At 42.1% G+C, this 141,356-nt stretch overlaps 2 protein-coding genes across 5 annotated transcripts; both read right to left on the reverse strand.

Annotated features, from left to right (window-relative positions):
• Window positions 1-27,475: 27,475 nt before the first annotated feature.
• On the reverse strand, window positions 27,476-49,436 carry etv1 (ETS variant transcription factor 1). Of its 4 annotated transcripts, none has more exons than XM_070835151.1 (12): window positions 49,343-49,436; window positions 48,737-48,827; window positions 48,364-48,411; window positions 43,677-43,730; window positions 37,493-37,622; window positions 36,055-36,243; window positions 34,573-34,820; window positions 32,086-32,154; window positions 31,912-31,980; window positions 31,630-31,799; window positions 30,046-30,147; window positions 27,476-29,036 (listed from the first exon to the last, which is right to left on the reverse strand). In XM_070835151.1, the coding sequence occupies exons 1-12, from the start codon at window positions 49,385-49,387 to the stop codon at window positions 28,815-28,817; spliced, it is 1,437 nt and encodes a 478-aa protein (XP_070691252.1). In that variant the 5' UTR covers window positions 49,388-49,436; the 3' UTR covers window positions 27,476-28,814. The 4 variants fall into 4 exon arrangements, with proteins under 4 accessions (XP_070691252.1, XP_070691251.1, XP_070691255.1 ...); XM_070835150.1 differs by having other exon boundaries at window positions 32,086-32,157; XM_070835154.1 differs by lacking the exons at window positions 48,364-48,411; window positions 48,737-48,827; window positions 49,343-49,436 and adding an exon at window positions 47,597-47,877.
• A 6,528-nt stretch (window positions 49,437-55,964) lies between these two features.
• dgkb (diacylglycerol kinase, beta) lies at window positions 55,965-120,505 on the reverse strand. The gene is made up of 24 exons (XM_070834951.1): window positions 120,436-120,505; window positions 113,406-113,482; window positions 112,027-112,047; window positions 111,331-111,478; window positions 109,011-109,148; window positions 105,836-105,885; window positions 104,712-104,786; window positions 104,402-104,521; window positions 101,250-101,367; window positions 100,040-100,128; window positions 99,582-99,698; window positions 99,196-99,294; window positions 98,374-98,475; window positions 95,667-95,740; window positions 94,924-94,998; window positions 91,738-91,823; window positions 90,976-91,065; window positions 90,153-90,313; window positions 80,883-80,947; window positions 68,087-68,177; window positions 66,928-67,123; window positions 61,117-61,237; window positions 60,789-60,849; window positions 55,965-57,258 (listed from the first exon to the last, which is right to left on the reverse strand). Exons 1-24 carry the CDS (start codon window positions 120,503-120,505, stop codon window positions 57,151-57,153), a joined length of 2,352 nt encoding a protein of 783 aa, XP_070691052.1. The 3' UTR covers window positions 55,965-57,150.
• Between the last annotated feature and the right edge of the window lie 20,851 nt (window positions 120,506-141,356).

The following is a 141,356-nucleotide window of genomic DNA, read 5'->3' on the forward strand; positions in this document are numbered from 1 at the left end:
TGCAACTTCGCAGTACCAGTGAGTATCTCCAAGTTATGCTGCTTCAGTCTTATACTTCTCTACAGCTCAGAGGACGACAACAACTTTTTTTTTTTTTCAATTAACACACCATAGTTACTTTCACAACACAATATTTTACAAAAAATATTAAGCTTATAAAATACTGTGGATTAAAAAAAAAAAAACAGCAGTGAAGTAGCTAAAATCGTCTCCATCTTGACCCACAACAACATTAAAACCTGTGTCCACATTAAAAGCCTAATACAGTAATATAAGTACATGAGCTGTTTTCTGACAATACTAATGTACTTTAACCAGAGTGAAAGACTTAAATGTCTTTTTCATGTATTGTGTGATGTATATATACACATTCACTGACATATCTGAACACTTCCTCCTCCGCTGATGGCTGCTGAAATTACCCCACCCACCCAAACTGTAAACCAAATGCAGGGCAACAAAAGAGCGGAAAGGAGAATAAAAGGAGTGGATGGGTGTTGGGGTTTGGTTGGGTGGAGGTCCTGCAGGTGAGGGTTAAGCCTCCCTCTCCCTCTCTCTCTCTCTCGCTGCCTGGCTGCAGCTCGGCGGGGGCCTCACACCGGTGCCACATTTGCATGTGCAAAAAAGCCCTGTGTTGAAGTGCTGCAGCGTCTCTCCCCACGTTCAGCGTGTGTGGTCGCCTCGTCTGCGATTTGTTTAAGTGCTTATGAAAGCTCCTCATCCACAGCCAGAGTCTGTCTCTCAGACCCGATGTGTTGTTTTGACATGTAATACCTGCTTTTTCCAGGCTCCTGGGTTATTTCCAGAAGATATCTCGAGCAGGGAGGGGTTAGGAAATGGCACGCAGGTCACAGTTGTCTGTCACGGTTTCTGCCCTCAATGTTTGTCTTTCTATTTCCATACTGTGATTCCACCTGGACGGAGCCAAATTTAGAGGCAGGTGGTTGGTTTTGAAGGTCACTCGGGGTATTTCAGGAGCACTCGTCCAAAAAAGTTCACCTGAGAGCCTAAATTTAGGTGAAGACTCGTTTTGCGGCCGTCTGTTTTCGCACATTTTGTATGTTGTAAATCTGACATGAATCCTTCGCCTGGGAGAGGTTTATGTGTAATCAAATTAAAGTAGCTATTTACGAAGACGGTATTTTTACCCTGCAACCTTTACAAGTCTGTTTTCAACCTTAAACGTTGACAGAATAAGAGTAGAGAGAACGACTGTGGACGTGTTAACTTACATCAACCTCCACATAACTGATTATGGTCCAGAATACAATGCAAAGTGAAGTTTTGACGGCTGTTTGTCACACGGAGAGTTCGTTATTGAAAAATGCAAACCCCTCTAACTTATGGATTTGTACTGTTTAGTAACTGAAAATATTAGAATTGAATTCATTACTTTTAGTTAATATGTCTGTTTCGCGATCACCCTTTCAGCTGTTTTTCAAGTACCTTTAGCTATCTCCGTTGTTTTACTTTCAGGCACTTAAACTAATATGCATGAGCCAAAACTTTAGCTAACTATTTCAGCCATTTATTAACATTTAGCTATTTATTCATTATCTTTACTTCTGTTTATACATTGGTTATTTCATTACTTTCAGCTGTTTCAACTTCAGCTTCTGTTAAATTGCTAACTATTTTACATTCCTGGTTAACCTGAATGTTTTCCATTAATCCAGCTGTAAAGGTTTTCCCCTGGGAGCGACATAATGCAGGTTAATGCACCGCTCGGTCGTCCGCCTGGGTTCGAATTGTAATCGGGCATCTCCCTAAAGAGAAGGTGCCGTGTAATCTCAGCCCGGCCCAGACAAAAACCACTCCTCAGCTATGTAAACAGTTAATTCAAAATACTGGTTTAATTAATCTCCCTTTATGATAATGATTTCATCTGGGCCAATAAATAGTCATTTTTGTTATGCTTTTTTTTCCCTCAGTGTAACCCCAATATTATTTCTGCCGTTTAGCTGGAGCTAAAATGGGGGCAAACAGGATGAGCACGTCATTAACGCCACGCGTCGACACGCGGCAACTGGGGGAAAAGTATCCAGTCTGTTAATAAGTAATGACTGCCCGAGATCACAGGAACCTTACACTACAACAAAACAACTTAAGCACAAGCTTTGATAATGACTGTTAATAATTCAATATGTGTAATTATCGCTTTACAGGAAAGCGCGGTGGCGGCGGCTCGCTGTAGGGATGGTGGCAGAGCAATTAAAAAACGAGCAAGATTGAGGTCAGCGGATCAAGGAAAGGCAGACAAACGCTGACCTTACAGGTGTTGCCAGCAGAGAAACATGAAGGAAAAGCGCAAAAAAAGGCGTTCATTTTCATTCGGTCTTCTTTTGATTGAACATTTGGAACATCCTCACGTCTTGATGTTACAAAAACACATTTCTTGATTAATGGGAAAGCCTCTGTTGTGATGTGTGCTTTCTGTGCGGCACCTCTCGCTGCTCTCTGTGTGTGGTGTCTGCGACCTGCTACTTCCTCAAATTTGCTTCTCCATTGTCCCCGAGACCTTGATTCGCACTAGCCAAATGTCGAGGTTGCGCATTTGCAACTCAAAACTAGCCAGATCAATGGTAAATGTAATCACTCTATTTGTCATCCCTAGATTTGAATTTCACAATGAGTGTGTGGAGGAGAGGAGGGAGGGAGAGGTAAAAAAAAAAAGGAAAAAATGTCTGACTTCTGTCAAAATCAATGTCTTTCAACAGCCCTCCGCTCCTCTTTGACGGGAAAGGGCATTCACACGCATTTGGCGGCCATTGTCGGCAGCAAAATGACTAATCATAACATCATTGATGTGTTAAAAAAAAGCCCGACTACAGACGATAGTACCATTGACAACCTTTGCTCCCATCCAGAGAGAAAGAGTTAATTTGATCATGATGACACCAGTCTCTTTCAAGCCCCTTTTCAGGCCAGAAGCAGCTGGGGCTGGAAGAGCAAGAGATGGGATGAATCCTCTCTGAGTGAGGGGGGGGGGGAAATCACAAGAAGACTCGTTATTATGTCTCCATTTTGGGACTGAGAGGGGTTTCTGAATTGCCCTGGATTGCGATCTTGCACTCGTTCATTCCTATATAGACTCTCGGAGCGTCGAATGGGCCTTGGGCCAGTGCGAGGCGCTGGAGCTGGAACAAGAATAAGATCACAATTGCATTTAAAGCCCAAAGAGCGAAAGAAGAGGAGGAGAGACAGAAAGAGGGAGCCTATGAGCCCTAATTGCCAGATGGTGAATATTTTCGCTCCCTTTCAACGGCGCATTAATTGCAGGGCTGCCCGGGGGTTGAGACGTACTGATCAGTGTGGCAGAGGATCCTGACCCTGATTATCCCCCCTCAGACTCCCCCCACTGGAGAGACAGTGAGCAGTAGGGGGGTGAAGGGGGTCTGAGAAGGGAGAGAAGGGGAGGTGAGGGGTATTTGCAACAGTTACTCACCCAATCATTTGCCTATCAAGCCACCTGGGCCTCGACACTTTCGGGTTTCAAGTTGGAAAGGAGGCGACGGCGAGGAGGCAGGGTGGAGGGTCTCTTGGGGGCGAGAGAAGGGAAAGCTAGAGGGATAGGTAGGGTTAGCGGAGGGAGGCGAGGACAGACCACCCCCTTGTCCTCTCCTCTCCTCCCCATCACCCACCTTTTCCCTCCTCCTCGTCTCTTCCAGCCCCTCAGCACCTCGTTTACATATCTCCAAAAGATGTAATTGAATTAAATAAAGCTTTCCTTCGGGGCAGCTGCCACAGCTGCTGTTTGTGGCATGTCAAAAGGCCCGCCACTTTAAGAGCACTTACATATGCTCCAAATTAGCAGGTCAGATAGGCGGACGCACGATGACAGGGCCGAGGCTGCCAGCGCGACAAGGGGCCCACAGCTGTGAGCAATTCACTGGCAGAGTGGAGGCTCTTTCAGACCCCCTGATTATGAAGGGCAGCAATGCACGTGCTCATACACACACATGCATATTAAAAGGCGTGTAACTGCAGGCACCTATTCACAGATGTAGAAACAGGGGTCACTGCGATGTTTAGGAAGAATGGCTGATTCATTAGTGACCCTGAGGAAGTCTTTAAAAAACACTTAGCATTCAAAAAGAATACAAAAATGAATTCTGTGTACTGCCAGTGTCAAATATTACAGATAATACAGATTTGCTGTCAATCAAAACAAACCTTTTTAAATCAAGATAATAAAAAAAAAACACATGAACTGGTCACATTTAAAATTGAAAAACTGAATGAAGAAACCTGAATTTAATTGGCAAAATAATAAGTTTAACGAAACCTTACTGCACACTGTTTATACAGTATTTTCTGCATGCACTGTTGTGGCTTTACTCCCCGCTGTATTTATATTTGACAGTTTTTTTCATTGGCTAGATTCTTTTTGAAAAACTAGATCAAATGCAGAATGGAAATAAAAATATTAGCAATAACAATAATCACATAATGTAATTTTTATAACAGACATTTTCATTTCAAAATACCCTTTTTCAAAAGCCTGAATTTATTTCATAATGCCATTTTTTCACGACTTTCTTCATGGCTGCTACCTGAATGAGCCAGCTGGGACCTGTTAGATGGAGGTACGACTATGTAACTGCTGCTGTAAATAAACAATACACAGAAACAGAAACTTTATTTACTTTAACAGGCCTGTGCATGCTGCCTGCCGACGAGCAACTCAGTGTCTCCTTCTCTATGACACAGCATCAGCGGTTAGCAGAGTTACCTCAGCGTTGGAATTCTTAGGATGTTTCTCAGAAAAAGACACAACTCTGAAGATCCAGAAGACAGACAGATGGACAGACGGACAGAGAGACAGACAGACTTTCTGTGGGTTCTCAGGTCATCAGGAGGCTCATAGGGGCTAAGTGGCTACATTTGGCTATGTCCCATAGGTCAAAGGTCAAACCTTCTTTCATGGAAGACATTTTGACATGTCACAATATGATCCATTTAGCTGCCACAGTTTCAGGGTCTTGGTATTGTGTACGCTGGGACAGTTCTAAGACTTCCATGTCCTTGATTCTTTTTATTTAATTGGATCACTGTTTCATTTTCAATCGATCAATCATTTCTGTCTACAGATACATTCAACCTTTATCATAACAACTGACAGCCGCTAAGATATATCTTACATATTTGGCACAAACATCTGTTAACAACAACCATTACATCCTTGATAGATAAAAAGTATTTCAGATATACATCCATATTACTGTAATACCCAGATGGTTTAACGTATTGAATAAACCTGCCACACCTCACCTGTGTCGCCAGACTCACTTCTCTCATGTCATATGTTTCATCGCACCACCTGATCTGACGACACTGCTAGTGTGATCCCATCACAAGATGGTATCTAGGTAACACCTGTGCCTTTTCTGCCATGACAAGTTCAAATGTCTGCTGTGAAAAAGGCCTGTGGCTGCTTTAATTTGGGTGTGAGGGCCTTTACAGTCAAATCAGATGATCCTTGGAGGACCCGTGGAGCTTTTAAATGAAGTCAAGACATTCATTATTTGGTGTTAAATCCTCAGATCAGATAGATCATGTTGTTAGTTCATAATCTCAAATCCAGTGTGCACGGTCCATAACCTTAAAAAGTGAACTGCTAATCTGACATGGCTGTGGCATCGTCTCTGTTTGTTGAGAGTTTGGATGTGATGCGCAGAGAGGCCTCTTAAGATGATGTCAACACTTTACTTCAGTTATGTATCCAGCGAGACACGCCTGTCATATCGTAATCAACCGTTGTGAACAATCATCTAATGACTTGTCACTCACGGTCTGCTGGGCAATTATGTTGCATTTGCATGGCAGTGAATGGTGTTTATGACAAATAACCATGTCCTAATTGCTTGTCTGTTTTCCTTAAGCCGTGTACTGCTGATAGGATGTGATTAGCTGGAGACTGAAAGCAAAGTTGACACTGATCATACAGGTTATGTTTAGCAGAGGAGGGCAACCTTTAATGATTGTCTAAAATACTGGGAGCTGCTTTCGTGTTGCGACACATCCTGTGCTTTAAAACAAGCTCTTAGAGTGCCACAGATGTTGAAAAGATCATTCTTTAGCCAGAAATATGATGCGTAGTCATTCTGTTAAGGTGGTTAAGGTTGTACAACTTCACCCACCTTCAGCTACGGCATACACAAAAGCTGGTTGAAGTTTCTGATTGATAAATAAAGAGTGCAGCAGAGAAGTGTGTGGAAGACCTCAGAGTTTCAGAGTTAACACAATAGTGATTCAGTGAACACACAAAAGGTTTGACAGTTTGCTGATTGAGATGATGAGTTTCATGTGTTCAGATGAAAAAACAAGGCAAGCTTCTCTGATGATTTAGCCTTACTCGTAATGACAACAAAGAAAACGATATGTGAGTATTCACCTGTTTTGTCTTTGGACATTCATACATTCACTGTCAGCATATTTACGGCGTCATATCTCAGTGGGACAACACAGGGACAGACCAAACAGTGACTGAACATTGTTTATGTGGTGTCACAAATTCTTTCTACTAACTTTCAGCCACAAACTAACTTCCATGAAGTCATACTAACGGATGCAGCTGAGGCATTATGACCAGGGTCACACTGGGGTAATAATCCAGGGTGGGAATGTCAGCCCAGGCCAGTCTCCACAAATTCACAATAGACCACGTGCACTGTAAATATTTTGTTGAGATGTTTTTTCTGCTTATATTCTAGTTTTACAACGACACTTCAAAACTGCTTCCAGTTTGGAACCTCGAGAGTTAGTCAGCTGCACAACCATTACTAAAGCTACAGGAATTCAAAGTATTCAGATATATCATTCTTGTGTTTGTTTTAAGTGTTCTTACTAACTGGAGGTCACAGAGAATACATTTGTTTAACTCCTGTTTGTTGATGATCTACCACTGACTGGACTGCTGTGCCCTCCAGCCTTTTTGCTGCCTTGGTGATAGACCTTGATTTATTTGTTTCAAACCATAACCATAACCCCTATACGACCAACTTTTGGAGGAAATATAACTCCTCACAGCATAAATACATCTGAATGAGAATGTCAGTCCCCCCTGCACTTTGCCGTGAGTCCATTTTGACAGCCAGCAATCAGATCTCAACATCCATCTTCTCACACTCATGAATTTGATGTTTCCTGTAGACTGATAACATTCTTGTTCTGGAAAAAAATGAGGGGATTCAAAATCCAGATTTGTAGAAATTAGGGAGGTGATTTAGCACTGTCGGCGTGACGATACTACCAAACACAAAGGGTAAACACTTCAAACTTTTTCTCATGCTATGAAGTTGCACACCATAGACGGCCACATCTGAGCAAGATTATGACTCACTCAGGTCCCCTTCCGGTGTCCACTTCAATTATAACACATTATTTGACTTTATCTGCAGGCTCCAGCAGGAACAATGGCTGTCAAACACAATTTGGAGTAAATAAATCCTCCTTGACTGAATATCAGTGGACACCTTCATACTGGGCACTCTAATTTTGAATTTGAGGGCGTTATTGTTTCATGTTGTCCTGTGGCGGGCAGAAAGGCTGTGACTCAGCTGTTTGCATGCAACACTGGAGAATAATGGATGTGAAGGCACACCAAACACGGCCTTTAAAAATGCATGAGCGCCCCCCAAAAACCTCCCTCTCCCTCTGCAGAATAGAGCTATCACTGGTGCCTGTTATCTCCCCGAACCCCCAGGTAGAAAATGGTAATGATACCACTTAACATCGCTGCACATATGGAGGGAAAATGGAAATGCCAACAGCACCTCAACTATAAAGCAAATCAAATTGAAATATTAATCCGCTGATTAATATAACATTATGAGAGCCCATTCTCTTTGTTGTTAAACAACAAAGGGTTGCAAAATAAGCAACTGCCTAAGAGGTAAGGGGTTTAAAAGAGTCCCACAGAGGTGCTAAAGCCCCTTTCAAACATCATTACTCTGCATAATGTATTCCCTTCCACAGTGCTGAGATTTGATATTGATGTTTACTCATTTATTTTTTAATTAACGTTCGTTGTTAATGAATTCTTTGATGAGAGGCATTTTGTAAATCATTATCCTTGGAAGAGGAAAAAAGGGATGCATTTCTCTTGCCCTTTATACTCGTGACAGAAGAAAAAATGCTAGGTGTAAGGGGAAAAGTTGCACATGAGAAGTGGGGTCATTGTTTAAAGTTTGTTTTTTGATGCGTTGATTTTAATTCCCCCCCACCTCCTCCTCGCCTCCCTTGTTGCTGTTTTTCTGATTGCATCTTCTATCTACGGGGATGAGCACGGAGCTGACAGGGACTGTGCAGGAGCCCTGTGTGTGAGAGAGCCGGTGTGGATACTTAGCTAATTACGGGAATGGGAATATAACTCAAGGCTTTCAGAGAGTCGCTCCAGTGGGGAGGAGGGGTGCAGTTCTATCTACGGAGCCCTTGGTGGAACTCTGTCCTTCCCCTCTTTAATATTGATCACTGGGGATCTCTTGGAGGACACAAAGTAGGCTCAGAGGCTGCGAAAGTTTGTTGGACCGACAGTTTACTCTTTCTCACAAGTGTCGCAAACACCGAATACTTTTTCAATCCCATGGGGCCTTCGAGTGATCTGCTGTCCCTCATCTGTCTTAAAGTATGACTAACACCCATTTTGTCTTGTCTCCCTATTCCCTGTTTTTCTTGAGATAAAAGGCTGCGAGATCATTATGAAATGAAATCTTAAATAAAGCGTAATTTGTATTACAAACAAATCAAACCAACAATGAATTGATCCTACTGTCAAATATTTTCTGTGCAGCCAATGCTTGTTAGTGTATATCTTATGTTTGGTCCATTGTTGCCCCAAAACCTGTTAAAAACATATTCCAACCCCACCTTTTTATTTATTCATTTATTTTTTTAGAATTCTTGATGTACAGGTATTATAGTTTTCATTGCATGGAGGAGACGGTTCTTAGGAGACGGCGTATACAACTGCAAAAAACGCAACTGACTAGAAAAACAGCTCTCACTTTGTTTGGCTGCGCTGCAAACAGATAAACGTGTTGCCACTTGAGGCACGTTTGCTGCCCCCAGTGGTAGATGCATTCAATCTCTTCAATCTGAAATCTGGGACTTACTCTTGACATGCACCTGCTGCTACGATGACTAGCCGCAGGTGTCACTAAATCAACCAGGACCCAAACACTGGATCTTTATGTATGAATATATATCTCACGTTATTCGCTGGCTACTTGACTGTATTTGCAAAGCTGGTTTTAAATCATTCAAAAATGTTGCAAATGTTTAATGTGCAACATGTTGGTTAGACCTCGAGGATACACACACAATGCATTTTGGTGAGAAACACTGTGAGTTTACCAGAAAACTCCACAGGGTAACTCTGCAAGCACAGGGAGGACAGAAATGCATCATTTAATAATGATGTTCCAATATTGACAACAAGATGCAGGAATACTGTATGTTGCAGAGCATTGTTCAGGGCCTGTGGGTCTATGATACTGTAGGCTAGTCTCAGTGTGAGGTTTGGACCAGTTGGCCACAGATGAGTCTCAAGCCCCCAACCCATCTGGAGCCATCTTGGAGATGAAGCAAAAACCTGGAGCTTGTCCATCTCTTGGCAGGGCCGGTCTCGTCTCTACACATACTGTACAAGGCTGATCGTCTCTAATCCTACCAAAGAATTAATTGCTTAATTGGATCAATTAGATGTCCCAATAGGTCTTGATGACGTGCGGTAGGTGCATCAAATAATTATGAATCAAATCTGAATCAATATTTGAAAGGAATGCGTGGCTGCTGCATTCAGGTTTCATGAATGCTGAGAGTTATTTGGCTCTCTGTCACTGATATTGAGACAATTCGAGACAAGTTTCAAATCTTACTTAATATCCATTTGCTCATGTCACAGTCTCGTTTCAATCACGCCAGTACTTTTTCAAGTTTGCGTCACTCGACGACATTATGCAGTGCTTGTTTTTGAGACAGAAGAACTATTTTCATGACTTATGGCATTTGCAGTATCTCAAAGATCGCACTGCTGTTTTTCTTCCTCCAAGCCAGTTTTAAATGGAGCCAAACTGCACAGCTTTAAAGGCACATTCATCAAAAAGCGAGTGCGAGTGCACTGCAGATGCTGCCACTTTTTCTTAAAAAAAAAAGAAAAAAAGATTGCAAGTAGAATTATGGCTTTTCATCAGCCGATAAATTTCACTTGTGATTAATTGCAACACTCACTTTTGGGATCACTTCTACACAAAAGAGCATTTCTGCTTTGTAAAATTCATATAAAAGAAATGCAAATCAATGGTGTTCTTGGCACCAAACATATGCTGCCACAATGCCAACAAGCCTGCCCCTGACAACCCCAGCTGGGGGCTTGTAAGACTTGCTCTTGGCAAAAGACGTTTTTTCCACCCGCTTTGCAAATGATCACCAATTAATACGAACAGCATCCAATTCTAATTTTGCACCTGGTAAGATTGTGAGTATCTTGTAAAGCTCTTCTAAGCTATGGATCCAAATTACTGGATGCTTTCTCCCCTCTCTTTTGGGATCACAGTAGGGAAAAAAAATGATGGCAAAAGTCCATACCCCATCAAGACCAACATCAGTGGAAACCACCGAAATGACCGGTTAGCTTGAAAGGTGTTGTGCTTCAGATGTGAAAAGAGAATTTAGCTGAGGGGGCTTCAGAGGCGAGAAATGCAAGTGTGGGATCATTTATCCTGATACAACAACATGATCATGACAGAAAACTAAATCTGTGGAGATACGCCACAAAGGGAAAAAAAAAAACAAAACCTTTTCCGCTTCTTGTAAAAATATCAGAAAATTTATTTTGTCTTCGTGGATCCACACAGTTTTATCCTTTGTCTAAAAACAAGATCAGTTTTCAGCATCTCTTCACTCTGAAACTTTCAGAGGTATAAGAGAGACATTAGCAATGTGTTCATCACATGGTAACACAGCAGCATCCATCCATGTGATGAATCCCACATATTTCCGAAAGAAATGACACCATAACAATTCAAAGGCGTTTCACGTCACTAATTGCTCATCAGAGTTCTTCGCATCTCTCCCTCGCTTTCTCTCTCCATCTCTCACTCTGAAATTGATACTCGCCATACGACTTATGATGGATAGGAAGCTTTAATGAGCTCTTACAAGCAATTAAGTAATCAGGGAACCCTGCTGCTCAGCACTGGAGCTAGCAAGAGCAGTGACAAACGGAGGCCCATCAGCACTGTAATCAGCACAGGACACAGTCACCGCTGCTCACCACTCCCGAACCAAGGGCAGCAATGGGCAGAGCAGCAGGCTCCCATCTCATGCTATTGTTTTGTCTGCAAATAGTCTCTGAACTTTGTGACTCTGAGACGTGCTCTCGTCGGAGACTCCACATCAAACACGCTCCCGACCGGAGAGTTACACAATCGCCATGTTGGCATGAAGCTTAAAACATCTTTGCACATGGCGCCTGCGGCATAAAAAGAAAAAACAAAAGCAAAGAAGCAGAAATAAATATCCTAGTCAGAAATACAGAGAATGCCTTGAAGTGCATCGTGCCCATAGCTGAATTAAGTGCACCTCTCAGGTTCGAGTGCAAAACAGAGCAACACCTGACCCCGACAACTTTATACTGGAGGAACATTAATGGGCAACGTGTAACAGGTGTGGAGGCAAGTCCCAGATAATCCTCATTAGGCTCATCAAGATACACAACATCTGTTGGTGGGAATAAATGGGGAAAAAGTCAAAAAAAAAATATGAGCCACTTTAAACACAATCACACATAATTATCAATTAAAAAGCTCTTAAACCTGCAAAACAGGAAGTTGTACAACACAGTTAAATTAATTTTTTGTTTCATAGCGAGGTAAATATTATTTCAAAATATGAATTCAAACTAATACAAATCAGAAATGAATGTTTGTGCAGTTTCCTTCTATATTTAGAAGACTGATCTCAGCTCTAAGTTGTTTGGTGCGTTTGGTTTGAGTTACTCTTTCAGCAATAGATCACGTTTTAGACAAACTCATCATTACGCAATATTTTTCATTAATATACATTCATGTAAAGGGCGCTCAATTACCAAACTCAGTGATGACTGACACTACAAGCAGCTCTCAGCGTAGCTCTGTAGACACACTGATGTGTCTGCCTTTCCTCCTTTATCACTGTTGCGATTCATTACAGAAATATTAAAAATGAGCAGCATGCATACACTCTTTCGGGCAGCACTGAAAAAGGTGGTTGGTGGGTGCCAAGCCGTAATTCAGATGGCCCATTATTCTGACTCTGAAGTGTCCCAAAAATGTCCCACTAATCTGAAACCTGTCTGGCAGTCTGTTACCCAGAAAATAAAGTTCAGTGACTGCCGGCCGGACTTGCACACACATTTCCAGTGTCTGTATAAGATCAGATTCATAAATTTACATCGTTTTGTCATTATACTGTCATCACACTGGCCAAATACTTGTCAGTGACAGTTAATGCTGACAGACTAGCTGCTACCTGCCTGTCAACATTGGTTTAGTAGAACCAACAGGGATGTATTCATGTGTTTCAGTATCAGATGACTCTTTCTAAAAATCTATATTAACACGCAGCCTCACTGACGTGGGCTTCGCTAACAAGCAAGTTTCACTAATGCCTGCACTATTTCATTAATAGTTTAATGTGCAGTAGCTACACACCAGCTCTGAAGGTATCGAAAATAATTCAACATTAATGCTTTAAAGGAATAGTCTGCCATTTCTCGCAAATATGCTTGTTCGCTCACCAACAACTGGATGAGACAAATACTGTAGCTAAAGCGTAGTCCTACTCTGATTTTAATTCATTTACCTTCCTCTGTTTTATCTTTTATCTTAATCTATCAGCTTGATTTTTGTTTCATATTAATTGCACTATTGCTCTTAGTGCTTAGCTTAGCCTAGCATAAAGACCTCAACCTTACAAGATACAGCTGTTAATGAATGAGCGTCAGAAGTGGCGATAAGCTGATTTTTTTTTAACATTTAATTAGATCTCTAATTGATACCTGACGTCATGTAAGATTATGCCATTTTTATCCATTTCATTTGGAATCTGTCAACTCTTTGAACGGTTGTGATAATCTAAGTTTCTGTAGGTCGTGTGTGGTGAACAATTCACGTCGTGACAAGAAAAATGAAACCTAATTCAACGTTCTCAGCTCCCTGCTCACCTGGGGCGTCTGAGCTGGTGAGCTCCACGTTCTCGGCTCCATGTTCTCACCCACCCGAAGCATGTTGGGCGCCCCAGGGCGGCGTGACACGTCTCCTACACTCTCCAAGTTCTCTGAATAATTCTGCTCCAACCGCACGTCTCATATCTCATGCCTTTTTGGGGGGCCTGAGACAATGTATTTCACATTGAAAATCAAATATGTTGCTTATTAATAGGGCGACTTTGGCGAACGCTACCTGGAGAAATGCCGGAGGGGGGAGCGAGAAGGGCGGGACGCCTACAGTGTGGTGCTGCCTTCCCTCTCTTCTGTGCAAAGGGAAAAATAGCTGAGCGTGCAGTTTTTTCATCGCTAAACTGGCACAGTTGATGTAGGTGCACACACACAAACACACACACACACACTTTATGGAAATCAGAGAGCCTGGGTGTGTTAGTCAGCCATGCATGAAAAGCACAGAGCTTCATGTGTTTATTGTGTGTGGGAAGCTAGAGAAAGAGAGAAAATGAAAGAGATAAAGGGACAAAAAGCACTTTTCTTAGTTTTAAGGCAGCACCAACAACACGCCATCACACACGCTACGTCAGACGAAAACAAGCCTGATGTTTGGGTGGCAGTGCTATCATTAAAACTGTGCCAGTTATTTTTATTAGCTACCATCTGGTTCATTATATCCGTCCTTATTCAAACATGGACCCCTCCACTGTACAGTTAGTCTGTTCCATGAAGCTGAGTTTTTTTTTAAAAAAAGGCTGTTTTAAGCCACAATAAGGCTGCCGTCGTCAGCATGTCTCTCTCAGGCTAAACGGAGAGCGAGCTGCGCCGTGCCGCTAACTTGGCGTCATTTCCTCAGATTCCGTACAGATTGCACCAGCTAATTATGATCTAATAACTGGCAGACTGTCTGTTTCAATATTATTACAGGAAGAGTAGGTTAAATGAATAGCTCATCATCTGCCCCCTGTATCAGTCATGTTGTTTTAATGATCATAATTCCACCATTAAATCTTAATAATATGTCAAGATCATAAGGGAGACATGTCAATTTGGAGCTTCAATGAGAATTAAGCCAAGGATTGCTGAAGTTGAGCCTGTTTTTTTTTCCTGGGAAGTCTTGATTTCGTTAGCTGTGTCCTCATGCACACACACGCGCGCGCACACACACACACACACACACACACACACACACACACACAGAATCAGCAGCAGAACAGACACAGAGCTGTTTCTGAGTCAATCTGATATTCAAGAAATTAATTTGTATTCCCTGATTGATGTGTTGATGCTGAACAGGAAAGAAGCTGCAGTAAATGTTTTCTAGCTCTGGCATTCTGCATAATATTCATATCCAGTGTGTTCTGTCCCATTTAGTTATGAGGTCTCTCTTGTCTTTAATAGAATTCAAAAGACAAAACTGTCTCACCTCAAAGTCCATTTAGTAGCTGCCGTCGAGCTTTCAGTTGTATCACATGGGCTTCATCAGCAGATGGAAATGGAAATGTTCTTTGAAGACACTTTCTGCTTTAAGCCCTTTTTTTTTGCACCTATCTGAGTCAATTAAAGACTCTTAAATTAATATATAATATAAACATTTATAACAATCAAGAAACATTTTTCAAGAATAATCGAAACAGGAAACCTTAAAGTTAACTTTTTACAATATAAAAGCCGACATCTGAAGACAGCATCTTTTTATGTCAAGCCTAAAATGGTGGTGTGTTTGATGCTGGAGGATCATTTCTTGGAAGACTCCTTGGATCCTCTGTTGGAATCTCTGTTACAGCACATTAAACTTTGAAAGGCCTCCAAGGACCTGGTGTACAGGCACTTTTTGGATGGACTTCTAGAGTCTCTAAAAAAAAAAACCAGAAAAAAGAATCTCACTGCTTTGAGGTACAAACCTGTATTCTAATCACTCTTCCCTCAAGGTTTTTTGTTTGTGAGGTAAAGACAGTCACTGCATACAGCTCCCAGCTAAGAATAGCTGCAGGAGAGGGAAGACAGCAGCAAAGTGAGGAAAGAGAAGCAACACGAATGGCAGAGAGATAGAGAGATAGAGAGAGAGAATGAAGAGGGAGAAAAAATAGGAAGTGGGCGACAGAGAACAAAATAACTCAGGAGGGAGTGTGAATGAGACAATGGCTCTGTCAAGGAGTCAAACGAAGTAAACATCATCAGTGCGATCCGGCGGTGACTCGGTCTGGCTCGGGACTAAACACGACACGGGTACAATCAATCTAAATCAATCAAGTGTCTGAGGGGGTGGTGTGTGTGTGTGTGTGTGTGTGTGTGTGTGGACAGGCGTGGGTGGCATCATTGCGGTGACGGGGTGTACCCTGTCCCGAGGTCACAGCTCTGGCTAAAGAGTGGAAATACATGTGTATATCTGTGTGTGTGTGTGTGTGTGTGTGTGTGTGTGTGTGTGTGAATGAGTCTATTGAAGGTTAGCATGCTGCAGAGCTTACTAGAGCGCCGTGTGTGGGTGTGTGTGTGTGTGTGTGTGTGTGTGAGAGGGGGCAGACACTGTCAATGAATCTATTGAAGGACAGCAGCCTGTATACAATTAACAGGAATGCACGGTGAGGGGGGGGGGGCTGTATTCTGTGGTTGGCGTACAGTATATTGAACAGACTCTGAAGCTCACACAGGAAGTTTGCTCTGCATTGTTAGAGATGTCAGTCCATCCCAAGTATCATGTGCCTGCAACCAGTACAGCATCCTGAGGAATTACATCCACATAGGATGATATGGCCTCGCTCGATTTACGACTGCTGCCAACGCTCAGTGCCAGAGCAGGAAGTAGTGTCTCCTCTACGCAGCAAAGCACAGCGTCTGACTTTGTGCGGGAGACCAGAGTTTTTTATGTCTTTTCCAAACATTAACCCACCGGTCACGGTTTATTTGGAGACTGTCCTTCCAAGAAAAACTACAGTATCAGTCGTTTCAGCACGTGTCCCAAAATGACTTCTGTTCATGTAGCAGCGGTAGCAGCTCTGGTCCGTTAGAAGCAATAGGAGGAAGTACTTTGATGTTGTCGTATGGAGCTACAAAGCCGGGCTGGACAGACGGGTCAACAAAACATTGGACTTTAACACCTTAGACTGCTGTTGGTTTCCTGTTTCCTGCTGACAGTTTCTTTTAACCATCACTCGCTCTCTAACCTTAAACAATCAATGTAACCCAAAGCATCATCTGTTCCCTGACCAGGTTGTTTTTGTGTCTAAACCTAACCGAAGCGTAACCACATTTATTTCTCCAACAGTGGCATCAGATCTTCTGGATGATATGGAGAAAAAAACATTGTGTGGATTTATTGCAGCATCACAACAAGCAGCTCTGCATCTTGAGTGTTTTACATGAAGCATCTAATTTGAGGCTTGTTGTGGTATTACCTCCATGAAAACCAACGAAAGGACTAATGGCTTTCAGAATAGAAAAGCAACATTGAAATTCTAAATGTTTTTGATGGGGCAGGTATAGTATATCATGTACAGACTTCTAAATGTATTAGATCTTGTGTTTTCCTGAAAATGTCCCTGCCAAAGGGAAAGAGCATTTAGATCATCTCCAAACTCAGCCACTTTGTCAGAGTTATCAGCTTTTGATTTAAAAACTGTGATGTGTGTTTGCCTCTGTTAGACATGAAGACATTTCTAATGGATTCTACTGGTTGCAGATACTCTCACCTTTCCCAACCCCAACCATGAATCCAATCCTACCTACCTACCTACCTCTCCTTGTTCCAGTCAGACCATTAGGAAACAACCCTGCTGCTGAAGTGGACACCTAAAATAGAGCACTGGCAAAAATAACAATGTCGCTTCACATGCTCTAATGCCAGTTGATCAATAGTAATTACCTACCTGTGGACAGGGCTAGCGGAGCTCCTTAGGCCCCTGGGGGTTTCACTATAGACAGCTCACTATCCAGTCCCAGGTAACTCCATTGGACAGACCTTTTAATTGCTTTGTTCACTGTGAGTAATTGAGGGTTGGAGCGTGTTTGCCACGAGGAGTGTGACTTCACTTGGCCCCCGTTTAATTATTCCCGTAACACAAGCCTTCTGCCTTTAATTTTCACTTTGTGCGCGGCATCATGAGGTGCGAATACAACTGGAAATGTAGGTTGGTAACTGTATACTGCACGCTGAGCCAGATGCACTACAAAGTCAGCCATATGGATACGCAGAGAAGTGTTTCTGTGTGTTTTTCCCTCAGTGTGGAGGAGCATATTGCCAGACATTAAATGCATCTTTTTAGCACAGCAACTGTCCCACTGCTTTGATTTGATCTCATCCCTCACCAGGCCCCAAACCACATTCATACAACTGTATCAATATAGTTTAATTAGCATACTGATTAATCAAATGGTTAATTAGACAAATTTCCTATAGGCTGATTACGCCTCCTGGACCTCTTGATGTGAAGACATATAGCGCGCATGAATAATGTAATTATTCTGACTGTCAGATGAGGCATGGTAAGATTTTTCTTTTTTGTATAATGCTGTTCAATCACAACAACAGTTCAGAGCTTTCAAAATAAAGTATAAAATGCATCAAAACAACACTTAAAATAAGTAAATCCCTGATCTTGAGAAACAGAAAGATCAGTAGAAACAGAAAAAAGAAAAAAATATACACACATATACATACAACATACTACATATACATATGATATAAAAACATTTAAGTGCTTTGTGGTGGTTGAATGAGTCTTTTTTTTTCACTTGAAACATGTTTTTATCAGACACAAACGTGGTACAGGATGATTCTCCAAAACACAGAATCAGGGATGGACTGGGACAAAAATGCAGCCCCGGATGAATTCCTCTGTGTGCTGGTATTTTTATAGCTTAGAGGAGCAAATTTTAACGGTGCATCAGTGACCACATTTATGTTGCTGTTTGTAATTTCTGTTTATCCCAACTGATTTATATAATATAATGAGTTATAAATATTAGCTCTCTGAAGTAATTATTTTGGTTGGTTATGAATGAAATACTTGATTGTACTGCTTTTGTTGTGCAACAGAAATATGAGCACTGGAGCACTGAACAGATTTTATATCAGCTATTAACTCATAAGCTTCACTAGAACTGTGACTCTTACAAAAGCTTTGAAAAATATCCAGGTATTAGTCGTTTTTTTTACGTGCACACATTTTGCTTTTGTTTCAGTGTATTTCTTTCTCTGGGGCCTTTAGAGTCTAGAATCGTTGAACATTTCTCCACACTGCTGCAAACAGAGCTTCCATATATACTCATGTGTTATATACATGACACTGGATGGTCTGGATGAACACTTGATTCTGATTGGCTGCACGTTGTACACCTACTGAGTAGTTCCAGTAAAAACTGTCTGTTCCACCATGTTAAATCAATACGCTGGCTACATTAAATTAGTGAGCATAACAACAGTTAACAATTTATTGCAACACGTTAACAATTATTAGCATAACTGAGTGTAACATTTCATCCTCTGAACACCACAGGATGGGGGCTGCAACACACAGGCTGCAGGAAGTACACTGCCCCTCGGAGCTCAGTCATACTTTGTACCACTGAAACGATCATCCCACAGTGGACATACACATGGCCTGTCGTTTGTTCCTGAATATGGATTTGAGGGCAGTTGACTGGATAACTGGCTCGTCTTGTTGATTATATAGTGAAATTAAATCTACTGTTTGTCAATTGTATGCGGTGTTATTGACTTTGAATCTTCTGGTTTAATGTTAGTTTTCTAGCTCATAACTGGGCCGAAGGGTTCTATCAGCTGAGTGAACTAGAAATATATCCAGTTACCAGGTCATATTTAGGGTTCTCACTGGAAGAACATTTTCATTGCATAAAAGCTTTATGGGATGGTAAGGATTGTTCCAGTTATTAGTCAAACCCCTTCGTGAGTTATATCTTGTGAGAAACACTTGCAAAATGCATGAAAATGTAATCCCAACTGGATTATAATTCCACTGAGATTTTACCCGGTTTGCCTAATGGCTAATGCATGCCTGCCCAGAATTATGATTTTTTCCCGTAATATCTGGTTTGGCAACTGCAGGGTGGTTCAATATCCCCCAGACATGTTTTAAGATTTAAAAATACTCAAGGCCTCCTAGAGGATACTCTAGGCAAGATGGAAATGTCTGCAGCAGTGAGGATACAACGTCAGGTACAATGGTGCATTCCATTCTCCCAACCTCTACGGGCTCTTTTTGGCCCTTTGGACCATCAAAGCCCATTTTAAACCACACTGGATATCATGCTTTTTAGCTTCATCGGACCAAACCCGTTTTATTGTGATAACCATATAACCTTTAAAATAACCTCGACATTCAACATTCCAACTTGAACTCCCTTGAACTCCTCTAACCCACACTTGCAGCAGTGCGGCGGCGCGGGTGCTGCCGTGAGGTACGATGGGTGCTGGCACCGCCAGGCTTGGGTGGCCGTGCAACAGTATCTGCAGGCTGCCATCCTTCTGTTCGCAGAGCATCTGAAGAAAGCAAACTGCACTGTTGCTCACACTCCCCGATCCCGTTGTTGTCATTGGCCGGCAGCCACCAATAGTGAGCCAACTGAGTTAACAGACACTTCCGCTCGGCACATAAGGAACCATCTGTTTTAAAAGCTAGAAAGAAATAAATAAAGAGCCCTCTCTCTCTCTCTCTCTCTCTCTCCCTCTCATGCTTCCTCTCTCCCCCACTCTCTCCTTCTACCACCAGTCTACAGTATGCAGAGCTCTGCTATTATCCTGCACCACACTCTTCATCATTCGCAATCTACAGCCAGCAACAATCATTTCTGCTGTAACTTTATTGAATCTCTCCTAGCCTGGATTGGCCTTTCAAATTGACGAGAAACTAACCAATTTCTTATTTGAGAAAACTATTTTATTCCATCTGTTTACCTGGTAAATAACTAAATTGTAGATTTGTTTTTTGCCTTGCCTTCCAGCCCATAACGCATCATCAAATGTGGCATTGCAGCAGTTATCGCACACAAAACTCATTTGTTATTTATTGGACATTAACAAGGTCAGAATCATATTGCAGCCTGATGTTTGTAACATCTTGAAAATCACGGTTGCGCGCCTGTCTTGGCTGCGCCGGGCTCCTCAGACGTGCCAGCTTGTAGCTAAATAAATATTGGCTGAGGGGCATTTGAAAAAACATATTGTCCTGGCTCAGCACTCGGTCCCCCTGCCCTCTGTTGCCAAAACAAGACGACGGGGGTCCAGAGCAGAATCTCCTCTCACATGAGCGGTTTGGTAATGGTCAGCTCTCTGCCACGGCCCGCTCCTGCAGCCTTTGTGTCTGTGCTTACAGGTCCTCAAGTGTAATGTATTTACTCAGCTCTTCATCGTGCGGCTTGCAGAGAGGATCCTGGAAGCGTGCCATTTGCGCTATCACACTACGCCTTTGTTTCTCATGCGCCTTACGAGAAGAAGGGTGTGTTTGTCCTGTGTGTTTTGCAGGTTTTGTGATAACCAGAGATATCTTTGTCGCTCCTATTTATGACTCGTGTTTTGAGATGGAGCCTTAAATACGACTGTGTACCACAGCAGGGTTTATTTTTCTGGCATTTTTAGTGTCTCTGAACTCCTTCTGTATGTTAACAATAATTGGCTTTTTTTTGGATGCGATTTATTGTGATTTAATTTCAGGCCAAGACATGATTCAGGATTATCTCATGCAGCATCACACAGTTGCAGTTATTGTATTTATATTTGTGATTGATAACCCCGAGGTATCCTCTCTAATTTCTTGTACAAACTCACAAAGCCCCCTTTTTTTCCACCTACTTAGTTTTGACTATGGAAGAAAAAAAAAAAAACGAAATAGTCCCTTATACTCTCTACTTCTGAGCACACATTCGGCTGCTCGGTTCAGTCTGTGCTCGGAAACAGAATAACTTCAAGAAAAATAGCACTAAACCATTACCGCCTGCATTAAATTTAACTGGCGAATACCCCATGAGTTCCTCCCTCCAAGAAATTAAGGTGTATCGTAACAAGTGCATTATTTAGTAGATTTGACATGGCTGCCACATATTTGCAGAGCAAGAATTAATACGCCTGTGGAAACGAAAGCAAGACAAAGAAATCTACTGAAAATAATTAATTATCAGAGCCTATTTCTAGTTCTCCTCTTAAGCCTATTTAAAGGGCATTAGGTATTATGAATGTGAGGTGGTCTAAATTTACCCATGGAATATCTATCTTCATCTGACTACATTAGTATACTTTTCCAGGCTCTGCAGGCTCCTCACTTGCTATTTAAATCACATTGCATGACTCTGAAGTCCAGACTCATCTGCTTTTTTTTTTTCTCTCCGTCTTTATTTCACACACAGATATTTTTCTTCCCGCCAAGATTAATCTGTCCAAGGTTTACAGCAGCTGCAATCTGATTTACACACCTGAAACTGTGATACAAAAGATAAACCTGACATAAATATTTGCTAAACGGGTGAAAGGCGCCCGCAAGTGACTTGGAGAAATGAATTATGTATATGCTAAAGAGAACTCATTTGGGAATTAAGGAGGATAAGTAGCAGTCCATTTTGTGCCTGTTAGGGGCCCCCTCGGAGCTACAGTGGCTGCATTAGGGAGAGCTAATGGGCCCTGGGAGGGGGCGAGTGAGGGGCGGAGAGGTTGGAGGGGTGAAGGTGGGGGGGGGCAAGGTCTGCGGGCCCCTGTGACAGATGGTTGGCCACCTCACTGGGTGGCTGTGGCTACAAGGTCTGTCGTGAGGCTGATCCGTGGCGTTGACAGCGTCGCAAAGATCAAACGACATTGTGGAAGGTGAAGAGACGGGTGGCGTGCCAGGCCGGGCCGCAGCACCAGAGACGGGGTCTGGGCTCCACTGATTTGGGACTTTTGGAGGAAGTTGCCAATACTGATATTTTTAGACCTAACTCACTTACAGCTGATAGTTTGTGGTATTCCCCAGTAGCCGGAAAACCCCAAGAAAATAGTAAAAAGGTGCGTGAAGCCTCTGAAACAACACCATGAAGCATCATGGGATACTAGAAACCTTCAATAAGAACCAGACTACTGTGTTCATCAGTCCGTGCAATCCAGCGAGTCTGATACGACTTCCTGCATGACCACAGTGCATAAAAACAGTTTGTTGAACCTCCCCTGCTACTTGATTCCCTTTCTAACCTTTTATTTATTCATCAATAACGTTTCTTGTTCATTGATTCCTGATTTAAGGGCAGTGGTGTCTCCCAGAGATTTACCTCCACAACCTGCCTGGAAGAGCTGCTAACCTTAACGGGATTCTTTTGAAGCTTCGTGGCTTTATTTAAGGAGTTTATTGTTAATTGATGACGGACATGAATACATGTCAATACAATGTTTGAGCAAGAAAAAATGTTTCCATATTCAAAATATTGACTACTGGCGGCTGTCTTGGTCTGATGAGGAGCTGCGTGAACATGTGGGACTATTTAGAACTGTCACATACTGTGTTTGAAATAAAACTCTGTTACAGTGCATCGGACACACCAGACGTAAGTATTGAAAGCACCGTTGCATCATGGGAAAGGTTAACCCAATATGTTAGTATTGCTTGCAAGTCAAATGCTTGAATGCTAATTACATTTTATCAGCAAACGTGGGACAAATCACTGCCTCTAAATGGGAAATTATGGAAGTTAAGTAATAGACAAACATCGGCAGGTGTTGTGAGGTGTCTGTCGGAGAGAGACCCTGCACCACATCAGCATAAGCTCCGTGAGTTGCCAATATACAATTTTTTCATCAAAGCGAAGTAGCCGCACACTGTGTTCTCATTTTGGGGACTGTTTATTAAGACACCAACGTTACTGCAAACATCTTTCATCAGGTTTCATCACACTCTGATGAAAGCTGTTTGCATAAACGTTGGTGTCTTTATAAAGTCACAGAAATGAGAACATCACATGTGGCTACTTCATTTAAATGGATTTTTTTTTTTTTTTTTTTTGCCTTAGCCAGCACATATGTATATGTGTATGTAACAAAATTCAGCTGCCTGAGGTGAGTTCGTCTGCAGAGATGTGTGTTAGCAGGCAGTTTGCACCATGTTCTGAGTGCAAGCGTCGGTCTGGTTTGGGGTTTTTGTCAAATCTCAGTACAATAATGAAGGATGGAAGTTCAGAACAGTTTTACATTAGGCCTCTGTGTTTCACTCATTTTTGTTTCTTGACTGCTTCAGTGGGTTTTAAGGGGAGTGTAAATATGTGTAACTGTGCAAAACTAGCATGATTTGAGCTAATAAAATGGTACCAATATAAGAAAACTGCTTATTAAAACATTGTCTTTGTTGTGAAGAGTTTTCTCCGTGACCCGTGCACTGGACGCACTGCATCACACGAGAAACATTTCATCTCTCATCTAATGTACCAACATTTTGACAAGCAGAAGACAGAGAAGTGTTTTTACGAGTGTCTGTGAAACTAAAGACTTGATAAATCCTCATTTGAAAGTGAGCACGGCATCAATTCCCCACCACCAGTGCCCCGAGGGCACCAGAGACCGGGCCCGTCAGGGGTTTAGCCCGTCTTACATTCCCGGTGATCGGATTAGACGATTCCCACAGTCTAGTCTGAAACTACTCCTGACCTGCAGCTCCGGAGAAGCATCTCAATATCCAATTTCACAGCTTTCTAAACCTGGATCACAGAGGCTATTTATTACTGTCACCGGCTTTGTGTTGGGGGTGGGCGGCTTTTGTGTTTCATCTGCTCCGGAGCAGGAAGATCATCAACAAGATAGTAAAAAGTGTAATGAGTGAGGAACCAGTGGCGTTGCCCGAATCCTCCTGAAAAACACAGCAGCCCTGCTAAATTAGACCGCGACGCTCGTTTGAGCAGTCAGCAGCTTCTCCAGGACCTTTGATCCACACGCTGGAGTGACTACTGCTGAAAACAATTATGACCCCGCTGTGTGTCCTACAGCACACGGCAGCGTGTTCTGTAATTGACAAAAAAAAAAAAAAAAGAAGAAATAAACAACAAAAAGAAAAACGTTGACTAGAGTCTGGATTTGAGAATCATAACTTCTAAAGAAAATGGGATGTTTTGGGAAGTTTTCCATTACAACCAAGAATTGTGTTCAGGAATACAGCAAAATAGAGTTTGCTGAGTGATTTTGGACAGATGTAGCCTTAGTGCTGGTTGGCTGGCCAAAATAGTGCCTCCTAGATAATAAAACCATTTATAAGGCTGTCTTAACCTGGACCAGCAGCTGTAATAGGTGCCTCCATTATAGAGGCTTTATAATTTCCCTGCTTTTTCCTTTTAGAACCTCTGTTGTTCCTCTGAATTACCCCTGAATGATTTATGCTCACTGGGCTGGCCACTGATAGACCCTGGCAACACAGATAGAAACACACTTAGGGCTTTTTGGTGTGTAAACACACTGTATTAAAAGCCAACTTGTTTCAAACAGCCAAACACATTTGCAGCCTTGGGGGCCGCACGGTGTCATTTCGCTCGTCAAACACCGCAGTGTCACAGCCAATCAGGGGACTCCACGAGCAACACTAGCCATTTAACCTGAGCAAACACAGTGTGTCACGAAGCCCGAGGATGACTTAAGAGCCTGAGCAAACACTGGCGAGAGCCATCGGGCACGAATCAGGGCGGCCCGGCTGAGGACAAGTCACTCTCGTAATGGGTTTGTGATGACTCAAGATCGAGCGGCCATCTGTTTGTTACAGTGGGGGAGGACCACAATTCACAGTTCAGATACACAGAATATTAGCTGGGAGTGCAGCAGAGGAGGGGAGGATTTGGCCGGTGGCACAGGATGTAAAGCATATGTCCATAAATGGTGAATATGTTGATAGCTGAGGCCCTGATCCCCTGAGCTGGGGCCAGATAAGAGGATTTGCATGGTGATTTTCAGCCTCAGTGACACATCTTCAAAGACAAGTGTAAGACAAGTAATCCTGCAAGTGACCTTAAGACTCTTACCCAACAGTGGACACAGGTGTAAAATGCTGCAGTGCCCCATCAGCAAGTCACCGCTGACAGGAAAAACTCACCACATATTTAAAGCACAGAGGTGTTTGCATGGGATTTCAATGATGAGAGTTTGAATAAACCGCAGTCATTTGTGTCTAGTCTGTAACCGTGAAGTTCATTTGAACAGCAAAAGCCAAACCACATGCAGCCTCGGAGGACAAAACCAGTGGGCCTCGCACATGTCCTCAACCAGAGTCTGTCGAAACAGTAACGAAACAAAGTCCCTTTTATAAAACCTGACCAGACATCCACTAAAAAGCAGGACATATCCAAACATTCAGATCCTTTAAGTAAGTATTTGGTGCTCCATTCTGTGTAAAAGTCCTGAATTCAAAATCTGACTTAAGTACAGTATGTAAGTATCATCATCAAAATGTGCTTCAAGTTTATCATCATTATGCAGGGAAACTGCCCCCAATGTTACATTCTTGTGGTGCTGTGGTTCTACCTCTGGTGCATGGCAGCATATTAATGTTTTAGCTGTCCCTGCTGGGGCTAATTTCACCCATTTTATGTTGTTGGGTGGTTTAATTTTCTGTATCACGATGCATTGTATTGTCCATGCTTGTTAAAAGGTTTTTAAATTTGCAATCTGCAAAGCAATTAGTAACTGTTGCTGTTAAATGAACGCGGAGCTGTAAAAGGTACAATATTTTCCTCCGAAATGTTGTAGAGTAGAAGAGTGAAGTAGTAAAAACTATGAGAAGTACAAGTACCTCAGAATTTTACAGAAGCGCAGTACTCGGGTGAATGTTTTTAGTCTGTACAGTGTTCATGTTGTTCAGATGACTGCTCAGATGTGTAAAATAACTCAAACATATGGATGCCCCTTGCTCCAACAAAACCGTTTTTTTTGTTTTTTTCCAAATTGGAAGTGATTTTAAAAATGAGGGTACAATACGGGAGGACAGCAAACTGCGCTGATAGAATTTGATTATGTTGTTTGTTACAGTCCACTGTGTGCTAGGCAGCCTTTCATAACGCACCCACAGTAAAACAATGCGAGCTCATTACTTTTTCACTGGTGAACAGGCAGGTTATTACTACGGATTAATGCCATTTTAAAGAAAAATCCAAATTAGAAGCGTCATTCATCATATGAAAAAGCTTTACTGCTGTTTTGGGGTTTGTATATGTGGGATTAGATGCTGTTAAATATCCTCTGGGAAGCAATCAGGTGTTTAAAGTTAAGGGCAATTCCCTGAACTACAGACAATCAATAAAAAAAATCTAAGCGTGGGGACTGTAATAGGGTTGGCTTGTAACCTGCCCTGACAAATTAAGGCAAGTAGTGTTTTTTCATTACTTACACATCCGTTTTCATTTTTCCCATCAGTGGAACCAATTAAACAATGCTTCCTTAAATTAGTCATTGATTTTTAGCAATGGTGACACTTTACAGAAGGAAATAATAACTTTAAGGGGGTGTTCCTGTTTTATTTTTTTCATTACTGCCAGTCTTGTTAAGGACAGAAGCAATTCACCTACATGAAAAAGTGGCGTCTTAAATTAGCCATTGATTTTTCCTCAGGTGTCACTTTGGTTAAATGCTTTGTGGTTGGGAGTTTTCTCTCCAACCTGGAAATTGACAAGAGTCCATAATCTATTAGTCACACACACACACACACACACACACACACACACACACACACACACATTTGCTTAGTTGTCTACAATGTTTTTCCACTTCTACTAAGTAAATTTATGACCAAAAACTCTTTCCTGCCAAGACAGAAGTGATAAATGTGAAGTCTGACTGTAGGAATCACCACAGGATTTCATTTTCTATTATATGTGAGCGATAGCTAGAGAGGGAACACTGCAGTTCTTAACAACAGCACTTGTGTGTAATGATCAATTAGGTAAAAGTGGTGATAACGTTGTTTTTCAGAACCATTTTATTACAGAATTTTTACTATTGCCGATCTCATTCCACACAAGTGAACCTCCAGAAACAAAATTCAGACTGACCAGATTCTTTTTTTTTTTTTTTTAAAGCTCAAATGGAACAAAAACAAATGAAAAAACAAAGTCAAAATAAAAAGAGAGAAATCCAGCAGGCCATAACTGCAGCTTCTTCTTCTTTTTCTTTTTTTTGAGACTAAAAAATACACTTACAACTTGAAGCAGCAACAAAATGTGCGTTTACCTGATTATACAATGGAACACTATTTTTGTTATAACATGAATTTTTTTCATCACATTATAAAACTCTAAATATTTCTTATACCTTTTTTTTTTTCTTAAAACCAAAAAAAAAAAAGCAACCCTATCGATGGCAAAGCAACGGGTTTGAAGCAAAATATACACCTCATGTTCACCTGGAACAAAACAGAACAAAAACAACAAAATCAGTGAAATATTTGACTTTATGTTTCATTTTTTTTTTTTTTTTTTTTAGCTTTTTATTGTTTAAGCCAATCAAATCACTTCTGTCTTTTTTTTTTTTTTACTCTGGGATGCAAATAATATCCTGAATGTGTCGACTGATTGCTGTTTCCACTTTAGCTGTACATACACTTTCATCTGCTTTTCAATGAAAAACTGAACACCTGTATGACAAAGGAATGACTGCTGCTTTGATGTACTTCAGAATACAAAGGAGAACTGCTGTTTACAGTGAATGAGTTATTTTACAGCGGCCCGTAGCTTTATTGATACCCTAAACACCGGCCGTTCACATGTGATGCAGAGAGAGAGTATTTTCATCCGTACAATCGGAGTGCGTCCTCGTGTGCCGAAGGCTCGTCTTCACTAACCCGCGAGGTTTATCCAGCCGTTGGGAGGATGATCGTTATGTTTACGTCGTTACAGCAAAAACACCTACATGATGAGATCTACAGTTTGATTGGACGAGGGGCAGAGGTCGTTGACAGACAAGAGGTGCTGTGCTCAAACTGGTGGTGAGGCAGTTCTCACTGATGGTCGCTAAATGTCTCTTTTATTATCACATTACGTTTTCAAGTCTATAATCATGTCACTTCACCATAAAAGTATCGTTACAATACGTTGCCAGTATTCACTTAAATGAGCATGAGAGTACAGGATGGCTGTTGGGGGGCGACTAAAGGACAGCCCAACAAAAGTGATCGTCCTTCGACTTGCTGCGCACGAGACCGTTTCCTCTGCAGGGAAGTCCAAGATCCAGTCCTTGGGTGTTCATAGATTGAGTCCTGTCTCACAGGGGCGCCACATGCTCAAAAACATAAGATTAGAAAAAAAAACAAAAAAAACAAAACCAACAAACAGAATGATTCCCACATTAATGTACAAACAGACAGCGGTAAAGCCAACCACATAGCTAGCCCCTGGCAGGTCAACGCCGCGCCGTTCCTGTCCATAAAGTGCACTCTCCATCCCACTGTGCGGCTTGGACGTCAGAAAGAGCAAAAAAGAGGGTGTGTGTGTGTGTCAGAGAGAGAGAGAGAGAGAGAGAGAGAGAGAGAGAGGAAAGGTCCGCTGCTGCATGTGTGTGTTCAGTCTTATTCCCAGAGCGACTATGAATTAGAGGACATGGCAGTCTCAGGTGTATGGACAGAGGAGGCGGGGGAGGGGAGAGAGGAGGTGTGTGTTTGTGTGTGTGGGGCTGGCGTTAATAAACATAGCCCTCGCTGTAGGGGTGCGGCTGGCAGTAGGGCCCCTCCTGTACGTAGGCCATGTTTTCGTCAAAGTGTGACAGCGGCACCGTGTCCTCCTCGTTGATCTGCCGCTCCATGTCTGTCTTCAGCACCGGCCGCTGATTGTCAGGAAACGCCATGGAGAACAAGGCCTCGGGGTCGCACACAAACTTGTAGACGTATCTCTCGCCGGCCACCTGGACGGAGATGGGATGAGATGAGAAATGAGCGGGGCGCTGGAACATGGTCCCAATATTGTGTTTTTAGGCCCTTTTATTTGATAGAGACGGTAAACGGGGAGGGACATTCTCTTGTCTAACACAAAACCTCATCTTTAAAACATGTAGACTCTAACCTCTCTTCCATCTGTTAATATTTATGGGCTAATGTCAAAGTCGATCTGAACGTTGAAGAAGGTGGCTTAGAAGGAAAGCTAAGTGCTGTAATTCTCTGGTTCCCCATTGAGGTTTAACTCAGTCAGCGAGATCAGCTGTGTCCCAGATCTGCACTACAGACCAACTCCGAGCAGGTTTTGAGTGGGTGGTGTACTCGCACTGGGAAATCAACCGAATAAGAACGAAAAAACAAAAACAAAAACGTAATTTCTAGTGTTCACCCACAATGCATTGTGCAAATTAAATAAAGGAGCTGCTCACACGTAGAAAAAATAATTGTTGATGGTGGCGAAACAGCTCCAGGAACACCTCGGAAAACAAAAAACTATGACATTTTTGGAAAAACACTGTGCTGTCTCTTTGTTAAGTAGAACTGTGATGTTTTAAGGTGCAGTTTGATTGACATCTTAAGTTTCAAAACAGGCAAGTGTGCTGATATGTTTTGTATACTGCAAAAACAGTGAAGATACCAAGAAGCAGGAAGTCATCTCTGCGTCATCTCCAATCATCCAAGATCACAGAGGGGAATAACACACTATTTAAGTATAAACTGCACACAAAAAGGGTTCCAGTGCTTCATCAGGTCACCATGTTCGAGATGCTCCACCTCCGTATGTGAGCTGTTGTGGGGAGGGGAGTCAGCACGTGCCCCTCCGTTAACATAGGTGGTATCAGGCTGTTACTGTGTGTATGGGCTCCAAACATGTCCTCACAGTCTGTCCAGCACATAGTAGCAAAGACTGAACAGAGGTTTGGATCTCCTTTAATGTTGTAAATGTACTTTTTACTTTTTATTACACGTTTCTTTTACCTTTTGCATGATTCCCTTCTCGTAGTAGTAGCGCAACGATCGGCTGAGCTTGTCGTAATTCATCGCTGGTCGATTCTTCTGTATCCCCCACCGACGCGCCACCTTCGCACCACACGGATAAAACAACACGGAGACGGAGTCAGTAAACACAAGCAGAGAGCGGGATGCCAAAATGCAGAAGCGTCTGACACGAACACGCACGGTCGACCTGATTTCCTGACAAAGAGTGTTGCGGCAGCTGAAATGCTAAACTAACTTATTAATCCATATTTTCCTAATAACAGTAATTAGAGTGCGTCCAGCCTGAGCAGACCTGACCAGGGATGTGTTCATTAGGAGCTTGTCACACACCCAGCGGAGGAGGCAGCAGATGTTACAGCACCTGTCTACCAGACCACCCACCACCCGGCCTCGCAGTCCAAACCCACAGCCCCACGGTGCTCTCCTCAGCTTCTCCTCTGCAGTATTTACTCTGTTTCTCCTCTCTCCCCTTTCTCTCTGTCTCCTTTTATTCACCTACTTTCGGTTTTCTAGCGTCTCTTCATAAAAAAAAAAAAAAAAAAAAAGAGAACATCAGTGGATGTGCTGTCTTCTCTCACTGACATGCTTCACCTGCCCGGTGAAAAGGGAGAAGCTCCCAGCTAACGTTTGTCTGCAGCGCCCCAGAGCGAGTATGTTTGGTCACCTGATGGCATGAATGGGCCCCCCTGTTAGCTGCAGCTGGCCCGCGCCTCTAGACGCCGTCGGGCTGCGTGGACGGCTGCCAGGTACCCCTCTATCTCCTTCATTCTCCACTCCCACCCCCCGCCTGCGCTTCTGCATCCTCCTCCATCCCCCAGTGAACAGTGAGCAACAGTGACTGAGCCCCACTGAGTGTGATGTGGGCGCCGCACACAGAACCGGCCCCTGTTTCCATTTCAAAAGGCCCAACCGTCAACATGGGTTATATTTTTAGGAATGTGTCCTGTGAAATATTTAGCAGGGGCGGGCCTCAAGGGTCAGCTGGATGGATGTGGTCGAGTACAAGATAAAAAAAAACAAACTATTATGGCAAATGTAGGACTGACAGGACCACCTCAAGATCAGAGAATATTATTCATACATCCTGTATGTGCCTGGGTGTATCACACAACCTGTTTTAGTTTTGTGGAAAATGTAGCTGTGACAGACATTTTCTCTGAGACAGAGCTACAACTAACCATTATTTTCATTTTCAATAATAGTGTTGATTATTTCATATTTAAATGATTATTTTAAAGTATATAAAAAGTGGAAAATGATCATTGTTATTTCCCAGAGCCGAAGCTGACATCTTGAAAATGCTGGTTTTATCAGACCAACAACTCAAAACCTAAAACGTTGATTTGAGCAGCTAGAAATTGCTGATTATTTTCTGGTTAATCAGCTAATGGTTTAGACAATACATGAGGAATCAAAGGAGTCAAATATATGTGTGGAAAAAAAAAAGAATTAGAAGAATTAAATATAAAATTTGAGCTGTTTATTAGTTTCTTGCTTGTATTCTGTGTTTTAGGTGGTTATTATTATAAATATCAAAGATAGTATATGTGACAGATCGTTCACCTCCTCTGGCTCGATGAGCTTGAACTCCATGCCGCGACCGGTCCAGGCAATGAAGTGGGAGTTGGACGGGTCGTCCAGCAGAGCCACCAGGAACTGCCAGAGCTGCAGCGAGCCTCTGCGCTGGTACGACGGGCCCTCCCGGTAGAGGCCCGACTCCTGCTTGATGTCGCCTGCAGGACACATGACACACCATTGCTGTGTGGTTCCTCGACGTGACGACACACGGAGGGGCTTTTCAGCGCAACTACGCAAAAGTACTCATTGCACCCGGGGAGGACTCACCTTCAACCTTTTCAGGCACCACGCAGGTATCGTCGTAGAAATGCCTCACCACTTTGTCAAACATGCAACCTGTAAAACAAGAGGGAAAAGGGGGGGGGGGGGGGTGTTTGATATGATATCCAGCGAGGATCCAAAGTGCACCATCACAACATTCACTCGAATCATCGTGGGTACCTTCAGTCCTGTTAGTGTGAGCCAGATAGCCGTCTTGCCGTAAGTAGACAGAATGGCAGCTAGGCACTTCTGCTGAAAGCCGGGCAAGAATGGGAGAGTGGGTGTTAAAGGGCCCGAAGGCAGCATTAAGAACACTATCTCAGTTATCTGAGAGCAGTCAAAGCCTGTTCACTCAATGCACCACTGGCTCTGATTAAAGAATATGCCCTCCGGCACCGGCATCGCAATGGCTCCCAGCCACAGGCGAGCTCACTATATCACACTGCTAATACACGCTCCGAGCGTCCCCACTCAGAGGAAGATTTACTACCGAATAAAACACGGCGCTCGTGTGAATACACAAGCTGGCATGATGTAAGTTTTGTCATAATGCGAGGGCCCGAGATGAAGCTTTTACACACTCGCTCAGATGAAAACTACACATTCTTGTGGCTGCAGCACGTTAGCTTAATACAGCTATCTTTGTCTTAAAGGCCCTAAAAATGGGATTTTCTCAATCAGGCTCTGAGTTGATTGGCTGAATCCAACACGAATACACAAAAAACAGTTTGGGCAATTTCACGTGAGAGAATTCTGCTTTTCTATTTTTCTCTGAGCTCTTCTAATGGGTTTGAAGTAGGTGGGGCTCAGATGGAGAAAGGAGATGTCACATATTAACCAGTCAAGATTTAGCAAATGTGAGTACGTTTACTCAAGTGCTGCACAATTTTTACTTTGCAGAGTCAAGTTTTGACTTTGAATGCAATCTAGGATCTTTACTTGTTACAGAGTATTTTTGCACTGTGGTATTATTAAGTAAAAGATACGAGTACTACTTTCACCACTCCAAACTTTTTTGCCTATTTCTTGTATATTGTAGCAAGGTAAACTACAAGCCAAGACCTTTCTAATATCCACAGGGGGTTCTCTTTGCCTTATCTTGTCCTAGATTCCCTGATCTTTAGCAGGAACCTTTGTGTTTCTGTATCAAAAATATCATTTTGTTGAAAGATTTTGCTCCTACTGGGTGAGACTTACTTCTGGACAGGAGCCTGTGTTCACTTTACACCGTCCAAATTGATTCATTTACTGTATATGTCAGAACCTCCCACAACACAGACATCACGGTCGTGGCTTGTGATCAGAAAAACGGCCAAACAGGTTACAAAGTGAATGTTCAATAAACAGACCGAGGCCCTTCATTTGGGCCCATAAACATTTCTCTGAACTTCATCAAAGTAATGGGCTTGTAGAGGAAATTGCTGCTAATGAAATTACCAGCTCCCCTCCCATCCTTTCCAACAGGCCTGCTCCAGTCACCAAGCTCCACCGTGGCTGCTAATAAATTCACTCTGATGCTCCGTCATGGATGCACAGTGCAGTACAGTAGTGGACACAACACTGGCAGGACTATTAACCAAAACATGCCCCCTCTGTCTAATCTTTACTGTGTCCTCTGCCCTTTACAGCGTGTTCCGCTGGCTGCTTGTAATGACAGCAAGCTCAGAACTGAACTCTCTTTTACTATAAGTCAGGGAAATCTAACATCCTGACTGGAGTTGAAACAAAAAACTAAAAGCTCAGCCTACCGTCAGAAAACGAATGGACGACAACTTTGTTGATTGATTAAGTGTTTAAAAAAAATGCATCCTGCAAAAATGTCAACCGTTTGCTGGCTCAGTCTTCTAAAATGGGAGACTTTGCTGATTTGTCATCATTAAATATCATTTGGTTTTAGAAGGTCGGCTGCAGAAAACAAATTGAAGACATCACTTTGGTCTACGGGATCATCTTTTGCCCTTTTTAGATAAAATAATTGATAAAAAATCAAATGAAGAGTTTTTGCAATGAAGCCCGTGTTTTCTTCTAAAGTCATTCTGTGCTGTTAATTAGTATTTGGAAGCTACACGGTTGTGAAACTCAACATATCGATGGCACAAACACACCAATAATCAGTGTCTTGGCTTGGCTGTTAGGAACACAAAGACAGTGTAACGTGATGGAGACCCGAGCGAGGCCTACAGTGTTTTTCTAGAACTGGGAAGAGGCTGCTTTTCTCCCTGACTGGTCACACAGACTCTCCTGGGTCCTCTCCGTCCGCCTTGTGAATGAACCCGGCAGTCCGGCGTATGTTCATTCATGCCCTGGTGTAGCCTCGGGCTCTGCAGAGGCCGCGGGCTGATGATTAGGTCCCTTTACTCTCCAACTAAAGGGAGCGGACAGGCGTGGGAGGGCGGATTTTGGATTGTGACCAGGCATCGCCCCCCTCTTTTTCTATTAGAGCACCACAGGAAATGGTGACCGGCGCAGACACCCGGCCCAACCAGATCCCCTGCCCTAATAATGGGCAAATTCAATAAACGCCAGCCCCTCCTCCCATGTCTTCCCTCATTCCTCAAATGATAACGCTCCAGCAGCAAAAAGAGGCTTCATGGCTCTTTCACTCACCAGAGCAGCTCAAGGTGACACACAAACACCCACACAACAGCACTTTTTCAAATCTCTCACCTGAGTCATAGGTGAAGTCCCTCGGCTCCTGCTTGATCATCATGGTGGGGGGGTATGTGTGGGGTAGCGGAGCCCCCATCATGGCAGGGTGCTCGAACAGGGGGTCGGGATACTCCTGCTTGAAGCCTTGAGGAGGGAACGGGATGTTGGGCTCTGACATCTGCCTGTGATAGATGGGCCGACTGTCCCGAGCCATTGTCGGCGGGGAGGGGAACGAGTGGCACGGCTCTGAGAGCTGGCGGCGAAATCTGAGGGGGGGGGGCGCAAAATCAGTGGATTCATTATCAGCCAGAAACTTTATTATGTTTACTGTGACCCTGATGACAATGAATCCCAACAGAGGAGAATATAAAGCATATTACATTATCTGACTTACATAAGTCATTAGATACATAGAAGTTTGTTAAAGACTATGAGAGGTTGTTGAAAATATTATTCATTAATTAATTAATTCATTAGTTGATGAATCTGTTGGTCTACAAAATATCAGAAAATGCTCATCACAAATTCCCGACACCTTCAGATTGTTATTTGTCCAAAAAAAACCCAAATATCCACTTAACTACCACATAAGACAAACTAGACAATTCTTGACAATTTTTGTGTGAAAAAAATGATTAACTGATTATCAAAATAGCTGATTCTTTTTCTGTCAATGGACTGAATAAGCAGTAGTCGAAAGCTCTGAAAGGATCAGATCATTTTGTTGCATGTGCTGTTCCCAAAGGTCAAGAATGAACCTCTGTGCACAAATGACATTAGAAAGGTGACCATTTGACAAAATTAAGCAGGAAAAGCAGAACAGAGAACCTAAAAAACATGAAGTTATTGGTCAAATTTTCCTAAAATACAGTCTCTGATTACAGCAAACTGTGACTATAATGAAAGAAACACAGCTGCTGTACATCCTACTGTATGAACACACTGGTACCAGTGGAAAAGGACTGATCCAGCCATTCTAGCTCATCTGAATAAGAAAGCTCCAGAGGCAGTGGTACCTCCACCCTGGGGGGGTCATGACATGAGTAACAGGACGGGAGAACAGAAAACAAAAATGTGGACCCTCTAGACTTTCCTCTAACGTCTTCTTTTTTCCTTCTGACTTCTAAAATTATTCAACAGGACCAGAAAAAACTGTTGGATATGGTAATAACTCCTAAACACAGTAGAAGCAAGTGATGGGAACTTGTTTTATTTTAAGGAATCACAGGCCAGAAAGCACCACAGCTCTGAGACCAGGGGTTCTACACACAGTCATTTTAGATATTAGTTTTTCAGTATTTTGAGTTTAGTTTTTAGATATAAGCTGCTCCTAATCGCTGCAGTTTGTTGGCTCCTCCCATTGAACATTCACTCAACCAATGAGATTCTACTGTAACAAAAACTCTGTGACCTCATTAGAATCTGTTCTGAGCACCCCCCCCACCCCCCACCCCCCAATGTAAATGGGATGGAAATGTAAAAAGCTGTGGGCTGCAGTACCTGTGGTCCATAGAGTAGGCGCTGTCAGGGAGCGGCTGCGAGGGCGGTATGTGGGTGTAGGTCCTGTCTGGTTTGGGCGTCGGGGCCGCCGTGGGTGAGGCATGATGGAGGGGGGACACAGGGGTGCTACAGGGGGGTGTCACTGGGCTGGAGGGCTTCATTCCTGCAGGCTGCTTCTGCTCATAGGCACTGTGGGAAAACAGGCGGCCATGAGACAAGAACCAAACATGCTTCTGTGGTAGCGCCAGTTAATAAGGCTTTAACCAAACGTGTGCGTCAGATTCTGTCGCTCGTACGCTTTGGGTGTGTGTGTTTCTGTCAAGGACACGTGACCCAAAGGAAAATCCAGATCATATATTATTGCTGCTTAAATTTGGAGGATACTACAGATGAAAAAGAAAAAAAGATATTAGGGAAATTAAAAGAAAAAATAAGGAGAAATCAATAAAAAAAAAAAAACATTGGCTCTTTTATTTTTATTTCAATAATATGGAGCACTGATATGTTAGAAAAAAATGACATCTTCTTTTGTTATTTTACTTTATGTTACTTTACTTTCCAACATTCTGCTGCACCAGAGAGAAACATGGCCGACTGAAACTGTGAGTGTTGCTTTTGCTCTTTTTATCTAAATATCTTTTACTCACTGTGTGATTATGGACCTGTTTTGTTAGCAACAAATTCGTCCTTCCAAAGAGTCCTTTTTCAAATCAAATATGAGCTCAGACACATGCTGACTTGTTTCAATGGATATATTAAGGACCATCTCACCACCTCTTGGCGTACACTGTGGAGGTTTTGATATAAAGTGAAGCCTTGCCAAATGTTAGACTTTGCTTTTTCTGTCACCAGGTGAGCGAATGAATCACACATATGATTCACCACTCATGAAAGACAGTTTTTCAAGACGACTCTCCGCATTCAAGGTCATTATATATGAGCATGCAAGTAAAAACGAATGTCGTGTATTACAAATCAAATCGGTTCAAGTGCATTTAGAAGTGAAAAAATAAAAAATAAATACATTCAACATGACTTTACTTGTGACAAGATGCTTTGAGATGAGAGAAGTCTGCAGTTTCTGGTTCATTTGATTGAAACGTTTAGTAAGTTTCTGCAAAAGTAGTTTTCAGATGAATAAAGAATATAATACATATGTGGGTGAACTATACAAAAAATGTTTTGCAATAATTATTAATTAATTAATAATTAAAAAAAAAACTAAAGTTTATCATTCAACATGCCTGAAATAAACCGATGCTCGGTCACAGTGTGAAACATAAAAAGACTTTGATTTACTTTGCCATACATTTTCATGAAGCTAATAATGGTGGCTGTGCTTTTAATTAGTTTTTTAATGTTGCTGTCCTTCAGAGGGATATTCAAAGTCTGTTGGAAGGACATTCTAGGTGTTCAGTCTGTGTGGTGCGGTGCCCACCTGACGTTGTACGGGCACTTCTCTCCATACTGGAGTTTGAAGGGCCGTTCCTGACTACAGGTGGAGCTCAGCTCTGAACACGGGCTGTGAAGCTCCCTCTTGATCTTCAGCTGCAGTCCGTGGAAAGCCACTGCACCCAGAGAGGAAGAAAGATGGAGAAAAACTAATTAAGATGCTGAGTGACAAAGAACCACCTCCCATCAAATAGTAACTTGTTAGGCATCACATAGTGTGGGCTTCGAGAGCATGTGCAAATGAGGTTTTTTGACAAAGTTGCTGATGTTTTTTTTTTTCTCTTTTTTAGTGTTCAGCATTTTTGCAGCATTTACACTGACTGAAAAATTCACTCAGTCAACTTCAATTATTATTGTTTCTCAGGATTAGCAGTTATTTATGTCAGGTTGAGCCACCACCTCTGACTTCAGGCATACCACATCTTTCACAAAGAACATCAAGAGAGGAAATTAATACTTTACTCTTTATGCTTGTGGTTCTAATCACTGCCTTCATGTACCTGCAGTGGGTGATGTGACTGTCTATTATCCAGCATTTAACCAAGGACAAAGCTGTCTAACACCCTTGTGTGTGTTACAGCATCGACCACATGTAAACAACCAGTGCAGACACCAATGTGTGCACCTGTGTGAATGTGTGTCAGGCTGTCTCCGATTAAGAGAATTCATGACGGACAAATTAGAGTTAAAAGACAAAGCGCCCGTCCACCGATGGATTTGACAACTAAGACCATCACTTATACGAACAACTCACTTCAAATCTCATTTCTTCGGCCTTTTCCTGACAGGGACTCTGTTAGTGAAATATGACAATCATAAAACTGGGTGTGCGGCGATGCTCCTGTAAATGCTCTATCTGCTTTCAGCTGGCTGTCAATACCATCCAGACGACAACAACGGGACTCATTGATCTGAGGGGGGGGGGGCTGTGCTCTCTACCTATGGCCCCACATTGAGCCTGGTGCATCTGAGAGGCTGTTAAGTGCCTGATCAGTCCTGATTAACATCCCATCATCTCGAGTCATGATCAACGCTAATCCAATTGGCTGCGCTTCTGACGAAAACCCAGTCAGTCAGAATGAAGTCAGGCTCGGGTTGCTCTGCCGATCGCCGTCTCACCGCGACGGCACACGAAGCAGCGGCGAAACCAGCCCACAGCTCTCTATCGCACAGGGGAGAGAGTGCAGTCATGGCTGAAGGGGACGGTTTTTGACTGACGTTTCAGACTTTGAGCTAAAAGCAAAGCAAAGCCTGGAATTATGAATAGAAAAAGGAAATCCATCAACTCCTGGTTCAACCAAAGTACAAACAATTAGACATTCGATGACCCAAAAGGCTCAAATCTGTGCTTTGGGAATATTATTGTTTTAAATACAGCCACAGTCAGGAAGGTCTTCAAGGCTACATGAGCTGAGAGAGGAGGATGTTTTGGGGAGTTTTCTCACGGCTGACTGACAGCTGCCGTACGAGCAGGGGTCGATCTGCCAACACCCCATCTGACGCACAGCAGAACCCCTGGGGGACGGGCCACACGGGCCCGGCATGACAAAGCTCAGGGGTTGTTCGCAGCCCTCGCTGGGGGCCTGACCTTTCCAGGTCATCGATCGGAGGTCAAAGAGACACTTCCTGAGGGGAGACCTTTGACGACGCTGGCATGGCAGAGCCTCGTTAAGGGCTTACGGAGTCAAAACAATACCTTAGTTTTGCCTGTTGAAATCACCATCAGTGTCACTTTAATTACCGCCCACAATAAACATACATTTATTTTCTTCTTCTGAGTTTTGCCCTCCGTGACTTCTGGTTTGCAGCTCACCTGATTGTGAAGGCTTCTTGCTTTCATTTAACACGGAATCAACTACATTCACTTTACATAAGAATAGTAATAAAGTAGAGTAATAACTTTAAAAATGCTTTGTTTAACCGTGAGGATCACATCAGCTGTTAACAATGGCCTCACGTGTGCTGCAGCTCAGGGCCTTAAATTAGAAATGGAAATGTCACAATAGATTTCGTCAGTGGGGTGCCAAGGTACACAAATCAATAGCGAGGGCATTGCCTCTGACTAAAACAGAGACTTCCTTTATAGTCCAGAATGTCATGCCCATCACTGCTTGATTGCTCTCATTATCTACATATTGATTAACTGAGATGGTAGGGTGTTAAAAAGAAAAAAGCAGTTAGAACAATTACTGGGTCTATTTTGAATGCAAATGTTTTGTTTTATTTGTGTGCCATTAACTCAAATATTCCGCAATTTTCTTTGGTCTTTGGAGTCTTGAATCAATAGAAATCTGTGCTTTGGGGAAAAAAACAATGTGGTCACATACTGTAAAACACTATTATTATTATTTCTTTTTTTTGCTGTTATACATGTTACAAAAGATTTGGTGATCAAGATTTATTTAATTTTCCTACAAAATGTGGTTCTAATCATTTAATTTTAGCCACCATTTCTCTAGCAGTCTTCTTGGTACATTATCAAAGAACTCTTGGCCCCAAACGTTGTGTATTCTCAGGTACAAATTGTGTGTTTTGGCAGAACCAGAGCCTACGTTTGGCAGATATTTCTCCAGTCCATTCATAAAAAAATACAGGTCTTTTGGCAACAGCGAAAAACCTTCCATTCCATTTTCACCTACTGTAGGTGCTCGCCTTTGCTGTTAAATGATGGAGGCTCAGATCTGCTGGTAACGTGTGGCCTCATTTTACACCTCCTCTACTCCTTCGTTCCCTGCTAAGTTATGCTAATGGTAAGCATCTGTGTTGGAGTTTGAAGACAAAGAAAATTCTCCTTCTCCTCCTCCAGCCTGAGGACACTTTTGCTTCGAGGCCGCTCACATGCTGCTTCTGTGCTGCATGGATGGAGAGTGTGAAGTCGACATTGAGGGCAACTGCCATAGCTTCTCGAGAGGTGATAAATCTGAGGCCATGGAAATATAAAATAACACTTTGGGAAAGGGATTTCAAAAATGATCCAGTCTTTGACACTACAGTACTCCTCAACGCGGTTTCTTTTCTTTTTCTTTGAGCTTTTGTGCTTTTTGTTGTTTTTTTTTTTGTTAATACTCATTCTGTCAACTGAACAGAATAACAAAACATATAAAAATCTAGAAATAATGTTGCTCTACCATTGCCGTAATTTAAGCTGATGTCAAACTACCTGTGCAAAAATCCATTTACGTACAAATAAAAATGAGCTCTTTCAAAACATAGCAAGAGTACCGACTAACATTAGGAGTGCTTTTTCTTTTTTTCTGTCTGAGTTCAACACTTTTTTGTATATTTTAAAGCATTCAGTTTCCAAAGAATGAGAATCTGCATTTCATTAAAAGCCCGTCACAACATTTCATTATGAAAGAAATGCTCTTGTAGCTACACTATTATGGTCTGTTTTGCTAATGCTACCAACTAGTTAGCACAGATAGCAAACACAGGCTTAGCAACACAACTACATAAATGACGCTAACTATGCTACAATCAAAGGCATGCTCAAAATTTAGACTGCAATGGATTTTGTAACGTAGCCAAGTGCCACACTTAAGCCGAATTGTTCAGTAAATATATAAAGATAAAGATAAGATTGCTGTTTATATTTTTCTTATTTTCAACAAATTTCTTGAAAAGATTAAATAAACACAACAGTTCTTTACGTTGTTACGGCCCCAAGCTCACTCATACTGTGATTCTTTAAAAACAGGTCACAAGCATATTGTTTCATTTATTATTAAGGCTATACAAGCTCCTAAAACAGTTAGTTTTTAGCAATGACAACTCAAAGAGGACGATACGATAGATGTGTTGAGAACTATTTTCTGCAGCGGATTTGGGATTGACTCAAAATAAGCTACAGTGTGTTTTCACTGTGATACAGGAACACGTCACCCAGCGCGACGGTGTGAACAGTGCTTGTTAGTAGCATCACTTTACTGTTGGTTTAGGTCTTTTTGTGAGAGAATATAGTATAATACGATTTACTAATTGTACTAAATTACTGCCACCCTTACAGTGCTCGATGTCCTGTTCACCCCCCCCACCCCCACCTCACCCCCTCCAGTCTCCTCTCATGCAACTTTTACCTACATCTCTCTCCATCTCCATCTCTCTATCTCACCGACTGTCCCTCCATCTCTCCACTCGGTGAAACCCATATGGGAGAGCTGCCGGCTGGGATGCCTGCTCGAGCGCCCAACCACGGTGCCCTCACCCTCTCGCCATCTGTTAGTGTCTCTCCAGTCTGCTGCAGGTTTGCCAACAGGACAATTCAGATGGTCAGCAGTCTCCTGCCACCGTGGCCACCCACCCTGGCTACCTCTGAAGGACAACAGGACAGTCTCGGTGACCTCTGGTTCTCTACTGCACGCCACACCACTCCTATATCTTGGATTTAAGGGTAAGCTGATTCACATCCAGGGGTCTGGTTTTTAGTTTTGCTGTTGTGCATTCTGAACAACACTACACCAGGTCAGATGAATGGACAGGGGAATTGAGAGGGAAAATATTTCAATTGTTGTTTACAGCTTCAAAACTATGATTTGCTTGATCTAAGGTTGTCTTTGTTCAGTCTTAGGGAGCAGCAGTTGCAAAAGAAAAAAAAAAATGCCTCTAAACATATACATTTATTGGGAATATTCTATAGACTTTCAGACTATTTTACAACAATGAAAAAACAAATGTTGTAAAATCAGGATGCCACATTTAAAGGCATGTATGAAGTTTGTAACATAAAAAGCAAGACATCCTTTTGAACACATAAAAGTGCTCTCGTCAGCCTGAGCTCCTCAGGTTCGTAGTTTCAAGATGTGGGAGAACTGACGATAAAAAAAAAAAAAAAGAGAGAGAAAACAAAGACCCGCCCCACTTCGGTTATTAATCTAAGCAACCGACAGAAACCTGCTGGAGGATCTCAGCCTGTCATCTGGCTCACTAGGAGTTAAAAGCTTTATGATCTAACTTAATGCCAGACCCATTTCTGCTTAATCTTACCCAAATGTTTTCTTCATCTGCTAAGATCTTACAATCCACTGTGAGACTAAAAGGCTGCCAACGCAAATATCACATGCAACCTTTCCTCTTTGTTCTGGTTAAATATTCTCACTCTGCATTTTGCTCAACTTTGTTTCCAGGTTAAAGGGCGTCGAGGACATGCTGTAGGGAAAGACTCGTTTTTGTGTCTTTTCTCACAGTTTCATGGGCGTTTTGGCTCATCTGAAAGACATGTGCTCGCTCCGGGTCCCACTGAGCTCCACTCACTCCATTTCTGTCCCCACCTTGGCACTACTTCCTCCAGAAGTGGGCCGTGCCAAGTCACCAGTCACCATGTGCAACCACCGTGCACAACCAGGTGAAGTGCAACTAACTACCTCGTCCTTGTTACTGCAAGCGTAGAATCAGCTCAGGTCGGGTGGTGGATTCTTTTCTTTTCTTTTTTTTTTTAACAAACTTTTAGGGAGTATTCTTAGAAACAAAATCCCCACTGAAGATTGAGGAGTGTACCAGAAGGCCAACAAGCCTTCAACTGAAGAGGATAAATGTAGTCCTAACTAATATTACACAGCCTGATTTAGAAAATCTAACCACACTGGATGGTTTGCAGAAAAAGCACTTCGAGGAAAAGGTCATCTGGGGGCATTTTTTTAAAGATTTTATCCCAAAAAAAATTCAAAACAGCCATCATTTGACAGTAGTTTGGCCTCCCTGGATATAAAAATATCACTTCAACCTCCTAAAAAAAATCTGCCACAATATTTTGATGTTTATGCAAATAAATCAGTGCAATAATAGTGGTGGTGAGAGTTACATGAGCAACAGAAGGAAGGAAGAGACAGGTATAAAGACACAGGTAGAGAAGGAGAGAGAGAGAGAGAGAGAGGGAGGGAGGGAGGGAGGGAGAGACACCCCCCCACCCATGCACCTGTCTGCAGACCCGCAAGACTGCTGCATCTCTCCAGAGAGCACTTGTGTGTGCAAAGGTGAGGGTGCTGAGAGACACGGAAAAACACCCACCGCCACATGCACTCTCCCCGAGTACAAACACACCAGTAGAGACAAGTGGGGAACAAAAAAAAAAAAAAAAACACACCACAGATGTTGATACACACCCAAACACGAGCACTAACTCATGCACCAACACACAAAGACAGAGAGAAAGAGCGACGTGGTCTCTTACTCACAGTTTTCAGTCTGGAAGTCTGGAACGAACTGCTCGTCATTGTCGGGAACTTGAGCTGAAGACACAAGCAGAGAAGAAGAAAGGGAATGATTGTCTCTGATGTTGATGGAGAACGCAGCATTGATCACAGCTCTCTACAGTCCAATACCCTCCTCTGGCAAACAGTCTCCTGGGATATTAGCTTGGCCTATCCCAGCATTGTTTGCTTCTGCTGTCGGTTAAAAAGCACAGCTGCGAAAAATATGTTTTACAGGAAATCAGTGCAAGGAGTACTTTGTTGTTTTGGTGCCCGGGTTTATTTTTTTGTTTTAATCTAAAAAAAAAAAATCTCCATCTTATCCTTTTTACTATTATTACATGACAGACAAGAAAAATTACAATTAAGATTTTCCTTTGAAAAAAAAAAATTAAAAAATGAACTCATAAAAAAATGTCACGGATCAAATGGGATTTTACTTGACAAACAATCGCCTTCAGTCGTATTACACAATGGTCCTCAGCAGATGAGGATTAGCCCGTTGTCATGGAACTGCACTTGTTAACGTTACCATTTTCCTGAGCAAGGGCTTTTCATGCTGGCTTGTAAGTGAATTTAAATAAATATCAACTTCACTTTTCTCGTTTCTAGTGCAACAATCTGCTTCCACTGTGTTCTATCGACACGCAGACACTCACATAAAGCAGTTCTTAAAACAGGTTCATTTCTGTGGAAAACAAGTGCACCAGATTCAGATTTAATCATTTGGTCTGAATGAAATCTGATTTCTATAGCTTCATAATATTAATAATAAAAAAATGTCCAGCGAATGCCAGCCTGTGAAGGATTATTATATTTTGCTTTAGGTGACCGTCTATCTCCTAATTCCACTTCCTGAGGTCGCCTTGTCCATTGACTGCTCCGCAGCCTCGGCTCTCACTCCTTGCCAGCAGCCAAACACCCATTGTTACCAGTATCTAATTGGCTTCTTCCCTACTGGTGAATCCACCTGTACCTACCGAGTTAGGTCTGTTCCAAAGCTTCCAGTGCTTCACCTGCGCCTCAAACGCCCCTGCACTCAGGCTAATGCTAAAATAATGAAGCCTGCTCTGCTCCAGCTCCAATTAGGCATGCACATATTTATATCACACATATTTACTCTCTGTGACAGTTCTTCATGTCCCTCAAGTTCCAATCTCTCTGGCGAAAGAAGATTTAAATGTGTCATTAGCACGTCTATTTATACACACAATGAGGTGGATCCTCATTATCACAGGATCAGTAACATGTCTCCACATGACCAGAGATCTTAAAAAAAAAAAAAAAAAAAATCACTGATTTTCTATCTTTGCCACTCTTGATATGATCAGGGATGTTTTTTTTTTCTTTCCAGAGGTGTGAATTGAGGAGAGTAAACAGCGGATCAACAGGAGAAATTGCTCCAAATTTTCCTGCAATGTCAAGCGGGTGAAGAGAACAGCAAACAAAGACACAGAAAAGATTTCACTCAGGATTCTGCTGTAGTGAAAGCTATAAACACTCTGCTGAATGCAAGTCTTTTAAATACAGCTGTATTTTAGCCTGGCTGGTCTGGAAAACAACTTGGGCTACTCGCTGTATTAATCCACTTTGTTGCATTCTTCGCCATGACATGAAAATATGAATAACATATCAATCAAAAGCAGATACAAGGGAAAGGTTTTGCACGATAAATCATAATCAAAAGGCCTCGACACTTTGTCTCTAATCAGATATTTTTCCTTCAGTACTCAAAACCACTTTACTCTAAATCTGCCAAACCACCACAACAGTGGAGAATACTGCAGCGAGGGTAGAGCTCAGAAACAGCTCTCGTCTCCTGATTGCAACACAAACTAACTTGCAGAAACTTCAGAGGACCGAACTCAGAGAGCCACAAAGAGGGGAGAGATGAGAGGCAAAAACAGGACTAAACAAAAGTGAGCGAAGGCAGCAGTGTGTCTGTGTCCAAAAGGAAGTACAGGGCGGATGAGTCACCGGCCTCAGTCTGTGAATGAGCCAGCTGATCCCTGCAACAAACTCCTGGGGAGCACGGCAGAGCTGGAAACCTGCCGCCATTCACAAAACAAAAAAACAAAAAAAAAAAAAACAAAAGAGAAGGACAGAGGGGAGAAAAGGAGGGAGGACGAAAAGGGAGAAGTTGTAAAGTTGAGGCCTGAGCAGGAGAGACTGAATCTGTGACAGCTCTGTGTGCACCGAGGTGGAGTTTTAAACAATTTTAACAGTTTGCCACCAGTGATTTCACAGACAATCGTGCTGTTAGCAAAAAAATAAATAAAAAAATTTTGAAGTGAAAAATCTCCTTAGAATGACACTTTTTTTCCTGGCAAGACATGTACTTAAATAAGTCCAAAAATCCTGGGCGGGGGCGGAGGCAGAAGTGGTTCGTGGGTGCCAGACATATGCCTGTCAGCTGACGGACCCCCTCAACCTCGTCGGAAATTCAGTCTGTCTCTCATAATTCCTCCTCTTGTTCCAATTACCTGAACTAATAAATCTTAGAAATGGGGAGGTATTCCTTTTCATCTTAATGGACAGGAAGTCATTCATTAAATCTACAATCTGGAAGCGTACATCGCCACATTGATCCATGACAGGCAGAACTGTAATCCTTAACAGTAATACCTCTTATCAGCCGCCACCGTCTCTTTTCTCACTTTCTCACTGAAATATTAAAATCGTGTCTTATTCTTTTACACGCCCTGCGGTGTGCGCCGCGCCACCTCATAATCTAACTGCTGCTCACAGTCGGCTCAACTACTCCAATATCTGTTTCAAAGCATACTTTTCATTTTTTAAAAGCTTTGGATAGCACTGCGAGCATTTTCAAATGTGTTAAAGAATAGATGGAGCCTATAAATGATTGAGAGTCTTATTCACCTGTGTGAAGGGTGTGAGCTAAAATTTCTCCAGACACTTTTTCCAGGGGGTGTATTACGATTCCATCCTTATCTTAAAAAAAAAAAGTCTTTCAGTTGATTCAATTATACTGTGCACTTGAGAGTTCTACTTTATAACTAGAATTATGGCTTTACAACCTGAGCTCTGGCTGACAGGTTGAAGCAGACTTTTTATTGCTCCAGTGCTGCAGTACGATACTAAAGCAGAACATCTGAAAATTGCAAATTCTAATTGACTGTGTTACACAAATTAAAACAGCATAACACTTCTTTTTTTTTTTTAAATCACAATTGTGCTTTTTTTTTTTATTTTACAATCGCTGTTGATCTGTTCTCATAATTTGTAATTATCCAAATTTTAAATACAGGATTAAAAAAATAAACCTCACAGTCATTTTACACATTAAAACTGATTTCCCAAAAGCACTGCACTTTTCGCATAAACTTGACAAAGGGGTGTTTTTTTTTTTTTTATAAATGAATGCAAACTTTTAACATGAAATAATTAGATTTCTCTTTTTCCTATAACACTGTGTGAATAAACCAGTATTTGCAGTAATGGGAAGATGCAATCTACCGTTACTATTATTACAAACTTAATTTTTAAATCACCGCTTTGTCCCATTACGAGGGAAAATGCGGGCAATTTGTTTGACTTATCACATTTATATGCATGAAAAAACTAGTTTACATCACCAATTTCAAGCAATTTCGTGCATTTGCTGCACAACTTCTTGCACACACTGCCTGGATTTCTAGTTTGACACTGACAGAGCAAATCAGGAACTACTTTCCCATAACTCTCAAAACGTCCTACTTTTCACTGTAAAACTCTAAAACGCCAAAGTCGCACTCTGACACTCACGGAAACTTTCAGATTGCATGAGGTATTCAAAGCAAGTTACATCTGAGTGAGATGCAAATACAAGAGTCAGGCAAAGAAAGCAGGTGGAACATGCACATGCACATTAAAAAAAAAAAAGAGGAACAGTATTCACCACTAACCAAAACTTCGGTGCTGCAGACACGGTGGAAAGAGGACACTCGCACTTAAATCCTGAAGCATCACGTCTCAGTTAGACCACAATGAGCAAGTCTTGCCATTAGAGAAAAAAATATATTAAAAGGCAAGGAAAATGATAAATATTTTGAAAAAAATCAATTGTCGCTTTGAAAGACTGATTCTGGTGTTTTGGAAGTCTGCGATTAAAAAAAAAATAATTATAGATCCATTCTCTTTTTTTTTGCCGCCAAGACATAAAATTGAAGAAGACAAGGTGGTGGTACAGCTGGAGAAGATAGAGAGGTGTGCAGAGAGGAAGCTGAGAGAGAGAGAGAGAGAGAGAGAGAGCAGATGAGAGAGTGAGTGTGAGAGACAGAGACAGAGAGAGAGAGAGAGAGAGAGCTGGTAGGCTACAGCAGAGCTCTGGTGGAGGTGGAGGTGGTGGTGGTGGTGGTGGTGGCGGCGGCTGGCGTGCAGCGCGTTAGCTCCTGCCAAAAGCAGTAGAGACAGTGAGCGTCGGAGAGCCTTCTCCTGGTAATTTGTGATGACACTCTCTGGGTAGAGCCTCCTCGGTCTCCCTCAAGACCCCTCGCTCACAGTCTCTAATGTATGCATGACACACAAGGTGCCTCTTCCACACAGGCTTTTAATTGGACTGCGACGCTAGGCAAGTAACTCCAGGCAGCTTTTTTCCCCCCTCCTCACAACCCTATCCGTTTTTTTACCCATCTCTCCTCCTTTTTTTCTGCTCGAGATTTAAAACACTCACCTTCTGCAAGCCAAGTCTCCTGCAGCTGACTGAGGTCCTGGAAGAGCTCTGGAGGGGGGAACCGAAGCAGAGAACGAGGCTTGAAGGCAGTTAAAAACACAGTCAAAGCCCAGGAGAGGCATCAGAAACAACTGAGTTCATTATGGCGGGCTGATGTGCTGTCAGAGCCACTGGAGCTCAGTGGGCACGTGTGCGGCTAATAACAAGTCAATTTGTGTCTCTGACCGCTGACAGAGGCTTGTGAGAATCATCACAGGCCGCTGTGTTGTAATTGAGATTCTGTAGTTAGCAGAGCAGGTGGCCACAAACCAATTGAATTTTGCTAAATGTTTAGGAGCCGTGAAATTAACTTCTCCCTCTGCCCTCTGCCTACCTTCAGTGTCCAGAGCCAGGTCGGACTTAATGAATTTTCTCTTTCTGTCATGTGCTGGCCTCTGGCAGCTCCTTGTCTTTTCTTGCAGCTTCTGTGGGGGGGGAAAAAAAAAAAACAAAAAAAAAACAAGAAACACAAATCAATTTATTCTCTTCCTTGCTGGAGTTGTGACTCTGTTGTTGGCTGCAGCTCACGTGCATCTGAGAGAGCAAATGGAAGAGGGTCAATGAGCCACTCATTGATGCCCCCCCACACACTTCTAAAGCCTGAACCCACGCAAAGGCACCTGTGCTCAGATATAATTAAGTAGCTGTAACATGGTGCATAAGCAGTAAGGCTGTGTATAGCAGTGGGCACCTTGTTTAGCTGCTTATCTTTGATGATTAAATGAAACTTAAACGGTCCCTGAGGGAGAAACGAGCGTTGGCAGCAGGAGAGGAGAGAGAAGACAGAGAGGAGATCAGAGCTGAGAGTGTTAGAGGGAAGAGCAGATAATTAGAACAATAAAAGATATTCAAGATTATGTCAAAGATCTGCATCTGTTTTCTGGCTTGCGTCTAGTTTTTTTTTTCTAGTTTTTTTCTCTTCTGGTCAATGCTCACTCACTGTGGAGTTACAATAAGGCACTTGCTGGTCGTGAAATCCATCCATCCTGCAACGCTGTGGCTTTAACTGACGAGCGATCTGCAAAGTCTCAAGTCCGGACACCCCTTCAGAAAGCGAGATGGATGGAAAGCAGAGAGAAAGAGGACATGAGTGACGGTCTCACGCCCCGAGGACATTTATTAAGGCACACTTCAGGAGCCTCCTGCTACAGTTTTGCCACCGAAATCGGCGGCAATAACCTCCGGCGACGCTGGAAAGTTAAGTTGACCGTCTGCAAATGTCGTGCGTAAGCGAGGGAGCGCACCGAGCCGGAGGGCGCACCGACATGTTTTCCGCACAGAATAAACTCGTGAAGCAGAGAGGAAGTAGGAAAAAAGTGACATGCGGTTACCTAGCGACCTCACTTTCACCACGGAGCGCCACGGAGCGGCTGCAGGGTCTCCACAGTCCCGGCTGCTGCCTGCGCTTCTCCCCGCTCTCTGTGTTGCTTTCTAGCGGCTTGGCATCGCCTCCCGGGGCCTCCCATGGAAACAAGCCGCACTCCGCTTCCTATTGGTTGTCAATGTCTTTCACTGGATCAGATTGCTGGCAGTCAATCACGCACTGCTGCGGGCGGAGAGCACCGCACAAGTCAACAGCAACACAAAGTGTCTGTTCTGTCACTTTGGACTCACTGGTTGTTGCAGCGATGGAAGAAAACAGGCACCAAACTTGTGCATCATTTTTCATGCTTTTAAAGTTACAAGCGTGCAAACTGCACCTGCGCACCCCCCCCCCCCACCTCTTCCCCTCCCCCCACAAACACATACAAACACACACACACACACACGCTGTCCAGTCCTTACCCTCTCTCGTCCTCGTTGCACGCAGTGTGTACACACACACACACACACACACACACACACACACACACACACACACAAACACACACTCCTCACTCCTCTCCCGGTCAAGTTTGTGTCCATGGTAACTGTGTTTTGAGGAGCCCCCGGAGGGACTTGCTGCAGCGCCAGCTCTTCCCTCCCCTGTAAAGGATACTTTGTTGGGAGCGCAGGAGGCACTGACCTGGAAGCGAAGCACAGGTCACCGGGCAAAACTGAGGACAGCTTCCAAAAAAACCCAAACAGCGCTTTCTCACACACCAATAAGAGGAGGGCGTCCTGTCCTGTAGCTGCTGCTGTGGGAAAAGTTTTAATGTTGCTGTTTTTCTGCATCTTCCTCATTCACAATGATGCTGCCACATCAGCTATGAGCTATTAAAGGGAGAAGAATATTTACTGAGCTCATGTTGTTACTTGTTTCCTCTCTGGATCTTATTTCACTTAATAATAACTTCTATGGTCTTAACTTAGTTAATAGTGACGTTATGCGTCTCAGTTTCAGTTCCACTATTGAAGTTTCATCTGTTAGATTAGATAGACTTTTATTGATTCCCTCCATGGGGGGGGGGGGGGGGGGGGGGTTCACATGTTACAGCAGCAAGATAAGCAATAATAGAAAGAAAAAGAAAAAGGAATGAAATAACAGTAGAAAAATAAGCAATAGTAGATAAATATATATTGTAGTGATGATAAATAGATATTTACACTATGAACATAAATGTACAGTGTGGAGAGGTGTATGAGATGATGAGTCTGTCTGTCTGTCCTGCAGGAGGACTCACTGCTCTGCTGCTCTTCCTGAGGTTTCTTCCACTTTATTCTCACATATAAAGTTTTTTTTTTTTTCTTTTTTCGTGGAGTTATTCCTTATTTGAAATGAGAGTATAAAAAAACAGGACGTGGTAAATGTACAGATTGTAAAGAGATGTGTTTTGATGTTGGGCTTTGTTTCTGACTCAATATAGTTTACCTGTAATCCACCAAGAAGTCTCCAGGAAACCTGTAAACCAAACTCCACACAATTCCCCAATCCCATCACGGCAGACATGTTAGTTCTTTCCTCCTCACGAATGTGATTCCAGTGTTCACTCTTCCTTTTGCTCTGTTTTTGGTCTCCACCAACTCCTGAGGAAAATCTCTAGCTCTTTAGCAGCTAAATGCTCCTCTGTGTTCAGCAGCTAGTCGCTAACGTTGTCTGCTAAGAACAGCAGATGATACAGGAGATAAAGTAAAACCAAAGGAATGAGTTGAAAGATGTGAAAAAGCTCTGGAGCGGAGAGGAACTGAGGAGTTGGATGAGTTTTGTCTTTGTTTTGTCGCCATGAGTGACCCTCAGACATTACAGCACTCACTGACCGGAGCAGCCTTAATATTCTAATTCACTCAGTGTTTGAATGACACCCTGGCTTTCAGTAGAGCCCTATTTTTGGGGGGTGGTGGGTGGAAGGGTACTGCACACGTGCACGCATGTACACTTTTTTTTTTTTCCTTTTATTTGTATAGCCCAATATCACAACAGAGTGTCTCATAGTGCTTTACAAAGTTCACTGAAAACAAAAGCACCCACCTGCTTGCTAAAATATATTATCAATTAATTTCAGTTCATACAAACAATATTTAGCCTGGGACAACAAAGACACAGAAAAAGTACACACCATTGCAATGTTTTAATTTTTCCAACAGCTACACAACACCCAAAGGTCACTGCGCCGTGAGGTCACCGCACGGATAGATAGCAATACGCTTATCAGACACAGATTACAGGATACTGTTATGTGCAAAGAAGTATTTATTTCAGGAACTTAAATATATAGAGAAATATATCTAGGGAATATATGTCATACAGAATAAAACAGTGGCACCAAAATGATGATATCTTAGAGCTCCCCCATACATTTCTCCAATGAGGCTTTCTACGGAGCTCATGTCTCCTTCAGAGGAGCCGAGCTCCCGTGGCTCTCCTGTACAACCCTGTTTGTACCACTGGTACTTCTGTCCACTCTGGACATTCACTATTCATTGCATTCAGTCTGTCCTGGGGGGAGGGATTTCTCCTCCGTCGCTCCTCCTGAGGTTTCTCTATCAGTTATTTATTTTGTGTAGGGTTGAATTGATGAATTTTCTTTACCTGTCAAAGGTAAAGACACCTCCAGAGACCTTCAAGAAAGCTCTTTATCACACATTATATGATAGTCAGCAGGTTTTAGGAGAGAGATTCAACTGATAAAAGAAAATAATTACACTTTAATGTTTCATGGCCTTCAAAATCATCAGTGTTCAGCTGGAAACATACCCAGGGCCCACATCCCACCCTGCGTCGGACTACCTTTGTTCTACAACGCAGTTATTAAATTGGGGATTTCCTCCTTGAAAGCTCAAATATGATCTTGTGGTATTCTGACCATGTTCCAAGCTAAATGGATATCTGCTCCTGCTTCAAATAACATTTAAGCAGCTTATCATTTCAACAAAGATAAAACTGATGGGTTTTGATGGCATGTCTTCATCTAAATCTCCCAGGAGTTACAGCTGAAAGTGCTCTGAGGACAAGTAAAGTAGGAAAGTAAATAGGCTGCAGAAATGTGTTTCTACAGTACAACAACCAACAAAGATTTCCCTGCACTGATACAGGACAGATCTAGGATAAAACCCTGAAAGGAAACTTTACCTTTGCATTAAACACCTGACTGAAAGACGGACATATAAGTCAGCAGTGGTCACGCTGATGCCATCTTGGATCCAGGCAGGGTTCCGTTACCAGGCGGGTGAAGTGGATGTGAAGTGAAGTACTGTGTCACTCCTGCCGTAACCCCCCGAGGACAGAGAAATGAAGTTCAAGTGCAGGTGTTCACCCATCTGACACTGAGACACGCAGTAACCAAGTGCCACTCCAGACAATAGGGTAGAAAGCTTTCTTTTTCCCAGAATTCCTCAAAAGTTGTGAAGACGCAGCTGGTTTTTCTGTGTAATGAGGTCCTGATGTAGATGCCTTGGAAGTCCAACTGAAACTGAGATCATTCATTCGTTTGAAATGAGTATCGGTGTTTATTTGGTACTTATTGGGTCAAAACTGTAATTACCAAGATGATGAATTTTTATTTACTCTTGTGTAGCATTCATTTTCTCGCTGGGACATGAATCTTTGGTAACGACTGACAGCCGATGGGAGGGCGGGGTGACATTTTTAGCCCTTGCTACATGTCTCGCTCTGTGACTCCATGTCAACATTCAAATCACTTGGAAAATTACCAGAATGTCACAACTCAGGGCAACAAGTAGTCATGTAACCTGCACTCATTCCCCTCACTACAACTGGGTCAATCAAAGAGAGACAGCTCATTTGTTAGCAGCCCCCCCATCTGCCTTTGTATAATGCAGCGTAAAGACAACAAGCTAGGCTAATTAGCAAATGATGTGAAGTGAAAGCTAACCTCTAATCATTTAATATATACTCGTAGGCTACCTGGCTGTATAGTCCTTCCACTAAAGTGCACATCTCCTAGCAACAGCTGAGAAATCACTCTACCGATACCATGGGAACCGCTTCACCACCCTGAGCGAGTTCGCTGGTTTAGGACTTCAATGTCCACGTTGCGAGAAATAATTTTTGGTCTCACCACATACAATTTAAAACAACACCACAGGACAATTAATAAAGCAGGACAATGATGAGAACAAACAACATCAAATTAAATAAAAAAAAAGTCTCTTTCCAGATATTCATGACCCAGATACTCAAGATAATCTGCAGACCTCGTCGTAAGCAGTTTCATGTAGGAACTATTTCCTACTGAACGTTGCCCGCCAGCTGTCTAACCATGCGTCTACTTGTGGATGAGAGGCTTGTGACAGCGCAGGATGGAAAGAGTAATGGTTTCCCCCTCAGCTGAGCTGTAACATTAGCTAGCTCAGTGGTGCTAGGTGAGCTAGCATTACTGTTTACATCCCACGTAAACCAAGTGCCATTCAGTTCCACTGTCTTTGAGAGAGGGCAGGCTCGTAAACTTGTACGTAAATGATCTAGATCAGGGGTGTCCAAACTTTTTTCACTGAGGGCCACATACAGAAAAACATCCAAAGGGCTGGGCCACTCACTAGAAGTGAGCTAGATTGCTAACTTTAATCCACTAGAGGTGATGTATATCTCCTCACCTCTAGTGGATTAAAGTTGGCAAAATCAATCAAATGGAGGTAAATTCTGCTTGATAACTGAATATGATTCAAGAAAAAAAAAAAAACAGCCTTTCCATTAGTGGGCTTTCATTTATTAGTTGTGGTATAAGCTGCTCTTTGCCTTGTAGGCTCTTGTTCAGGTGATCAGTGAGATCCACTAAACATGTCAACCAGAGAGGATCACTGAGCTCATGAAGAGCTCCTTCTCTCTTCAACACTGAGCATCAGCATCAGCATCAGAGAGGGAAGCTTGAAATTGTCTGTGCTAGAGCCCTGGTGCTCGAATTAACAGCCTTACCTAGACTTTCTTGCCCCTCGGCGGACACCGTAGATTCCTTTGCGCTTGCCTGTCCCAGCTGGAGCCCCATCCGTCGTACCTCCACACAGCTCGTCCCATTTAACTCCCATCATGCACACTGCATCTGGCACAGCTTCAAAAACATCCTCACCAGTCGTGGTGCTCTTTAGACTGCTAACATCAAGCAGCTCCTCCGTAATGCTAAAGTGATCTTCATTAGTTATCAGCTGTGCTCTCATCGCACACCACGTCTCAAACTTTCTACACTCACTTGCTCTCTTACGTTTCCTTAATTCTGCCATTTTGGGTCACCTGTAGCACATTTCTTCTTCTATTACTCATTTTATAGAGAAGCTGCCTCGTTCAAGACAGTTACTCCACCTAGTGGTGAGACTAAGAAGTACAACACAGTCCAGCGCAGGTTCCATGTGTGGGCCGTGTTCCAATACATTTTTAGAACTTCCTGCGGGCCAATGAAAAATGGACCACGGGCCGCAGTTGGCCCGCGGGCCGGAGTTTGGACACCCCTGATGTAGATGGACAATAACACTATAGGTATGAGGAAAAGTATGTATTTTTGATTTTAGGGGACTGTCCCTTTAAATGCAATGGGGATAAAGCGTACAAAGAACACCAGAGCACTATGTCAAACAACAAAAGCTTTTTTTTTTTATTTCCATTATCACTTTTCTTGGTCAACATTGGCAGGCAAGTTTTAAGCAGAACAACATGGTGTGAGTTCCACAGTGAAGCAGTGAGCGGAAAAATAAATAATACTGTGTACAAAAATACAACCTCACTGTACAAACGCTGCAAAGTACAAAGCAAAGAGATGAAGACTCATCAGACCTCAGTCTCCACTGGGGTATGGCACTTTTAAAGACTGAAACAGTCGAGCCAACAATTATTCTCAAAAAATAAGCAGGAGTACAATTCTGTTAAAAACAACACATATATCAGGTGTGTGTGTCACACTGGTACTGTAGGCATGTAACAAATCCCCTGGAATTTGAAGTGATGTATTTATCTTTGGTGAGACTGAATGAGATAAATACTATTTAAAAACAGAGATGCACTGAATCACAACCATTACCATGCGGAATAATGTAATTTGTTTGTATATGGAGACTCTTATAGTTAAAAAATTAACAACTTTCCAAAGGTGCACTGTATGTCATTTTATAGACAGCATGTGCACATGTGAGTGGCTCCAAAAGGCCTCTGAAAAGTGGATTATTACTGAATGGGATTGATTTTCTGTATTGATTCTTTAAATCAAGCTGGTACTATATATATGCCAATAGTCATTTTGTATCTAGACTTTAATTGGTTAATGTACGCTTGTATGCGCAGCGGACTGTAAACACTCAACAACAGACATCAGAACAAATCAATGGCCAGAGGTCAAACTGCTTCTTGTGGATATCTCACTATACACTCAACAACGTACGGTCTGATTTAACACTAGGCTTTTTTCTGTTGCCCTCTCGTTGTTTTTCACTTCAAAAGTACCTGAGTACCTGTTCAGAAAAACGCAGGGTCCCATAAAAATGCAGCCACGTTATAGCTAAAGTATGATATGGTTAAACCGAACAGCACTGTAGATGTAGACTCAAAAATGATCAATTTCCACAAGTGTCAAAACAGATCTTAGTCACTCATGCAACAGAAAGTGTGCTCACAGTTGGTAAAACTGTCTGGAAATCTCTCGTGCGACGTGAACCAAAGAGTGTCATGCATTTTTTATGAAGATCAATAATCTTTTCACTGACGGAGCGGCGGCACAGCAGATCAAAACGTGACAAGGATGACTTGCAGGGACCATTAAACAAAAGCCAAAGTGATTCTCTGTCTTTGCACCACTTGAAGCCATTCATGAGTGAAGCGCTGAAGAAATGCTGAGCGGAGAAACTTCACTTCATACTAAACACTTGTTAAAGATCAGCTGCAAACTCCAGATATGTCAGTTTCGACAGCAGCAACCTCCTTCACTGTCCAGCATGCATCAGGGGTATGCAAATCCAAAAGTAAAAAAAACAAAACAAAACATCAATAGCAGCAAAATATGAATAAATAAATAAATACATCATATCACAAAACACATTCATCTGTTGGTTTTTTCCACATGGCACAGTTCACAACAGCAAAAATAAAAACAGACTTTTAGAAAATTGGACTTCCTGAAATAGCTTCAGTATTTTTGGAGCTAAACTACACTACACACCGTAGATCAAAGTGTCAGTCCGAGACACACGTCATTCTGGATTCATTGATTAATTCTCAAAGATATCTCCGTGCTGCAGGCGATACATAGTGAACCTACAGTTTGCTACTGTACGCTGGGTTATCAAACAGGCATCAAAGACCCCCTTCGCAAACGGGTCGAGTGATGATCAATTTATGATCGCTCCTCTGCGGGTGCTTGTGAGGACTCGAAGGTCTTGGACCGCGGTGGATCAGTCTTTGCTCTCGGTGCGTGTTCGTCTGACGATGGAGGAGAAGAAGCTTCTGCCTTGTGGCGGTCCCATCAACATGGGAGCCTGGTTCTTGTGGACGATCTCAATCTGTTGTTAGAAAGGAGCACATAACTACTATTTAGCCCGGTGTTGCTTACTGTTGGACAGATGGGGACTGCCCATTGTTCCAAAACCCGATAGTCTGTAAAATGTCTGTTTGGTCTGAAAACAAACGCCCTTTGATGGGGCCCAACTGAGGTAAAACTCCCATGATTTTATTCCAACATTGAAAATTTGTCTGCACCAGAAAAATCCTTGAAATGCTGTTTGGTGTGAGGCATGAAAAACAGCCTAGTGAGGGCAAACCTGCCGTTGATTCAGATCCTTGGACAGTGGCAGTTACTGAATTAACAGATGCAGGTTAATGGGCTGTCGGCCAAATGGGCTTTTGGTCCAATGAGACATTTTTGGACCTTGGGTGTGTCGGGAAAATGGGCTGTCAGAACAATGGCATGGCACCATGCAGGCTGCACTATTAAGAAATACACCAGGAAATAGAACAAGGAGCTAAAGTCCCCTGTTTTCTGTGCATCCTTTTCCCTCCTTAGTTCCCAATTAATCTGCTGTTTTAATCTAATCAGCCTTATGAGTTTCACCTGAGTAGAGCTTTTAAAGTCCCATCAACCTCCCCTCACCCACTAGATTCCCATTTTCTCCTTTTGCTTTGATTATTTGTATCATTTATTGGTCAACTGACAGTGAATTGATTATTCATTCATTTTTCAAAAAGATAACAGAGGCATTAACTGAATCTGTCTGCTTTCATATTACGTCATGTTCAGCTATGGTGCTACTATATAAACTAATGATAATTCTGTGTCCAAATTTTTTGGCAAAAGCAAATATCCACAATGGGGCGTAAGGATGATGATGTCGTTCAAGTTTCAGCGCAGCTGTTGGGTTGTTGGGTCAATCCAAAGTCTATCACTTTGGTATTAATCAAGACAGCTCAACATCTACTCTCCAGATTACCAGATTATGCCAAAATGTAGTTGCTGTATCATGATTCAAGACCTTTATTTGTCACATACACAGTATAATGTGCAGTGAAATGACAATGATATTACATCCACGCTATCAAGGGTCTTCTGTTTTTAAGTGTGAATCTAAGGAAAACATTTACATTTCTAGTACCGCTAATGGTACAGGTCTACGATCCCAACGCTCCAGAACTTTCAAAGTGCGATGAATATTTCTGTCTCTTTGGGGCACAGGGAGGCCTTTGGACATTTGCTGTGTTTAAATGATACGTTGTGTGGCTTGTTGATCTGGAGCTGTGATGCACTTAGAGTGAAAGACGTCCTGGCATCAAATCCTAGAAGAGCCCTGAGAGCAGAACTGTGACAAACAAAGTTTCATTTTCGGTTTACCCACTGCTATCTCCCTACAGAACGTAGTTCACTAATGCATCAACTACAATGAAAATCTCTCATGTTGGTCCTGGGCCCATATGGGCTCATGTAAAATTGTGAGTGTACTTTTGAGGGTGCTTAATGTGACAGACTTTGAGAAGCCCTGGTGTTTTCTGATAATGAGTAGTTACATACTTTATGGCGCCTGTGTTGGATTTTTGTTGAAGGTTGACATTGGAGATCAATGGAACAGCAAATCAACAATCAACCATCAAGGGTTGTCATATTAAACACATAGGTCACTATACTGTTGCACAAAGAGCCTAAACGCAGTAATGGGAAAAGCTACCATCTGAAAGGGAGCTCATTCACTTCAGAGGAAAGCTGCCATTTCTTCATTCATAAGGCCTGAAGTAAATTTGGAGGATAATAAAGCTCTGTTATATAGATATAACATTATGCATTCATATGCATCAGTGAGCCCCCGATACAGATCAATATGGCTCTTGAAAATAATTAGAACAAATAAATTACACTCTCTAGCGATCAAAAATCATCCAAAATAAGAAAAATAAGAAAAGGAAATTAAATTCAAGACTTAACAAAGCAGCAATTTACTAGAATCACGTCTGGAAATAATTAAAAATGTCAGTTTGTAGCAGCTAATTCAGACCTGGTTATCAAAGAGACAGCGATACGTGTCACATGTCGCTTCAAAATGCAAATGGTTTGATGGTGTTAAATATGTTATGCATGCAGAGGAACTGGGATGCATTTGCATAGTTGTTTTTAATAATTAGTAGGTTAACCTCCCAACAACTGTGATGTTTTTATAAGCATTTAACAGGTCAACTGATTCAAATTCAGCTTCGGCATACAGTATGAATCACGCGCCATGGAAATCAATGCAGCACAATTATGTGTTGTCAGATCCTAACTTGGCTCCGTGGAGTTGTGCCAGCAGATACAAGAGCACTTGCAGACTACTCGTTTTGTCATGCAGTGGGTCCTTTTGGCTTCGCCTGAGCGATCCATATGTAAATCTCAGCAGCACTTCTTCTGCAGTGGGGTTGTAATTAAAGCTAAACACAACCATAATCAATGCGAACAGGGGAGTTTGGTTTTGAAAAATGAACAACATGGACAGAGGGCAAACACTCGTCCAAGTACACGTTTCAAACATAGACGGTAAGCAAATTAGGAGAAGTAAGCCTCGCAACACTGAATATTTGTTATCATAAATTACTGCACAGAAGCCCAAAGCAGTGACCTGTGGGAGAAACACAAGGGACGGACCCAAATGTGGCTTTTATTTTTAAACCGGTCCTTTCAGACCTTCTTGATTGTGGAAGTTTTACATTCGTTGTGCCATCATAATATATACAGTACTACGCTACTGAGTGTGTTTAGTCTTTTAATTCTTAACATCAACCTTCACAGGAAATGCAGATAAGAATTTGTGATTGAGGTCAAATCTGGCGTTGACACCTCAATAATGCCAATAATTGTGTAATGTCCCAGAAAAACAAGTAAAGTAATTCAAGGTAAGATCAAGTTTAAATTCCATCCTGAAATCCTGCGAGACCCCAAACTGACCTCTTGTCCCATTAGCGTCCGAGCTGAGCCAGTGACCTTGTTAACAGCAAACCCGCTAGGAGAGCTTTATTTTCTCTCTTAAATAATGTTGTCAACTTTCATTGAAGATGTCACCTTGCTGTGGTGATGTAGAAGTATCCTCTGATCGGTACGCCACCAACTGTAACAGATCACACCTCTGACGGCACCCATCACGGAGGATGGGTGTCGTCAAAGGTGCTATAGACTTGAAATGTTCAACCAGAATAGTTTGGTGATGTTGAGTTACTCCTTAAGCTCCCGTTAAACAGAAAAGCTCAAATGTGGCCCCCAGCCAGTTAATTCAGAGCTGCATGCTGGCACTGTGTTCAGACCCTGTCCTCTCCGTGTTTGGATAAAGTCTGAAGTGAGATTTGTGTTCCGGTAATGTCATCTTGCTGCATAGGTTGGCATTAAAGGTTAATGTTGAAATGTAAATTATGCAATATATGCAAGGAATGAGGGACATAATGTTTCCCCTGTACAAAGAAGTATCAGTTTATTTTTTACCCCCACAATATGTCGCTGCTTCATGTTTTAAGGGAGGGGCTCCATTCTGCATGAATCGCCTGTGTGTGACACACAATGAGAAGACGCTGTTTAATGACTTACAGTGCAGGGAGTCTGCATCCAAGGTTCCCCGTCAATCTGCATCGGAAGGGATTTACTGGTTCTGTCAGTAAAGAAAAACATGTTACAATTTCAGCTTGTTTTAAATCTCTTATATCTTAAAGTGCACCAGGCAACTTGCTGTTACTATATAAACACCTCAATTCTGTTACATAATTAAGCTGCAGACAGACTTCTGGTTTTTTGTTTTTTTTTGCCTCCAGGCCAAAAGAATTGTTGATGGTGATGTGCTAATCTAATGCTAACAAAAATGGAACAAAGATGCAAACAAAAATGACGAAAAGTGAGTTGTGGTCCAATTATGACTGACCGGATGGTTACAGAGGAGCACTGTGCCAGGCGTCTGCCAGCACTCTTCAGGCCGGTGTAGATCTGACCCATCTCCATAGCTCCCTCCAGCCCCACCACCTCCAGCAGCTGGTCAGACAGGTCTAAAAACACAAAACACAAACGTGAAGCAGCTGCAAATAGTTTTGAATCCATCTAATATTGATGTCTCTATATTACTTACATAGGCAAAGTACACCATCAGCGAAAGGACTTGCCTTTTCTATTTTGCTATTCTAAATGCCTGCCCGTTGGTCAGATTGCACAATGAATGGTGCACAGACTGGTAGAAACCATGCCTGCATTTTCCCAGGAAAAGTGTCACAGTGGTAGAACGTTAGCGGCTTAAAAGGAGGCAGGAGGAGATGTTTTTCTCTTTAGTTTAGACATTACATTTCATGGTTATGGCTAATACTGGGGCAGGATCAGGTAAAAGGTCAAAGGCTGAAAAACACAAAGACCGAAACCAATAAAAAACAAAAACAGGATGGTGATAGAGCACGGGCGAAAAAAACACCTCGGTTGACATTCATGTTCATTGTTGCCTCTGAATGTTGCTGCTATCATCTTAAAGCCAAGCGACTCTCACCGCAGGAGGTGAGAAGAAGACTGAGACATGAAGAAAATTTACTAAGAAAGTGAGGAAGGAAAGACGGCGACGAGAGGGAACGTGATGATGAATAAAAGAACATGACGTGATGTTCCTCACTTCAGTCTTCTGCTCCTGAAACATTCAACATTCACAGTTAAAAAAGAAAAAAGAAAAAAGGCAACAAGAACAACAAGCTATAAACAGAACAGCTATTAATTAGATTGCACCGGCAATGCAAAGCAATCTTGTGATAATATAATTATTAATTTCTCTTCTGTTTTGCAGTTACGAGCATTGATTTTGCCCCTGCTGGAAGCCCAGTGTCACGCAGGGCCCATCTGTTTCAGCGTCCCGCTCTGCCTCCGACTCTCCATCGACTTGTCCCTCCACAAATTAAGAAGCTGCTGCCTCGCTGCTGGGAGCACGCAGACACTAATTGAAACCAAGACCCATTTTTAGGCACTTGGTGCGTGCGAGCGAGTTAGCTCACTGTCACCGCTGCTGCTGCATCGCTGTCATGTTTACCTGAGCCGTGTTGGTTTCCTGAAGGAGTGTCGTAGGTAATGTTGCTGTTGTCCTGAGGTGTTGTTGTTGCTGCCTAGCTGCGGTGTCCAGCTGTCACCATGGTGATGGACATGCGTCTGCCCCTATCTCGGTGCCGGACTGTGAGTGCAGTGCTTTCCAGGGTCGGGGTGGAAGGCTGTGTGTACATGCCCCGCAGGTTGACCTCCTGACACCGGGCTTTAAAGCTGCTCCCCCCATTCTGACTTCTCACGTTAACGCAAACGGCTCACACAGGCCCGTGCTGACATGTATGATGGACAGCGTCACCACGGTGATAGGGAGTCCTTGTTGCTCGGGGCTACAAAGACCCAGCACACCCTAGAGTGCTTACTGTTCGAAAGATCATAAAGCTGCTCTGCCAAATATAACAAGGCCGGGGGGGGGGGGACCACCAGTGGGTGTGTGCACGAAATACACAAATATATGTTTTCAGAATAACGTCTAACCTTTACATGACCTGGGGATCTTTGCTTTTGTCACCGGGCTGATTAATGCAACCGTGAACAAAAATATAATCATGTAGATGCCACATCGCCCCACCCCTCCCTCCCACATCCACCCACCCTTCACCCCCCACTACCAACACACATCCAAACCGCCCACCCCTTCAGGTCTGACCATTAACTTCTTCGCATCATGTTCCTATTAAAAAAAAAAAGTACAATAAAACCGAATAGGGTAATATTAATAAAGAATATAAAGCAACATAGATGCCGATACGACCGATGGGCATCAATGTAGCTGAAAGAGTGGGAGGAAAAGTCAAAAGAGATTCCCCAGTACAGAGTTTTAGACGTGAGACTATTAGCTTAGCACAAAGACTGGACAGCTTGCCAACCAACACCTCCAAAGCTCAATATTCAACGCGTTTTAGCTGGTAAAAAGAAAGGAACGGTACCACACAGAAACCTCCATGAAACCACAAATGATCCCTTTTATAGATCAGTTCATGTTTCTCAAAATGTCAAACGAATCATTTAAGATGTTGTTTGCCTTCTTGTTTTAACCGAAACATAAAACAATCAATCTAAGAGTAATATATATATATATATATATATATATATATATAATTATTCAGGACACATGACTTCAATAACAGTCTTGATGACTGAAAGTCAGATTTAATCCAGTATGATTTATTGGTGAATTTCCAATTTTATCTTGAATCACCAGCCATTATTTTTTAAGTTAAAGGTGCAAATGAAATGCGTGGAACAATAACCAAAATTGGACTAAGTGGCCAAATATAGAAAAAGCCATCATGTTTACTCCCCAGAGATACACCGGGAGAGAAGAAAAATGGAGTCACCCAACTGTTTACACAAGAGGGAGGTGGAATTATTAACGCTCAAGATAAGCAGCTTGTGGCCAAATATAAACTGAAACACTCCAACCTACAATCAACATTATGTGCCTCACGCAGGTGATGAGGGCAATATTTGACAGTGACAAACACTCAGCACACACAGAAGGTGGCTGTGTGTGCGGGACAGTCACATGAATGAGTGTCCATGAGGGAGGCGCTGTGGCTTTACCCTCAGCTCTCAGCCATGTCTTCCTCTCACACTTTTGAATAAGAAACAGCCTCCTTGTCACTGTCAAACAGCTACCTGTCCACACCGACACATGTGGAGCAACAGGGTGAGAGAGGAGGAATAAAAGAGTGACAGTGAGGGAGCGGACCAGGACCAGGACCAGGACCAGGACCAGGACCAGGACCAGGACCAGGACCAGGAGCCGATCAGCTCAAAGTAAAAGTAAAGAGGAATGGCGCGAGGAGGAGGAGGAGGAGGAGGGTGTGTGGAGGCCGATCCTCCAATGAAAGCTTCATGGGGCTTGTCACGGGGCATCAGTCCCAAGCATCAACCCCTCCACCCACGCATGGATCCCCCCCCCCCCCCCCTCCTCCCCTGCAAAAGCCTCAGTCCCATTCTAAATAATTCACTCCGCAGCCATTCCCTTCCACCTGAGGGGCTTGTCTCCTGGCGTCACCAGCGGGACGATTTAACAGCTCCCGAAAGGTCAGGGTTTTTTTATCCCTCAGCCACCCTCGCACCCTCCACCCATCCACACACACACATTCCCCCCCCCACACACACACATACACAAAATAATCCCTGACAAACAGTTTGATCCATGCGTCGTGCTCGGCGGTGCCCCCCGTGGGCTAATGCACTCCTGTGTTTACCTCTAAATACGTAGTTCTCTTGATCTGACAAGTTAGGCTGCTCACCTTGAGGGCACCTTCTGCAAGGGCATCCATTCACACACGCCAGCACGCACACACACACACACACAGACACACACACACACACACACACACACCCAGGAGCACACACATCAATACACAGACACAAACAGACACAAATGGGCATGAGCACAGGGGGACGGTGACACACAGATACACACTCCCCACTCAAACTAAGTGCCTTCTCGGGTTCAGACCGTGGCCCTTTTTTTAAACCACAAACACCAAACGGATTGATTTTTATTCAGGGATTAATGGAGTGTTCATCATAGTAAAGTTGGGCTTTGAATTGATCAACTATCTCCTTCGCAGTCTGCCCTCCTCCGTGCCACGCCGGACCTCCGTCTGATAGTCACATCATCACATTAGGGAAGTTATAAGCATTCCGACATGATTATTTCAGGGCTGAGCTGAATTGTCTCCAGTCTCCACTGATGTGATTTACGACACTTTCTCCTTTTTCTCAAGTTTTCCAACAACACAAAATACTTCTTTTAAATAGATAAATACAGTAAACACTGTTACTGTAAATCAGGGATTAATTACCCATAAAGCAACAGAGTTTTAGTTTAACTATGAATGTTCTTTGAAGGTGAAACAGCCACTGAAATCCACAGGAAACAAACAATGGAACCACATCGGGAGAAATATGAAAAAGGTTCTATAGACAGCTTCACAGAGATCTGGTTTTCCACCAGTCATGTTCTGACCAATGAAGTCTCATAAGGGATCTGGAGATCCTCACTGACTTGCCATGTTTCAAGCCTGACACTGATTGTAACATCCATATTCCCAGAATACAAACGCACCATCTCACCATGAAACCAAAAAAAACATACTGTGCGCCACCTGAACGGCCAGTTAGACATGATAGAAAATGAAACACAAAAGCCAAACAAATCCAGAAATCACTGCAAAAGCTCATCCGTTTCTTTTCGAGTACACACTTTCCACTCTTTTTCGTTATTTTAAAAGAATCTTTCCTGAGATGCAGATTACAAATTTGCATTCAACATAAGATAAAATGTTGTGAAGTAAAAAAGAAAAAAATCCAAATTTTGTTTAATTCTAGGAAATATTTTAAAAACTACTGGAGGATTTAGTCAACCAATAGTTAAACATTTTGAATGGCTCAAAGCTGATATATGATTTACCTTCTCAACACCTTAGCATGCTCACATGTTCTAATTAAAAGTCAACACAAAGAAAGCTTCAGTGTACCTACAGTAGTAGATGTTGAAATGGATAAGTAAACATTTTGGCTGATAATGGGGAAAAAGTTTGGAACACCAAAGTTATCAGGGTTCATCCTCTGAGCGTCATGAATGCATGAAATACATTTCTTGGCTTTAAAATCCCAGAGTTGGTGCAACATTTTAGTCTGACCTTGGTTAGACATCATCGTAATCACAACTAAACTCTCCCCTGTGATGACCATAATTTTGATACTCGTACACTGCTGATGCTTGTTTCCTTTTTCACACTCTGAATGCAGGATCTTTACCAGCAATCAAGGATTTTTGTCATTGTTCTGATGGCCCGTTTTTCAGAAACTAAACTTAAAACTTAAAACTCATGGCTATGTGCACCAAAGTGACCCTAACCCTAACTGGAGGGAAAAGGCTGTCTTTTTGGAGCAAACTGGTCTTTCAGTGGAATGGAACATTTTTTGTACTGTTGGGGCCGTCGGAGCAATAGTGCGTCCCCAGTATTAATACCATTGCATGTTAGACTGCTTCCTCTAACACAGCTTTCTGGATACCTTTTGCTTTTCCTAACAAGTCCTTCAAGTGTCTCACCACAGAGCAGCTGACTCATTCTACTTCGTTCATTCATATATTCCCATTGACGGGCTTCCTTTTGACGTAAATGGATTCAGGGGTATGCCCAACACCCCCCTCAGTCTGCTCCTATTAACTGAGCCTGTCCACTGGAGCCTGCACAGACCATTAATACACAAGTGACAGTTCCAAACAGTGACATGATTTTACCTCTTCTTTGCAAACAAAACCCGCTAGCTATGATTCACCTTGTCATCGGTGAAATATTCATGCACTCCAAAGTTTTGGTCCAAAGTTTAGACTTTGATCTACTGAGCAAGGACAAAGACTGTCTGGGTCTGATGTGGGCTTTAAGGGTAAGAATCTCCTGCACTGTCAAACCTATTTAACATACTAGCAATATTGTCCAAAGCCATGATGATCTACAAGATAAGCCGGTCTTTCATAATGCTGTTGATGACTCACCAATTACCTTAAGTCTACATCCACGCTAGCAGCTCTGTGAGGCGTTTTGGGTTCCTCTAATGCCCTAGTGTCCTGCAGGAGTTATACCAGCAGACAACCATAAAACAATCTTTAATCTATTAACTCTTGTGTCGTCAAGGCTACCTTGAACTGCAAACATGAGCTCTTTGGGGTCGAGCACCGGTGTCCTCTTGTCTTGGCTCTTTTTTCCCCCCTTGCGGTTACCCCTCCTCTTCTTGCTCTCGCCCCAAAGGTTGGAGCCGCCATGCATGCTGGGAATGTTCAGAATGGCAATGCCTTCCAGGGAGATGCTGCTGAGGTCCAGAGTAACGCCATCACACTGAAAGGAGAGAGAAACGGAGAGAAAAGACTCAATTTGACCAAACATGTCTCTCTTTCTGAAACTGAGCCTGTGCCTGTATCCGTCGTCCTGCCTGTAGCCTGACCCAGAACTGTCTATACCCGAGCCTGTTCATATGTCTGAGCCCAACCCGAATCAGATTGTCAAATCCTGAACCTGCGCATGAAGCTGAACTTCCTCCGTCTCTTTGTCTGAGCCTGAGTGTAATCTGGGTTTGTTTTATTAGTCAAAACCTCTCTCTTCAACTGAGCATGAGCCTAAATCTGTCTGTCTGAGCCTGAAGCAGTCTCCCTCTCTCTCTGTGTGCTTCAACAGGAGACTGTCTCTCTATCTCAGCCTGAGCCTGAACCTTACTTTCTGGGCTGAGTCTGAATCTTTCTCTTTCTACCAGAATCACATCCTGTCAGGCCAGTAATACTCTAAACGTAATACTCCAAATAATGGACTTTATACCAGTATAGATCTTCAGACCTGCTCTCCTCTAATCCTGTGGGTACTTAACCAGCACTAATTAATAAAGACCTCTGCACTGTGTGGATAGCTCTGAGAAAGGGGAAGATGAACTGTATGGATGGCATCTTCATTATCACGCAATATCACACACAGCAGGGTCATGTAGGGCTAATTACCTGTGTGTTGAACTGAGGCTCAGTGAGAAGCGGGTGGGGAGGTGCACAGACAGCCTTCACACATCAACCCTTTGTCTGGATGAATTTGAAACTAGTACACATTTAAGCTATTTATGGAATTATGGCTATTTATGACCAGAACATTTTTTAAGAGATGCCATCATTCATAGCACGTCTGCATTTATATGCGTATGGCTTTCTATAAATATTACTGAAAAAATAATAAAGAGATGGTACGACTGCTCGGGGTTCACATGAAGAGTTTTCCACTTCCATAGGGCTAACAAAACAGAAAGTGAGTGGTGTGATTTACCTCAACCTCCAGAAAATCGTGGAGCTTCTTACATGTGGCCGAAAAGGTCTCCGAAGTGCCGAACTCAAAGTACCAAAGCTTATTCTTTGTTCTGAAAAAAAAAACAAGACAACAGGAACTGCAAAGGGACCAAGAAAAGAGGAAACTGGAGTGTTTACCCCACGTCAAAACCTAAAGCTTGTACAGTCATAGCATCTCTTCTATTCTCTGTCTCTAGTCCCCTACTGTATATACTGAGTTGAAAAAGAAACAGAGGACCACTCTGTAAAGGTGTACTGGTGTTTGATTCATGCTTGAAGAAGGATCTTCTAAACTCCACAGGAAATATACCTCTAATGTTTACCGCTGACCAAAATCACACAGTCATTAATCTCCAGAGAATGCATAATGTGGCTCATTAATCACATATTGAAGCAAAATGATGAATCTGAAGCCAGTTAAAGAGGCAACTAGGGGAGCACATGGGGTGGCCAGAGGGTACCCATGCCCAACATTAAGGCCCAGTGAGGGGTGTAAGAGGGTAATCTACCTGCCCCTGCAATTAACGGAGGACTGGGGTGCTGCTCCCCGGGCTTCCTACAGCACACACTCCCATTGTTAAGGCTGATGATCAATGACCTCGCAGGGGTGAGCCACCATCTGTCCATATACTGCCATGGTACATTATATTCCCTCTGACTACACGAATTATTTGTTGCACCTTTTATTACTGCTGTTATTTTTATTGGTGCACTCTCACATAACATGGTACGCTATGTAGTCTTTAAATTTATGCAAACAAATATCTTACAGTGCAATCAAAGTGAGAAGAAATTCAAGGGAAAATAGCATATTTAGCATTCATTTCTAGTAAGAGGTTCTTATTTCTTTAACAATTATGACTGTGCGCAACTGTCAGTTTAGCTTTAAACATGAAAGCGGACAAGCTGAGATGGGTTGCATAAGTTAAGGTTGTTAGGTGTAGTCATGGTTTTGAATTTTAACTTTCCTTTTAATGTGATTTGCTTACTTGGTCAGTTTATTACAATGCAATTTAACCTAAGGTAGTAGCAACCTATCTGTCCTGAGAATGGTTTAAATTATCAAGAGTAAGAATGACTTCCTCCTCTGGTGCCAGAATAAGAGGTGGCCATAAATACCCAATAAAAAAGCTACTCAGCTATGTGGGCTCTGTGGACCTAAAGGCCTGGCAGTTGCCTTTATAGGCTGCAAAGTTCATAACACCTAACAGTGCAAGTTTTATTTTGATAGGATCAATAACATGCAGATGATGATTTAGTGTTTCTATTTGAGCCTTAGGGTGTGTATAAATGTACAGCTTTCATCCACCCAATGCAGGGTAGATGAAAAGGCAAATGTTTCGTCAGTAAACCAGGGTGTAGTCACTAGCAGAATTTTCCACAGGGCATGTCGCTGCAGTGAAAGAAGCCAGGACCACAATCGCTCACCATGTACAATAAAAGTTGCGGTGAGTGGTAAATACATCAGCACCAGCATTACAAGGGCAGGCTAGTGTCACTTCAAATTTAATAAGAAAGTGATCTGACACCATGGATGTGACAGGAGAGACAGTCAGGGCAGAAACCTCTATCCCCCACGCGCGATGGAATCAAGTCAAGGGTGTTACCGCTGCAGTGTGTAGATTCATGTACAAACAACCCAGTGTCAAGAAGTGCCAGAAAGGCCTTATTCACGTCAATACTAGAATCACTATTATATATCAATATATAGATTAAGGCAACACCGCCACCTTGTTCAGTAGTCCAAGCAATATGGGTATTGGTATAGTCAGGAGGTTTCATTTAATGGTAAGAAAACATTAGGTTTAAGCCATGTTTCACACAAACATAAACATAAACGCATAAATCATATCCAGGATGTGTTGAAGGAGCTACAGCTTTCAGAAATAGACCAATCTGTAGAGCTAGATGATTTATTAATTGGAATAAGTTTATATATTAGTATTAGTTGTATATTAGAGGAAAATGTCTGGAATGTGCATGGAAGAGTATGAGTATATGATTGTGATTACCTGAGATATTTTATAGATATTGTTTTCAAAGCCTTCTAAAGTGCTAGGGATGGTAGGGGTGATTACATTTTTGTGATTCACATAGTTAGGGAAAGAGAAACACCTTCATCCCAAGACAAAACAGCTATGCCTGTTCTGGAGGAGTGAAGGTCGTTCTCTTTCAGCAGCTTGGAGCGGCTCCAGAATGAAGGCCAGTTAGCACAAAATCCAATCCCTGGTCAAGACAGTAAGGAGCCGGCCAGCAGTTCAGCGAAGAAACTTTACGTACGTTTCATCGTATCCCCTTACAGGTAAGGGACAAGAGACAATTACTTGAATGCAACTCTGAATACATTTTCTTTTGACATCTCTGATACGCATTGATGCCAACATGGCTTACACTGCTGCAACAGCAAGTTGGTAGTGTGTGCGTGGGTTCCCTGATTCTCCCTACATTATGCCAGCACTCTCAGGTTTTTGCCAACTATGTTGAAATTCTGCCCCTGTGAGGACAATACACACTGGCATTGCTCAACTACCGCTGCAGGTAATGGAGTCACCTATAACTAGCATTGTATAACCCTGTCAGTGAGGTTACAGGAGTCACGCAGGCTACCAAGACACCCGGGTAGAACTGGTCAAAAACGGGTGTGCAGACCACACAACCAGCTGCTTGCTTATGCGAGCCTTCTAACACCACTCGCCAGGGATAAACTCTGCATCATCTACCAATGAGACACCCCGTCTGCAAAGGCAGAACAGTTAACACAAGCCAACATAACACAGCAAAGTTAAATTAGTTGTGGGTGAATAGAGGCTAAGCTTGTAGTCATGGCTATGTTAGGCTTGGAGCTAAGCTAACAGCACTGCAACAGGAACAAACAACCCCCAACCCTCAGATTGTTTTAAGAATAAGAGTAACAGAATAGAGGAGTGAAGATTAACAAGAGTGAAAAGATTAAAACTGAAAACCGAAGATGGAGAAAAAGAAGGTAGCGACTGGAAATCACGCCGAGCGCCTTGGGAAGCAGCTCGACCGTGTTGAAGCATCGTCACAGTATCCTACAGATCTGAAAAGGCTTTTTGATCTTTCCAAGAAACAACAGACAACAACACATAATTTATCTCAAAGCTGAAAGGACAGAAAAAAAAACCTACAACAGTGCTGACATGCAGAACTGAACACCGTAAAAAATGGCCTTCTCTTAGCTGGAATCAAAGCGCTACAAGAGGAACGTATTAGTATAAGAAGAGTAACAATCACTGAATTATTGATTTCCTCATTAGGACTTTTGTCAGGACCATTTAGCCACTTTATAAATGATCTTTCATTAGGGTACTTGCAAGGTAGCCCAACTCACAGTTGATTTATAATGTGCAACATGGTCAATAGAAGAGGGATGGGAGCAGAGGGAGGTGGGAAGAGGCAGGAGGGCGACAGGGCCACGCTGAGAGGCTTTCCACAACAACACATCCCTACATCTCCCCCAGCATCATCATCATCATCATCATCATCTTCATCACCATCAGTCTGTAAGCTCAGCAGTCAAGAGCGATTTTGCATACAAGCAAATGAAGGTGACTACTTTGAAAAGCATATTCAAAACCGGTGGTTGGTGTTGGATGGAGAGAACGAAGCCAGATACAGCGCAGGTAATGTTTTGGATGCCTTGGCATTTTGTTGTTGCTTTGCTGAAGATGTTTTTTTTTTGTATGTTTTTGGTACATTTGCCATCTAAAGCCATCTTTGAAGGAAAGTTTTAGAGGTGACACAGCTCCAATGGAAAGAACATGAGTGAATATGAGAAGACACGGTGCTACAGACCGAGGCAGCTGAACAAGTTGAAAATGTTTCAACTCTAAAAAGAGGTTTTCCACTCATCACAAGGCTACACAATTCCATTTAAAGCAGAGGAAGGGGGGTTTCTGGAAAAAGCAAAGAACCCCACCAGAATTTGAAAAGACAGCCCTTCTCTTGCACCTCTCCCCTCTCTATCCGAAGCTCCTCCCACCGGATGAGCACAGGCAGAAGCACGCGTTTTATGTGCGCAAGCAACACAAGATTGATTGATACGATTGACCAGAGGCAACTGCCCACGAGCCAGCCCAGGAGTTAGTCAGGTCATCGAGCTGCTTTTTACGTACATGCGACCTTCAATTGCCACGGCTGAGCCACAGGTGAGAAGAGGCAGGATTTTACGCTATTGAATCAAACTTTCACCATCTGAAAAGACGTGCACATGAACTGGCATTTGGAGAACAGCCTGTGATTGGCCAGTCTCCTGTCACAAGCTAGATTTTCTAAGAGCCAAGAGAAGATGCAGAAGTGTAGTTTTCTCTCAGACCACTGAGACACAATATGCTGAAAGGTTAGAATGGAATTTTTGCCAAATGACCCAAAAAAAAACAAAACTGTCAACCCCGGCTTTAATTAGAGACAAGAGAAGAAGACTACAAAGAAGTAAAGTTTGTGGTAGATTTTAAAATCAGAGTCTTAACTGTCATAAACACAAATAAATCAAGGCAAAAGCTTTGCATTCAATCTGAAGGCACCTCAAAGGGACAGTGTGCTGATCTCACACGTCAAAGCCTCACTAAAGGTCTGGGGGAGCACGACTGCATATGTGAGAAAGTTGTATAAAGCCAAATGCAGGAAGCTTGAAGCACACTGGAAGAACAGATACAGTAAGAGACAACGTCTGACCATTCTGTCAATTCCCACCACTTAACCTAACAAGCGCACCATGGCAACAAATCACCTCATGTCCCTGCTCATTAGGTAATTAGGAGCATCTCATTGGGTGGATCGGATTGTCGTTTGTAATCTGCCGACCGATGCTAAACAGCGGACTCCTCTGACAGACTGTGTGGAGCGTCTTCAACAGCGGCCAGCTTGTCCTAGGATTAATGGGGAGTCCATTTGAGTAAGATGATACTTTTAAGGTAGATTAGGAAGACCTTAGTTTATGGTAAGTGTAATAAAAATGCACATAAAGTGCCAATTTCCTTAAATTGTTGGCTGACTTCTGCATCGAGCTCCTGCATCCTTCCAGGACGTCTTAGAAGCTCATTCATTATATATCCTGTGGGAGCGATTTGTGTTTTCAGAAAGAAAAAAAAAAACAGCAGTGAACTGTTTGTAGCAGGATTTCACTTCTGAAATTCAGAGTAGCCACAAGGCCTGTGCTGTGATTTTACCTGCAGTGTATCGATGCAAAGTGCACTGCAATAATAACTTTAGCTGTTTGCATGTCAGATAAGCTGTAGTAGTCACAGCTGGCATATGAGACAACAGCGGCTCAGGTTACCAGAACCACTGAGGTGTCATGTATTTGCACAATCAAATTATAAAGCAAAACTGATAGAAGGGGACATATACAAACTTTGCGGCTGAGAGAAAAACAAAGACCACAAAGGGTTCTAGAAAAACACCTAATACCAACAAAATACAGAAAGTCAGGAGAGCTGAGCAAGAGAGAGATAAATGTGACAGCTCGAATCTGAACGCCACAGCCATGTTCATCAGCCCTCCACTGGATGGTCACCATATCAAAGGATATCAGAGGCGATAAGTGTCCGTGTAGCGTCACTGTCCTGAGGCCACAGCACCTTTAGATGCACTTTCTACTGGCCACACTGAAACGTGAGGCACACAGCCATTGATTTTCTTCCCCTCTGACACTTAATCTAACCCGCGATGATCTACGACCTTATTTTCACACTAATTTCTTCTTGATCAGAGGTGATAAATATCGCATTGACATAACCAACTCTTTGTGCATTGCATCAATGCACTGTTTTGTTTAACATGACACCGCCTGGGGCGCTCCGATTCCGACTGGCAGCTTGAGAAATGACCTGAGCTGCATCGTCTTGCCTTCAGAGATGCAGTAAGCAGTTTGAAAAATGTATTTCTTTCTGTTGCACCGCAATGATTCCCGAGGTGCATTTCTTTTTAACCAAAACAAAGTGATACTGCCATAAAATACCCCAAATTGTAAAGAATAAAGATAGGAACAAAAGTGAACGGCTAGAATTATATACAAGCTAATTGTTTAGTTTGCCATCCAAGCAACCAGCAATTTTCAAAGCTGACGTGGACTCAACAAAGCCATGCTGTTAATTAATGACTGCATATTGTTTACAAGGCTTGAGGTGTTTTAGGATGTATTTATCTGAGGTGTGACACCTCCAGCAACACATCAGCAGGGGGAAGTTAGTTTGATTTTGGTCTGCTAGTTTCTACAATGAGAGTTTTGCAACAGTTATCGTTCTCCATTAGTTTTTGAGAGTTGCCCACCGCATCATCGATGCTTCCACCTTCACTCTTTGTTTTTTTTAAAGAACAGCATGAGTGTTAAAGGACATGCTTTAATGGTTTAGCCAAGGACACTGGTATCACAACATTTAGCTTCTAAACTGTTCAATCTTGACAGTAGGTGAGAATTTTTCAAGACTGTTTTTAGTTGTGTATAATCATCTGAAATTAAAAACATAGTGAAACATTGTATTTCTGTTAGCTTAAAATGAGTCCTTTATGTCTGTGGAGGGAGTGGGTCTTCCTCCATGGAGCGCGCCACGTTGCACCACGGTGTTGTTTGGTAGCTCGTTCAGCAAACCAAGGTGCAACACAAAAAAAAACATTAGCTAGAAATTCAATCAAAGTTCCATTTCAATTTCATTTACAGAGTAAAAGCTCTGAGGTGGTAAAAATGTTGACACATTTATTAAAATTGAAGTCTATGAGAAAGTCACTCTGCTTTTCAGTTGCTAGTTTCAAGTCTTCATCAATAGAGCATGATGTTCATAAAGAGGTATGCAGAAAAAAACAGCCCATCTTTCAGTATATGTGTGTGTAAACGCTCTGTTTAGATTTTGCCATTCTTGTGATGTCACATGGGGGGCCTGTTGAACATATGACCTCCGTCAGCCCGTTAGCAGGCTGACGGTCCTGCCCCCTGAAAACCTGAATCCTCAGAGGGCAGTCTTCAGGTCTTCCCACCGTCTGCGAAGAGCCAGCAGATGTACTTCATTTTAGAGGGAGATGTGACAGAAATGTCCCAACAATGTCGACAAAACGGGAATAAGTGAAACGCCAATTCTATTCTGTGTGCTTTCTTGACGAGGGCGTCTTGACGAGACGCTTTAAAGAGACGGGAGCTAAAGCAAAGTGCTCTGAAAGAGGCTGAAAAGATGCTGCATGCACAGTTTGAGAAAAATAATAATGTGTATTTTATGCATTACAGCATGTCAGCATATTCTAGTACGACCCCCAAATAAAAGTATGAAGCTCAAAATTAGCATATGTCTCCTTTAACAGATCTCATGCAGACATGCAGATGTGACGGAGCCATGAATCATATCTGAATCTTTTAAATTGATATTGATTTATTATTGTCACTCGAAACTTGTAAATTAATCAAAACATTTGTTTCATATTGGGCAGCCCTGCTACTGTATGTGAATGTGCTGTTCACTTGAGTTTATGCTGTGTTGTGTGTGTGTGTGTGTGTGTGTGCATGCGTGTGTGTTCCCACTGAGCTGAGGACAGGGCCACAGGTGAGATCCCTCTAAATTACTCACAAGTGCTCATTAATTATAGATGACACTTTGGTCACATAAACGATTTCATCCTCAAATGAGGTCCGAGGGCGGCCGCTACCGAGGTCCACCGTGTGTGTGTGCGTATATGTGTGTGTGTGTGTGTGTGTGTGTGTGTGTGTGTGTGTGTGTGTGTGTGCGCGTGCGTGTCATTTAGAGCGCCATCACCTGTGGCTCTGTCCCAGCTCAGCAGGAAACACGCACACACGTACATGGGTACACACACATAAGCGTGGGTGTGTTGACGGGTGCGTGTGTTGGTGATTCCGGCGGCCCCATCCAGCACATCGCAGGTCTTTGATGAACATACTCATTATGCTAAAGAGTGCTCCATGCCTGGGCTTCCCTGTGCCTTCAGGAAAGGTTAACTCGGGATGGTTACACAGCACAGCGAGAGCCTGTGGGCACACGGGGGCAGAGGAGCGCGCTGACGGTGTTAGATGTCTCAGGACCAAAAATAGATCTGGGTATGCAGAGCAAATATCATGGGAACATCAAGGCGCCATGATTGATGCCACAGGATAAACAAACATTGCAGGTGAAGCCACAGAAGCTTTCACGCTGCAGCTAAAAGGTCCCAAATCAAATGTTTTCCCTCACAGAGCTGATGTTGTGTGATTTGTACATTACGCACAGCTAAATATTCACTTCAAATGTGGGTTAATAACCTCTGAAGACTGTAAAATGAGACATGTCCATTATAAGTTGGATTCAACGTGAGCTTGTTGCCATTCCATATTTAACACCTTATCATTTCAAAACTAGTTTTTAAGAATTGTATCTAAAGCTACTTACATTTTGACTCAGATAAACAATTTAGATACTATTAGCAGATACACTCACACTGTCAGACATATCAATTATTTAACAAAGGTAGAAGCAAAAAGCACAATGTCCTGTGTTTGGATTTCAGAGACGAAGAGGCCGGATCCCAAGACAGTTGCATTTTTGTTAACTCAGGTTTCATGGTGGATGGCAGGAAGCCATGCAGACGTCTTAACGCGCCCACAGACCTGTCGAAGACCCTCTTTTCCTCTGCTCTGCAATTGTGCCAATATTGGCAGCATTTGGAGTGGCTCTTGTCTGTTTGCTGGTGTTTATATACAGCACATATGTACTGAGTTACTCTAAACTTTGCCCATATAACACAATCTGGATAGATTTAACAAGCATTAGAATGAATTCGACTCTCGTTTGCAGTCGTTCTGCTTGTACATAAACTGCACAGAAAGATAACAAATGGAATGTGTGAACTTTATCACTTTATCACAGTGTAGTGGTACTTACAAAAAAAAATCTCTTAAAATGCTAAATGTAGCGTTCTAAGGTATATAAAAAAAAAGTAAGCTAAATAGCAGAGTATTTTTGTATATTAATGTAGAACCAGGGAAACTGTGCTTTTGTACTTCATGGTTCAGATCTAATGCATAAAAGGTTAAAAGGTGCTATCTGATCGAGACCTGCACATTATAACTTGCAAAAACGATCACTGCCTTCTGTCCGATGCCTCTGTCCGTCGACAAGGTTTTAAGATATCTAACTACATAACAAACAGACCAACAAATAGAAAAGGAAGCGAAATGGTTACCACGATTTTTGGGGAGTTTTGTACGAGAAATCTGAATGCAAATAGAGAAATTGTGTCTTTTGTTACGGTGATTCTGCCTAAAATTGATGTCACTACATTGGCTACAGTTACACTGTAGAGTAAATATCACTCGTCACAAAAAGTTTAGAGATCTGTAGAAATGTTAAGTGACATGTCAAAGTGTCTGGTAGTGTCTGCAGTGGTTGGTAGGGGCTCACTATCAGCTACTTTGAACAGCACATAAGAATGAAATGGCATCCTAGCACAAACTTCTTAATTTTCTAGACCCTCTCTCTTTCTATTCCTCCACCTCTGTCTTTGTTTCCCACTATCCCTGTCTTTCCCTCAGTCCAAGATTAGTGTGTAATTGCATGGGAGATCAGCAAAAAGGGCGGGGGGGTAGTATATTTTAACAAGGCGGTCGAGGAGGAGTGGCGATGGGGGAGGAGGTGGCGCAGCCCTCGTCACGGACCGACTGATTGTCTGCTTTTAATCCTCAACCTCATTATCACCTCCAGGTCCGGCAGTGGCAGTAAATGAATCTATCTGCTGAGTGTCAAATCTTCACACCTTCGCCCTGGTAATCACCCCAAGGTGCAAATGCAGAAGATGGATAGAAAGAAAGAAATGAAGGGAGGGAGAGAGTGTATGACCCCCTGCATTTCATCAACAAAATCTGCTCATTTCATAATTAAGAAAAAAGCTACATGATGTTGTTTGGTTGGTGATTAAGGCAGATTAAATATTCAGTTTCTTTAAGGTCAAACCAGTGACAGAATGTATAGAAGTGATATGTATGGGAGGTGAGGAGACATTACTGCTGTCAGGTTAAAAAGATAATAATTCAAGATTTGACATTTTTCCAAGTTGTACTGAAATCTTACATCTTTATTTATCTGTTTGACTTTGGCGCTGCTACAGGAGCAAAGCTACGGCTTCTACGGCTTCAGGTGCATGAGAACAATAAAAGTACATAAAAATAAGCATTTAAATGTATGAAAAAGAGGCTAAGATGCTCTCTGGATATACAGCACAATGGGTTTTTTCTGTCCGCGGTGCTTTGGCTTTATTTCAATCATATAAAATGCATTTTGTTTGCATACTGAACATCACCACAAGGAGTTTTTTGTATTTTCTTTATCCGTCAGGAGATAATAAAAGAATTGTATTTTAATTCATACTGAATTATACCAGCCTGAGGATCAGTAAATTATTAATCCAGAATTTAAGTCACTCAAGAATCACAATCAAAAATATGTAATTATTTCAATCAATTCTATAAATTTTATTAAAATATAAACTTTTAGTGTAAATTTTTTTTCCTCTTTTCACTTCCTATTATCTTAGAAATGAAACAATACAAGGTAAGATCACTGTGATGTTATCAACATATCTTTGAAAGACTGAAAACTAAGATATTTGAATTTTAAGCAAAAAATCTATCATAACATACGTCAGGTGTAATTGTAATTAGTTACATTACACATCTGGAACAACAAGGACAAGGAAGGTTAAAAAGATGTTGATTAAAAAAATAAAACTTCTTTGGTTTGGTGTCACTGCTAATATTGCTGTAACATGTCATGGAAACGGCTTTTTCATCTTTCTGCTGTTAATTTGATATCTATGTTTTGCAGGTAGTCAGATATTATTGTTAATATTATTATTGTCACCATTGTTGCTTAAACTATTATTCTCTTTAAATGTCTGTCTATGGGCCTCTTACTACTGAAAGGCATGAATAATATTCTAATTATTAATTTTTTTGTTTCTGTATTAAATGACTTTCATAGTGCCTAAAACTTGTTTAAAAAAAAAAAAACACTCACCAGAAACACTGGAGCTACCCATTATTCCTCTCACTAATTCTGGACGGAAACGTGCTTTTTGCAGACTTGATGAGAGTGAAACTAAACCTCCTCCCCCCCCCGAGACACGCTGCACTTTGCTTCCATTGTCACTGAAGTTCCTGAGAAAGCACTTCCATAAGTTACAATATACCTCCGATGGACACGAGCCCTTTGAACAAATCCAACAAAATCTCTGCTACCTTGAAAAACTATAATCATGCATTATTGAATTGGCAAGGATAGTGTGTAATAGAGAGATCCTAAACCCATTCCCCCTCGTGAATTATTAATTGAATTCAAATAACAGACAGAATAATTTTCTTAAAATATCTCAATCATTTTTCACAAAGGCTTAAAATGGAGTAAAACAACAGAGATGCAGTCTGTGTGTCCTCCGCGGAGATCAGGAAAGTTTCCGTGTGACAAACAATAGGGAAAACTGGCTGGAGTGACAACACGGTGATGCCGCTTTGTCTGATCAGAAAATTCAGAGTCTTTTATTTTACAGCAACTATGGTTTGTTGGCATTTCTCCAGCACGGTGCTATGTCCCCCGTAACAATTGGTAACCATTATACCAGAGGCCTGGGCCTATTTGAATCCCCCTTCACTTCCCTTTGGACAATTCTACCGGCATATATACTGTATGCATGTGGGATACTTGGCTAAATGTTGCACTAAGACCAGGGTAAAATATGATAATGAGTACAAATGGGATTATTAGGAGGCTGTGTGTCATCACTCTGACTGATCCATGATGTCAAACTAGCCAAGCAAATTCAATTAGGCCTGCAATTACTCCCTGGCGCTAGTGGAGACGTATTGTAGACGTTAAATATTGATGGAAACATAGATGCCACATTTGTTCATCTCCAAAGGTGAACGCATCTCCTCGAGGTAATCACACATGCTAAATATGAAGCCTGTCCATTCGTCATGCTGAGCTGCAGAGCAGCTGAAAGCAAATGCACTGCAGGCTTATTTATTTCTGGGACATTTTTAATTTCATCTTTTCTTTTTTTTTTTTTTTTTTAAAAGAGAGACTTATTTCCATCATGGTTGTTGGTTTGAAAATGGAAAGAGAGAATATCAGCGTCATTCAAGGACCCTGAAGATCCCTCAGCCTTATATTCACGACACACAGGTCTAATAAAAAAGGGTTTATCTGGGCCGAAAACCACGACCAGCATTAGCCATGAAGGCGGATGATTTTAGATTCTCGTGTTTAAAATCACCCAAGTGCCTTTAAATTTAAAAAGGTGACTGATATGTGCCTCTTCAACGTTAATGTTTGTTAAAAGGCTGCATGTTTAATGAGAAACACAATGATTAAGGTGCTAGAGCAAGTGAGGAGGCACTGCAGGTGCTGATAGTTTGGCCCTAGTGAAGTCCATTTGTACGTTTCAAAATTCGTCATGATAATAGAACATTCATGATGGAAGTTACCAGAGTCCAAACTTCACATAAGGAATTTTATTTGTAAGTTAAAACCCTTTATATAGTGTATAAGGATTTTGAACCAAAATGTGATAACAAGAGCAGACAAGAAGGGACATCATGTGTCATACTTTACTGTATGAGGTCCCTCCTGAGTCTGAATATGTTTAACTTGTTCTTTTAACCATTATGCACTGTATTAGTAGCCTGAATAAGCCTGTATTAGTTGTACCCGCTATTGTAGTACTTTGTGGGGGTTCGTACAACTCATTTCTATACGGGGCTACAAGGCCAACAGACACAAACTTACCTGCTGTTAAACTTCTCGGGATGCTTCTCCCTCATAACGTGAAAACGATGTGCAATGGAGGCATCCTGAAGGAGACAATCAAAACTTTAATTAATTCAGGTACAGCAAACAATTTTGTTAAAATTCTGTAAGTGATTCTGACCCACTAAAGCTAAATGCTTAACTTTTGGTCTCCAGATGACTCCACAACCAAGTGTCAGTTCACATGCTTTCCCACTACGGCTGCGGCTCTGCAATGTTTTCAGCTTATCAACAGGATGCTGTATGATTCTGGGATTAAATGTATATCCCACCGACATTTGGAATCGCTAACATGTAAAACCTCTCAACATCCACAAAATAAAATATGATCTCATGTGCATGTTAATATTTCCTTTACATCCATGGTGAACTCTTCCTCGTTAACTTACTTTCCCAACTTCCCAAACGGTGCAGTTGCACCCTGCCCGTCCCTCGTGTATATAAGGTGAAAGGAGCTGTGTGTAGGAGGCGGCAGCGGGGTTGAGCCCAGGATGGAGAGGCATTGACAGAAAGCCTGATGAACAGCATGCTGTCTCCACACGGGCTAATTAATTAAACACACATTGTGAGTAATCACAGCTCCCAGCTAACCTACAGGATGCTGCCGACACCCCGGCAACCAAGTTGTTTTCTCTCTCCCGTCTTCCTCGTCTCTTTCTCTAGATTTTGCTCTCACCCGCCTCGATTTCCCCCGTTTCTCCCTCTCTCTCCCTCCTGCTCCCTCTCTCTATGGCCTGGGGCAAAAAGTGGAGCCTCATTTGGAGTACTTGGTGTTAGGACCATACTATTCATGTTATATATGCTAGTGTGGTGTGACTGACAGACACCCCAGCAGTATACTAACACCATCTCTGTCTGGTGAGGTTGTGATCTGGTATTTAAGCGTGAACTTAGAGCATCAGGTATATTTAGAGTAAAGCCATATGATGCAGCTCGCTAATAGTCAGAAAATCACAGTAGAATGAGATGGAGAATGCATTTACACCTCTTATTTCCAATCAGTGAATTTCATTTTTACATCACAAATCCCCAATTTGGCTAAGTGGGCTTCACAGTCTGCACAGTCTACGACACCCTTTACCCTCAATTCAGATAAGGAAGAACTCCCCCAATAACCTTTTTGGCAGAGAAAAGGTGGAAGGAACCAAAGGAGGCAGCATAGAAGAAATCCCTCTCCTAGGACAGACAGACGTGCAGTAGATGTTGTGACTTGTGCCATCTGTGTCTGATCAGGAGCTGCTTTCACAACCATAAATTCAAACTGGTCTGTTGTGCCTTAATTTGGCTCTTAGATTAGTGTAATGCAAGTTAGACTGTCTCACAAAAATAAAGGCTGCTGCTGATCAGTGTTCCCATGGTAACAAGCACTGGCACCTGCTGACCAGTGGTATCAAATGACAAAAATGGTGATAATTTGTGGTTTGTTAACAATGTTGCGGAGGGAGTAATGAGAGGGGAAATAAGCACACACCATAGCCAGTATCAATGTTCACGAGTGCACCTGACTATTGTTTTAAGACAGAGCTGAAAAACTGTGAACCTATCCTTTAAGTTTTTCTTTACGGCTTGAGAAAAATCACCTACACTTGAAGCAAAGCAGCATGTTAAAACATCATCTGAAAAATGCATCGTGACAAAGCTGGAAAACAGGCGTGTTTTTTAGCTCATTCAAGTTAACCTTTTAGAGACAGGAACAATATGAAATAGCTGCAGTCTGGATATAGATAATGAGAGAGCTCATAAATACTGAGTGATGAGATATCACTCTAAGCCATCCACACACAGATTAGTACATTAGTACCAGGTGTCAATGGAATCCTACTGACAAAGCAGCTACGGAGTATTAGTTACAGTAAGTATCAATAAGTAATAAGCAGTGTGTATGAATCATGTGTTAGTTGACATTTAATGGAGTTTTCACTAATTCTTTGATTCGGCTTTAATTCAAGTTCAGTTCACTTTGCAACATGTTTAGTGTGAATTCAATTCTGCTTAAACCTTTAAAATGGTCTTTTTTCATTATATAAATCTGAATATTGGCTATTCAATTGTACTGCAAGAACACAAATCTTTTGTCTGACTAGTATCCTGATAATATGCTGTATTAGCTGTATATATATATAAAATACCTTTTGAATGAGGTGTTTAACCCTCAGACCCAAGTAGATAATTAACATGAATATATCTGAGGTTACCATGAAGGATGCAGAGGACCCCTCAAACATACTGTTAAAAGTCTCAAGTAACTAACAACACTGAAATTTCCTTTAATATACACTTCTAAGTCGGTCTCAGCAGAAAAGTGCTGGCAAGGCCTTTGTGAAAAAGAGACCAAACTCCTGACAAACACAGCAAACTCAAACTTGTCCGGCTCATCTCAAAAAAAAGAGTGAGACAAAGTTGCTGTAAACTTTCTGGGCTTGTCCCCCCCCACCCCCACCCCCCTCTGAAGCAATCTGTTTTGACCCACTCCATTTTGAGTGGCACTATTGAAACTGCACCTACAGGGAGGACCCCCTGCTAGCTCTCTGTACAGAAATTTAGGAGAAGCCAAAAGAAGAAAAATCAATGGAGTTTCTCTTGATGTCTCTTCAAGACGCTGTAAGCAGAAGACCAAAAGAATTCCTCAAGATCCCCGCAGACTCAACCTCACGCTTCCAACGTGAGCCAGAAAGGTGAAATGATGGATATATCTGAGAGATTGTAACTTGATTTTCTTACAAACAGGACAATAGCTGCAAACAAGAGAGCAAAAGCGAGGAGAGGTTGTCTCCCCTTTGGTTTGGGGTCTATTATCTGAGATCTGTACAAGTCGAGCTGTGGCTTTTGCAACAGTAAACAGCGATTTCAAGCAACCAGGAGTCGATACAGCACAAGTCATCCTGCACTGATGCAGCGTTTGTATGTTTTAAAGGAGCTACGAGGAGTTTTTAACTGGTTATGAAACCGTCTCAGTTTAATACTGATGCCTCTGTGTGACCTACATAAGCAAAACAAGACCATCAGCAAGAAGATGGGCTTTTTCCATCTTGCTCTTCTAAATGCCTGTCCCGTTTCCCCACAAAATCACACTAAACGATTTTTCGCAAACCAGAAAGGCCCATGTTTCACAGTGAGTAACACATTATCCAATTAAAAAGAAGCAGGAGGAGATTTTTCATTTTTTTAGAGAATTTTATTTTTGACGTTGCATTTTGTGTTTATGAGGCTGGATGACTGAATAACAGAAAAAACTAAGAGGGACGGTGATGGAGCATGGGCAGAAACACAGGGTCACCTTGGTTGGTCTTTCAACGGGTGGGGAGAATTGTGTAATTTGAATGGATTCAAAACGTCCTGTGAGACGTGGTTTTACATCAATATAAGAATTTACATTAGCGGCTAAAAGAAAGTGAGCTATCACTTTGTCTTTACTTTAATTAAATGTAGCTACCATTAATTGCATTTGTTGAGCCAGATCAAGATCTTTACGATTCACTGCCGTAGTGGGAAACTGTTTCTGTCCACAGAGGCGCCAAAATCAGCACAAACTGAAAGTTCCTGGCAGGTGCTTTTAGTGCAACAATGTAGCAGCATTACGCTGCCAAAGTGCTGCTCAGATCAACATCACAGAGAAAAGAATGTTCATATATTCATATTAAAAGAATATTTGTTCTATATGTATATATACAGTAGTCCCTCGCTATAACGCGGTTCGCCTTTCGCGGCCTCGCTGTTTTGCAGATTTTTTTTTACAGTGTATGAACGCGCATTGTGTTCTGCGTCCTGATTGGCTAAGGGACTGTAGACCAATGTCAATCAATCTCCTCCGTGCCGTGTCTCTGTACAGTACAGAATGCGTTCGGCTTGCCAAATTTACAGAAATGTTCAGTCGCTAGCAGTGTGACTTTTAAGTGCTGCCTGTTTGCAAGACAAACAAACAAGTCAAACAAGAGATAAATGTGAGAAAATGTTAGTGCCTGTCTGAGAAAAGTGTCTAAACTGTATGGTGAGGGGTTTTACAGCCTTAAAATATATATAATAATTGTAAAAAATAAAGCTGACTACTTCGCGGATTTCGCCTATTGCGGGTTATTTTTAGAACATAACCCCCGCAATAAACGAGGGACCACTGTACATATAAAAAACATATATAACAAACACATTATACATATTATTATAAGATTCTGTTGAACAAAATATTAAACAAAAAAAAATGATTTGTTTAGTGCTCTTGGGGTTCCAAGGTTAAACAGAATTTAACCTAATAGCTATTAAAAAAACCTTGTTTTTGCTGTCCTCCAGAGGTTTAACGTCGCCCTTTGCTGCTGTGATGTAGAAGCGTACTGAAGGCTGTGTCAGTACACCGTGATGTCATTAGGTTGCAGTTGCAGGAATCCATTTTTTATGTTCATACATGTGTGGTCAGTAATATTTAGCACAAAAACTTGCTTAAATTTAGAGTTTTCTCCACAATCAACCAATCAAGGTCAAGAATTATTATTATGGTTTGGTCCAAGGATTCCAAAAATACATTAGAGCGTTTACGTTAGAGCTAGATTACTGTACACTTCTAAGATTAGAAATTCATTAATGACCTTGGAAACAACAGTTCACACAATCTTACCACATGGCCCATTTAGTAGCTGCTCTGGAGCTTTTGATCATATCACATGATCCTCATCAGTAGACAAGATTTGTCCAGATATAATGGAATTCTAAACATTCAAATTCTATCTATTCTGAACACTGCAAGGACTTTCCATGTTTGCCTACAAGCTGAGGTTCAAAGTTCTTTCTTGACAGTAACATCTGCTGGTGAGGATCAGGTGATATGACTGACTGGACCTTGTGGTGAGACAGTTCCTCGTCTACTAAACATATTTTCAAAGCACCATTTAAATCTTTATTCTCATCTGGAGCCCTGTTTATCTGAAAACAAAACCCCTAAAACCTAAATAAAGTTTTAAGCCAGTCGCAGCATGAGCACATGTAGGGCAAATTCACATCTTTAAGCCTTGACCCCCTGGCAGCAGTGGGACGTCGTCAGCTCACTCACCCCCTCTCTCCCCCTAGCTGGCCTCAAATAATTACCAATGTAAAAATCTGGCACCCAAATTAATACAGGACATGTGTAATGTCCTCTCATAGCTCAAAGTTTAGTCCAATTATGAGTGGGCCTCAGCGGTTTGATGTGCCTTTCACTACAGGGGAGAGTAATGGCTTTGACAGGAGCGCCAGGGTCATTAGGGCGACTGACTGCATTATGGTAGTGGAGCGCGCTCAGTGATTAGTTCTGTCTCTCACCCCTGGCCCTGATTGAGATCATTACACTTCACGTCACTTCCACATCCTCCCAAAGGGATGGCGCCATTAATTTTCAATCCAACTGGGCCGTGGCAGAAGGTTAGGTTGGAGGAATTTACAAAAAAAAAAAAAAAAAGAGATCTTTTTTTGGAAGAATCACCTGCTTCTTGGATTGAAATGACTTGGAAAGCGAAGCTGTGCCGAGAATGTTTTAGTTTGTTCGTCAGCCGCTGACACTGATGATGAGAGGTACGAGAGCGATCAGACAACTTCTTAAATGACTTCACATTCATGCATACGCTGGTGGTGACATTCACCATCCGCGGTGGCTGCTACTGCTGATCTTTGGATTTCGACAGAGTCATTACAGAAACAATCTAGCCTTCATCTGCATAATCTCTGAAATAATTATTAGCTTGACTTGTCGCATAATCTTTAATGTAATTTTTTTTTCCTCATTCAACGGAAAGCAAAAAATTTGATGCAAAATGTGTCACAAAATGTTATATCACACTTAAATCCATAGAGAGCTCAAAGTCGTCTTAATCCCCACACAAACAACTTCATTTGTCATCATCACGCCTGCCGGGTGCTAATCCCACTAACAGGGCAAAGACAATAGAGGTTATAATGACTTTATGAACCAGCCCGGCCAAAGATGTTTTCTTTCCATGTCCTCACTGAGTTTGGTTGAGCAAGAAGGATTTAAACATTGAAACTTACTGTTATTTTTTTGGTTGTATAGTTTTAGTTAACAGCAGGAATTTAAGAGTTTTAAACAGAAAGACAGGATGCATTAACATTACATTTGGTGTGAATTTGCCTCCTGAGCCAACAGTAATGAAACAATGAGTAGCCTTTTCTGGTGTGGAGAGAATCAACACCTCTGCAAATCTAAAAACCCGTACTTTACACACTGATTCCTGATTCTAGAGGACTTCAGCGTCACTGCTTTCTGACTGATGTGTTGCCCCGAGTTCCCACTTAAAGGTACCCTGTGGAGCTTTCTTGTGAACAAATGTATGTTTACATACTCACCTAAATTAACTCTATGCATCCTCAAGGCCTGATAAATGTGCTAGTTACATTTCCTTCTTCATAAAGCAATTCAGTATTTCTCAACCTGCATTGGCTACAGCCATGTACACTGGCTAGTGGTCTTTTTCAGAGCAACCCAAGCTGACCAATCACACTTCCTGTGGTTTCCACGTGTTGTATATGCAGTCAAACCCATGTAACAAATACAGTTGGATACAAAACTTCATACATGTGTTTTTTTGACATTTATACTGGAAAATTCATGTACTTAAAGGTTTTATATATGAAATTCAGGACCGTCAGATGTCACACTAGAACACCTCAGATCAAAACAAATATGCCCCCGCCATCATCATGGCTCCACGGATGAGTCTCTCGCCTAGCCTACAGTGTCTACTGTCATCCCGTCTATAGCCTTCTGTGCTACTGTGTTAGTTCACTAAATGGCAGTCTGTCGCTGAGCAGCAGCTCTCCCTCCAGCTGCAGCTCAGTGGGTATGTAGCCTAATGTGCTACAGGCTCACTAACTGAACGACTCATGGACTCACATGCGCTATCGTGCACGCGTCGTTTGCTGTCGCGAAGAACAAGGAAGCTCGGATTTCAACACACGGAGAGGGAGTGTGACTTCATGCTCTGCTGAGGTCATCATTACTCCACTGTAGTTGTGCATAGAAATTAGTGACTATATTAATGTTCTGAATGTCATATATAGGATGTGAAACATTTGGATGAATGTTAGGAGATTTATTTCACACTGTAACCACTTCCTGCTGCACACATAAACATATGTTGAGCACCGTAGACGGATTACATCCATTGTTCTTGTCTATCACAATGTTAACAAGACCTGTCCTCTAATATCCTCTAACATCATCATTAGGGGCCCGAGCTGGAGGTGTTATTCAACTAACATTTGTAAGGCCATGCATCACTTATGTCCCTGATACAGTCTGTGTGAGTCTTACAACATCGAGTGGCTCCCTCCTCCGTCCACCTGTAAATGTCAATTACCATATTTCCCCCTGACATTTATCAGTAATGGCTAACATGAGCTACGTGAAATAAGTGTCATTATGGTGGAGATGAAAGGGGGGGGGGGCTTGCTGGTGTCTGCGAAACATCATGCAGATACATAACAAGGCTTGTTTATCAGTGAGAGATGTTTAGGCTTGAGCATATTTCAATAAAGGCCTAACCAGAATGTGGTCAGAACAAATAAATGGACTGATCATGCTGTTACTGCTGGTAGTGTATTTTCTAGTTTATTCAACCTTTAATAACAGAACTAAGAATTACTGAGGGAATTTAATTTTTCTTTGTCTGCATTTCTGGGCTTCTCTCTTTGTTCTGTTTTGGGTTTGTATTTGGGTTAAGCTGTCTACTGGCACTTTTGCAATTCTGCAACTGAGGCATGATAAAAAGGTGCCACATACTTCTTCCACCAGCAGTGCCACGACTGTAACCCTGCAGTCACAGCCAAGTATGGCATCCTAATGGACCTGGGACCAGCCTGCTTTAAAAGGTTTAAAAGTTATAAGATACTGAGAGCTGAAATATGGCATTAAAAGAGGACTCTATATTTAGTATTTTAAAATCAGGACCTTTTTTTTTTTTTTTTTTTTTTTTTTTACATATCCTGGTGTCTAAATGACTAATAGGTAAAAAAAAAAAGGTTGGAATCTATCCACAAGATCACCTCAACTGGCAACGGTGAAACAGGCTCCACTGACGGTAACGTAATCCTTTTGGGACAACCGCACCCAATCAAAGAACGTCCACTAAAAGTGTTTGCTTTTGCTATTGACAGGCTCAGACTGTTATTCTAAGCATCTGACAATATTACAGACGGGATCCCTACAGAGACAGACATGTAAGATCCCTTTTGTTAAACCAGACACAGCCTGTATATTGTTCTCTTCAAAGCTGCCAGACCCCACTGACAAAAACACTCATTTTACCTCAGAGAACACAGGAGTTGCTGGTCCACTGCTTCCCTGAATGTTAGTTTGTTACACAAATACTGTGTTGGAACTGGATTAACCCCCATAAAACACTAAAGTCACACAATAAACAAACAAACTAATGATCCAGGCAGCAGCACAACTTCTTTGTGCTATTATTGCTCAGTTTACATTAGGGAAAATAAAAGGGTAATCAATGAGGTGATACTACAAAAGAATTATTTATATAATATTAGTATTATTATTTATAATATTTATTATTTTAACTATATAAAACATAATTCATCTGGTGCTTTGTAGATTTTCACCACAATAGCGAAGTCAATATCAAAATAATAGAAACAAATGTACATATAGTTGGGCGTTAAAACTGGAACTACACTACTGCTCCTTTTGGGCTAATTCAGCATTCTTATACTTTTATCTTTACTTTTTATATCAATGTTTTCTGCCAGTTATATCAGTATTGTTTTTGTTATCAAATGTTTTACTTTTTGTTTCATCTCTTCATCCTGCTTTGGAAAGAACTTTGGGCTGCATCTTTGTATGAAAGCGGTTTTACAAATAAACGTATTAGTAGCATGCAGTAGTAGTGCTAGTGCAGTATTAGGAGAATGGGTAATGCCCATTGGTTTTGGTATTTATCTGTGCTATCTGTCCAAAAATCAGTCTGAAAATTTGATTTGGGATGCAGATGCTGAACAGATAAACCATTTTTTTCCCCCCAAACTAAGTCGGTCACGTTTGACACTTGAATCACCTGATCACACTTCGGTGTTTTCTTTTAGTGAGAGGCATCGTGGTTTTACTAAGCAAGATGCAATCACAAGCTGTCAGTCATCAATATCTTATTTCCTTATACTCAGACAGTTATGAAGAGGTATCAACCCAGGACCATATACTGCTCACATTCCCCCCCCTCCTTCACCCGCCACATGAACACGGAGTGAAGTCCGACTCACCACTCCGATGGAGAAGTAGTTGTTGACAATACTGTAAGGCACCGGGTCCCCTCGCTCGTCCTTGTCTGCGGGCGTGACGTCAATCTTCCAGCGGTCCAGCATCACTGCAGAGCTGTTCTCAATGTCCCTCATTATCTTCAGGAGACTCTCGCCCTCATAGCCTCAGGAAGAAAAACCCCATAAGATGTGTGGTAGGATGGAGGGGGGGGGGGTTGAGTTACATGTGTGCAAACTACCTGAGTTCATGATTTATACTAAAATCATTCGAAGTATTTAAAGTGCTTGTCTCAAAGGAGTCACGATGTTCTAAAAGCATTTGTAAATTGAAATGTCAAATATTTCATCAGTGACATGAATACAAAAAAAAACCCATCTCTCTAATCAGTGTTCAGACATTTAGTTGATTAATTGCTTGATCGATCAACATAAAAATGAATAATCAGCTACTGAACATATTGATTAATTGTTGAGTCTTTACTCTGGTTACGACCTCTCAAAAGTGAAGATTTCCAGGTTTTCTCTGTTTTATGAGACTGTAACGTGAATGCTTTTGGGTTTAGATTGGATGGACACTTTCACTATTTTCTGCCATTTTATAGACATGAATCGATTAATCCAGAAAATAATGTGCACATAATGAAAATCACAGACGTATCGTAGTGGTCTTCTATTGTTCCCTAAACTTTGCATGAATCCCTTAAAGCAATGTTAATAATGATTATGATAACAACACTGGGTCATAGTGCAGTCACTTACTGTATATCTTTTTAAATGTAAGTAATAAAGTGAATTGAAGCCACGTATTTCTATTTTCTGTCAGTACCTCCTCCCCATCGCAGACATCTTGCCAGGTCATTGCCCGTGCCAAGAGGAAGTATACACACGGGGGGGTTCCTGTCCAGGTTGGCCTTATCTGAAGCAGTGGGACAAATATCACAACACGACGTAAAAAAAAAAATAGAAAAACAAACTCACTGCAAAGACTTGCAAAGAAAGCATCAAATCCATTTTGCAGCCTCGTTCATAAGACTACAAGTCAATCTGAATGTTGAGTTGGATAGTCTATTTTAAGAGACACATTTTGCCTCACCGTTATTACCTCTCTTTGTTTTGATTGATAAAAAATTGAGGCAATTTTTGATAGCCAGAACAAGTCACACGTCTTCAAGACCAAATAAAGGAGGCCAAGTGATTTTTTTTTCCCCCCCCTCATATGATGACTCGTATGTTGTTTTCCAACTCGCGTAATCATCCTATTTCCCACCCCTGAATACGCACACTCGGACATAATTAAAGTGTTTATATACAAACTATAAAGTACACTTTACCATTTCAGGCTGAACAACAAGAGTGCTGCTGGCTTTGAAAACTAATAAAAACAAATGCATTTTTCCAAAAAGGGAAATGAAGTGTTTTAGTTCTACTGTGTTGTACGTGAACACATACGGGAAGCCTGTATGAGTAAATACTGTATGGCACAGTTTGTAATGTGTAGAAATATAATTGATGCTACGGAAGCAGCGCAGGGACCAGATTCTTGTTGCGTTAGTGTCAAATGTCATAAAATGAACAATTTATTTTGTACCTATGAAGTCCAGGATCCAGCCCACGGTGCCGTCCCCTCCGCAGGCCAGCACTCTGAAATCAGGAACATCCCTGAAGAAGTTCAGCCTGCGAACACACACACACACACACACACACACTGGCTCTGCACATCACTGCCACACAACAAGTAGTTTAATAATAAAAAGTTAGCTGATTTTTTTAGGTGGTTTTTAGAGAGTATTTCCATTTTCAGCATGAAGATTTGACTTTAAATAAGATTTAACACGAGCTGTCTTTTCTCACAGACCCACAGACCACACTCCTGTATGAGTAAAAAAGAATAACTTCGCACTTTATGATACATAAAAAAGGTACCGAGGTGGTAACCTTTATCTTTGTCACAAACTTTCACAGACATGACTGGAGCGTAATTCATCATTAATTGTTTCATCTAATGAGGAGATGATTCCTGCTTTTATGTTAGGCCTATATAAACTAATCTGGTTGCTTCTCATAAAGTCTCAGACAAAACAGACAGTTAGTCAGCCTTTATAGGGAAGCTGTTTCTAAGGACCTATTTGATGGGCAATGCTGCGTCAAAGTTGTTGCAAATATACATCATAGATATGGAGCGTAGAAAACTGTAGAACATAGAAAAAATGGTATTAAACCATATTTTACAGCTGGAGCCTCTGAGACCCGAACAGTGGGTCAACAGTTGAAACACATAATCACTTAAAAAACGTCTTTCTCATAGAATTAGAGACAAACCGTACAGTATCGAGCGGATAAAACAAATGTAACTTTATTTCTATCTTTGTTCTTGTAGGGGTGTTTTGTTGTTATGAAGTGAAAATCAAGTTAAAATGAAAATAACATGATCAAGTGTTGTGTAATGTATGCATTCTTGTATAGTGTATAAATTCTGCATGCGTTGCCCTCAATGACGGTTAATTAAGATGCAGCAGCTTTTCTCAGCCTTCCCTGTCAATAGGAAGTGTTGAGCGTTCACATGACTTATTTTAGCTCCAGTCTCGCTGTGTGCAGATCGTGAGCATATTTTGAGCCCACTGCCACACCACACTGCTTCACTGCAAACCCCCTCTAATCCCGCACAATAACACATGTCGCATTGACAATTATTCATTCAGTGAGCTAGCCTGCCTGTTCGAGGGCTAATTGGATCATGACAGGCAATGTTCAGTCCAACTTCTTCCGTTCCTTCACAATAACAAAGCCCTAACTGAATGAGCCAGCCTCCGAACCTCGTATGGCGGGTAAATGATTCGCTCAATTACTCTCCAACTGGGACCACAAACCATATTAGACTCAAAACAGACGGCCGCAAACATGAAAGGCAACTTTGGGGATATTTAAATACCAAGAAACAAACACTTAATTTGCTGTAATTGCATTAGTGAGGCAGCTAATTGACAGCAGTGCGTGCGGCTGCCTTGGCCTGCAGTGTCCGACGGTGACCGTTCACCTCGCTAATGTGCGCGGCGGTGTGTACACTTGACTAAATTTAACAAGGTTACGGTGGGGCAAGGTCATCTGGAAAGTTGTCAGCTCTGTGGAGAAGCTCTGGGTTCAGGCTCCAGGCTTGCAGGAGGGATGCAGGTGAGGTTTGAGGCCACGAGCAGCGAACAGTGGAACCAAGCTCAGCTCTGGACACTCAGGACTGCGTTGGAACCATCTGGGCCGTGAAAGCTGCACCAGCGTCTCACACAGACAGGCAAAACCTTGTGTGTGTGTGTGGGGGGGAGTTTGTACCCTGCATGTGCCGCTCTGTATTTATTTTTTATAAGCCACAAAGATTCTGTTTTTCAAATCTAATCAAAGCCAAACAACGTGGCAGCACGGCGGCGAGGCATTCCTGTATGTTTAAACGCCGCTTGCAAAAGCAAAGCGAAGGAGCCTCGTGCATGTAAATGATCTTATCATTTTCTTAATCGCAGACGTGAACCATAGGAAACCCGGTGCTGGCCACACCTACAACCTGCAGTGAGCTCCTCGTCTGTATGCGTGATCACATGTGGTATGGCGAGGGTGTCACCCCTCTCTATCCGTCAGTCGTCCGTGTCACCCGGCTCTCCGTGCACATACGGGCTTATGCATATGGAGCCGCCGCTCGTCTGGGGCTACAGCATGATACTGTCGTCTCCAGGATTCGTTATGTGTGAACTCACCTCATTTGTGTCGGTGCTGTGTGAGGGAAGTGAGCGGAGAGTCTAATGCTAAAAGGCCCCTCTTGCATGTGATGCTGGTTATTATTTGTGAGGAACAACAAGCCTGTTTATAAACAGAGGATCATTAGTGGACACCGTATGATCTGTCTGTCCTTCTGTCTTTCCTTCTTTCTTTCTATTGTGATGTTAACAACAATTATCTTCATAATCAAATATTTAAGAATGTCTAAAACGGCTTCACAATGCAGCGTGGTGCGAGCAGGATCGTGTTCTGCTTCAATATTCACATTTTAAGATTCATTCATTTTTAAACCAGATTTCTCATCTTGCCACCTTAAAAATGTTGCAATCAAAGAACTATGTTTTTACAGCGCATTTCTTCACCATCACTAATATCTTAAAATAAATCAAATAAAAAGAGCTTTAGAAAGTGCAATAAGGGATTTCGGATGTATGTTTGCTATTGAAACCCTAAAAGCACTAATAAATATAGTGTGTAACATGCTTCTGTATACTGAGAAAATGTTTTTATATATCAGTTCTGTTCTATTCGTAAAGTTATTTATCATTAAGCAGTAATTATTTTGATTTTTACAGGACAAACACAGAAACTTAAAGGACAGGTTCATATATTTTGTCTTAAAACAGCTCTTGTTAATTTATTCATTCTGGCCGTTAAGAGATCCTTTACTAACAAGTCTGTTCCTCCTAAAGTTAAAGAACCTTTGGTACAGAATATCCTCTTTGTGTTTCTGTGCTGAGCTGCAGCAGAAGGACAGTAAGACTCATGTTTAATGTGTAACTCAGACTGAAGCCTCATATTAGCTCCAGCTAATTTTGAAATGTGCTATAGGACTATACATTTTGCCCCCCCATCATTTAAATCTGAATCACATTCTGATGGGATTTTTTTTTTTTTTTTTTTATTGGCCAGTAAGAAAAAGAGGAATGATGACAAAACTGTTTCAGGCTTGGAAAACTGTGAAGCTGTCCTTTAAGAGATCGTTCCCTGTTTGAAGACACAGTGGCCAACGTACCCCGGCATGGGCCCATTCTTGGCGAGGTTGTACACTTGTCTCGGGTTCAGGAGGTACTGGAACTTTCTGTAAATCCTACAGGAGAGGATATAGAGAGGGGTGGCGTCAGAAAACATCTGTCCAACATCAAGACAACCAACAGAAACTCACAACTCAGTGATTTGTATCACAGATCAGGCCTAGAAAAGGTGGATCTGGTGTCAGATGTTGTCCCGTAAGTGTCGACGCCTCATCATCATCCAATCAGAGCGTGACAGGGCAGTGGACTGGGCAGCGGGGTGGGACATACCCAAAGTCCCCTTGAGGAGAAACCATTAGAAAGACTAATTCATTTTAATTTCAATTTCATTATATCAACTGGCTGAAGTCATATTTTGATCTCATAATTTAAACAAATGAGGGCCGGCGTAATAAGGAGTGAATGAATATGTTTCAGTAATAACCCAATTAGCCCTGGGTTAAAGAAGAAAGACCAACCAGGGACGTGACAGTGAGGAGGGTGTCTGTGGAGAGGAGGGGAGAGGCGGAGGGGGTTGGGGGGGTGAGGGTAAGGGTAAGGGGGGGGGGGGGGGCTGACAGTGAAAGCGGCTTGGCGTTTTAGGTTAATGTTATTGTGTTTTTATTTGACTAAGTAAGCCTGAAGCACTTGGCAGCCACAGGCCATGCTGCTGCCTTCCCTCTGCGGCTCAGGAGCGGGGCTTTAGAGGCCTCTTGTAGCATGTTGAGACAGATTGTGTACTTACCTCTCTCCCTGCTTCCCCCCGCTCTTCGGATTGACAAACACTAGCAGAGGATGAGTGCCCTCTATTGTTGTGATCTGAATGGGAGATGTCAAAACAAACCGTTGGTGTTTGGAGACTGCAGGATGCTTCACAGGAATTCACTTTCAAGCCATATCCCTCAGACATTCTATCAAGTATATACAGCACTTCCAAGCAATGCCAGTCATTGGATTCATTTGATAGCTTTCCTGTTTCGTTGCAGAGGTGCACAAGTGGCACCTGTCTAGGGCAAAGTGTGGGTGCTCACCAATCCTTTGCCCGAGTCCAAATTTAATCTTGTGTTAATTATAATATTTAATTATAAAGGAGAACAGTGCTCCTACAGTAACATCTCTGAAAATGAATCACATAAATGTCCCCGTTAAGTAGATTTTTTGGTCTACTACTGTATTATATTTAAAGGATAAGGCTCTTTGCTGCTCTCGTTGTCAAGAAACCCTGCTGAAAGACCAAAAACCAACATGTGGGAACGCTTCCCTACCCCGTATGTGGCATTCATTCTTACTGAGGACAAATATCTGCAAAAACAGGTCCGAAATATTTAGATTAATTTGAGAATAAAGGCTCAGTAATTTCCTAATTAGCATCTACAGCAAGGCTTTGATACACACATGATGTTTTGTGGAGAAAATTCATTGTCGGTTTTGTTCTTTTTATGGGATTTGTTGACAAAAAGAAAAACAAAATGTGTCACGCTGCTAAAACGTAACATCAGCCATCGTGCTTTCGCTCCCTCAAACGTAGCAGATAAAGGTTTTCAGAAGTAAGTAGTGCTGCCGAATGGTATTAGACGCAGGCCAGGATTCAGTGACCGGACAGCCGAAGATCTACAGTACAGCAAAACAGCCCATCTATCTCTCAGCCGATCAATACTCTCAACCTGGTAACTCGTGATTCGCAATTCAGGCCTGATAGTTATTTGTCACTGCCTCCGTCCTCGGGCGGTTTGTCTGCCGAGGCGTGGGAGAGGATTTTCCCTGAGCGGCGGTGAGGCTGTGGACGCACGGAGCCTGTGGCGCTGGAGGCCGAACTCACAAAGCGCCACATCAACAAGCTCTAATCCAGCGGCCCCTGTTTGAATTGCCCCTTCGTGCAGTTAGTCTGCAACAACTCGCCCTGTGCTCTCCCTGACACAGATGAAGCGCTTAACTCCCCCTGTCTGCTATCCCAGCAGGCCATGGGTGAATTAATGGGCTCCCTGTCCAGCCAAGAGTGATCCATTACTTCCTGTAATTATAAATAATAATCTTGATTATTATGCTGGTTAGCCGGCAAGAGGCAGAGATTGATGTGCCCGGGATATGATTCATCATGTTTCTCTCCCAGCCGCCACGCGCAGACGAGCAGTCGCCACAGACAGCGGCAGGTTTCCATCGCCAGCATGCTGGCTGACAGATATGAGGGAGGATCGGGCTGGACTGGGCTCTGCTCTACAACGCTGATTAGCAGCAGGGCCTGCAGAGTCCCAAGACCAACTGCAGAGGCTCATTTCAAAACACGATGTTCAACAATGAAGAAAAGGTCTGACGCACGAGTCGACAGACAGATCATTTTGTTGTGCTGGTTTACAACTGGTGCAGATGCAGCAGCGCAGCCTCGAACAGAACATTCCTATCCAGTCCTGGCTCAGTCACGCTGCCTCCCTGTTCACTTCCGATTCAGCGTGGGATTCATTACTTTTAAATCCCTTCATGATCTGTCTCCACTTTACACGTCAGATCATTTGACCCCTGATTCTGCATGTGGACGCCTCAGGTCTGAATGAGACATTATTGAAGCTTCTTCAGGCCACCGTGCCTTCACTGTTTTAGCTGTGAGACAACCCCCCCCCCTCAGTACCAGATCAGCTTTAAAATCATTTTAAAAAGCTCTTGCATCCCTTCCTGTGTACGGCAGACTGGCATTTGTATGATCTTTTTATGATGTTTTCTTGTGCAGTAGTGGAAGTGCTCACATCTTTTACCTAAGTACAAGCAGCAATACCACAACTTTGCTTTAAAGTACAAAAGTATTTCATCGAAATATACTTCAATGACCAAAAGTACCAATTGTACAAAATGTCCCATTTCAGAATAATACATCTTATATTATTGGATTATAATTATCTATGTATTAATGTGTTCATCACTTGGAATCAACCTATTTTGATCTGTAAGAATACATCGTCATTTATTTGTTAATTAGATTTTTTATTGTTAATCTGAATCTACAAAGTAACTTCAGTTAGCAAATATATTTAATGGAGTAGAAGAAGAAGTATATAGTAGCATAGAATGGAAATACTCAAGAAGAAGAATCTCAGAATAGTGCTATAAGTAAATGTGTTTAGTAACTTTCCACCGTTGGTTTTATGTCTCTGTGTGTCTCTTTGGTACCAGTGAAACACCTTATTTACTTACTACTACTCTGGCTTACTGCTGAGGTTTTTGAAACTTGTACTTAAACAGACATTTCTAAATGGAGAACTGACAGGACCTGAGTGAAATCTGTCCAAGCTTTTCATTCATCCTTTTCTTATTTGTGTTGTGACATCATGTTAAATGTTTTGGAAATGGTAGAAAGTGTTTCTCAGATCCTGTTCCAGCAGTTCTTTCTCTCACCACAGTATGACCTAAACGTCGCTGAGTAAAACTGGACTATCGGTGGTAAAAAAAAAAAAAGGACTTGCCTGCAGCCCTTGGCCGTCCACCGTCACCGAGTTGGCTCTCTGCATCTTCCCTCGGCTCGACTGGCTGGAGCGCGAGTCCTTCCTCAGCGTTGACTGCCTTTCCTTGGAGTCAAAGGTCAAACAGCAATGTTGTTGGTCAGGACGGAATGCATGGAAAAATAAAGCTCAAAATAAATGAGTCATTAGAAGACAATTTTACAAAAAGTAATTATTTTCTTTTTTACTGCTTTTGCTTCATTTGAATTATTTTTAAAACTGTATATTCATTGTATATTATTCAGGCTTTTTGTAACACGTGACAGTTTATTCAGTTTATATTGTTCATGACCTTGACTTTTTCTCTGATTACTCAACAAAAAACTAAAAAATAAATAAATAGATAATAAATTCAGTATCCTTCCAACAGATTTTTTTTTGTCATGGCAGAGCGAGGAAGACTTTGAAACAGCGTTCACACCATCGTGTCGGAATAAATGCTTTGTATTATACATGTTCTTTGTATTTTTCGGCCACGCCTGATGTGAAAAAAATAGAATGAATCTATATGATAGCTTTTATTAAAAAAGTCAAAATGATTACACAAAGGGGGCAATTTAGGTTTTAGAGATACTGCATGAGTAATCTTAGGTACAGCATTTCCCCCTGAAATAGACCTGTAACGTTTTGGCAATAATTTCCTTAAAAATAAAAATGGAGCTTTGCCATTTGGGACTCAGTGGGAGAACACGGGGCTGATGATTGCATCCTCAGATAACACCGTGTCAAACAAGGTCAGGCTCACTCAGCCACGGGGCCGCTGACCGCTGAGCAGTGAAGCCTTACCAGGATGATGGGGCAGATTGAGTTGGGGGGCAGGATGTGATCCTTCAGGGGTCCACAGTCACACTCAGGTTTCACATGGGAGGCACACTTGTTATGGAGCTGGAGGGGGTATCAGCCGTTGTTAACTTGTACATAAACAGTGCAGGTGTAGATGCACATTTTCAGGTGCATGCTCAGGATTTATTTGCATTCCACGTGTCGTCCTCTCCGTTTCACTTTCTATTAACCCGCAACCAGAAACATGCGTTTCTGGGTGTAAATTGGTGAAATGACATGTGAGGTATCAGAGGTGCAAAACAAAAAAAACCCTAAAATAAATAAATAACTACAAGAAGCAGTGGGACTATAATGAGGAGGTGGCTGCCTCTCCTTGGGTGGTGGCTTACCGTGATTTGACACCACACACAGTGGAGCCCAGTCAGGCCCTGGTAACACTTAACGGTTTTGTGACACTTGTCACACTTGGTGGGGCAGTTCCCTTCCACCCAGAAATGATGCATTACCTGCAGAGAGAGGGAGACAGAGCATACAGGGAGGGGAAGAAGTGAGAAAAGAAACATGGTGCAGAAAAACAAGATATACAAAGGCACAAGTGACACAACAATTAAAGAAAGCAAAGGGGGAAAGAAAGAAAAAAAAAAGAAGAGTGAGAGAGAGAACGCAAGAGGCCAAACAAATGATGCTGCCTGTGTTTTTAAACCAGACCTATTCTGGTAATTAGCAATGCTTAGTAGCAGATTGAGTTGCTTTAATTCCATTAGAAGAAGAGAAGCCCTCATCCTAAGCTCCGTGGAGCATCGCTAATCCAAGCGTGCCGACTGGTAAACACTCCAATTGGACGCACCTCTGTGTTTTTCTTGGACTTGACATAGGTTTTGATGCAAGACGGCGGAGCACGAGCCACGCAGCGCTCGTGGACTGTGTACTTGCAGACTGGGAAAGGAAAAAGAATACAATTTCAAACTTTCAACTGCGCAGAGGAAAGTAAAAGAGACATTTCATACAGTTCTAGTGATGCATACTAGGGTTTGAGTAATGTGTTTGTGAAGGCTGTGCTGAAGGCATTTGTTGCCAGTATTCTGTGAACGGCCTCTGGGGTGAGTGTACTCATCTCTTATAACAAAACATAGAGGAGGGTTTTCGGTCTATTGTCGGCCGTGCAGATAGGCACCATCCGCTTCCCTGACCCTCAACACCAGCGCCTCTCAGGGCTGCGTGCTCAGCCCTCTCCTGTTCACACCAACCGCAGGGCCACCCACAGCTCCATCGACATCAGTTTCGACGACGCCGGATCACTGATGATGATGATGAGACGGCCTACAGAGAGGAGGTCAGAGCCCGGACATCTTGGTGCCAGGACAACAACCTCCATCTCAACGTCGGTAAAACAAAGGAACTGATTGTGGAATACAGGAAGCGGCAGGGAGAAGGATCCCCCCCCCCCCCCCAGCGCCATCAATGAGGCCATTTTGGAGAGAGTCAGCAGCCTCAGGTTCCTGAGGGCTCCACATCAACGAAGACCTGACCTGGACTCGTCTCACAGACAGCAACGCAAAGACAGACGGTGAGACAAAGGGCCTTCTTCCTGCGCAGGCTCAGGAGGAGCAACATGGACTCAAAACACTCCGTGACTTCCAAGATTCTCTTCTTCTTCTCGTCTTTGCTTCTGTGATTTTCTTTTTCTTATACATTAAAGAACTTGACCTTGAATTGTGGCTCGGTTGTCCATTTCCTCAGTTTTTCCAAGTGTTGAGAAAGCCTCTGAAACAGCTTTTAAGCCAGATGTAATACCAACTCTGAATTTCGTAAATCTGACCTGAACAAACACCCTTATAAAAGCTCACCCTGAAACTGCACTGAAAACAATGATCAAAAACAAAATAAATTAAAAAAAAAAGAAAACTACAGAACTATAACACCTCTGCTAATGACTATTTTTCACATCAGCACTGCAGCACATGCACAGCCAATGGGGGGGCCCAGTATATCGCGTTGCATCCGTCTGTACAAATCCATGTGTGTGTCGAACCTTTAACGGTAAGTGAATTACTCACACGAGCAGCAGAGTCCCTGCTTCCCCAGTCCGATCAGCATGTTGAGACACAGGTTACAGTAGGCTGGCTTGTTGAAGTGCTTCAGTCTCCACACATGTTGGCCGTCATCTTTAACGTTCTGCAGCGAGAGAGAAAGAGAGAAATTGACTGATTGATTGATTGATTGGCTACATTTGATATTCTGGTGGGTCATCACAAAAGTATTTGTATTTTCCCTTTAGGACCTCTGGTTGTGTAGTCCAAAACGTAGTACAGAGAGGGGACACTCATTCATAAAAAGATGACACTTGGTAGGGCCTCCTGCTGAAGCTGGTCAAATGATTCCATCTAGTGGGAACACGATGAACTGACTCTCAGTTTGAGGATCACACTCCTGTAAGGCCGTTGTTTATGAATCGCAGCATGTGGTTAGATAATGATAAGGAATGTGCTTTGTTAGTGTTAGTGTAAGTATATTCACTACCTCGAGTCTTTTTCATATCATTGTGTATATTAGCACGGCCCAGAAAGAAAAATAATTCATTTTAGATTCGCATCATACTTAGACTTAGACTTAGACTTCTTTATTTTATCCCCCATAGGGGGAAATTTTTCTTGTTACAGCAGCAACAATATAGACAGGGAGAGTGAAAAAAAACAAAGCAATAGAAAAGACAAAAAATAGCAAAAATAAATATAACTATAAATATAAATATATGGATTTGTGATGAAATGAAATAAATATTTACACCATAGGATATTTACACTTTAGACAGGAATGGAATGACATGGATGGTAGGCAGTATAATTAACATCAGCCAGTGATGCTGGTGTTATAGAGTCTGATGGCTGATGGGAGAAATGACCTGCGGTAGCGTTCCTTCTTGCATACGTTTTAGTAACTTAGGTGACACTATGAGCCACGTTCATTTACGGAGTAGATGCTAAAGCGCTCCTGTGACTTTAGAGTGATTAACGATTAGCATCTCGCAGGAGTGAGCTGAAAGAAGGTTAAAAAAAAAAAAAAAAGGTCTGTTTGCACTTGCAGGATGCGAGAGAAGATTGTGAAGCAGAGGCAGTTTAAAAAAGGTACTCATCCAGTACATCGGTTCAGAAATGGCAACATGTGTGAACTTTCAAGTTATTAATAGTTGTTTCATTTAGGGAGATAAATCAAACATTTAACCATCCCAGGTTGAAAATCTAGGGTGAAGTACACACTACACAGTATGACAGTTGTTGTTTCCTTAGCCTGATATCGACAGAATTGTCAACTCGTTACTCGCTACACATTTCCATCTGCAGTGACGTTGGCTCCACTCTCACTGATTTCCCTAACCAATCACCAGACGCCAGCGTATCTACCGGAATCTACATTTTTAGGTTAAAGCTGATGTGTAGCCATGCCAACATACTGGTTTTGACAGGTTTTAACAATGGTGCCTAGTAAAGTAAATGCCAGACAATGTTGAGAAGACAGATATGTAAAATAAAATGACAACGATATTAGTCCTGCCTGTGGTACGGACTGGCTAATCTTTAGGTGCACACTGGACCGACTGTTTTACAGTCAGGAAACTGCTGCTGAGTGTCGTCATGCCAGACCAGAGGCAGTGAACTCGGTGGAGTGGGCAGATTCAAAAGGTCTGGACCCGGGAAAACATGTCCCCTCTGTGATATTTGTCCAGATGGTCCAGGGAACTGAACAATCAGACCTCAAGGCAGTTACTGTCACACAACATGTTCATCATCCAGTGATTTTAAAAGCTCTGGGGATGGCAGCGTTGCTCTGTCAGTCTGTGGTCCACACTGACCAATCTCCGGCCCAGACATCCATGATGCCCTGATGACCACATCTGGCGCCAACAAGAGGTTGAATGGATCGCCATTAACTTTCGTCCACACTCGTGTCCCCTTCAGGATAAATTACTAACTTTGGTGACTTTTCATCCTGTGCCATCCTCAGGGCAGAATTAGAATGTGTCCAATACTTTGGTTTATGATGGGAAAAAATAAGCCTTGTTTTTATTTTCTGTTCAGTGTTAATCAGTAAATGTTAGCACGCTAAACTAAGATAGTGAACATGGTAAACACTATACCTGCGATGCAGAAATATGTTTGCATTGTCATTTTGAGCATGTTAGCATGGTGATGTCAGCATGCAGCTCAAATCGCAGCCTCACAGAGCTGCTGGCATGGCTGCAGGCTCACAGTCTTATTAATGGAGGCTTTGATATTGTTACATTATTGTTAGATGGTGACAAACGATGGAAGCCTCCGCACGTGTTTTGACACCTGTGCAACTTTTTTTCTCTTAATCTTAATATCTTCCTTATATAATCAAAGCCTGGCCACTGCAATATCAAGCAGAGACTTCCCCTTTGACTAAGCAGAGGGTAAAAAAGTAGACTAAAATAAAACAGACAGAGGTTTAATCACAAATTAATCTTCTTATGTTTTTTTGTAAATATCCAGGGCTTGTTTGGGTTTTATACATTGAAGTGCTTTCTTGTGAATGTATTTATTACCCATTCATTCATGTGTGAAGGTGTCGCACACATGGTGTGAAGATTAATACCAAGTGATCAGTGCCACAGCCCCCTAGTTACACTGCTATAGGCTTAGACTGCAGGGGGACTTCCCATGATGCACTGGGCTCCTCTCTCCATCCTCATGCTTCATGTCTCTTTAATGTCTGTTACTAACTTGGTATCTTCCCTTTGTGTTTCCTCACACACAGGAATCCTGTGGATCCTGGTCCTGGTTCTCTGGCTTCTTCTTATTATTATTATTAAAGATAATATTATCATATATATTCATTATTGATGTTATTCATTGTTGTTGTGTGATCATTATTTAGTCATATTCCTATTATCAGTAATAGTTACTATAGTTATACTTGTTGCTTGCTGTGCATCCCCTCCCCTTCTCTCTCTCTCTCTCTGTCTGTCCAACACAGACCTCGACAGAAAGCCCCCCCACCTTTTCCTGCCACTGTCTCCTAATGCCTGATGCTGCTCATGTGGGGATTCCTGAATCCTTCATTTTGAAGTGTTGTATCTTAATTAAAGAGTTTGGTGAATTGGCTCTATATAAATAAAGACTGATTGATTGATTGATTGATTGATTGATTGATTGATAAGCAAATATAGGTGGCCTGAGCGTGGACCCACCGTCTCCAGGCCCAGCAGCACCAGCAGTGGGATCGTGGTCATGCCGCCCTGGATCCACTCCTCCAGTGACACGGTGCCATCATGATCGTAGTCGATTTCCCGCATCATTTCCTGGAGAATCTACAATGTGAATCAAAACAGAACCTGAAACATCAAGTGCACTCTCTTCACTGGAACGTTGAATTCGAAAGCACTTTCTTCAGTAGCAGGTCTGAATGCGTCCGGTAACCGGCCGAACGCTTTGCTCCCCACTGGAATCAGATTCGTCTTCTTCCTGATTCCTGCTAAACAGGAGAAATGTGTCTCTTACTGGTTTCAGCTCTGTCACGTCCCACTCCAGGTACTCTGCCACATGCATCATCTGGGAGACGATGTGCTCCAGCTCCTGTAGCGACACCACAGACAGTCATTAACGGCACAGAAATACTGTATTTACCTTTCTGTACATTGCAGCCTTACAAGTTGGTGTCACTAAATGTGGCTGGCGTGAATAGACTGATAAACAGCGTGTAATAGCAGGTTGGGAGTGTCATTCTTCCGCAGAGAAAAACAAAGGCAGCGTGGGAAGAGCTCCGAGGCTGATGGTTTAATTACAATGTTTGCTTTTTTTGGGGGGCAGAGAAGGATGACATTATTATCTAGCGGGATACTGAGTGCAAATCAGGAGATACCAGCTATTTGCTCCATTTTCTCTCAAATCTGGAGAACAATTTGGGTCACGCTAAATTAAAATCTCTCCATTTTCGTGTGCTCTCTGTCCTCTTTTTTTATCACTCCCCCGTCTTTCTCTCCCTCTTCCAGCCAATAATGGGTCACTAATAATGGGATGCATTTCAAAAGCCCACCACCCACTCCACCCTCGCTCGCTCTCTCCCTCTTAACCTCCTAATTCCAACCCCTGACTCCCCTCCTACACATTTTCCATGCAGACACACACAAGCACAGGTCCTCTTTCATTCATGAACACACCCGTGCCCAACTCTTCGCCCTCTTTAATTCTGCTTCTCTGCCATCCACCCTTTCATATACTTGTACCATGCGTTGAGGTATTAGACAGACAGACAGATACACAGACAGATACATAGACAGACATATAGATAGACAGAAAGACAGATAGACAGACAGACAGACAGACAGATACACAGACAGACAGATAGACAGATAGATCCCCTAAGGGTGGGCATTTTTCCACAGTTGTTTGTGATTTTGATTTTTGAATTTATTGATTAATTAAGAATATAATCAACAGATTGCTGAATAAAGAGTAGAATTTAGTTAGTTGATAGACATGAGGATGCCTCCTCTCTGCTTTGATGCTGATGCTTCTGGTTTTAACACAGATTTTTAAACTCATTTTCTAAAAAAGGAGAATGGTTTCAATTTTTGAACAATGGATTTGAGGTGTAAACCATCCTTTAAGGGGAGAATATTTACCGAGCTGTCCAGAGAGCCGTTTCCATCTGTGTCATAGAGGCGAAACATGACTGTGGAGACAAAAACAAGATGTCAGGCTACAGTATTAACGCCCTGCATCCTCCAACCTGCCAGCTGTAAGCATCTGAATGCTGCAACTTCAAGTGTCCCCCAGTAACCACTCAAAGGTGTCACCATGGAAACAGCTCCCACATCACAGCTGTGATAGTCTCTTCCTCTTACATCACCGTGATGCGTGAACACTCCCCGAGTCCACGCTGCAGATCATCTCCATACTAACGGATACACATATTAATGCTGTAACGCACTGCTGCCCCACCCCCCACCTCCACGTGAGCTCGGTCGAGGGGCAGCGCAGTGCTGACATCATAAGGAGCCGACGTCAGACGGCGGCTGGTCAGGCCACTAACGAGGAGCTAATTGCCAGTTTCCTGAGGGTGTGTGACATTTAGGGGCAAAGGGAGGAGGAGGTGACGCTGGCGTGTGGTGTCTGGTGTTGGGTGGAGGTTGATGATGAGGAGGAGATGAAGAGGCTCCAAAAAGAGAGCATTGTTGTTAACTTCTATCTGCAAAACAAATGAGTGGGACAGAGAAAAGACTTTTCTTTTGAAGAAAAAAAAAACATTTCGCAGCAACAAATAAACTTGGATTGAATTGGATCGGAAAAAGGCCCGAATGAGATGAGTTCTAGTTCACCCATTCTTTTCATGTGGACTTTAGGTATGCTAACAAGTGCCATGGAGCTTGGACCAAACTGGGCTCAGACTGTATGTGGGCAGGTTTGTAGAAACATTAGCTGTGGCTGCGTAGCTCCAACATACCACCCTCGCTTAACGTGTTAAAGCTGTTTCCTACACACATTTCCCTTCAGTGACATCTTGTGTTGCATATTGCTATAATGTATACATAATCTAATTTTGCCATAATATTAACATGATATAACAGTTGAGACCAATGTGAAGAGATGTTAAATTATCTGTAATACAAAACACGATGTCTGAAATTCAGTCTCTATGGCTCTATTCTGCTTCATCCGGTGTTTTTTCAAGATTGTGACGCTCAAAAAAATGGAAATTGCACTGGAGCAAGAGACATTACAGTATTTTATCTGCAGTTTTCACTGTTTTTAGGTTAAATCATTTGTTAAGACAAATGTTTCCTTGCCTGCTGTGTAGACATCCATAATGGATTGCCAGAATCTGCTCCTTTCTGATATTCCTGAATAAGAAAATCAGCACAGAAGCGGCTTGAACAAGCTGCAGTAGAATCAGAGCAGTTCCTAAACAAACCAGCAGAGGTCCTCATCCACCTCCCAAACAACAGCTGCATAGAGCGTGCTCAATAAGGCATCGGCTGTGGTTAGAACCACAATGTGCTCACGCACAGGCAGCATCAGTTGAATTATTTAGTCATCCCTGCACTTAATGAGCACTTCTGTAATCAATAATTCAGCAGCTGGATGAAAAATACAGCAACACCGAAAAAAGTCTGATGACCAATTAAGCAACACGACCGCGTGCATAAATGATGTGATAAATGCAATTAAGAGATGTAGGGAGAAGTGTCGGTAAACTGCACTCCACTCTCCCCGTGGAGAAGCTTTATGGGAGATGATAAGATCGTTTCCACAAAGGTGAGATAAAGACGAAACAGTAGAAATGGATCAAAGAAAAACCAGAGAACATGGAGGATGATAGCTTCAGTTATTTGTTTGACTAGGGGGAAAGAATAAAACATTAAGACAGACAGTTGGAGCGAATGTGCCCGTTAACCACAAAGTACACCAGGGAATTAATGCTGAGTGGGAAAAAAAAAACACAAAAAGACTGAGACAAATACATAAAGACACAAAAGGAGATCTTTAACAAATATGTGTGTATATATATATATATTATATATATCTAATAAATATCTACATGACGGCTTAAATCAACACCGAAGAATCACAGAAGAGTGCACCACCTGTAGCATTGTTTACAGAACACTCAACATCTGTCTGGTAGCGTGTTAGAAAAAGGCTTTTACAGACACTAATCATCAAGGGTCTGCGCTTGATCAGGTTGATGTTAACCTTACAGACAGGATTTTATCTGGATAATCAGTTCTCAGACCCTGGAGACAGAAGTAGTCCCTTTGGTCCAGATAAACATCAGTCTGTCGGAATGAAATCGCAAAGCCACGGGCTTTTAACACACGGTCACACTGTTTCTGGATTCAGCATCTCGACAGAAGGTGCTGGGAAACCTGCTACTTTCTAGCATTTGTGAATACATTCAAAGGCTTTGGTGGCAAATAGAGAAAGAAAAAAAAAGAAATAGTTACAGCTGAGACATGCTAAAGTGTAATCTGAGGTGGTCAGTGAGTGTCCAGTCAGTTCATAGAGTGCATGCACAGAAAAAGGCACACGTCTGAGCCGTAGTAAATACAGCTACACGTCCAGGTGTTTACGGGTGTTGCATGATGTGCTAATGGCCACGGAAATACTTGTTTCTGATTGGCTGGCACGTTTCAAACAAAGACCCCGTCAACAGGTACAGTGAACTAGTGTCACAAATGTGTGTTAAGGTTAAATTGCACTGCAGGTAACCATAGGAACAATAGTTCTGCTTGACGCTGCAGTACCGGATGATGCTGATGTAACCATGACTTATATAGTAAAATGACTACAATCACACTCTGAAGAACAAGTGGCCACGATACACTCCGAGTTCCCCAAACAGACTGTAAAGTACAGACTGCTAACAGACAATGCTGAGATCACCCCTCCTCCCCATTAAAAAGCAGTCCAGTCTGAATGGGCCTTAAATCTGAATATTTGAAGAGGCAGCGTTTAGATTAGATCAGATTAGATTACCTGAACAGCTAAAGGCTGACATGGTTGTTTAAAACTTGAAAGATCAGCTATATATTGTGACTTGGACTCTTGGTATTAAGCTTTGTCCTCTCCTGCCCTTTGTCTTTTTCACTGGGACACAGTCTGACTTTACTTAGAGTGAAAAACGGTTTGATTTATGCGGTGGCTCGGCTGGATGGTCGTGTATTTTATGTGTGTGTGTGTGTGTGTGTGTGTGTGTGTGTGTATTCTCCACCGTTTCTTGCATCTCTGCAGCTTCCTACGCATCATTGAACCTTCGATGCTTGTTGTGCATCAACAGAGGAACGGGGTGATACTCACACTCGAGCTTGTCCTCAGGACGCCCGCCCTCTAGCAACGAGAGGTAACACACGATGTCCTTCAGCTGCACCGCATCCAGAGGCTGGGGCGGCGAGGGCGTCTTCAGAGGGGTCGAGTTGCCTTTGATCAGTTTCAGCCCTGCGGGGGGGACGGGGATGAAAGGTCAAAGCGTCCTCCACAACCCTTCTAATGTTAGCCCAACAACCTGCTGGCTTAGGGTGACATTAGTCATACAGTCGTATTGATCAGTGGTGGGTGGTGTCCAGTTCAAGCAAAAGGCAAACAACTAGCTTTTAGATCCACCAAACCCAAACTCAACGCATACAGGACCATTAAACAGTGATTTTAACCCCCCCTTGACCAGCTTTGTAATTACTCCACCACTGTCAAATAACCTTAGTTATGAGTGTCCTGCCATCCTTCCCATTTGACACAAACACCCCATAAGTTCTGTGTTCCTGGTCCTGACATGCGGTGACCTGCAGACACTACTGGGTATTGTAGTTTTTTCACAGGTTTTTTTGCCTCTATAAAAGCTGGTACAGGTCACGATTACTGCGGACTGTTGTGGTGATGAGGGCGCTGAGTCCGAAGCTGTTGATTTACTCGTCGATCTATTTTCCATTCCACACTTATGGTAATGACCTTTGGGTATTGACTGAAAGAGCGACACTACAGAACACTACAGTACAGTGCTCTCACCAAAGAGCTATGCTGTGGTAGTTTGTGACGCATCGGTGTCATCCAGCTATAAAACAAGTGCATCAATGAGGCCCAACGGACATACTCGCATGTACAGGCGACACGGATTCAGATCCTTGGATGTACAGAACGTTTGGATCAATTAGTCGAAATTAGGGAAAATATATACTAATAACTTGTTTCAGAGAATTCTATCAGCTATGAATTTACAGATTCACAGTTGTGCTGTTGCAACCTCGTCTTTTACTGTAAATGTACTTCAGTACTACTCGTTCCCCATTGGGATCTTCGTCGGTGCTGCCAGCAACAGGAAAACATTTTTTAAACCTTATAATAAATCTTGTGATCCTGCTGTGCAAATGACAGGACCATTTTGCTGTAGTATTGTCGGGTAAATGCAAGCAAAAATAAATAAAAATAAATAATCAGTAATTCCATTATGTCAACCACTGTATCTGTGCTGTTTTTGGACCTAAACATGTATTCATAATCACAGTTTGTAACTGTAGTATGTAAACAAACTGTATTAAACCTCCAGCACTTAAACCAAAGGACAAAAACGATACAGAATCTTTGAGGACGAATGTTTTTGAGGGGACGTCTGACAAGAGATGCTTTCACATGGAGCGAGCCAACCAATCATGACTTGCTTATGCTTTCATGGGTGATTTGACACAATCTAAATTCTTTACAAGAGCCTTGGCACTGGATAAAAACAGCTCCTTGCCCACCATGTCCCTGACATAATAAGATACAGCTTCCACTGTGTACACATATATCTGGCCTTGCCCCAGTCTTCTTCTTCTCCTCCTCCTCCTTCTTCTTCTGTTGAGTTTTATAGTGGCATAAGTGTTGCATTATCACCGTCTGCTTGACTGTCCTTTGCCCCTTCCATTTTGCCGTATGGCCATAGCATGTGTGAGAAGGCGTAAGATGGAAATGTTCCTGAATGTAACTGCAAGTGTGAACAAGGAGAATCACGAGCGGTGCCTGGAAGGTTAACCCAGCAATTTACCAGGAACTATGTGTGAAAGAGGCTTCAGAAGGTGGTGGGTCCCTGTCATAAGTGTGAAAGTGGGTGCTGGTATTTGAAAACATTACATTACAGATCAAGCACCTACGTGAAATGATGATGTGAGCCTTTATCATTCACCTGAGGTGTATCTGGCAATCAAGGAAGTGTGAAGCCAAGTGTCAGTGCGGTGGAGCGCCGGCTCAACCAGACGTAGCCTGACATGTTATGTGTGTGATTTTAATATCAGTAACTCATTACCACATGAATGAGGTATTAGTATGAAGGCTGTAAACAAACAAAAGCACTGCCAAGACAATTGGCAGCTCCCACACTACAATTCACATTGTGCGCCACTGCACTGGACTTGGCGGGCATTCTGCCTGAAAACAGACACAAAATGGTGCTGCTTTTATACAGCAAAGAAAGTAAAGCTCTCAAAGTTTCAGGAAATAGCAAAGTATCTTGACAGGAATGAGCGTCGGTGCTGTGAGGACATGGAATAAGTGACACACTGGCTGCACTTCCTCACACATCAGTAACTACAACATGCTGCGTTTATAACTTGAGGGTTTGTCGGGCTAAATGTTTCCTTTCTACACTTACCAGATACTCTGGGCTTGTCAGAAGATGAGGGACTGGGTTTGGGTCCCTTGTTGCTAAACGACATGAAGAGGTGTTGACAGAACTCTTCGGGGAGTTCGCTCTCCAGGAAAGTCTGCATGAAGACCTTGAAGCCCTCAAAGTCAATCTCCTGCAAACCATAACAGAAACAGAGCATGTTGTCCATCTTGGCGGGCGGCAGTCATTGCCTTAAAGGCCTCAAGGAAACAGCAGATGACTTTCAATGTGAAGAGAGCGTGTTGGCATGTTTCACTTCTGGGGGGGGGGGGGGGTTAGGAATCTGTGATCATTTATTCAAATGTTGCAGAATTAATGTTACAGTTTTCTGATGGTTGGAGTGCTGATTGGGCGGTAAACATCTATCTTAGAGAGGTTTCATCTTCACGCTCGCTGTGATCTTTCCTATCATCCATTCAGGCTCACAGCTTCGCCCCTGCCCTCAGTTTGTTTGGTTGGTTGACTGGTTAGTTTTGTCTTACGTTTGCCTTTTTAATGCCGGTATTCCCCATTACAGGAAGATATTTTTAGGTGAGTCACACAGAAATGTCTTTAATCGAGTTCAAAATGATTGTTTGTTGCTTCATCACATGCTTGAGAGAGTCGAGGCATTCAGCGAGAAAGTGCTGAGCAGTGAAACACACCAACAGTAATTTAGTGAGAGGAAGAGGAAGAGGTTACCTGGCTGAGGATTTCCTGCTTCTAAATCCGCAGTGTCCGCAGAGAGAAAGAAACCAACATGATCATGGACATATCACGCAGTCAGTACATTCAAGATGTGCTCAGTCAACAACATTAAGGGTAACTATAAGTATCCTGCCATATTTTGTAATGTGGGCATAGTGGATCAAAAAAAGTGTACTGAATACTGTGAAATAATATTCTGCTATTTATTGGGAATTCCTACCACAATGTACCCTTTTCCCCCCCAAGAACGTAGGAGAAATCTGGATTTTAATATGTGTATTTGAGCACATGGAGGCATGTGGTGTTGTGACGATGCAAAATAATAATTGCTGTTGTTCTGGTGCTCTAAGTGGATAAACGCTTCAGCAGCTACACAATTACTTTTCATAGGAAATGCATACTTCGTACCAAATGCAGCTTACAGTTCAGCTTTGTGTGCGAATGAATAAAAATGCAAAAAACTGTTGCAGTATGTACTCGTACTGTCCTACAATATATGGTTAGCAAATAACACACGCTACTCACAAAAAGTTAGGGATATTAGACTGTCAGGTGAAATATATGGAAAATGTAAAAAGTGAATGCTACAGTGATATTATATCATGAAAGTAGGGCATTTAAGTAGAAGCATGCAATGGTAATTTTATTCATTTTAAACTATTTATTTGAAGAAAATCTACCAACAGTGGTAGGTAAACCACAACAAAAAATGTTCAGTGTCTCAATAAATTGGGATGTGGCCAAAGGACGTCCACTCCTCTCCTTTCTGTGACTCTTCCAGTCTCTGTATCACTGTTCCAACCTGCTGATGACACTCTGTGACCCTCTAAGCTCAGTGAACACCTCCGTCTGAGGACTTCCTGTTTGAAGCCTCCAGTGTTGAGGTGCTGCTGATCAACTGTTAGGTGTCGTCTTGGTCTCATGATGTCAGAATGTGAACAGCAGGATGAGGAGGACTGTTTAAATACCAATTCTAACTGAAGCAGGAAATGTATTGGTGGATTCATGGATCAAACCTGTTGTGAATGTTGCTGTTAAGCTTCTTGTTAGAGAACAGCAACTTGTGCAAAAAGTACTGAAACACTGAACAGTTGGACATGTGCATTCAAAAGTTTAGAGAAGGTCACATTAAGTTCACCTGGAAAGGTTAGAATGCATTTTAGGTTCATCCTGAAATTTCACCTGAAAGCCGAATATCCCTAACTTTTTGTGAGTAGTGTAGTTAGCAACCATAAAAGCCACAGAAAAACATAGTGATTAGCCGATACATAGTAAATAATATGACCACTGATTAAATGGAGTCTGGTCATGCTGTTGAATTCAGTAGAAACTGTAAACCATCTGTTATATAATACACTGTAAAGCGTACGCACCTCCTCTGGATTGTATTTAGCCAGGACACCATCTCCATGGAACTCCTGCAGCACGTCCTTCAGCTTCTTGGTTGAGTCTGATGAAAAACAGCGAGGACAAGTTACTGTATTTGTGCGATGCGATCTGTTTAGGTTTCGAAAATGTGGCCTCCTGACACGGCGAGTACACATTTACAATTAAACAGTGTTAAACAGCGCCCAAAAGGCATGTGTGAGGATTATACCGTCGTGAAAATGACACGGTAATGAAAACAAGTCTGGACAACCTCTGGGTTTTTTTATCGATATGAATGGACTTTCTCAGCATGTAGCCCACACTCAGGTTCACAACCAGGGTTTCCACTATTTCTTTTTTAAAAAAATGGAGCTTATTTAGTGGAACCCTGGACAAGCAGAATTCATACAGAAATGATCATAACTTAAGCTACACACAAACTCATTATCTATACATACGTAGAGATGATTTCAAATCGTTTCATATAAAGAAAAAACATTTTTTTCACCATAGGTTATTTTAACAGCTCAGTAGTTTTGGGATATATGCTTATTTCTGCTCTGACATGAGAGCAGTAGTGCATTAAGTACGGACCTGGAGACAGAATATGGTTCGCCTTGCTGAATGACCGACAGCATGGGGGAAACAGCCAGCCTGGCTCTGTCCAAAGTGGGGAGAACACAGACTGACGCCTTGAAGTCTCACTAATTGCCAAATTGCATCTTGTAACGTTGTTTAAGCTGTACACAAATAAACATTTAGTGGTTTGAGGGGGGGGGGGTTACATACATGCTGCATTTACTTGGTGCAGTGACTGTGTGCAGCTTTCAACAGTCATATGATGGCTAACATGAGTCCAATAGTCACTCTTCATTTTAGCTGTTTCTGGCCTCATGTAGTCAGGTGAGCCAGTGTAAATACTAAAATATGGGTTATATCATTATATTGAGATTTGAAATGAAAAATAAATTATAAATTTTAAATTAATATATAAAATCAGCTTGTTTCAAGTGATGTAATTAGTGTTTTTCTCTTGATACAACACAGAACACTGGCCAGTTAAGAGGCGTGAGTCAGCAGGAAGTGACAGGAATAAACACCCAATACAAAAGGTTTTCTTTTGTTTTTTTTGTACCACTGCAGCCATGAGAGGTCATTCAGCATACAGTACATAAATGTGCATAAAGATGATGAGACCAATCGGTTCAGTAGTATCTGCACACACACAACCAAACGTTTGATACCCCCCCCTGGCAGAGATAATAATATGACACTTTTTGTCATGTCTTATGAAAATAGGGGAGATTTGGTTGCAGCTGCGGAGAGAAATAACAGGATCAGACGGAGATTGGCTCTCTGCATGCTGCCGAGCGTTGATGGGCCCTGCTAGAAGAATCACTTCGCTGCTCCACAGACACAGGTTCTAATGTTTCAGAAGTTAATTAGAGGTACCATTTTCTCACATGCCCTGGAGGCCCAGGTTCATCTGTAAGCATAAACCAGCCATCACAGAGTACATTAAGATGCCTACTAAAGTTCGTGTTTCACATCAGCTTACCTCTTCACAGGCTTAATTAGCACGCGTGGATCTTTGACTCCTCCTGTTGATAAGATCGAGGCTGTTTTTGAGCAGCGCTGCACCGTAGAAACGTTTGTACGGCTAAAAGTCCAACACTGAGGTAAAGGGATCCTGTTCAGTGTCACTGATTGATAACCAGCGAATGTGTTGGGGGTTCTCTTTTCCAAAACAGTAAGAGTTGGTGAAACTACTTTAGATGCTACAGTGTGTATCCTCTCAGACTGAGCAAATACAACGCTTGTGAGACATAAGCTGTAGAATAAATATCACAGACAATCCGAGTATTGTGCTGAAGTTATTAACGGCTGATGTTTACTTGTGCATTTTGTTGGCTGTAACATTCTGCCACCTCCTGCACTAATGGCTTTGAATCTTTGATTTTTTTTCCCCCCAGGATGCATTTTAAACAACAGTGACTAGAAATTAATGCCTCACAGTGGACTGATTGTGTGTCATCATTATTGACCATCTTTATCAGCCTACTGTCTACACAAACCCATTACAGGGCAGAGAGATTATGTATCCACTGATTGGCTGTCACATTCAGCAGGCACAACTGAATTACAATGTATTTCGTCCTCAGTCAGCCTCGTGATTCAACTGTGTGGCACGCAGTAATCAGAGAACAAGACTCTTTTAATGTTTTATTTAGCTTTCACAAATGCGCTGAAGAGATCCTTTACCTTGAAAAGCACGAGTATTTTCCCAAATGTGAAGCAGCACTCTGCTACACTCTGCATATTAGCAATTATATCATAGAAAGAGAAACTAATTGTTGTGAGTCAGATCTTAGGAGCCCGGCTGGGCACACCGCTATTAAAATGTTATGAAGGTGTGCACAGCTCCCATTAATGAGAGGGAAGGGAGAGATACAGTGGGAGGCAGGATGAAGGGAGAGATGAGGAGGGTAGGCGAGGCCATGCGATGCCCATTGTTGCGGCTCACAGAATGGGATATTTTATAACCTGTAGCTGCACAGCCCACAAAGAGACGCCCGCAGCTCGCTGAAACATGATTACCCAAATCTGTGTGGCGTGCACGCATGCTTGCACGCAGGCATGCACACACACTAAGGCTCTTCAGTTCCCTCTTTTTCATTCCGCTCTCTGCCTTTCAGTCCCACAAGATTTTCCATTTAAAGCTCCATTGTCAGCACTCGCATCTCTGAACCGTCGTCTCGTTCAGTTCAGCAAACTCCTCAGCCGCCAACAAAGCAAATATTTGCAAAACACAGAAACAATAACCTGAACCTGACTGGCTCTTAAGAGTAACATCCGCCAGAGTGGAGCAGGAGACTTCACCAGTGTGTGAGTGTAACAGCGGCACAAGAGATCCTGGGTGAAGAGCATTCATTATTAAGATTAAGATTCAAGAGGCACCAGTTGAGTACAATACATCCCACAGGGGCAGCTGATACAAAAAGCACTTCAAAAAAGGAGGATGGACACCTAACGACTATTTTTTCTCCGTAGTTTGTTCTATTGTTTGTCTTCCAACAACGATTTACTGCGACTTTCGGTCGAGTCCAAAACTATGTGTGGGTGGTGCACAACATCCCACAGTTTGCCTGCCAGGTGTCGTCATATTTTCCATCCCTGGTACCATTTCAAACGATGAAATGTGTCAACATCTTGGAGCGTAACATAAACTTCAGGCATCCAGAGCACAGTCTGGTGAGCAGGGGAGCCATTTGTCAGGTTGCGAATGAATCATTCAGGGCTAAAACGGCACCACACAGATTAAATGCTCGAGCGGCTTGAGCTTCCTACATCGGCAAGATGAACGCAGTCTGTGATTATAACGTCAACATTTTATCATTAGGATGTTTGAGATTAACCACAGTGAATTGAATCATCCTGCGAATGGGGGGGGGGGGTAACACTCTTGTTAGTGTTAACCCGGTGGTGTGATGCTATCAGAGAGAATGTGTGCAGGGACTTGTGCGAATGTGTCTCCATGTGGGATTTGCATTGCTGCTGATGTGAAAGCAAAAATCATGCCGTCGCTCCAAAAACTCATATTGATGAAGTGAAAATTTGCCTCAAGTGAAAACACTTCAGGTCACAGATCAGTTATATAAAGGAGTAAAGTTTAGGTAAAAACATTGTTAGAGTGAAAAACAATATATTTGCCTTAATGACAATCACTCCAGTTGGGGATGTCGAGGTACAATGCTAAGTCCTATGCTAATAGTCATTTAGAGCCCTGTATTATGTTTTTAGTCTATAAGTGATGTTTGAATAAATAGGTAAATGCCACCCTGTGTCCTTTAGCCCACAGTGAGTCTGTTGTCAGAATGAATCAGACTGATGATCACATTGCTGTTTGCAGCTCTTTTTCCACCCAAATATTGTTGGAGATAGTATTTACCTACACATTATTTAGCCAGAACTGTTCCTTATGAATACACAACGTTCAAGGAACCATACGATGCAAATCACCAGTTCAAGCTGACGGGTGCACTGACGTGAATGCTGGACATTAACTGGTAAACAGAAGCACTGCAGAAAGGGTTCCAACCGTGTGAGTGTTTGCAGGTTAGGTAACTAACTAGCTCCTCCATGCCGTCCAGACTGATTCTGCACTGGTCACCAGGGGACACAGTCTGTCAACTAAAAAAGACTATAACTAAAAAAACAAATTCACCTGCAGTTGATTTCACCAAAGACTAAATGTACAGGTATTTTACAGACCATGCTAACAGCATTCACTATATGCTATATATATATATAAGAGCTACATATTGAATACAGCATTACATAAGACCCCATAGCCACCTCGCAACACAGACATAAAGTAACAATAGAAAACGCATTGTTTTACTTACCAGGAGTTAAATGAGAAGATTAATATGAATTTCATATCAGCGTGTTACGTAGAGAGTCCAGGCCGAGATGTGTTTAGCCTTCCAATACCTTCCAAATCACATGTTCATGTTTTGGCCAAATGTTCACAGCTGCACGAGGACAGGACATGGAGTCACTGCCCAGCTGTTGCTAATCAGTAGGCCTAATTAATGCATCACCTGAACACTTCTTAGACCCCTTGAACACTTTAACATTTGCTTAAACATGACAGGAATTGTTGGTTCCTGTCAAACTGTTATGCTAAAGTTTCCATCAGTGCTGAATGCAAAGAGATGAAATCGGTCTTCTGCTCATTTAACTCCAAGAAAGAAACAAAACAGGATTATTTCATTTTATTTTTTGTTTGCCATCATTTGATAATGAAAAGCAAACAGCCCAGCGACTATACGGCTAAAGAGGCGATAAGGGAGAAGTTATGAGAGACAGAATTGCTTGTATAGTAAGAAAACCTTGGAAAATGGTACAAGGACAAGAGAGCAACACTCAGAGGATCCAGTGAAATGAAGCATAGCTACATCCTGAACATCTCTTTTTTCACAGAAAAATATTTCTGTCTGTGAAAACCCCATTAATATTTTACCTGTTTCACAATGAATCTTTTCATTCCCTGAGCTGCACAACGACGGCAACCAAAAAGACAGCAAGCAGTGATGAAAGCAGGAGCGAATTCTGTGGTTCACATCTGATAGAAATACAAAAGTCTTGAATTCAAAACTCGGACACAGCAAATCCTCTTAATGGCACAAACTTGCTGTAAATTATTTGTTACAACTTCCATCCGCCCACAATCAGGTGCCTGGTTGATCATTTCATTGATTTACTATATGTGTGATCAATTGTCATTCACATCAATGTCACCCACAAGCAAAATGAAGAATCTAACGCTGCTAAAAACGTCACAAATTTAGCAATGTTAGAATTGGTATTACAGAACCATAGAAAAATGGAAATATAAGTAAAATTGTCAACACCATCATGTGGCAGAAATAAAATAAGGAATGATTTGTCATGAACTTGGATTCCCCCCCCCCCCCCAAAAACAAAGCGGATCAATAAGGAAATATGGCCAATGTAACATGGAAGGATGAATGTAACTGTTTTGTTATATTTGTTGAAAATATATAGAACTGACCGACAGCAACCAATAAATTAAATGGTTTGACAAAAAAATAAAAAGAAGAAGAAGAAAATCCAGCCTGCATACGTGGCTGACCTGCCTGTATATCTACGTACATGCCTACCTGCATGCACTCTGCCTGTGCGCTCATTGTGCATGAGTCTTCTACAAGGCTGTGCAGGCTTATTGCCGGACTAGTGAGCAGCCGGCACAGCTGAGCCGCTGTCGTTTAGTGAGCTAACAGCACTGAGCGCAGCCTCTGAGCCCAGTGAGCAGTGACTGTGAGCGAAAGATAACGCTAGGATATCAGCAAGGATATTTAACAGTGTTGTTTATTTGTTAGTCTGACAAGTCAGTCAGCGGCTGTGTGCAGAGCAAACAAGAGACCCGGCCGCGGAGCCGTACTATCACTGTGCAGCACTATCACTGTGCAGCAGTAGTCCAGCAGCACACATTCATGTGTTTCAGGGGAGTGGCTTTGGATTTTTTCAGTTGAATATTTTTAAACTATTGCTATTCTTTATAGTTTCTCCAGTGTTGCTGATCCTGCCTTTAAGGCAGCCATTTGTTGCTGGGCAGGTTGCATTCAGTGGATTCATCAGAGCTTTTTTATTGAAAACACCTGCATGCTGCTGAAAATGATGAGATGATGACAGTGAATCAAAGAAGCAAAGGGTCGTAAAACCAAGAGTTGAGTGGAAAATGCAGATTTGGGAAATAATTCTCTGTGAGGTTTGTCAACCTTTCTCACATTGCACTTTGGAATTTGATCCATTGTTAATAACAATGATTTGTGCCAATGCAGCTCTCTGTCCAGAAGAAGCAGATTAACTAGCAAAGATGCTAACGTAACCTCCATCCATCCATGGTCTATACCGCTTATCCTTAAGGGTCACAGGGGGGGCGGGCAATCCCAGCTGACATTGGGAGAGAGGCGGGGGGACACGCTGGAGCGGTCGCAGTCAATCACAGAGCCGACACACAGAGACAGACAATCATTCACATTTACACCTACGGGTAATTTAGAGTCACCAATTAACCTGCCTGTCTTTGGGCTGTGGGAGGAAGCCGGAGCACCCGGAGAAACCCCCACCCCAGCACAGGGAGAACGTGCAAACTCAACGCAGAGAGTTCCAAGGTTCAAACCACAAACCTGCCGGCCAGGGGAACCTTCTTGCTGTGAGGCAACAGTGCTAACCACCGCACCACCACGCTGCCCCTAACATAACCTAGATTCAAACATTGTCACATAAAAGGCAAATCACAAGATAAGAGGCAAAAGGATCAGCTGCTAGGTAAAGACATCCCTGGCTGATTTACTCTAGTGGCTGCCTGAGCGTATACTGCCTGTCATACTGTAGGACAGCAGGAAGAGGACTGTTCTCACACACCACGCACACAGAGACACCTGCAAGAAGAAAGAATGTCCTCATCACAGTCAGACACAACCAGAAAGTACCTCTTCTACTCACACTGAGTGTATTCTTGTAGAAGGGCGAATTCAGCTGGGGTCAGAGTGACCCATTTGTCCTGGCTGCTCATCGTGTTCAGACCTCGTCCCTCCGTCCGCCGAGCATTCCCTGGGCACCAACACACAGCGGGGCGTCACGCGCTGAAAAATAACAACAGACATCTGATCACCTGCCCAATTAACAGCCGCAGACATCTCTTTCCTCTTAATGGAGGCGCTTATGGAGATGCTTATTTGCAATCAGAGGCCGCAGCCACAGTTGTTTCTGCGTTGTAAAGATGATAAATAATGGAAATATATCAGACCATACAGTATCAAAATGGCATTTTGTCTCATTTCCCATAATATTGATACTTTGGCACATTTCCCTCTTTTCCTGCCGGTTCCTCTTTCTTCAGCTGTCATCTCTAAGCCGATAGCCGAAATGTCCCTTTGTCTCTTGATCGCCATGTTTTTAACGGTGTTGCAAGGACTTGACATTTCAGGCACTGACATTCATGTTTGTCAGAAAGCGCAGGATGGAGCCAGAGTAACATAATTAGACGGAGTTAGAAACTGACGAGACCTTTTTATAGACAGAAACAAATGCTAACAGAAAAGTTATATGTGTAAGTTATATTACGGTCATTTCTGTTGCATGTTCTTTTCTGTCTGGTGAATGTGATTTGTAAGCCTGGGAACCTCTGTAACACAAAGCTTCATTAATAATCAGGGCTGGCTATATACCCCCCCCCCACGCCACTTCACTTGTTAATGAACCAACACATGTTTTGTAAATATTAGTCTTAACACACATAATGTTCAAATACTCATGTATAAACAGACTACAGTGAATACAGTATTTGTCTATCACCACCTGACCTTTCTCAGGGCCGTTTGCTTGACCTGGTTACGGGGATGTAATGGATGCACAAGGCAACCATGAGGTGAGGAACATACATTCATTACAGATAAAAGAGAAGAATACTGTGCAAAGTCTGGTACAGTGATCAAATGGAAAAAAAAAAAGAAATCTTATATAAAATTTCCAGCAACTGTAAACACTTTAATGGAACCAAAATGGTAAAGCAGCAGTGAGTTTGGTTTGTGGGGAGCAGTAAATGACTTAATTAGGCCTCCAAAATTGCCCCTTTTGTCTCAGAGCCTATCGTTTTGTCACTATTTGTTGGTATAATGGTACAAAATGCTGTCAGTTTTCATTTAGGAATTCAAATTCTTATTTAATTTCATCTCGCGTTCATTAAAGGAACAGTCTTTTCTAGGGGCCTGGAGCATCGAGTTATATCACTTGATGAGTAGGACCGGCTCTGATCATAATATTATGTGACATTTTACCTTTATCAAAAAGCTGCAGCTCCTGCTGGTTGGATATTGCACGTGGCCACGTTGCCATTTCCATAATATTTTCATTAATTATTCATCCCTAACCTATACTGTGTTTCTATGTGTCCAGGTGTCTGTGCAACCATTTTAAGTTATTTGAAATTTGAATTAAAAACATGATCTTTCCTTGATTTGTTTAATTGCACCGTGAGACCAAAATGCTCAACCCAGGAAGTGCAGTATTAGTGCTAGGCTCAATTAATCAACATAAGGTCACATTAAAAATGTCATCGCAGCATCTGAAAAAACATTTACCTCTGGTTCAATATGTTAAGGCTCTACTATGACACTTGGAATATCCAAAATTCATATATGCATATTGAGTAAGGGCAATATGCTGAAAAAAAACTCTGCAAAAACCTGAATCTCCATCAGCGTAACTGTTTGGCTGAAGCATCGTGACATGTTTGCAAACAGTGGAAACGAAGTAAAAGGGCCCTTGTATGAAAAATAGCCTAATTTGGGCATTAAAAGCATTCAAAGCTGCGTTGGTGCTGCGTTTCATATGATCTCGCGTCAGGCCGACCGGTTGCTATGATGATTGAGCTCAAGCTCAATCGGCTTTTGTCGGCTGGTACTTGTGTTTTTTTCTGATATCTAGTGTTTCAGTGCAGGTTAATTAGAAGCTACCAGTGTTTGTGCATCACTGTGTGTGCAGAATGATACATGTCAAAAACCAGAGCTTCATTAAAATGAATCCCCAAAGTGTGTAAAAAGTGTGTACGATTACATTCATTTCAGGGTTTGCATGTTTATATCGTGTAATTGTAGGAGGGAGAAGCCCCCATCAAATAAAGAGAGTGGATAACACGCCTCACTGATGTTTGTCACTAGATAAAAGCCAAATGGCCACCTGATATTTTGCCCTGCAAAGCCGATTTATCAGTTCAACACAGATATATGTCGCTACTGGAGCTGTGCTCATTAGCACAACACCACAGCTTTGCTGCTGAAATTTATATTACCTTGGTTTCCCTCTTGTGTAGAAGTGTGTATCTGCTTGTGTGATGGTGTCATTCAGGCGTCTGTGTGGGTGTGAATAAGTATCTGCGTGTGTGTGTGTGTGTTACATTGTCAGTGAAGGATTCGCCCCAATTACTGGGAACTGAAACCCTGGATCAACAAGTGGACCTGTTCATTCATGCAGAGGATGGATGTGTGTGTCTGCGTGCAATGTGTGTAAATAATATATACTTATGGGCTTTTTACTGAAGTATAAGTGTGTCTAGTTTTGTTTGGACTCATTTTGTTATGTTTGCCTGTGTTAATGCAAGTGTGTGTGTGTGTGTATATGTGTGTGTGTGTTTGTGTGTGTGCATCCATGCATGATCACATGAGCATGCCACATTTTACCTTGATGAACCTCGCGCATGAAAAAGCAACTGTAGAAACGAAAGCTGTGTAAATCATTAAGAGAGCATCGTTATTACTACGAACGCAAAGGGAAAGGGAAAGCAAGAGACGACACAATGTGCAGCCACCAGTGTTCTTGTGTTTACACACTGGGTGCGTGGGAATCAGCCTCCCTCGCATAAACTTTGATCTTCCACTGGAGCTGAAACTGGAAAACGCTCTGCAATGTCTCGTTTGATGTTTCACACAGACAGCAGAAAAAGAAGCTGACAGAGAATCTAGTTATTAATCCCTGGTGAGTCTAATTCCACCACTGTGATATCGTCTCTAGTATAGTACTGATGTGTGCAGTATATTCCTGCTGTGCTCTGCGCTGCAATCATTCCCTCTCTCTCTCTCTCTCTCTCTCTCTTTCTCTCTTTCCGGTTTTGCCTAACTGCAGTGCATCCTCACAGAACCCTCGGCTGGCATCTCTCTCAAACAATCATTTCCACAAATGTTATCAGATGAGCTGCGTTGTCCCTCCAGTGCTGCAGTGAGGATGATCGGTCCATGTACCGCGCCGACACCAGCTCAGAGCTGATCATGACACACACACACACACACACACACACACACACACACATACAGTAGGCAGTGGCCGCTGCGACATAACAGCACCACGGAGGAGATGTGATATCAACATGCCGCTCACCTGCTGCAGAGCTGGAGTCTGCCACCAACACAGGATGAGGGAGGAGTCCTCCAGGCAGATGTTTTCAGATGAAGCTCCTCAGTCACATTCCTGCTGTATCCTCCTCTGGGTCTTCTGTCAACTGCAAGGCAATAGCGGTGGGGGGGTTGCAATTAGACGGAGTGTGAGAGTGTGTGTCTGTGCATGAAAGAGGCGAAGAGATGAAGGAGCAGCAGCTCTCTCTGCTGCATGTCAGTGCATGAGTATGTGGATGGTGTTTGTTTTTCTCCGGCGGAGTCTGGTCAGAGCAGCATCGCCGGGGATACGGAGCGGCGAGAGAGACAGAGAGAGAGAGAGAGAGAAGGAGAGCAGAATTATCCAACGCTGCTCTGCCTGCAGTGATCAGTTTCCATACTCCCGCTCGCTCACGTCACATCCCTCCATCCCTCCCCTCAGTCGCTCAGGTCCACACCTTCCCCTCCCTTCTCTAAAAAAAAAAAAAAAGAAAAAAAAAACCCCGAGGTCCTATTTTCTCTTGCTTTCTCTCTGTCTTTCTTTCTGTCTTTCTATTACTCCCCACCTTCTTCCTCCTTTCAAGCCGTCTCTCCTCTGGTCACCGTGGCATGCATCAGCTGGCTGCATTAGCATTCAACACGACAGGCAGTAAAGTGCAGCAACCTGTGGGATATCCTCTCCAGGGGCCTCAGAGAAGGCAGGAAAAAGAGAAAGATGAAGACAGAGAGGCAGGGTGGGAGGGTTAGCATATAGGGAAAAGGAAAAATGAGAAATGGGGACAAATAGAGATAGAGATAGAGAGATAGAGAGAGAGAGAGAGAGAGAGAGAATGAAAATGATGCAGAGGGACAAGAGATGGAGGAAAATAGTTTAGTTTTTTAATGGCCACTTCTTTGTTTCATTTTCCCATCTTAGACACAAAGACACAAAATAATGAGACGAGAAGGCATTCATACAGATAATCCATAATAAAACACCCACATACTATACATTCTCATCAAAAAATGAAGAAGTAGAGTCTGTGGGATGGACTTTCAGCCATCTGTCCCACAATGCAATGTGTCAATATTTATTAGCATTATAGTGAATTGAATGTCTGAAATCTCAATGTATTGCTCCCTGCAGAGCACAGTGTTTATTCTATAGGGAGTAGTGAATGAGCCAGAGCGTCACTCATTTTGGATACAGCCCTTTAATCACAGCAAATAGCCACATAAAGGATATCAGTGCCTTCCTTCCCCCACATATCCTTTATAGCCCCATGGCTACGACGCACAAAAGAACAGTTGCTGAATGAACAGTCTTAACAGGGTGTTATACTTGAAAAAGAAAACGTTATCATGTCCAGAAAGCCTACTTCAACCTTAAGCAGTAGGAGAAAAAGGGTAGCCACAGTTTGGGGAAGGAATCCTGTCATCAAACAGGAGCCTTGATACTGTACGATTCAGCAAAACCCTGGATTACTGCTTAATAACATCCAACTCTTTTTTTTTTTTTAATTCTGGCTATCTACAATATCTGTGCAGGGCAACTGTTACTGCTGTACAGTCAAAGCTAGGTGTAGATTGTGGTTATGGTTTATAGAAAGGCAAAGGTTAATTGCAGGTCTGTGACACACGCTGATATACTCCCACGACCTCCGCACCCTTACTTTCCACCTCGCCACATAAGAGGCACATTACTTTCTCCGTGAGCATTTAACATTGGAATTGGATGAGGTGTGGGGAGGAGTTACAGTGAAATGAAAAGAATAAAATAATGTTTCTGTTTTGTTTAATTGTGTTTCCTAAATGAATGTACAGTACAATTTCTTTAGGTAAAATGGGCTCATCCATTGTTACTATTCCTAACAGTATCATTGACATTTCAGGCTTTTCGCAGACACTCTTGTCTAGAGAGATAGATGCATGATGAGTGCACATGTCGAAATGAGCTCCAGTTCTTATGTGTCCTCGCCGGAAGCAATCGATGGTCATAAAGCTGGTGCGGCATTGATATCCGGTATGCACAGAATGATCATACAGGCTAAGAAAGTGCAAGGCTAAGAAATAAGAGTAATGGAGAACATAAGAATCGCAGAGGATTTTAGAAAATGTAACTCAAGTTATTGTTTGTTGAGGACACACACATTTCCTCAGCACAGGTAACAGTAACATTAAATAGATCAGGAGCGTAAATCTTTGTAACTGCAGAATCATTTAAAACCGCAATATACATATAGACAGATACTGTCAATGGGCACACACGTACACATACTGCATACACTGACACAAACATTGGTTCAGGTTGAGTCAACTGAATAAGAGAAGACCATGATTCTCAGAATTCAACTTGACTGTTTTGTGTTTTGAGTTTTGGTTTTGCCATTTTGGCCATCGCCATCTGGCATCTGGCCGGAAAATGACGCCTGATCTTTTTCCCCCCACCTCCGTTTAGGTGTGACCTCAGAATGGTTAGTCACAAGATAGTTCTGCCCTCAAGCATATCGTGCTTTATCACCTGTCTTACTCTAAATGGACCACAGTTTACAAAATGAACTCATGCTATATTGAAGAAGACTTGAAACTAGCAACTGGGACCATCCATTAGGAAAGTGCATACTGCGTCAATAAAGGGAATCATTTTCTCATAGATAATGAGACAATGGGACTTCTTTTTGCAATGGTGGAGTCATCTACAGCCATTAGAAAGAAAGCAGGTTCAAGGCACTTCAGCATTGGCTTCACTTTTCAGACCCACACATTACGTCCACTTCTTTTATGCAGTCTATGGGTTTCAGCCATGTTTCCTTGGAATAATGTTTATACACAATTTGCAACAGAAAATGTGTTTTGACAGAGGATAGGCTTTTCCATGCAGCAATTGTATGTCCTTCCAAAAGATATTTGGTAAAAGAGTAGCTTTGACAGAGCACAATTAATAATTCATCAATAATTAGGCTGAGGAGCCTGAGACAAAACTGTGCAACTTTGATAAAATTTGTGTTAATTCTTAGGATTTATAAATACATTTCAAATTAAAATGTGGGTAGTAAACCCAGTCCTTCATTTCACACAGTCCCATAACTTATTGATTTACCTTAGAATGGAGGGACTGTTAGGTTTGGTAGGTACAAATATTTCAGTGTTATCAGCATATAAGTTGAACTCTATGGCATAGAAACAAACAAAATCATCAGGAGATAACATGTTAACAATAAATAGTAATAGACTAAGTACTGATCCCTGTGGCACTCCATATACTACAGCGGGACAATGTGAAAGAAGTCTTCTTTTTACAGATAGCAGATATTATAGCAGTTAAGTTATTCTTATTTAAATGTATCCAACATTGACCCTGGAAAGAAACAGGCCATAAATCCAGGTATCAAAGTCAGATGCTTTGTACTGCTATTCATCCACACTAAAACCCTCTTAAGGTTTTGTCTGTGTGCAACTAAAGGCAATAGTGTTCATACACATTCATCTTGAGCTGTTTAAACTTAGACAAATGCTTTTATTAGGGAGATGGATCACTTTAAGAGCACAATTTCACTTTGTGAAAAGGAAAATAACTGAGTACTAGAAGGGCACTCAGAAAGCGCAGAACTCTGCCAAGGCCAATAGTCCAGTGTTCTATTATTCAAAAATCTGCAAGTGCAACCACTCTATATATCTGAATATATTTCCAACACAATAAGAACCTTGCCAAAAAAAATATTTTGTTGTACCAAGCTACACTTTGATGCTGTTTTACAATTTGGTCATATGTTTGGTTGTTTGTGAGTCTTATTTGCTCAAGAATGGGCGTAAGTATTCTCAGCTCTGCAGTCGCTCCAGAACTGAAGATCGTGAACACATTGTCATGAGACATTTAACCTCCAGCTACACTGGTGGAGCTGCTGTGCAGTATAACTGTCTAGCTTTGTAGAGCATATGTTCATAGCAAAACCCCTCTGCAGGAGACATAAAGGTTACTCAATAACAGTTCCTGCCCTGCTGCTCTGCCTTTCAGACAAGGCTGTAAGGACATAAAGGCCTTAGGTATAAGCATGCTGCTTCCTGGAACAAACCTAATATCTTCAATTCATTACCAGCCCACCTTTAGATAACCTTTACATTGCTCACACCTTTTACGTAGCTTGCCACCTACAGGAACCACTGTTTAATCTGACCCACAATCCTCCGCATGTATCGAGTTTCATGAAAGATCGCTGAACAATGACCCAGATATATGCGGTGTGTGGGGGGTGGCTGACCAGTGTGCCAATAACGTTTGTGTTTTAGTGCTGCCTCCAGGCTGTCTGTGTAGGTCATGTGGTGGTTTACATTTGTGTCAGAGAGGCAGAGGCAGTTGAGGTATTGACATGTCCTTCACATGTGACTGACAGCGGGTAACTACAGGGCATGTACTCCTCAAAGTGATCCAATATCTGGACTCCTTTCATGGTGAACATTGTATTAAACAGTTGCTTCTTTATACATCCAGCAGACAGAGCAACATTTGGAGTCATGTTTCTGACCACCTCATGAATGTAATTTCAACCATCACTCCCTCCTTGGCTCTGGTTCAGTGTTCAACAACTCCTGAGGGAATTATCTGGCTCTTTGTCTGCTAAGTCCACTATGTTCACCAGCTAGTCACTGGTGGCCTGGTAACGATGAGAGTAAAACCAAAACATGAAAAGATGCAGTCTGTAAATCAAAACCATGGGCTGATGCCGTTGTTACCACAAAAATACTGACGAGTGCACTTTCAATATTAAAATACAAATCAAATTAGATTATTGTTGAGTGTGAGTGATCTCAACTCAGTTTCCATTTGTCCAGGAGCAATCTGCTGAAGAAGACTATGAGAGATGCTTGAAAGCACTGGAAAAGGTCAGTGCAGGCAAAGTTAGAGAGGCCTCCCTAGCAACTGACTGCATCACTCTCTACATCAATGTAAATTCAAATGTAATCCTTTAGTGTCCAGGAATAGAGTGAGACGTATGGCCAGCTGTCACTTAGTCCTGCACTGTTTTTTTACTCTGAATGTCAGCAGGTTGGGAGTTTCAGTCAGTCACAATAACCATAGTAAGAGACAAGAAAAAACAAGAACTGACAAAGATGAAGAATCGTGAATATAAAATAAAAATTGACAATATATACATACTTTTTAAATATATCTATTTTAAACAATTCACAAATATATAGAAGTCCAATATGTACAGTAAGTGCAATAAGTACAGTAAATGTGTGTGTAATGTGAATAAATGTGTGTAGAGACAGCAGAATAAAATTTAGTGAAAGAAAAAGCCTCTTAGTAACATAGATCGTATAAAAGAAGTAAATGTACCTTCTGAGTCTGAAAAGTGAGGACAATGCTAAAAAAGATGTCTGATTGTATGGAAGTCTATGAGTAAATTACTCTATTTCTCACTTTATTTATTACTCAGAAAACATTTTCTTAATGAGTGTGTGGTCTCAATCACAAGTTTCAAGTCCTCTTCAAGAGAGCATGACGTTTATTTTGTAAATGATGGGCCGTTTTAGATTACATGGGCACGGATTACGTTGTGACAATCTGTGGCGGATCATGCCTAAACCTACCCAATCAGAGACAGGTTTTCACAAAATGCAAACTGAAACAAAATGCCAGCTTCAAAATAGTAGTTGACAAACCAGTGGGTGAATTCACTCTGCCCACTTCCATTTCCTGTATACAGTCTAGGCTTAGAAACAAGAAAAGAGGTGTCAGAGCCACAGTAGCATCTACAAAGCATTTAAAAAAGGCCAAGAAAACTCAAATGTTACTCAGTGTCTTCCCACAACTGTTCTCCACGCTGTGCTGACTGCTCCAATGTCATATACTACCATGAAATGTTGAGTAGCAGTCAAGGCGCACATGCATCATTTTGAGGCCACAGCAGATTTGTGGTCAAGTTGAACTACGGAATCATACATTAACCTGACACTTTGTTTTTTATTAGCAATGACTTTATCTCTGAGGATTACTTCGAGGCACTTTCTGTGCTGGAAATGAAAAAAAAAAAGGTTTGCCAGCAGGATTAAAGATTGTGAAGGGAGTCTCCATTCATCACTGGACAGGATGGCACGTCCTTTACCAGCAGCTAATGTCACAGGTGAAAATTGTAATGACTGTTCTGGGAGGAAAAAGTGTGATTCTCATTTGGATGAGAATTATGATTATGAAACCCTACTTAAGTCCCCACAGTCTGACAGGTACTGTATCAGGGGAGCAATGTGATCATTTTGGTGAACATGGTGAACAAACTAGTGAATAATATGTCATGGGAGCCAGTGGTGTATTCAAACTGTCTGAAGGACAGGGGTAAAAAAAAAAAATAAAAGGGCTCAAGCTAAATGTGGCAGGGCACCACCACTACAGAAAGTTGTGGTGTGTTTATGGTGAACCAGTTACGCTTCATGTTAAAGATTAAAATTGTTTTATTATGTGATTCAGGTCTCAAGTGTAACTGCTAAACCTCCACAGCAAAAACACACAGGGAAGTACTTATTATTGAACTTTTTCGAGGCACATAGAACCCAACTCATCTTCTAGCATTAAGGCAGGCTAAATGGCACTTTCTCCATTTTAAGGGCACCCATTAAGTTTAAGTTCTTTACTTGTCAGATGCACAACAATCACAGGGAAGCAATCACTGGCAATAAAATTCTTGTTCTCAGGCTCCGACAATGCTCACACAAAATGTTCAAAAGACAATCAGTAAATACAATCAGAAACGAGACTATCAGAGACGACGGAAATATATGAAGAAAATATAAATAAAATACAAGAAAATGTAAAACAAAATATAATGCTGAGGTAGACTATTACTGCACTGCGTCATGTTTGGGCACCCTAGAGACACTTTGGTGTTCTTGCACATTTGGCCACCACAGAGGGCACTTTATCAGCGTTTATGCACCGTATGGGCAGTGGGGAGGGACTTTGGCTGTCTTCGATCACTTCTTTTTCTTGGGATTTTCCAAAAAATGTCTAGAGTGAACTTTCAATTATCCCCTGTGGTGCTTTGAATCAGTATTAATAAAAACTGAATTTTGTTATTCATGTTACATATTATGTTATATATGTCAAAAATTATTGCTTCTAAGCATGATTATTACTCTGTGGAGACTCTGTTTTGGACAGCGAGGTCAAACATTGCGTTGTATGCATAAATATGCATAAATATAATTTGATATTCATGCATTGTTGATTACAGCACTTCTCCTACAGTATATTGCAACACGAACCCTGTGCTGTGAGCATATGGGTTGTTACAGCAGACCAAAGTACATATATCAAGTCTACCCTACCCTCTGTTCTATAAATAGCAGCCTGAGGAGTGTGGAGTGTTGTGCAGAACACCATGTATCATAATGGGACCATTACATAAGGTCCTGTCCTGTGCATCTACACATGCTGACCCCAGGACTTCCTTCACATGGGGCCATGGCCACAATGACGCTAGGTGGGTAGCAGACAGCTGAGTCTCCCTCACTGAGTATACATCCCCAGGCAGAAGCCAAAGTTCATTATGAGCGGAGAAGGTTTGACATTGATGTACAACACTTCATATTAGCCTGTAGGCATCTGCCATTTTCAGGAAATGTCTAAGGATGTTAGGGGAGCATGAGACATTAAAAAAGCCTTTCATTCCAGGCTGCAGATGAACATAAAGTGGCTTTTTTTCTCAGTGGACTGGCTTTTTACTAAAACACATGTTTACACAACTCAGACTCCACAAAGCACATCCAGACACACGACTAATTTGCTTTTGAAAAGACATCTTGGGGGCAAAACACAAAAATTCAGTTGCACTCTGTTGTCTACTCCAGCAAATATCTGCCTTGTAAATCAAATGTTCCGTGTTCTCCTTATAGCGCTCACTATGCATATGCTTCAACATACATAAAGCTGAGCTAGCTGTTGTCTTTTTCATCCTATATCCGCGGTGGACGTGGTATCTATGTGCTTTCTAAGGCCTTACGTGCTAATAGACCATGAGCCCTGGCCAGAGATGTCCACAGGTTTGATATCTCAGTAGTGAGGTTGTGTCCATCAGGCACTCCATTCTCTGGTTCAGACAGCTGAGGCTGGAGGGCAATGTAGTCCAACAGGGAAAGAATACATAGTAATACAGTCTAATGCTAGAGCATCTTATATACCTTACCGCATGTGTGTCAGTCTAGTGTGTGTCTGCATGTGCACACGTTAGTGCATTCATGCGTGTGTGTGTGTGTGTGTAGCGGGACTAACCTCTGTCCCCCATGCAGACAGTTGGTGCAGAGCATTGAACTATACTACCATAGCATGAGTCACTGGAACATTCTGTGGCACCGAGGGAGCAAATCACATTTGTTCGCTCTTCCCATCTGCCATGTAATGAGGAAAAAAGGAGAAAAAAAACACAGACAAATAAAATGTTTTAGCTGCTGTGTGAAGTTTAAGCATTTATACAAAGATAAAACCCATATCTGTAGCTGGTAGATTAAACAGAGATTTAAAAGTAATAAAATAACAATGGATGTCAGTTTAAATGATAATCTGCAAAATGTCTTTTTTATTGTTTCCATCCTCGCAGATGAGCGCTCATTGCTGCAGTGTTTTTGCATTGCACTTCCCAGAGACTGCCTGCCAGTCAAACAGCTTTATCATTTCTGATAAAGCAGTTTGAGTTCCTGTAGCTGGTTGTTTCTTTATCTCGTCAGCTCTGGTGGACATGTGTGTTTACGTCCGAGGCACCCAATGGAGCCGTGTTAACGTTCAACTCTGCCAACTGTACCAAATGTTGTGTTGTAGCGCGTTGCTACGTTCTACGTCACATTGCCACCAGCAACCACTGACATGCATTAACAGCCTTTGTAGTTAAAATGTGTGCCATGCCACCCGTCAGCCTTGATCTACAACTAGCACACCGCATAAGGCTGCACTCAGACCGTCTGAAGGTCTGAGCTGGAGCACATTAACACCAGTTAGATGCAGATGCTGTCTGCTCATGACATGTAGGCTGCAGCACTAGTTTAGTTTAGATTAGCATGAAGAGGCTAAACAAACAAAATATAACGTATTGATAAGTAGTGACCTTCAGAGGCACTGGCTGGTGGATTTTTTTTTTGTTGTTATCTTTAGACAGAAAAAGGGCCACTGTCTCTCCCTGTTTCTAGTCTTAATTCTAGGCTAAACTCTTTGCTCTAACCTCACATTTATTGTACAGACATGAGAGTGGCATCAATTTTCCCATCTAACCCTCACCAGCAAGATTTTCATACATTGCATATTTTTCAATAAGGGAGAAGGAGTAGATGATAAAGAATTTTTTCAAAAATCTTTCAAAAATCCCAAAGACAGTATTTTTACGTGTATCAACACAGAAGGAAACCTACCTATCAGTGTTAAACCATTTTGTATTTGTATCTTCATGGATCACGACCATGTCAATTAAATCTGGACAAGCTGAAGTAAATAGGGACCGTGCTTAATGAAGCTCACTGTGACTAATGCACATAAATGACCACATAAATGACACTGAATTCAAAAACCTTTTCTCTCACAAAGACACTTGTTCTAGATGCACCGATGCCATGTGTACTACTGAGTGGTACTGTAGCAGTCGCCAGCACATCAAAGGTGATGTTGGCTGAGTTGTCTGGTGCATTCAGGCGTCACAGGTTTTCCTGATCATTGCTGATGTGATTTGTCCTCGACCCAGTGAGCAGAACACATTCTTACGCTAACACAAGTGCTGTGATGATATTGAACTGGCATGCGATTATCTTCATTCACATCTCGTGGAGAACAGCAGAGGAGGTGCATTCCTTTACCTCTCTCTGATGGCGGTGTGAAGGAAAACAGGAGTGGAGAGGACTTTAAATGTATTTATGTTTTCACTTCATTCGCGTGTCTTGTCAGTAAATTTGTTCCATTCATTAATTTATGAGTATTTTGCGGTTTTAGACAATTTTGTGTGGTGATATTCCAGATCACTCTTATTGTCAACAACCCATCCACGAGTTGTCCTCTGCCATACGGTTCCATTGTTGTCCAAAAACTATTAACAAGTGCCCAACCATGCTAGCAGTTGTCTGTGGGTGACATAGGGAGGTGCCAAAATTGTGCCCAGAAAAAAAAGCAGAATCTTTATTTATTTTTGTATTTATTTTATATTACAATGCAATGCAGTTCACCAGTGGGTGGTCACAGCTAGAGGATTAATGGGTATGATTGAGTGGAGTGTATGTTTTATTATGTATGTTTTGATTGCAAAATTTGACTCTTACATTGGGGTGCCTGGGGAAGCTTGCTCTGGGCACTGAATGTGTTATGTGCTTATCTGCGCTGTGAGGCTGTAGTTTGAAACAGTGGCTCTTTGAGCTAAATGCTAATACTAGCAGGGCAACATACACTACTCACAAAAAGTTAGGGATATTCGGCTTTCAGGTGAAATTTCAGGATGAACCACCACCAATACATTTCCTGCTTCAGTTAGAATTGGTATTTTAACAGTCCTCCTCATCGTGCTGCTCACATTCTGACATCATGAGACCAAGACGACACCTAACAGTTGATCAGCAGCACCTCAACACTGGAGGCTTCAAACAGGTCCTCAGACAGAGGTGTTCACTGAGCTTAGAGGGTCACAGAGTGTCATCAGGAGGTTGGAACAGTGATACAGAGACTGGAAGAGTCACAGAAAGGAGAGGAGTGGACGTCCTTTGGCCACATCCCAATTTTACGTTTACCCTCGTTTACCCTCCACTGTTGTTAGATTTTCTTTCAATAAATTGTTTAAGATGAAGAAATTACCATTGCATGCTGATACTTAAATGCCCTACTTTCATGATATAATATCACTGTAGCATTCACTTTTTACATTTTCCATAAATTTCACCTGAAAGTCGAATATCCCTAACTTTTTGTGAACCCTGTACTCACAGTGACAATAGTAACATGCTGTTGTTTACCGGGTGTAATGTTTACAATGTTCGCCAAGTCATTAAAGTTACCAAATTTCATGGTAATCCATCAAATTGACGTTTCGCTCAAAACCACAAATATCAGCCTCATGATGGCGCTAGAGGAAAAGTTAGAGAGGATTCATCCTCTTGGAACCATGAATGTTTGTACAAACATTTGTGCCAATCCAAATGTTGAGATATTTCTCACGACATGTGAAAACTTTGACCTGACAGTGGTGCTTACAGGCAATGTCAGAAGATCATTAAGTGAACAGGTTCATCCTCTGCGCACCATGAATGTTTGTACTGACCAACCAACAGACTACAGACGATCAGAGGATGTTAGCCCCTTGTTGCCTGTTGTCGCCAATTCGCCTCAAACCTCTTTCGGTCTTGATGCATCTGAGGTGGCCTCTGTATCCCACTAATGCTGGTTGATGCATATTCTATGTATACATTATATATACATAGATGCATACATACATAAATAAATATATATATATTCTATCCGTATGTACATATATATTTTATTATACTATTATTATATTGCACTAGTCTATGCTATGTTATATTCAAATTAACAATCTCCACTTCATTTAGCATCTGCTTGAATGCAAAAACACAAATAATTAATTTTTTTATATAATTGTAAATAAATTCAGGCAGTAAGGGGTTAAAGGGCAAGGGCCCAAATTCATTAAAGGTGATTTTTGCAAATAATTGAATAAATATATCCCTGAACTGACTACTCTAAAATGGATATTACAATGTATGTATTTAAATCAAAATTTGGTTCAAATACTGCTACAACAGTTAATTAATGGTGCAGGCAAGAAATGTAGTTTATTGCTGCCATATTCCACTGATTCCCATATGACTAGCAAAAAATGTCAATGCTAGCAAGTTAGTTGGTACATTTTGAGCTGCTAAATAAACCCTGTAGTTAAACCAAGTAGTTTCAAGTAACTCCTTAAGTCCATCAATATAAAATGAAAATGAGTCGTATATTTCTACTTTGTTTGGCCACACACCTGATGTCTGCCTCAAAGTGACTCACCACACTGACCGACTCACGCCGTCTGTCCGGTGCTTGCGTACACTTGCAGCTTTGCATGCGAGTGTTCTTTCACCGTAAAAAGGGCTCGGTGCCCACACAGTGCTTGGAACTGCAGCAGGAAACCAGAAGGGCAGAGGGCATCGCCCAGGAGCACCGATCCCCCAACCTGATATTTTGATTCTATCAATATATCTATTCAGTGGGACAGGCTGTGCGCAAACAAGAATTTATTTATTTATTAAAAGAGAAACACCCAAGAAAAAGGGCACTTTCTCTCCAGGAGGCCAAACCACAGGTGCTTAAGCCCCCTTTGAGGTCTATCTGTCTATCTGTGCACGTGCCAGGTTCCTTCAGTACCACGAACACACTCACTGTTGTTTATTTTGACCCCATCCACCCACACCTGTACATTTTCATCAGAGCACCAAATGCATATTAACCTACAGGCAAAAAAAAAGTCTTGTAATGTCTGTTTTCTCCTGTTGGAGTAACGTTTACTAAATACTACACTGGCAGTTTTAGAAAAATTATTTAGCCTTTAAAAAAAGAAAAAGAAACGATATACACTGTTGCCCATAAAGTTGGAATAATTGTTCAATACCCCCAATTTAGTTAAAGCCTGAATACACAGTTTGCAAAGTTTAATTGTGGTTTAAGTTTCACTGTGATATGTTTGGAAGAGTTTGATCAATAAAGTTGAGAAGATATAAACTTTATTTATCAAGAATAAATCACATTGTCACAATCATTTCATGAGAAGAGGTAAAATGTATTCCAACTTTATGGGCAACAGTGTACTTGTGATCTAAAGATGTACAGTACGTCTTCAGTAAGAACCAATGGGCTTCAGGCAGACAGCCGCAGACAGGGTAGGAAAAATGTTTTGCCAACCTTAACCTCTAAGTGTCACAGATGTAATTAGAAGAAATGTGGAAATGCATTTATGTTATTTTCATTGGATAAAGAAAGCTTCATAACTTTAATAATCAGTAAAATGAATTGAGATAGGTTAGTGTTCCTTTTTTAGGTGTTTACAGGCAACATTTATGCCAGTCTGATTATTAATGAAATACTGCAAACTTAACCAGTGATTCAGAGTTAAAAAGCTGCTGTTACGCTGCCAAGGATGAAATGACCGTTGGTTTGTTTTCGCTCCCTTTTACATTAGAGCGAGCCCTGTGAGATCCAATTCTCATTGACTGTCTCATCGATCGTCCCTCTTGAGCGACATTTCCTTGTTCCATTAAGTGAAACCCTGGGCAGGATTCCCTCGCAGACTGTTGGTGGGAATTCATGGTGAAGGCCATATCCTTCTACACTGGGATCAATATGTCAGCTTAGTGGATCGCTTCAATAACCCAACAGACCATTAAAGAACAGGCTGTTATTACTATTAGAAACTAAAACAAGTCCTGGTTAATACTGTCATGCTATACTAAACGGACTGGGGGTAATGAAATTTAAAAAAAATCAATGAGATCATACAGTTAGTCAATATCCATCCATCCATCCATAGTCTATATGGCTTATCTGTCAGGGTGGTGGTGGGGGGGGGGCTGGAGCCAATCCCAGCTGACTTTGGGTGAGAGGCGGGGTGCACCCTGGACTGGTCGCCAGTTAATCACAGGGCTGACACACAGAGACAGACAATCATTCACACTCACACCTACGGACGATTTAGCATCACCAATTAACCTGCATGTCTTTGGACTGTGGGAGGAAGCCGGAGCACCAGGAGAAAACCCGCCCCAGCACAGGGAGAACGTGCAAACTCCAGACTTGTGCGCCACCGTATTATCACAATATGAGACTACAGCAGTTAGATCTTCTAAATGAACGATCTAAATCTTTTAAACATAAAATTTTCCTCATTGTGTTATTGTGCCTCTATTACAGCTCAGCACAGACACATGTGGGATTACAAACAAAAAGACTAACTGAAAGGCCCACTAGATTTCACTAACTGAGCCTGTCTTATACCAGGGGGGTCACTGAGGGCCACATACAGAAAAACATCCAAAGGGCTGGGCCACTCACTAGAAGTGAAGCATGCTGCTAACTTTAATCCACTAGAGGTGATGTATATCTCCTCACCTCTAGTGGATTAAAGTTGGCAAAATCAATCAAATGGAGGTAAATTCTGCTTGATAACTGAATATGATTCAAGAAAAAAAAAAAACAGCCTTTCCATTAGTGGGCTTTCATTTATTAGTTGTGGTACAAGCTGGTCTTTGCCTTGTAGGCTCTTGTTCAGGTGATCAGTGAGATCCACTAAACATGTCAACCAGAGAGGGTCACTGAGCTCATGAAGAGCTCCTTCTCTCTTCTAAACTGGTCCATTTCTGATCTCAGGGAATAAAACCGCTGCAGCACAGAGCCACGGCTTAGTCAGCCCCCCCCCCCCAGCACCAGCATCAGAGAGGGAAGCTTGAAATAGTCTGTGCTAGAGCCCTTGTGCTCGAATTAACAGCCTTACCTCCACTTTCTTTCCCCTCAGCGGACACCGTAGATTCCTTTGCGCTGACCTGTCCCAGCTGGAGCCCCATCCGTCGTACCTCCACACAGCTCGTCCCATTTAACTCCCATCATGCCAACTGCATCTGGCACAGCTTCAGAAACATCCTCACCCGTCGTGGTGCTCTTTAGACTGCTAACATCAAGCAGCTCCTCCGTAATGTTAAAGTGATCTTCATTAGTTATTAGCTGTGCTCTCATTGCACACCACGTCTCAAACTTTCTACACTCACCTGCTCTCTTACGTTTCCTTAATTCTGCCATTTTGGGTCACCTGTGGCACATTTCTTCTTCTATTACTCATTTTATAGAGAAGCTGCCTCGTTCAAGACAGTTACTCCACCTAGTGGTGAGACTAAGAAGTACAATACAGTCCAGCGCAGGTTCCACGTGCATTCCGCATACATTTTTAGAATTTCCTGCGGGCCAATGAAAAATGGACCACGGGCCACAGTTTGGACACCCCTGCCTTATACCAACTTTAGCTAGACTTTGGGACGACTGTGGATTTGTCCCCCCATCCCTCACAGTTTCAATGGCCAGTGTGCACAGGGGGAACAATCACTAGGATCAACAACAGTGTACGTACGGACATGTCAGTATTGTTTGAGACAGTGGTAAAGAATGTGAACCTTTCCTTTAAAGGCAACAAACTTTTAGAATCTAATCGAAGTATCGACAGTATGTTCACATACCAAGTAAACTGATTATTCACATATAGATAACAATGTTTGTATAGCACCTACCAACAAATACAAATAAATGCTCGAAACACATTTTTTGGGTGTTTACTGCTGTCAGCACTATGCTCTGAAAAGTGATGCCCTTTGCCAATAACCTTAAATATTGAATTTTACACAGGACGCTCATGCAGGAGGGAGTGAGCCGCTCCCATCGGACCACCCTCTTTAAACAAACGACGAATAGATTAATCTAATTTTAAAGATCCCTTCCAGACACATTTTAAGACATGTAATGCTCTTTGAATAGCAGTTTATGTTTTTTTTCACTGAAAAGTTCAATTACTAAATTTCTGTTGTTTCAGAAGTGGAACTACTGGACACATACGTCTCCTCCGTCACTGAGAGTCACCACTGGAGGCTTGGTGTTTTCACATCACACTTTTAACATTCACATTGAATGAATTTGCTTCCAAACTAGTCGCGATGCCAAGAATCCTACTCGTAGGCGTAAAACTCTCCCTGAACTGAGTGAGTATGTGTCTGTATGTGAGTGGAAATGACTTTACTCCTTTATGAGACCGTCCCCAGATTCCCTGGTCAGATTGACAACTTAACGGCTGGATATAAACTATTGCCCCCCCCCCCCGAGCAAAAATACAATGTGGATTGCACTGAATAACTCAAAGCAGAAAAACAGTGTAAAACAGTGGCTCGTGTGATCCCCCTGAACAGTTTGAAGACAGACAGCAGCAGATCTGAGTGAATTTAAAGTGTCCCCATGATGTTCTGACGATGTGACTGTAAATCTGTCGCGATAAGAGCTTTTGTTAATGTTTTCGACAAACAGGATCCCGTTTTGTGCATCTGGTATTTCCTCAGTTGGGAGTTACTCTAATGATACACATGTACAGTACATCCAAATGAGCTCATTCCGCGGCCTGCTGTTCACAGATGTTCCCCTGCATCTGTTAGGCGTAAACGTGTTCGAGGAGATGCGTGGTACCTCGGTGAAGCCACTGCACATCTTCTTCTTCTCCTCTTTCGGCTTTTCCCTTCAGGGGTCGCCACAGCGGATCAGTTGCCTCCATCTAACCCCGTCTTCCGCATCCTCTTCTCTCACACCAACTACCTTCATGTCCTCTTTCACTACATCCATAAACCTCCTCTTTGGTCTTCCTCTAGGCCTCCTGCCTGGCAGTTCAAAACTCAGCATCCTTCAACCAATATATTCACTATCTCTCCTCTGGACATGTCCGAACCATCTCAGTCTGGCCTCTCTGACTTTTCCCCAAAACCTCTAACATGTGCTGTCCCTCTGATGTACTCATTCCTGATCCTATCCATCCTGGTCACTCCCAAGGAGAACCTCAGCATCTTCATCTCTGCTACCTCCAGCTCTGCCTCCTGTCTTTTCCTCAGTGACACTGTCTCTAGACCAAACAGCATCGCTGGTCTCGGTTAACCCGGTATGGAAGTCATAGATTCGATTTGCATGTTTGATTTGGCAAAAGTTTTACGTCGGATGCCCTTCCTGACACAACCCTCTGTATTTGGGACCGGCACAATAAGACAGTGGCCTGTGCCCCCTTGCGGCTACATTGGTGAAGCATAATCATAATCACATAATCTGCATACTGTGACGTTAACGTAATGATTGCTACACAATCTCTCCAGCCATGTTAATATTTTTACATTTGTGTGTGTGTGTGTGAACATACGCGCACCACTTCACGGTGAACGTCATTTGACCAGGACACTTTCACACATATTTCCACGAACTCTTCCACGTGTTTGAAATTGTCTAGAGCATATTTACCGTGCATCACCACACACTGTTTCTGATGTGATCGGGAGTCATTTTGTGAGACTTCTTTAGTTTTTTTTTGTCGTATATTTAAGTCTGTGACATGTCTAGTGCACTTAACATGTTTTTATTGGTGTTATATTATATGTCATAATTATATTAAACGGCAAATGCTACACTTGCAAGAATCAAAGTGGGTTATGTCTCTGGTGTGATGCTGTGTATTGTGTTGAGACTCTTACTTCATTTTACATTAAAATACACATAAATTATATGTCATTTGGAGCTTCATATACAGCACCTATTAAATATCACCTGAAATTGTTTTTTTTAAATATCAAACTCTAATTTTCTTGCAGTTGTTTCATTTGACACGAGGCCTGGGTGGGTTTTTTTTCGCATTGTCAGTGCTTCAATATATTTCTCCACGTCTGTTGAACATGTTGATGTGTGGGTTTTTGGTGAATGCAGGATATAACAGCACCATCTGCTGTGGA

Source organism: Pempheris klunzingeri, chromosome 8 (assembly GCF_042242105.1).
Source record: "Pempheris klunzingeri isolate RE-2024b chromosome 8, fPemKlu1.hap1, whole genome shotgun sequence".
Classification (NCBI taxonomy): domain Eukaryota; kingdom Metazoa; phylum Chordata; class Actinopteri; order Acropomatiformes; family Pempheridae; genus Pempheris; species Pempheris klunzingeri.

Coding starts and splice junctions, on each gene's coding strand:
- dgkb (XM_070834951.1), bottom strand. CDS start 120,505: ATGAGCAGCCAGGACAAATGGGTCACTCTGACCCCAGCTGAATTCGCC. Junction 113,483..120,435: donor TCTACAAGAATACACTCAGT/GTGAGTAGAAGA, acceptor GTTTTTCATCAG/ACTCAACCAAGAAGCTGAAG. Junction 68,178..80,882: donor CCCGAGAAGTTTAACAGCAG/GTAAGTTTGTGT, acceptor TTTTTTTTTCAG/AACAAAGAATAAGCTTTGGT.
- etv1 (XM_070835150.1), bottom strand. CDS start 49,387: ATGGATGGATTTCACGACCAGCAAGTGCCTTATTGTAACTCCACA. Junction 48,412..48,736: donor CCTGGCTCTGGACACTGAAG/GTAGGCAGAGGG, acceptor TCCCCCCTCCAG/AGCTCTTCCAGGACCTCAGT. Junction 43,731..48,363: donor GGAGACTTGGCTTGCAGAAG/GTGAGTGTTTTA, acceptor TTGTGTCTTCAG/CTCAAGTTCCCGACAATGAC.